General features: G+C 48.9%; 1 protein-coding gene, 3 long non-coding RNA genes and 8 other non-coding genes across 13 annotated transcripts; 2 read left to right on the forward strand and 10 right to left on the reverse strand.

Annotated features, from left to right (window-relative positions):
- Positions 1-20,450: 20,450 nt before the first annotated feature.
- Positions 20,451-49,009, reverse strand: LOC140404535 (uncharacterized). Of its 2 annotated transcripts, XR_011938531.1 has the most exons (5): positions 48,776-49,009; positions 45,021-45,139; positions 36,262-36,334; positions 21,901-22,021; positions 20,451-20,872 (listed from the first exon to the last, which is right to left on the reverse strand). It is a non-coding gene; the product is annotated as an uncharacterized lncRNA (long non-coding RNA). The 2 variants fall into 2 exon arrangements; XR_011938532.1 differs by lacking the exon at positions 45,021-45,139.
- On the forward strand, positions 32,488-34,525 carry LOC140404534 (uncharacterized). Its single transcript, XR_011938530.1, has 2 exons — positions 32,488-32,603; positions 33,650-34,525. It is a non-coding gene; the product is annotated as an uncharacterized lncRNA (long non-coding RNA).
- On the forward strand, positions 48,903-56,636 carry LOC140404536 (uncharacterized). Its single transcript, XR_011938533.1, has 2 exons — positions 48,903-49,035; positions 55,796-56,636. It is a non-coding gene; the product is annotated as an uncharacterized lncRNA (long non-coding RNA).
- A 6,349-nt stretch (positions 56,637-62,985) lies between these two features.
- Positions 62,986-67,875, reverse strand: LOC140404599 (probable G-protein coupled receptor 139). Its single transcript, XM_072493199.1, has 2 exons — positions 67,803-67,875; positions 62,986-63,884 (listed from the first exon to the last, which is right to left on the reverse strand). Exons 1-2 carry the CDS (start codon positions 67,873-67,875, stop codon positions 62,986-62,988), a joined length of 972 nt encoding a protein of 323 aa, XP_072349300.1.
- Positions 67,876-137,100: 69,225 nt separating this feature from the next.
- On the reverse strand, positions 137,101-137,172 carry trnaq-uug (transfer RNA glutamine (anticodon UUG)). The gene has a single exon. It is a non-coding gene; the product is annotated as a tRNA-Gln (tRNA).
- Positions 137,173-138,968: 1,796 nt separating this feature from the next.
- trnaq-cug (transfer RNA glutamine (anticodon CUG)) lies at positions 138,969-139,040 on the reverse strand. Its single transcript has one exon. It is a non-coding gene; the product is annotated as a tRNA-Gln (tRNA).
- A 977-nt stretch (positions 139,041-140,017) lies between these two features.
- Positions 140,018-140,089, reverse strand: trnaq-uug (transfer RNA glutamine (anticodon UUG)). Its single transcript has one exon. It is a non-coding gene; the product is annotated as a tRNA-Gln (tRNA).
- A 284-nt stretch (positions 140,090-140,373) lies between these two features.
- Positions 140,374-140,445, reverse strand: trnaq-cug (transfer RNA glutamine (anticodon CUG)). Its single transcript has one exon. It is a non-coding gene; the product is annotated as a tRNA-Gln (tRNA).
- A 977-nt stretch (positions 140,446-141,422) lies between these two features.
- trnaq-cug (transfer RNA glutamine (anticodon CUG)) lies at positions 141,423-141,494 on the reverse strand. Its single transcript has one exon. It is a non-coding gene; the product is annotated as a tRNA-Gln (tRNA).
- Positions 141,495-142,470: 976 nt separating this feature from the next.
- Positions 142,471-142,542, reverse strand: trnaq-uug (transfer RNA glutamine (anticodon UUG)). The gene has a single exon. It is a non-coding gene; the product is annotated as a tRNA-Gln (tRNA).
- Positions 142,543-142,826: 284 nt separating this feature from the next.
- trnaq-cug (transfer RNA glutamine (anticodon CUG)) lies at positions 142,827-142,898 on the reverse strand. The gene has a single exon. It is a non-coding gene; the product is annotated as a tRNA-Gln (tRNA).
- Positions 142,899-143,875: 977 nt separating this feature from the next.
- On the reverse strand, positions 143,876-143,947 carry trnaq-uug (transfer RNA glutamine (anticodon UUG)). The gene has a single exon. It is a non-coding gene; the product is annotated as a tRNA-Gln (tRNA).
- Positions 143,948-144,179: the final 232 nt, after the last annotated feature.

Below are 144,179 nucleotides of genomic sequence, written 5' to 3' on the forward strand. Positions count from 1 at the left end.
TAATGTTCTATGTTCTATATTCTATGTTATGTGGAACAGCAGCTGTGAATGTTAGTGAGTTAGTGGCCGTTCAGTGGATCACCGAATCCATCTAAGACCTGGAGATGGGACTGACGATGTTTGAGTGCACAGTACTTTTCTGTTATTGTTGAGTTGATTAATGTGATCAACACAATCCAGTGTTTGCAAAGTGGTCACTCACTCAAAATAAATAATATTTTATGTCACTGAACCCAATGTCGTAATCTGTTTGTTCATTCTTCAGAAAAACAAGTTGAACAATGTTGCAACCTCAATATCCCTGAGGTGGATCCTCAGGGTCTAAATTGAAGACTTTGGGAATAGAAAACCTCAGAGTTTAAGACACAGAGACTACCAGCAGCACGAAGGACTCATCACTTTGCACTGAAAATGTATCTTCCAATTGATATTGCTGAGAAAATATTCTACCCGATCGTTGCTATTGTTGGTGTTCCAGGTAAGTGGCAATCACCATTGAAGTTGTGTAAACCTGTGTGTGAGCGGCTCGCTGTTCTAACTGGGAGATTGATTTCTGGAATTGTTTTACATTCTGTTTAAAAATCAAGAATAACAGAAATGGACTGATGCCTTTCAAATTGTTGGTAATATTCTGCGGATGATCCTGGCATGGATAGAGGATTGGCTGACTGGCAGAAGGCAAGGAGTGGGGAATAAGGGGTCTTTTTCAGGATGGCAACCGGTGACTAGTGGTGTGCCTCAGGGGTCTGTGCTGGGACCACAACTTTTCACAATATACATCAATAAGACTTGGACAAGCGAGGAGAATGGGCAATGAAATGGCAAATGAAATACAATGTGGAAAAGTGTGAGGTTATGTACTTTGGTAGGAGGAATGGAGGCATAGACTATTTTCTAAATGGGGCAATGCTTCGGAAAGCAGAAGCACAAAGGGATTTGGGAGTCCATGTTTACGATTCTCTTAAGGTTAATGTGCAGGTTCAGTCGGCAGTTAGGAAGGCAAATGGAATGTTAGCATTCATGTCAAGAGGGCTAGAATACAAGACCAGGGATGTACTTCTGAGGCTGTATAAGGCTCTGGTCAGACCCCATTTGGAGTATTGTCAGCAGTTTTGAGCCCAATATCGAAGGGAGGATGTGCTGGCCTTGGAAACGCTCCAGAGGAGGTTCACAAGAATGATCCCTGGAATGAAGAACTTGTTGTATAAGGAACGCTTGAGGACTCTGGGTCAGTACTCGTTGGAGTTTAGAAGGATGAGGGGGGATCTTATTGAAACGTACAGGATACTGCGAGGCCTGGATACAGTGGACGTGGAGAGGATGATTCCACTTGTGAGAAAAACTAGAACCAGAGGCCACCATCTCAGACTAAAGGGACGATCCTTCAAAACAGAGATGAGGAGGACATTCTTCAGCCAGAGGGTGGTGAATCTGTGGAACTCTTTGCCGCAGAAGGCTGTGGAGGCCAATTCACTGAGTATCTTTAAGACAGTGATAGATAGGTTCCTGATTAATAAGGGTGTCAGGAGTAATGGGGAGAAGGCAGGAGAATGGGGATGAGAAAATATCAGCCATGATTGAATGGCGGAGCAGACTCGATGGGCCGAGTGGCCTAATTCTGCTTCTATGTCTTATGGTCTTATGATTACTGAATATATAACATTCTCTCTGCTCTTTCTCACTGTTAATTTTATTAATATTTGTGATTGAAATCCATCTGCCTCCAGTAATCTCCCTCTACCTGGACCCCACCCTCTGGTCTCCTATCTGCTCTTGATCTTTTCATTGAGATTTGTCAGTGCGACACCCACCGTCTCAATTTCTATCACCCTCTCTACCCTGTCTCCCTCTGAACTTGCTCCACTCCTCTCTCTAATATCCAACCCTGACCTGGTGATCTAAGCTGCTCCTAAGGGTGGTGCCATTATTGTCTGGAGTACTGACCTCTTCCTCACAGAGGCTGAGCGTCAACTCTCTGGCCCACCCTGCTACCTCCCCCTTCACCAGGACCCCACCACCAGACATCATGATATTGTTTCCAGGGCTTTCACTGACCTCATCGAGTCTGGAGATCTTCCGTCCACAGTCTCGGGCATCATAGTCCCGCAAGCCCACACGTCCTGCATCAACCTCCCGCTTCTACCTCCTTCCCAAAATCCACAAACAGGACTGCCCCAGTAGATTCATTATTTCAGCCTGCTCCTGCCCCACCACACCCATTTCTTCCCAGCTGGATGCCATCCTCTCGCCCCTGTTCTGTCCCTTCCCACAGACATTGATGGCAACGTGGCGCAGTGGTTAGCACTGCTGCCTCACTGCGCCATGGACCCAGGTTCAATACCCGCCTTGGGTGACTGTGTGAGTTTGCACATTCTCCCCGTCTCTGCGTGGGTTTCCTCCGGGTGCTCCGGTTCCCTCCCACAGTCCAAAGATGTGCAGGTTAGGTGGATTCTGCCACCTTCCTCCGCCATTCTGTCACTCGATCATTTCTCCTTTAACTTGTCTTACGGGCGTCACGGTGGTGCAACGGTTAGCTCTGCTGCCTACGGCGCTCAGGACCCGGGTTCGATCCCGGCCCCGTGTCACTGTCCATGTGGAGTTTGCACATTCTTCCCGTGTCTGCGTTGGTCTCAATCCCACAACCCAAAAATGTGCAGGTCAGCTGGATTGGTCACGCTACTGTTCCCCTTAACTAGAAACAAATAATTGGGTACTTTAAATTTATTTTTTTTAAATTGTCTCACTTCTTGCAAATAATGGTGCGGCCATGGGTACCCTCCTGGGTCCCGCTCTGGCTGTCATTGTGTGGGTTATGTGAATACTCCTTGTTCCCGTTGTACTCAGTCCCCTCCCACAATTCAATTTCTGTTGCAACCATATTGGTGTCTGTATTGATGACTCTATTGATGACACTTCATGTTTCTCTCTGGACCTGGAAATATGAATCGATTTTCCTTCCAATTTCCACCCCTCTCTCACCTTTACAGAGTCCATCTCCGACACTTCCCTTCCCTGCCTTGGCCTGTCTGTCTCCATCTCCAGCGATAGACTGACCACCGAGATTCATTACAACCCACCGAATCCACATCCACCTAGTGTACAGATCCTACCAGGGAAGCAAAGGCCAGAACGTCTGCCTCTTTTTCCTCCTGGATTCCCGGATCTTCCGACACCCTGAAAATCACCACCTCTGGACTCGGTGCCACCCTTGTTTTTAACACCATTGACTGACATCTGCAAACCCCTGCCAAAACCTTCCAAGCTTCGGACATGTCCAAAACATGTGGACATGGTTCGCTGGTCCTCCCGCGCATTTTGCACACCTGTCTTCCACCCCAAAGAATCTGCTCATCCGGGCCACTGTCATGGGAGCCTGATGACCGACCTTGAATTGTATCAGGCTGAGCCTGGCACATGTTGTGGACACGTTGACTCTACTCAACGCGTCCGCCCAAAGACCATCCTCTATCTCTCCTCCCAGCTCCTCTTCCCACTTGCGCTTCAGCTCCTCGGTCTGCGTCTCCTCTGACCCCATAAGTTCCTTGTAAATGTCAGAGATGCTCCCTTCTCCTACCCACCCTCTGGAAACTACCTGTCCTGTGTCTCCCTTAGCGTTAGGAGCGGGAAGGTTGACACTTGTCTACGAAGGAAGTCCCGCACCTGCAGGCACCTGAATTCGTTTCCCCTCGCCAACCCAAACTTCTCCTCCAGTGCCCTCAAAATCGGAAAGCTCCCCTCGACAAACATATCCCCCATCCTTTCAATCCCTGCTCTCCGCCATATCTGGAACCTCCTATCCTTATTTCCCGGGACAAACCGGTGGTTATTACAGATTGGGGACCAGACCGATGCTCTATCTGCTCCCACATGTCTCCTCCATTGCCCACAGACTCTCAGGGTCGCCACCACGACGTGTCTGGTGAGAGTTTTTTCCTTTTCAATATAAATTTAGAGTACCCAAGATTTTTTCAAATTAAGTGGCAATTTAGCGTGGCCAATTCACCGACTCCCTACATATTTGGGATGTGGGGGTGAGAGGTATGCACACACGAGGAGAATGTGCAAACTGCACACAGGCAGTGACCCAGGGCCGCGGTCAAACCCGGGTCTGTGGTGCCGTGAAGCAGCAGTGCTACGCACTGCGCCAACCCAAAGGTGACTGAATTATGAACATTTTCCCACCACTGCCATTAAACTGACAGGGCTGCAATTCACACTTTTCCCCGTCCCACGATTTAAACACTAGGTTTACATTTGCTCCTTCCCTTTCTGCAATGTTACTCTCTGTGCCCACCCCTCTACCAACACCCCCACCCCCACCAACTGCCCATTGTATTGATGCTGAAATCGTGTCATGTTTCATACACAGAGAATGTTTCATCAGTAACTTCCAGGCTCTTCTCCCTTCTCTCTCTGACAGTGAATTTACTGGGAATTGCGATTTTGTGTCAGGGAAAGTGTGGCCTCTCTACCTGCACCACTCGCTACCTGGTGGCCATGGCAACATCGGATCTTCTGTATATTATCTTTAAACCCATACTGAACAGGATTAATGGTTATTATTTCCCCCTGAATTTCCTGGATCTCACCCCTGTGTGCCGTGTTAGCGTTGTCCTGATGGCTGCAGCCATGGACTGTTCTGTCTGGTTCACCCTCACTTTCTCCTTTGATCGATTTGTGACCATTCGCTGTCAGAAACTGAAAACTAAATATTGCACCGGGAAAACTGCAGCTGTGGTTCTGTCAACAACTGGCTTCCTGCTCTGTGTGAAAAACATCCCCTGGTACTTTACATATGAACCGAGAGAGATAATCGACAATGTCCAGTGGGGCTGTGGCGCAAAGAGCAGCTTTTGGACTGACCCAGGATGGGTTGTCTATAACTGGTTTAATCAGGTTTTAACCCCATTGATCCCATTCTTCTCAATCCTGTTGATCAACGCTCTGACAGTCAGGCACATTTTACTCACCAGTCGAGTCCGGAAGGCACTGAGGGCTCAGAGTCAGGGAGACAATCGCACAGACACAGAGATAGAGAGCAGAAAGAAGTCAATGATATTACTCTTCAGCATCTCCGGAACTTTCATTCTGCTCTGGAGCATGTATGTTATTACATTTTTCTATTTGGATGTGACAGGGTTAGACGACATCACCCTTCCTCAATATAATTTACAGGAAGTAGGATTCATGCTCCAGGATTTAAGTTGCTGCACAAACACGTTTATTTATGTGGTGATTCAGTCCCGGTTCAGGGAGCAGATCAAGCTCACGGTGAAATACCCGATTACATCAATTTTTAAATTAATGAGTAAGTAAAACTGACCGACAGCCCCTCAGCCAATCAGGAGCTCCAACAGCTGACTAACATCCCCTCAGACAATCAGGAGCTTCATCTGCAGGCTGAATGTCGCCTCAGCTGATCATGTTGATTTGTGAATCAGCCTCGAGGGGCCGAGTGGCCCACGCCTGCTCCTAATTCATACGTCTGCACTGTAAGTCAAACAAACACGATTATCATTGGAAAATCTCAGGAGCGTTAGGCGACCGCCTGCCCCTGTGGGGGATACTTTCCCCCCTTTCACCACCTTTACAATCAAACCCCCCTCCAGGCAGCTACTCAAATCAGTTGCTGCTGAGTGATGAGCCCCTGAGGCAATCCAGCAACTGCTCTGGACTTTACCACCGTCAAAAACAACCTCCTTCCACAGAAACACGACTGTTAAAACAAACAGTGGAATTGGAACTCTCTCTTTAATGATCGACCCCTGTCAGTGCGCAACTCGGGTGTGTGAAGGTGGGGGGGGGGGGTAACTCACAGGGGAACAGCGCCTGTAGTTGCTGCTGTCTGCAAGCAGGGTCAATTTAGGGTGAATTTGGTGTGGAAAATCCACCTTCCCTGCACATCTTTGGATTGAGGGAGGAAACCGGAGCGCCCGGAGGAAACCCACACAGACACGGGGAGAACATACAAACTCCACACATACAGTCACCCAAGGCTGGAAGCGAACCTGGGTTCCTGGTACTCTGGGGCAGCATTGGTAACCACTGTGCCACCTATCAACTCCGCCCCCCCCCCCCCATTTGTAATCTTCACCTCTCTGCCTGAGCTACCCGTTTTTTTTAAATAAGTTTGGAGTACCCAGTTCTTTATTTTCCCAAATAAGGGTCAGTTGAGCGTGGCCAATTCACCTACCCTGCACATCTGTGGGTTTCTGGGTTCGAGAGCCACGCAGATATGGGGAGAATGTGCAAGCTCCAGACGGACAGTGACTCAGTTGGAATTTATTGGGCTGGTTTAGCACAGGGCTAAGTCGCTGGCTTTGCAAGCAGACCAAGACCAGCCATCAGCACGGTTCAATTCCTCTACCAGCCTCCCCGAACAGGCGCCGGAAAGTGGCGACTAGGGGCTTTTCACAGTAACTTCATTTGAAGCCTACTTGTGACAATAAGCGATTTTCATTTCATTCATTTTCATTTCATATTGCTTGAGTCATTTAATTTAAAATAAATCATATTCTGGGCAAGAAAATGTGATAATAGACGCGAATTTAGAGTTAACGGGCTCTTGGAAATGTGAAAAAGTTTCCTGGAGTTCCTAGATGTGTTCAAGCATGCTAAAATATTGTTGTAATAGCGGTAAGTCAACAGCTTTCTGTGTAAAATGAAAATGTCTTTTACGATTTAGACGCGTCAGTTTTCTCTTGGTGGTGTGTCACACAATGGTAGAATGTTATTAAACTGAATGTGTCGTTTTTATGTACAAATAAAATCTAACTGCCATGTATTTTGTAAACCATGTCTGGGCAGAAACTAAAGGAAAGGACAGAACAGGAAAGAACAGTGAACAGGGTTTTCTTTGCAATTGATACATTTGGTCATCGGCGCGCTGTGAGCCAGGATGCAGGTTAGTTATGGATGAGGCGTTGAAGAAGCAACACCAAGAGGCAGCCCACCTCAGGACACGGCTCAGCTGGAGATGAAGTGCTGAAGGCAGAAGCCAGTTTGTGCAAAAGTTCGTTTCCTTCGCCGTACCAAAGGCCATTCCCAAGTGCTGGGCACTTAGGCTGTACATTGTGACAGTCATTGGCTAGATTTGATCAATCGATTTGTGGTTGTTGTTTGGAAAATTGAGGGGTCTCAGGAGAGTTTAGTATTAAGTGGAGTTTAGGGGAAAGAGATGCCTTTGAGCTTCCAAACTTTGAGAAACGACATGCTTACTGTCGATGTACCAAGTATAAGATTGTTCTTTGATGTGTTTCATTATCTTTCTTCAACTGCAATAAATAGTTTTATTACTGTTCAATGGAAAAAGGGTTGAGTTCTCACTCTTTACAGCAACATCCAAGACACAGTACACTGCATAAAAGCAGAGTTTCAGATTCGAACACTCTCGCATCAGCGGAATGCTGTACAGGTGTACCTACAACATCAGGACTGCAGCTGTTCAAGAAGGCAGCTCACCACCAGCTTGTCGAGGGGCAATTAGAGATGAGCAATGAATGATGGCCTGGGACCTCCAGTGAATGCATTTTGAAATAATATTGGGTCAGATCTCGCAGTCAGAAAGCGAGTGGGAGCAGACGGCACAGACCCTGATTAAAATTCCAGAGAGAATCAGCCCAATGTACTCAGACTTCTATCCATGGATAATCCTGCCCTCCCATGAATCAATCTAATAACCATTCGGTCGGTGCAGCTATATCCTTTGCCTGGCACAGAGATCACGACCATGCCTAATACCCGGGATGCAATATCATAAGGACAGAATAACCAGGAAGTGTCCACTCGGCCCATCTTGTCTGTTCCCCCATTCAATCGGATCGATCTTCGGAATAAACTCCACTTTACCGCCCGCTCCCCCACGTCCTTTCCAGCTCCGAGGGATCAAATACGTGTAGATTAGAATCAAGCGTTCCATAGAATCCCTACAGTCCAGGAGTCCATTCAGCCCATCAAGTCTGCACCGACCCTCCGAAAGAGCGCCCTACCCAGGCCCACTCCTTACCATTGTGCTTCAAACGCCTTGTAACAAGCGTTCACCTGCCAGCTTCCTTCCACATTCAGAGCTGCCCCTGCATCTGTTGGACAATTACAGTGAACCATCTCTGAAACATAAACATTCAGAGGTTCTCTGGCAATTTCAATCAGATTCTGCTTTTTTTTAAATTCGCCATACCAAAGTGAACGACCTCACCCTTCAGCACAGCAGGTTCAATCTGCCAACTTGTGTCTATATGTATGTGGGTGAATCTGTGTTTCGTTCTGTCCGTGTCAGTTTTATAAACACACTCACTGTCTCTGAGAGCGCTGGGACACATGCCCAGTCTTTGGACCTTGGGGACTCACTGATCTGTCCAGGTACATAATCCTCCCGCCCTCCACTGAGACATTCTGTCAACTACCTACTATCAATAACAACTTGCAAAAAGGAAACTGGATTTAATATCTGAAGGGAGAGGTCACTACGGGGAGAACAAAAGAACCACAAATATCATTTCAGGAACTAATTTGGCACTTGGAGTGAAAAGTCCTCGAGAATGGGAGATATTTTGTCGGTGGGTGAATTAATTTTAAAAGGGAATCAAAATCTCTCTTCCTCAACCCTGCTTCGCTATCTTGTGATTGAAGTGATAAGTCGCCACCCTCTGCTGGTGAACAGGCGCTACCGCAGCAGCACAGGGCAAACCATCAGGAAATCAACAAGAGGGAGGGGCCATCCCAGCAGCATTGACGCAACATGACAGGATCTTCTACACAGACACAGGTTCAGCACCGGGCGGTATTTAACGGGACTCTGAAAATGAAAATGAAAATGATTAAAGAGCTAAACCAGTTGACTGATGGCTCACAAAAACCCACACATCCTGCACACCACTCACATACACAGCAAGCAGAACTGGGGAGAGGGGAGTTTGACATATCCTCCAGGAAAGTCATGATTACAAATCATGTTTCGGGATTTTTAATGCCATTGATGGAAAAGGTAGTAAGGATTTGAGTGGGGAAATCAACCAAAAGGAAGGAAGTATCCGGGACACATTATCTAAAAGAGACCGAGAATCTCACATCATTTAAAATGAGTCTGGATTTACTTGGCCAGTGCCAGAATCTTGAAAGCAATGGACCAACTGCTGGAGAATAAGATTTGGCTGGGTAGCACATTTTCCGGCAAAGCAGATTGGATGGATCAAAGTGGCCTCTTTCTGTACTTTCATTGTTTGCAGAATCCTGCAATGGGAGGATTATTGAGAATCAGACTGGTGCACCAGGAAGAGTACTGGTGTAATTTATAGCAATGCTGGTGATATGATTTCCATAGAAACAACATCTTTCTTCATCCCCTCGATTTGAGCCAGAGTTTGTCCATAAGAACATATTGTCCAAGCAAGCGCCATTTCATGTGTTCCATGGATACTCTTACAAACGCATTGAGAGCATTAGAGCCTTTCAGGCACTTGTCCCTGTAATGCACAAATGAAGCAGACAGTTCAGAATAAATCACCTTTTGGCCTGAGGTTGAACAAAATACAGCTGGTTGTGATCATGAAAGTTTAACTGTCCAGGCGTGAGAAAGCTGAAAACTTTGCAAATCCTCGACTGAATCCTGGGACTGGAAACATCCCATTCGCTCTAGATTTGAGCAAATTGTGATTTCAGACGCGTGTAGAACAATTTTAAATGAACTAATTGAAGGATACACACTTTCTAAACATCACTCATACTTACAAAAATGCTGATTGGTTAGTTGGAAGTGCTCTACATCGCTGTCTTTCTCTTGGTGTCTGTGACAAGTGACCACTGTCGCTTGGGAACAGAACAAATTGTTCTACTTTGTGGATTTCCCCCCAAATCACGAAACTGTACACCCATTTTAACCCACCTCTTTAGCTGCTGTGTAGGGAAAACCCCATTAAAATGTATTCATACAATTAATTATATTGAGATAATTATATGTAGTCAAGTCAATGAATGTACCTTTCTTCTGACAACGGGAATAAGAAATATACATAGATACATAGCAGATAGGAGCAGGAGGAGGCCTTTTGGCCCTTTGAGCCTGCTCCGCCATTCATCACCATCATGGCTGATCATCCAACTCAATAGCCTAATCCTGCTTTCTCCCCCATAGCCTTTGATCCCATTCGCCACAAGTCCTATATCAAGCCGCCTCTTGAGTATATTCAAAGTTTCAGCATCAACTACTTCCTGTGGTAATGAATTCCACAGACTCACCACTCTTTGAGTATCCCTCGGAAACTTAACTCCACAGGAACCGCAGGAGCAGCCGGGAATCACGGGAGCAGTGTCCGGGAATCGCAGGAACAGCCGGGAGACGCGGGGGTAGTGTCCGGAGGGCGGAGCCTAGCGACCGGTAACAGTGCAAATTGAGCGCGGGGCGGATTTTGGGCCCAGTGTCACTCGGGAACTTATCCAGACAGGAACTCCAGGAGCAGTCGGGAATCGCGGAAGCAGTGTCCGGGAATCGCGGGAGCAGTGTCCGGGAATCCCGGGAGCAGTTTGCGGGAATCCCGGGAGCATTGTCTGGGAATCGCGGGAGCAGCCGGGAATCGCGGGAGCAGTGTCCGGGAATCGCGGGAGCAGTGTCCGGGAATCCCGGGAGCAGTTTGCGGGAACCGCGGGACCAGCTGGGAATCGCGGGAGCAGCCGGGAATCGCGGATGCAGTGACCGGGAATCGCGGGAGCAATGTCCGGGAATCGCGGGAGCAGCCGGGAATCGCGGAAGCAGTGTCCGGGAATCGCGGGATCAGTGTCTGGGATTCGCAGGAGCAGTGTCCGGGGATCGCGGGAGGGTCCGGGAATCGCGGGAGCAGTGTCTGGGAATCGCGGGAGCAGCCGGGAATGGCGGGAGCAGTGACTGGGAATCGCGGGAGCAGCCGGGAATGGCGGGAGCAGTGACTGGGAATCGCGGGAGCAGTGACTGGGAATCGCGGGAGCAGCCGGGAATGGCGGGAGCAGTGACTGGGAATCGCGGGAGCAGTGTCTGGGAATCGCGGGAGCAGCCGGAAATCGCGGGAGCAGTGACTGGGAATCGCGGGTGCAGTGTCCGGGAATCGCGCGAGCAGCCGGGAATCGCGGGAGCAGCCGGGAATCGCGGAAGCAATGACCGGGAATCGCGAGAGCAGTGACCGGGAACCGCGGGAGCAGCCGGGAATCGCGGAAGCAGTGACCGGGAATCGCGGTAGCAGTGTCCGGGAATCGCGGGAGCGGCTCGGAATCGCGGGAGCAGTGTCCGGGAATCGCGGGAGCGGCTCGGAATCGCGGGAGCAGTGTCCGGGAATCGCGGGAGCAGTGTCTGTGAATCGCGGGAGCAGCCTGGAATCGCGCGAGCAGTGTCGGGGAATCGCGGGAGCAGCCGGCGATCGCGGGAGCAGTCGGGAATCGGGGTAGCAGAGTCCGAGATTCGTTGGAGCAGCCGGGAATCGCGGGAACAGTGCCCGGGAAACGCGGGAGCAGTGTCCGGGAATCGCGGGAGCAGAGCCCGGGAATCACGGGAGCAACCGCGAATCGCGGGAGCAGCCTGGAATCGCGGGAGCAGTCGGGAATCGCGGTAGCAGTGTCCGGGATTCGGGGAAGAGGCCGGGAATCGCGGGAGCAGTGTCCGGGAATCGGGGAGCAGTGTCCGGGAATCGCGGGAACAGTGTCCGGGAATCGCGGGAGTAGCCGGGAATCGCGGGAACAGTGGCCGGGAATCGCGGGAGCAGCCGGGAATCGGGGGAGCAGTGTCCGGGAATCGCGGGAGCAACCGGGAATCGCGGCAGCAGCCGGGAATCGCGGGAGCAGTGTCCGGGAATCACGGGAGCAGTTTCCGGGAACCCCGGGAGCAGCCGGGAATCGCGGGAGCAGTGTCCGGGAATCATGGGACAGTGTCCGGGAATCCCGGGAGCAGCCGGGAATCCCAGGAGCAGTGTCCGGGTATCGCGGGATCGGTGTCTGGGAATCGCGGGAGCAGTGCCTGGGAATCGCTGGCGTGTCCGGGAATCCCGGGAGCAGTTTGCGGGAATCCCGGGAGCAGTGTCTGGGAATCGCGGGAGCAGCCGGTAATCGCGGGAGCAGTGTTCGGGAATCGCGGGGACAGAGTCTGGCAATCGCGGGAGCAGTGTCCGGGAATCGCTGGATCGGTGTCCGGGAATCGTGGGAGCAGACGGGAATCGTGGGAGCAGCCGGGAATCGCGGAGCAGTTTCCGGCAGTCCCGGGAGCAGTGTCTGGGAATCGCGGGAGAAGCCGGGAATCGCGGGATCAGTGCCTGGGAATCGCTGGAGTGTCCGGGAATCGCGGGAGCAGTGACGGGAATCGCGGGAGCAGCCGGGAATCGCGGAGCAGTGTCAGGGAATCACGGGAGCAGACGGGATTCGCGGGAGCAGTGTCCGGGAATCACGGGAGCAGACGGGATTCGCGGGAGCAGTGTCCGGGAGACGCGGGAGCAGCCGGGAATCGCGGAGCAGGGTCAGGGACTCGCGGGAGCAGTGTCCGGGAATCGGGGGAGCAGCCGGGAATCGCGGGAGTAGCCGGGAATCGGGGGAGCAGCGTCCGGGAAACGAGGGAGAACTGTGCGGGAATCGCGGGAGCAGCCGGGAATCGCGGGAGCAGTGTCCGGGAATCGCGGGAGCAGTGTCCGGAAATCGCGGGGGCAGTTTCCGGGAATCCCTGGAGCAGCCGGGAATCGCGGGAGCAGTGTCCGGGAACCGCGGGAGCAGCCGGGACACGCGGGAGCACTGTCCGGGAATCGCGGGAGCAGTGTCCGCAGTGACCTGGAATCGCGGGAGCAGTGTCCGGGAATCGCGGGAGCAGTGTCCGGGAATCGCGGGAGCAGTCGGGAATCGCGGGAACAGTGTCCGGGAATCGCGGGGGCAGTTACCGGGAATCCCTGGAGCAGCCGGGAATCGCGGGAGCAGTGTCCGGGAATCACGGGAGCAGTTTCCGGGAACCCCGGGAGCAGCCGGGAATCGCGGGAGCAGTGTCCGGGAATCATGGGACAGTGTCCGGGAATCCCGGGAGCAGCCGGGAATCCCAGGAGCAGTGTCCGGGTATCGCGGGATCGGTGCCTGGGAATCGCGGGAGCAGTGCCTGGGAATCGCTGGCGTGTCCGGGAATCCCGGGAGCAGTTTGCGGGAATCCCGGGAGCAGTGTCTGGGAATCGCGGGAGCAGCCGGTAATCGCGGGAGCAGTGTTCGGGAATCGCGGGGACAGAGTCTGGCAATCGCGGGAGCAGTGTCCGGGAATCGCTGGATCGGTGTCCGGGAATCGTGGGAGCAGACGGGAATCGTGGGAGCAGCCGGGAATCGCGGAGCAGTTTCCGGCAGTCCCGGGAGCAGTGTCTGGGAATCGCGGGAGAAGCCGGGAATCGCGGGATCAGTGCCTGGGAATCGCTGGAGTGTCCGGGAATCGCGGGAGCAGTGACGGGAATCGCGGGAGCAGCCGGGAATCGCGGAGCAGTGTCAGGGAATCACGGGAGCAGACGGGATTCGCGGGAGCAGTGTCCGGGAATCACGGGAGCAGACGGGATTCGCGGGAGCAGTGTCCGGGAGACGCGGGAGCAGCCGGGAATCGCGGAGCAGGGTCAGGGACTCGCGGGAGCAGTGTCCGGGAATCGGGGGAGCAGCCGGGAATCGCGGGAGTAGCCGGGAATCGGGGGAGCAGCGTCCGGGAAACGAGGGAGAACTGTGCGGGAATCGCGGGAGCAGCCGGGAATCGCGGGAGCAGTGTCCGGAAATCGCGGGAGCAGTGTCCGGAAATCGCGGGGGCAGTTTCCGGGAATCCCTGGAGCAGCCGGGAATCGCGGGAGCAGTGTCCGGGAACCGCGGGAGCAGCCGGGACACGCGGGAGCACTGTCCGGGAATCGCGGGAGCAGTGTCCGGGAATCGCGGGAGCAGTGTCCGGGAATCGCGGGAGCAGTCGGGAATCGCGGGAGCAGTGTCCGGGAATCGCGGGGGCAGTTACCGGGAATCCCTGGAGCAGCCGGGAATCGCGGGAGCAGTGTCCGGGAACCGCGGGAGCAGCCGGGACACGCGGGAGCACTGTCCGGGAATCGCGGGAGCAGTGTCCGGGAATCGCGGGAGCAGCCGGGACACGCGGGAGCACTGTCCGGGAATCGCGGGAGCAGTGTCCGGGAATCGCGGGAGCAGTCGGGAATCGCGGGAGCAGTGTCCGGGAATCGCGGGAGCAGTCGGGAATCGCGGGAGCAGTGTCCGGGAATCGCGGGAGCAGTCGGGAATCGCGGGAGCACTGTCCGGGAATCGCGGGAGCAGTGTCCGGGAATCGCGGGAGCAGTCGGGAATCGCGGGAGCAGTGTCCGGGAATCGCGGGAGCAGTCGGGAATCGCGGGAGCAGTGTCCGGGAATCGCGGGAGCAGTGACCAGGAATCGCGGGAGCAGTGTCCGGAAATCGCGTGAGCAGTCGGGAATCGCGGGAGCAGTGTCCGGGAATCGCGGGAGCGGTGACCAGGAATCGCGGGAACAGTGCCTGGGAATCGCGGTAGCAGTGCCTGGGAATCCCGGGAGCAGATTGCGGGAATCCCGGGAGTAGTGTCTGGGAATCGCGGGAGCAGCCGGGAATCGCGGCAGTAGCCGGGAATCGGGGGAGCAGTGTCCGGGAATCGCGGGAGAACTGTGCGGGAATCGCGGGAGCAGCCGGGAATCGCGGGAGCGGCCGGAAATCACGGGAGCTGTGTCCGGGAATCGCGGGAGCAGCCGGGATTCGCGGGCGCAGTGTCCGGGAATCGGGGGTGCACTGCCTGGGAATCGCGGGAGCAGTGTCCGGGAATCGCGGGAGCAATGACCGGGATTCGCGGGAGCAGTGTCCGGGAATCGCGGGAGCAGTGACCGGGATTCGCGGGAGCAGTGTCCGGGAATCGCGGGAGCAGTGACCGGGAATCGCGGGAGCAGTGTCCGGGAATCGCGGGAGCAGTGTCCGGGAATCGCGGGAGCAGTGTCCGGGAATCGGTGATGCACTGTCTGGGAATCGCGGGAGCAGTGTCCGGGAATCACGGGAGCAGTGTCCGGGAATCACGGGAGCAGTGTCTGGGAATCGCGGGAGCAGTGTCCGGGAATCGGTGATGCACTGTCTGGGAATCGCGGGAGCAGTGTCCGGGAATCACGGGAACAGTGTCCCGGAATCACGGGAGCAGTGTCCGGGAATCGGGGGTGCACTGTCCGGGAATCGCGGGAGGAGTGTCCGGGAATCGAGGGAGCAGTGTCCGGGAATCACGGGAGCAGTGTCCGGGAACCGGGGGTGCAGTGTCTGGGAATCGCCAGGGCAGCCGGGAATCGCGGGAGCAGTGCCCGGATTCTGAGCCTCTGACCTGCTCTGGGAGCCACAGTTTTATATGGTACAATGTCTGGTCAATGGTAGCCCCGGGATGTTGATAGTGGGGGATTCAGCGACGGTAATGCCATTGAATGTCAAGAGGAGATGGGTAGATTCTCAATTGTTGCCTGTTGCTCTAATCTCACTTTGGATGCCAGTCACGATGTTTTCGGAAACCTGTAGAGCGAGACTTTGGGAGTCCTGACAGAAAAGGTTTCATGAGATCTGAAGCTCAGAGCAACTGCGCTACTTTCTGTTATTTTAGCAATTGAACTAAGGTATCTGGAAATGAAGCTGCAATATCCCAGCAGTAGTGGACCCAATATTACATCCAGAAGGACAGCCATGTCAGCAACAACAGCAGTTTGGGTGGGTCACCTCGGATGTAAATACCCCAGAGGGAGAGATCACACGCCAGTTCTACTGCAAAGCACTCAACTATGTAGATCTCATTGAGGCAGGCTGCAGGGAAGCCTTGATGTTGGTCCAAATGCTTGGGGCAGTGGTAGATCTACCAGACAGACAGTGGTCGCTGGAGTTGAGAATGGAGAAGACCAATTCCACTGTGGCACAGCCCTGGCAGAGGTTTGAGACCATCATTTCTAGCTTCCCAGTGGTAGCACCACCCTTGGCCACACTGTAACCGAACCAGCTCTTTGCTGTGACTGAGCTTTTGCTACAGCGCATTGGGAATTCTGTCATCTCGGACAGAGGTCCTGAGATTCTGGGATAGAGGCAGCTGACATCCCCTCTGTCACTGGCACCATCCAGTTACAGTGGTGGAGTGCAGCTATCAGTGGGGTCGCTGGTTTGCCTTATTAGTGTGGCCATGGCTTCCGTTGAAGGTCGCGGTGTCTGGCATGGTAAAGTGCTATCAGGGAGCCATGGCTGGGGTTATTAGATGTCGCCGAGATGGAAAACGATGGCCCAAAGGCATATTGTATTGCTGGTGCCGTTGGTGAAAGGCACTCTGAGCCAGGAGAATGGGAATTCACGGAAACGCAACTTCACAATGACAGAGCCTTTGGTACCTGTAACGCTGTTGTCTCTCCCATCTGATGTTGGAGAAATTGCAGAGTCTACATCAACGACACTCCCTTCATCTACACACTTAGTCAGATGTTCAAAAATTCAATCAAATTTGACCGCCCACTGACAAGCCATGCTATTCCTGATCAAAGCTTGTCTCGCCAAGTGGAGATAGCTCACTGGGCTAAATCGCTGGCTTTTAAAGCAGACCAAGGCAGGCCAGCAGCACGCTTCAATTCCCGTACTAGCCTCCCCGAACAGGCGCCGGAATGTGGCGACTAGGGGCTTTTCACAGTAACTTCATTGAAGCCTACTTGTGACAATAAGTGATTTTCATTTCAGAAAGTCAGAATTTTCTCCATTCGTTTCCCCAGCACTGACGTGCGAATCACTGGCCTGTAGTTCCCTGTCTTAGCCAAATAGCCTTTCATAAATAGTGGGAACGCATTCGTGTCTCTCCAGTCCTCTGGCACCTCTCCGGTGGCCAGAGAAGAATTAAACATCTGGATCAGGGCCCCCTGTAATCTCCTCCCTCACCACCCACAGCACCTGGGACACAATTCGCCTGGACCTGGTTATTTGTCCACTTTTGAGCCTCCAAACACCTCCAATACCTTGTCCCTCCCCATATCAATTTGTCCAATAACCTCGTAGTCTCTCTCCCCGAGTTCCATATCTCATTCTATTGGGTGAAGACAGATGTGAAATATTCATTTAACACCCTATCGAGGTCCTATGGCTCCACTCACAGATTCCCCCCTCGGTCCCTAATGGACACTACTTTTTCCCTCGTTATCCTCTTCCCATTGATATTCTTATAGAATATATTTGGGATTTCCCCTACTTTTACCAGCTGGAGATTTCTCATATCCCCTCTTTGCTCTCCTAATTGCTTTCATAAGCACAATTCTGCACTTTCTGAACTCCATTAATGCCTCTGTTGATTTCCCCATGAGGGAAAACATCCTCTCAGCATTTATCCTGTCAAGCTCCTTAAGAACACCAGATGTTTCAATGAGAAAACCTCTCATTCTTCTAAATTGCAAAGAGTAGAGCCCAAACCTGTTAAACCTTTGCTCATAAGATAATCCCTCGTTGACGGGGATCATGCTAGCTGTTAGGACGAAACCCTGGATGAGTGGGTGGTCGATTCCAACCCCACAGACCCCGTAGTCCCAACATAAGTGAATTAATCAAAAATTCGTATTTTCCAAAGATCTTTAACTGACTGCTCTAATGAGTTATAGACACCAGATTTTTTAGTAAACATTAGCAAACTGTTCATCACTAAAATGAAGAAAAGATGAACATAAAAGGAAATAACAGGATAATGGTGTACCAGACTATCAAATCCCAAGACCCCGTCCCACCATCTATTCAGATGCACACAAGGCAGACACAAGGTAAGGGTTGGCGGAGATGAAAAGCAAATGGGGATTCAGGGGTAGGTTTGAGGTGAGTCTTCATTCGTATGTTTCCAGCCTCTGAAATAGATTCACCCGAGAAGTTCAAGTTGGCGCAATTCCGCCCTCGACCACCCGATGGCGTTTCACCTAAAAATTCCAGGTCGGTGCAATTCCGCTCTTCAGCCATTAGATGGAGCTCGGTCCAGGGTGTACAGATCAGTGCAGGACTTGGCGCTGGCTACCAGATAGTGTTGTACACAGGATTCTGAGGTCGGTGCACTTCTGCCTTCTTACCACCAGGCGGAGTATGGGACGGATTATGGGCCTGCTGGGGAGGTTTGATGAGTTGTCGGGGTATAGGCGGAATGCAGGCGAAAACAAAGTGTTCCCGGTGAATGAGTTAGGACAGCAGGTTAATTTATGGCAGATGCCATTTAAGGTGGCTGGGGATAGGTTCAGGTATTTGGGGATTCAGGAAGCGAGGGAATGGACAATGCTCCACAAGTGGAACTTAAAGCTGGTGGAGGTGGCCAGAGGGGATCTTAGCAGGTGGGATACGTTGCAATTGAATTTAGCGGGGAGGGTGAAGTGGTAAAAATGAATCTTCTGCCGAGATTCCTTTTTATTTTTCAGACACTGCTGAAGGCCTTTTTTCGGAAGTTGGACACGATTATTTTGGATTATGTATGGGCGGGGAAGGTGCCAGGGTAAGGAGGACCCTGCCACGGAGGCAGAGGCAGCGAGGGGAGGGGTGTGTGGAAGGGTTGACGTTGTCGAACCTCCTTCGTTATTATTGGGCGGTAAGTGTGGGTAAGGTGCGGCGACAGTGGGAAGGAGAGGGGGTAGAATGGGCTAGGTTGCAGGAGAAATCTTGAAAGGGGTTCAGCTTAAGGGCCATGGTGATGGCAGCGTTGTACAGGAGTGAACGACCAATGTTCTGTGGATATCGGCACGTTCAAGGTTGGGTTTACTGTTACTGTCTTTCTATGTGCCCACTTCACTCTGTTACATGCACCAGGGCAGTATTTGTGGGGAGCTGACATTTACACCTGTCTGTTATGGCGCCATGGCAACAATTAATCCATCGTCTCCTCATTTATAAGATGAATCTCCTTCCTGCAGTTGGGATCGTCCTCTGCTCGTCCTGCAACCCAGTGGAGAAATGGATAGTGCCTGAAATAGACTAGCAGCAGGGAAAATATTTCCTCACCCAATTTCCGCAACATCTGAATTGCGTCTTTTGGGGGGATTTAAAAGGGACCAAAGTGAGCTTCCAAAAGAGTCATGCGTGAGTCCTGCAGGAAAGGGGTTCTCCTGAAGGCAATCTGAGAAAACAGTTGGCTTTTTATGATTGGAGTGAATTAAAAGGGGAGATTGAAGTGACAGCTAAATAGGAAAGAAAGGTTCAGCTGAGATGGGATGTTCTTTCCGCTTCGTTCATGTGATGTGGGCATTGCGGGAAACGACAACCATTGTTGTCCAATATTGTTCATTTCAGAGGACAGTTAAAAAGACTGCAACTTTGCTGTGGGCCTGGAATCACATGTAGGCGCGACCAGGTTCAGAGGTCAAACCTCCTGCCCTAAAAGTAATTAGTGAGCATAATGAAGTTTTATGACAATTGATGATTCACTGGCATAGTCGCCATTACTGAGACCATCGCTATATTCCAGATTTGCTAATTCCAAAAGCTTCCTCACTGGGATTTGACCCATGTGCATAGAGGATGAGCCTGGGCCTGCGGACGACTTGTCCAATGGTAGTAACACTATGCCGCCATCTGCCTCAGCAGTGGTGTTCTCCATATTTGCATGTTTCATAACTGTTTTCCTTTGACTTGCAGGGAACCTGGTGACGATCTGGACTCTATCCCAAGGAAAGTGTGGCCTCTCCAAATGTATCACTCTGTACCTGGTGGCAATGGCAGCGGCAGATCTGATGCTGGTTGTCACCGAAATGATACTGAATCGCACTCTTTACTATTACCTCCCAAGCTCTTCCCTGTAATAATAATCGCTTATTGTCACAAGTAGGCTTCAAAGATGTTACTGTGAAAAGCCCCGGGTCACCACATTCCGGCGCCTGTTCGGGGAGGCCGGTACGGGAATTGAACCCGCGCTGCTGCCTTGTCCTGCATTACAAGCCAGCTATTTAGCACAGTAGCTAGCCCCTCGCGTGGGGAGCTACATCACTCCCATGGGCAGCTGTGTCATTGTCCTGCTCTGTGTGGCCAGGGACACTTCTGTCTGGTTCACCGTCGCCTTCACTTTAGATCGGCTCATAGCTATTTGCGACAGGAAACTGAAAGACAGGTACTGCGTCCCGAAAACAGCATCGTTGGTGATTGCAGCAGTGTGCCTCCTCTTCAGCTTGAAGAACATACCCTGGTATTTCACATTTGACCCTGTTTACGTCACTGACAATGTGCCATGGCTCTGCCAATCGAAACCGGCCTTTTACATCTCGCCGGGGTGGATTGGATACGATTGGCTCCACCGGCTCCTCACCCCGATTTTACCCTTTATCTTCATTTTGCTCTTCAACGCCCTGACCGTCTGACACATTGTGGCAGCCAATCGAGTTCGCAAGAGCTTGTTCTCCAACCAAGGCGGGGTAGGGGGTGGGGGGGGGGGGGGGGGGGGCTCAGGTCGATCCAGAAACAGAGAGCCGGAGGAAGTCAATGATTTTACTGTTTGCTGTATCCGGCAGCTTTATTGTTCTCTGGATGCCCTATGTGGTCAATTTCCTGTACTACCGAATTACAAACACTCACTACTACACAGGTGGCACCGATCCCGGCGATATTCTGCAGCAGATGGCTTATATGTTTCACCTTTCCAGTTCCTGTACTAATACATTTATCTACGTGGTAACTCAGAGCAAATTCAGGGAGCAATTGAAAAAGATAGCGATAACCCCGTTTACACGGGCTCCTCAATTGTTTAAATAAATACCAGGAAAGTCCTGTGTGAACTCATGTCCTTGTCAATTTCGTCAATCCCGCCGGCAATCCGGTGGTGTTATGGAGCAGAATCTGTAAGCGAGGAACATTCCGCGGATACATGATCTGTTCTTGGGCCACGTGTTGACTGATTGTCCTGCGCAAACTCCCCTGAAATAATAGCAATAGACCATCAGAAAGAGGAACAGGAGCAGACCTTTCAGCCCTCCGAGCCTGATTCCCCATTGAATAAGATCATTTGACTTGGAAAGGCATGGCGGAACAGTGGTTAGCACTGCTGCCTCACAGCGCCAAGGACCCAGTGTTCAATTGCGGCCTTGGTGACTGTGTGGAGTTTGCACATTCTCCCCGTTTCTTCGTAGGTTTCCTCCCATTGTCCAAAGATGTGCAGGTGAGGTGGATTGGCACAGTGGTTAGCACAATTCCAGGGTCACAGACGGTGACCCAATCCGGGAATCGAACCCGTGACCCTGAAGTTGCGCTAACCAATGTGCTACCGTGCCACCCGCAATCGAAGTGACTCTTTATTTTGTCCTGAATTATCCTTCATAAAAACATTTCAGGTCAGACCAGTTCCGGCCGCATTGAATTTGGCCCAGCCCAAAGTTATTATTTTTACTGCGCACTGCTCATTGGTAGTGCATCTAAACATTATGGTTGGATAATTTCTCTGGCTTTCTCACTTAATGGGTCGTCTTCACTGCCCTGGAGTTGCGAATCGTGGCTTTTGAGTTGATACCATTATCAGGCAAGGCAAACAAGTGTTGGTGCAGCAGCTCAGGAGCTGGGGCATGAAGTCAATTTAAGGTACAAATGTGGGAGACGAACTGAATATCCCAGGTAATCCAATCGTCTCAATATAGAACAAGACATAAACAGCACCCACAGCAGCATGAGGTTCCCCGATATTAGAAACAACAACATCATGGATTTCCGTTGCTTTCTCATTTCTGGATCACTTGTACTCTCCCCACTGCTCCGACATTGGAGTCTCCTCAGGGGGCTGCTGGCCACTAAAATGTTTCTGACCATCAATACATATAACAATAGAACCAAAACAAGTGGAAGAAATGGTGTTACAAAGTAATACATAAATTCAACGCGAGCCAAGGTCAGTGAATGAGAAGCACTGGGCACCACTATGCAAAATGAAGGTGTGTTTGAAAGCCAATATTTACCTGTATATAGAAAATACCAGAAAGTGTGCTTCAAACAACTCAGTGCAGTCAGCATTGCGATGCAGGCACTGCCATAGCCCACCAGGTAGCGAGTCACACATTTGGAGAGGCCACACTTTCCCTAAGACACGATAGCAATCGTCAGCATATTAACTGTGTCAAGGGAAATGTAATGCAATTATCCAGCAGACGACAGTTAATTATCTTGGTGCATTTCTAATGAAATAACAAGTTTTAGAAATATAGATAGGGTGATTCCAGAATGAGTTTTTCCAGCCCGGTAAGTGATTCTTCAGGAGATTATTATCTTAAGGTCTGGCCTTCTTTTTACTTCTGGTTGGCTTTAACTAATTTATAATTCACTCAATTCGGCCAAACTGCCTATCCATCAATTTAAGAGATATATGTATTTAAATATATTGGTGCCAATTTCCTATTCCAACGCTTGCCAATTTAATTAGAAAAACACAGTTTTCGTTAAGACATTATCAGCCCTAGACTGGCTGTTACTATAGAAACGGGACTACTCGGACTGGACAGCTGCCCAGTTTGTACCATACAATGGGGCCTTTTAGCTAGTTGACGTCACTGACCTTGCAGCCTCAAACAACTTGCAAAATGTGAAGCCGAAGAAAGAAATTAAAGAGTATTGTCTGGATTAACCCTTGGTGGATTCCCAGCAATTGTTGCATTAAAGTAATGCTTAATATGATTATAGTTAATTATTCTTAATGAGTTCTCAATTAAACATCTATCATCTTCCCTTCCTCTCATGGTCATAGCTGACTAGAAAAGTCAATTTCTATCAGAGCAGAATGAATTGAAGCGGAGACTTAAATTAATTAATTAAATAATCTTTTTCGTCAAAAGTAGGCTTACATTAACACTGCAATGAAGTTACTATGAAAATCCCCGAGTCGCCACACTCCGGCGCCTGTTCGGGTACACAGAGAGAAAATCCAGAATGTCCAATTCACCGAACAAGCACGATGTTTAAGACTTGTGGGCGGAAACCGGAGCACCCGGAGGAAACCCACGCAGACACGGGGGAGAACGTGCAGACTCCGCACAGACAGTGACCTAAGCCGGGAATCGAACCTGGCACCCTGGCACTGAGAAGCAATAGGGCTAACCACTGTGCTGCCGCAAAATGGTGAAATGAGTTGGGCCCCTTCTGCACTGTACGATTCTGTGAGTTGAAGATGAAACGGAAATTAATGGAACAGGCTGGCAGTAGAAGTCTAGAAATGCCAATGGCGAGTGGGCCAGCATCAGGAGGAATTGGGCAGGGCTTGTATCTTCGTCATTAAAGCTTAGGTTCCCCAGAGAGAGACAAAGGGAGACTAATTGGATAAAAATAACTTTTGCAAATAAATGATTCCCCTAATATCGTTTTGAATTATTATTCAGTTCTATTATTCAAGATGTATTAAACAATCATATTATTCAAAATATATGCACTAATAACTATCTGCATACCAATTGCGAATAGTTTACTTCAACCTGTTAAATATAATGCCAAAGATTATCAAAAAAAATAAAGCCTTCTTATAAGGTTTCCTAGATCGCTAAAGCGTTTTCTCTTCTGAAATATGTTATTGAGGGGAAAGCAAGTTGTGAATTCCAGATATCATGATCAGCCCCATGCAAATGATAGTCTTGTTTAGAGATTCCTCACTTTAACCAGCTTTGTATTGTGGATGCTAATTTGGAATTATACGAGGGCTCCAGTGCTGAGCCCGAGAAAAACCCTTAAAAGATACTATTTTGCTTGTTCTCACCGATGCAAAAACCATACCCGAGTTCCCAATAGGTCCTGAAATGGAAATATCACCGAACTAGCAGCAGAGCAAGCTACAATTGTTCATACAAAAGACGAACATTAACGTGGAGCTTTCTGAAATATCAGATGGCTCGGTTGCATGAGGGAGGGCGATTGGATTTCAAATCACAATTGAAAAGAAAAACACTTGTTTAATTGCTGAATAATTCTGTTGAACACAAATACATTCCCGTACCAGCCTCCCCGAACAGGCGCCGGAATGTGGCGACGAGGGGCTTTTCACAGTAACTTCATTGAAGCCAACTCGTGACAATGAGCGATTTTCATTCACTTTTCGTTTAATTTCACATGGAACACTTGCAAGTCCTTCACGGAAGTGGCGACCTTAAGGCAGAGTGTGGGCGATATAATGCGAATAAATTGATCAGAGATAAAAATCAGTAGGTTGTAACCGAGATTTGAAAGAGAAAATATATTCAGGAATAGCCAGCTTAATATTGTTGATATATTCAGGGAGACCCAGCTTGGTATTGTGAAAGGGAAATGTTGTTTGACAAGTGGTGAGAGGATGTAACATTCTGGGTATTTACAATGGGTGCTCAGCAGATTCAATGTATTTGGAGTTGCTGAGGAATTCGATAAGGTATCACATAAAAGATTGGCATTCAAAGTACCAACATATGTTAGCTTTGACCAAGCGTCACCTGGACTCGAAGCGTTAGCTCTTTTTTCTCACCTTATACATGCTGCCAGACATGCTGAGATTTTCCAGCATTTCCACTTTTGGTACCAACATATGTTATTGGGGCTAAAATATTAGCATGGACAGAGGACTGATTAGCTAACAAAAGCTGAGGACCACGATGTACGGGTCGTTTTCAGGTTGGCAAACGATAGCTGGTGTGGCACCAGGGCCACTGACATCAGTGTTGGAGCCTCCACTACTTATGATTGATACTAATAACTCAGATGAATGGATAGCCGGCAATGTAGTCGCATTTGCTGACCATACAGACGTTAGCAGGGAAGCAAATTGTGAGGTTGATACAAACCATTTGCAAAGGCACTTGGGAAGGTTAAATGAGTGGGTAAAAAAGAGCAGTTGGAGGATAATGCGGTGAAATAGGTAGCACGGTAGCACAGTGGTTAGCACAATTGCGTCACAGCTCCAGGTTCCCAGGTTCGATTCCCGGCTTGGGTCACTGGCTGTGCGGAGTCCGCACGTTCTCCCCCGTGTGTGCGTGGGTTTCCTCCGGGTGCTCCGGTTTCCTCCCACAGTCCAAAGATGTGCAGGTTAGGTGGATTGGCCATGCTAAATTCCCCTTACTGTCCAGAATTGCCCTTAGGGTTGGGTAGGGTTACTGAGTTGTGGGGATTGGGTGGAGGTGTGGGTTTGGGTAGGGTGCTCTTTCCAAGAGCTGGTGCAGAGTCGATGGGCCGAATGGCCTGCTTCTGCACTGTAGATTGTATGAATCTATGAAATGTGAACTTGTCCACCTCGCCTGGAATAATAGAAAAAGCAGAATTAATAATATACTCATTTTTGCAGGATGCGCGTTGCAGAGGGACGTTCCTTTGTATGAAACACAAATAGGTCAGTTTTCACGCACAGCAAGTGATTCAGAAGGCAAAGTGAAGGTTGACCTTTATAATCTGCAGGAGGGATGGAGTATAAAAGCATGGACGCTGTGCAGGACATTGGTGAGACAGCTCTAAGAAAGCTCCTGCGTACATGCCCAAAATTGTATCGAGTTTTGGTCACCTTACTTAAGGAGGCATATAAGTGCACCACAGGCAGTTCCAAGAAGATTTAGTAGGTTGACTTAGAGGATTAAAGTGTTGACTTTTAATGAAATATTTAGCAGGTTGGGCTTATACCCATTGCAAAGACTATGAAGGGATCTAATTGAAACATCAATGATGTTGAGGGGACTTGACAGGTTAGATATCTCACCCCCAGTTTTATCCCTGCTATTCTGAACCTTTCCCAACTCTACAGTGTGTGTCTGTCTTGTGTGTGTCCAGGTGGAAGATACGGTGGGGTTTGGGGAATAGTTAACTGAGTAGACCATAACATGTTTATCTTTTCTTTTGTTAGGATAAATAGTTTTTTTTTATGTTTACTTACAAATCTGGTGCCTGTAAGTCACTGGAGCAGTCGAAGGTCAAAGATCTCAGAAAACCATATAAACTACTGGTTAATTCGCTTATTTGATGACTTTGGGGTCTGTGGGGCCGGAATTCACCGTGGGTGAAGAAATTTCTCCTCACCTCAGTGCTTTGTCTGGGTGAAGATATTTATCCTCACCTCAGTCCTATGTCCAGTCTTTGGACACTCAGAGACAATATTTTGGAACCTGGCCAATCCACCTAACCTGCACTTCCATGGACCAGTGAATAAATGACTGTGAAATAATTATGTCAGGTAAAGATGGAAGGAAATGGTTCACAGAACAATTTAATATGCTGGTGAAAGGAACCAACGACATCACAGCGGACCTACGTCTGACATATAGGGAGCAACGAAATGTTTGTTCAATTTATGGTTGGACATTGTGACTCATCTGATCGATTAACAACAGCAAAGACAATTTGAGAAAGAAAATTGCAACCAACTAATTGAATGCATACATTACAACATGAAACTTTGAATTATCTGGTTTGATAACTGCAACGGATTTTAGGGAATAAATGGCAGCAACAGGCAATACATGAAAAATGTGTTGCAGAAATAATCCGGGAAAAGTGTAATTTACAAGGAACATCAAAGGCAGCCAGGACCAGAAGACCAGAAGACCATAAGACATAGGAGCGGAAGTAAGGCCATTCGGCCCATCGAGTCCACTCCGCCATTCAATCATGGCTGATTTCAACTCCATTTAACCACTCTCTCTCCATAGCCCTTAATTCCTCGAGAAATCAAGAATTTATCAACTTCTGTCTTAAAGACACTCAACGTCCCGGCCTCCACCGCCCTCTGTGGCAATGAATTCCACAGACCCACCACTCTCTGGCTGAAGAAATTTCTCCTCATCTCTGTTCTAAAGTGACTCCCTTTTATTCTAAGGCTGTGCCCCAGGTCCTAGTCTCCCCTGCTAATGGAAACAACTTCCCTACATCCACCCTATCTAAGCCATTCATTATCTTGTAAGTTTCTATTAGATCTCCCCTCAACCTCCTAAACTCCAATGAATATAATCCCAGGATCCTCAGACGTTCATCGTTTGTTAGGCCTACCATTCCTGGGATCATCCATGTGAATCTCCGCTGGACCCGCTCCAGTGCCAGTATGTCCTTCCTGAGGTGTGGGGCCCAAAATTGCTCACAGTATTCTAAATGGGGCCTAACTAATGCTTTATAAAGCTTCAGAAGTACATCCCTGCTTTTATATTCCAAGCCTCTTGAGATGAATGACAACATTACATTTGCTTTCTTAATTACGGACACAACCTGCAAGTTTACCTTTAGAGAATCCTGGACTAGGACTCCCAAGTCCCTTTACACTTCAGCATTATGCATTTTGTCACCGTTTAGAAAATAGTCCATGCCTCTATCCTTTTTTCCAAAGTGCAAGACCTCGCACTTGCCCACGTTGAATTTCATCAGCCATTTCTTGGACCACTCTCCTAAACTTTCTAAATCTTTCTGCAGCCTCCCCACCTCCTCCATACTACCTGCCCCTCCACCTATCTTTGTATCATCGGCAAACTTAGTCAGAATGCCCCCAGTCCTGTCATCTAGATCGTTAATATTTTAAGAGAACAGCTGTGCCCCAAAACTGAAGCCTGCGGGACACCACTCGTCACCGGTTGCCATTCCGAAAAAGAACCTTTTATCCCAACTCTCTGCCTTCTGCCTGACAGCCAATCGTCAATCCATGTTAGTACCTTGCCTCGAATACCATGGGCCCTTATTTTACTCGGCAGTGTCCCGTGAGGCACCTTATCAAAGGCCTTTTGGAAGTCAAGATAGGTAACATTCATTGGCTCTCCTTGGTCTATTTGTTATCTCTTCAAAGAACTCTAACAGGTTTGTCAGGCACGACCACCCCTTACTAAATCCATGCTGACTTGTCCTAATCTGACCCTGCACTTCCAATAATTTAGAAATCTCATCCTTAACAATGGATTCTAGAATCTTGCCAACAACCGAGGTTAGGCTAATTGGCCTATAATTTTCCATCGTTTTCCTTGTTCCCTTCTTGAACAGGGGGGCTGCAACAGCGATTTTCCAATCCTGTGGGACTTTCCCGGACTCCAGTGACTTTTGAAATATCATAACTAACGCCTCCACTATTTCTTCAGCTATCTCCTTTAGAACTCTAGGATGGAGTCCATCTGGGCCCAAAGATTTATCAATTTTTTAGACCTCTTAGTTTCTCTAGCACTTTCTCCTTTGTGATGGCTACCATATTCAACTCTGCCCCCAGAGTCTCCGGAATTGGTGGGCTATTACTCATGTCTTCTACTGTGAAGACTGACGCAAAGTACTTATTTAGTTCCTCAGCTATTTCCTTGTCTCCCATCACAAAATTACCAGCGTCATTTTGGAGCGGCCCAATGTCAACTTTTGCCTCCCGTTTGTTTTTAATGTATTTAAAGAAACTTTTACTATCATTCCTAATGTTACTGGCTAGCCTACCTTCATATTTGATCCTCTCTTTCCTTATTTCTCACTTTGTTATCCTCTGTTTGTTTTTGTAGCCTTCCCAATCTTCTGACTTCCCACTTCTCTTTGCCACATTATAGGCTTTCTCTTTTGCTTTGATGCATTCCCTAACTTCCTTTGTCAGCCATGGCTGCCTAATCCCCTCTCTGGACAATGACTAGAGGACAGGATAGGATAGAACATTCTCTGTATAGGAGAAAACCAAAATTTGTCTGGAGCAGAGCCAAATAGGACCACACTGAGCGTTCACTCTGTGTGGAACAGGATGGTCTTATTAACACCAGCATTTTGCGGCGATCCTCGATCCACTTTCAATGAGAAGCAATGATGTGGTGATGCCAGCGTTGGACTGGGGTGAGCACAGTAAGAAGTCTTACAACACCAGGTTAAAGTCCAACAGGTTTGTTTCGATATCACTAGCTTTCGGAGCGCTGCTCCTTCCTCAGGTGTTGTAAGACTTCTTACAATGAGAAGCAAGGAACCCACTAGCAATGCCGGATGTATCCTCCCAGACATAATATTGGAAACCCTCTCGTGAGTCGATATTCAGCACGCCAAAGCGTGTAGTGAGGCAGTGGGGAAGGGAACACTGACAAAGGAGAGTACTTGCAGGCACGGAGATGGGTTGAAGTGTGTATACTTCAACGCAAGAAGCATCAGGAATAAGGTGGGTGAACTTAAGGCATGGGTCGGTACTTGGGACTACGATGTGGTGGCCATCACGGAAACTTGGATAGAAGAGGGGCAGAAATGGTTGTTGGAGGTCCCTGGTTATAGATGTTTCAATAAAATTAGGGAGGGTGGTAAAAGAAGTGGGGGTGGCATTATTAATTAGAGATAGTATAACAGCTGCAGAAAGGCAGTTCGAGGAGTATCAGCCTACTGAGGTAGTATGGGTTGAAGTCAGAAATAGGAAAGGAGCAGTCACCTTGTTAGGAGTTTTCTATAGGCCCCCCAATAGTAGCAGAGATGTGGAGGAACAGACTGGGAAACTGATTTTGGAAAGGTGCAGAAGTCACAGGGTAGTAGTCATGGGTGACTTCAACTTCCCAAATATTGAGTGGAAACTCTTTAGATCAAATAGTTTGGGTGGGGTGGTTTTTGTGCAGTGTGTCCAGGCAGGAAGCTTTTCTAACACAGTATGTAGATTGTCCGACTAGAGGGGAGGCCATATTGGATTTGGTGCTTGGTAATGAACCAGGGCAAGTGATAGATTTGTTCGTGGGGGAGCATTTTGGAGATAGTGACCACAATTCTGTGACTTTCACTTTAGTAATGGAGAGGGATAGGTGCGTGCAACAGGGCAAGGTTTACAATTGGGGGAAGGGTAAATACGATGTTGTCAGACAAGAATTGAAGTGCATAAGTTGGGAACATAGGCTGTCAGGGAAGGACACAACTGAAATGTGGAACTTGTTCAAGGAACAGGTACCTCGTGTCCTTGATATGTATGTTCCTGTCTGGCAGGGAAGAGATGGTCGAGTGAGGGAACCAAGGTTGAGACGAGAGGTTGAATGTCTTGTTAAGAGGACGAATGAGACTTATGTAAGGCTGAGGGAACAAGGTTCAGACAGGGTGCTGGAGGGATACAAGATAGCCAGGAGGGAACTGAAGAAAGGGATTAGGAGAGCTAAGAGAGGGCATGAAAAATCCTTCGAGGGTACGATCAAGGAAAACCCCAAGGCCTTTTACACATATGTGAGAAATATGAGAATGACTAGAGCGAGAGTAGGTCCGATCAAGGACAGTCGCGGGAGATTGCGTATGGAGTCTGAAGTGATAGGAGAGGTATTGAACGAGTACGTTTCTTCAGTATTTACAAATGAGAGGGGCCATATTGTTGGAGAGGACGGTGTGAAACAGACTGGTACGCTCGAGGAAATACTTGTTAGGAAGGAAGATGTGTTGGGCATTTTGAAAAACTTGAGGAAAGACAAGTCCCCCGGGCCTGACGGGATATATCCAAGGATATGGGAAGCAAGAGATGAAATTCCAGAGCCGTTGGCAATGATCTTTTCGTCCTCACTGTCAACAGGGGTGGTACCAGGGGATTGGGATAACCCTGGGAATTACAGGCCAGTTAGTCTTACTTCGGTGGTAGGCAAAGTAATGTAAAGGGTACTGAGGGATAGGTTTTCTGAGCATCTGGAAAGACACTGCTTGATTAGGGATAATCAGCACGGATTTGTGAGGGGTAGGTCTTGCTTTACAAGTCTTATTGAAGTCTTGGAGGAGGTGACCAAGCATGTGGATGAAGGTAAAGCAGTGGATGTAGTGTACATGGATTTTAGTAAGTCATTTGATAAGTACCCCATGGTAGGCTTCTGCAGAAAGTACGGAGGCATGGGATAGTGGGAAATCTGGACAGTTGGATAACAAACTGGCTAACCGATAGAAGTCAGAGAGTGGTGATGGGTGGCAAATGTTCAGCCTGGATCCCAGTTACCAGTGGTGTACCGCAGGGATCAGTTCTGGGTCCTCTGCTGTTTGTGATTTTCATTAATGACTTGGATGAGGGAGTTGAAGGGTGGGTCAGTAAATTTGCAGACGATACGAAGATTGGTGGAGTTGTGGATAGTAAGGAGGGCTGTTGTCGGCTGCAAAGAGACATAGATAGGATGCAGAGCTGGGCTGAGAAGTGGCAGATGGAGTTTAACCCTGAAAAGTGTGAGGTTGTCCATTTTGGATGGACAAATATTAATGCGGAATACAGGGTTAACGGTAGGGCTCTTGGCAATGTGGAGGAGCAGAGAGATCTTGGGTTCTATGTTCATCCATCTTTGAAAGTTGCTACTCAAGTGGATAGAGCTGTGAAGAAGGCCTCCGGTGTGCTAGAGTTCATTAACAGAGGGATTGAATTTAAGAGCCGTGAGGTGATGATGCAGCTGTACAAAACCTTGGTAAGGCCACATTTGGAGTACTGTGTACAGTTCTGGTCGCCTCATTTTAGGAAGGATGTGGAAGCTTTGGAAAAGGTGCAAAGGGGATTTACCAGGATGTTGCCTGGAATGGAGAGTAGGTCTTGCGAGAAAAGGTTGAGGGTGCTAGGCCTTTTCTCATTAGAACGGAGAAGGATGAGGGGCGGCTTGATAGAGGTTTATAAGATGATCAGGGGAATAGATAGAGTAGACAGTCAGAGACTTTTTCCCCGGGGAGGAACAAACCATTACAAGGGGACATAAATTTAAGGTGAATGGTGGAAGATATAGGAGGGATATCAGAGGTATGTTCTTTACCCAGAGAGTAGTGGGGGCATGGAATGCACTGCCTGTGGAAGTAATTGAGTCGGAAACATTGGGGACCTTCAAGCCACTATTGGATAAGTACATTGATTACGGTAGAATGAGATAGTGTAGGTTAATTTGTTCTGAAGTGCAGCACGATATCATTGTGGACAGCACAATTGCTTAACAGTTCCAGGGTCCCAGGTTCGATTCCAGCTTGGGTCACTGTCTGTGCGGAGTCTGCACATGCTCCCCGTGTGTGCATGGGTTTCCTCCGGGTGCTCCGGTTTCCTCCCACAGTCCAAAGATGTGCAGGTTAGGTGGATTGGGCATGATAAAGTGCCCTTCGTGTCCAGAATTGCCCTTAGTGTTGGGTGGGGTTACTGGGTTATGGGGATAGGGTGGAGATGTTGACCTTGGGTAGGGTGCTCTTTCCAAGAGCCGGTGCAGAGTCGATGGGCCGAATGGCCATTCTTCTGCACCGTAAATTCTATGATAATCTATGATTAATCAAGGACAAAGGTTCGGCACAACATCGTGTGCCTCCCCCCATGGCCAATCAGCTGGGTGTGTGCATCCTCCCCATGACGGTCAAGTGGGTGGGTGCCTCCCCCCATGGCCGATCGGCTGGGTGTGTGCCTCTCCCCATGCCGACCACGTGGGTGTGTGCCTCCCCCCATGGCCGATCAGTTGGGTGTGTGCCTCACACTGAAACACAGTCTGTGCAGCAGAATGTGCCACAGAGACACAGACAGACTCAGCCCCACACTCACTGCTCAGCAGCTGCTGTTCCCCCTCTCTCACTCCAGGCCGCTAGAGGCCGCTGCTGCTCCTCGCCGTGTCACCTCCTGTCCGCTCCCGACACGGGCCTCTGCTCTTTGGCGGGAACATCCGGGATCTGCCGGGGGGGGGGGCGGGGCAAGATGGCCGCCATTTTGCAGTGACGTGCAAAATATATCGCAAATGAACAAAAATGAGAATCGGCACTTCAGAACCGAGAGGGAAGCGAGAGTCTGACGGGAGAGGAGGTGAGTCATAATACTTTTTAAAATGGAGCGGTTCAGATAGAGCTGTCCGCCTCTCTCCCAGACGGTAGTGCGCACGGCACCTACTCACTGACGTCATCTCCCCGGCAACGCAAGATGGCCGCCGCCGCGCAGGGTGTGCTCGGACAGATCTCTGTGGCGCAGGCGCAGTGGCGGCTCCTGCTGCTCATTGTCCCCATTCATAGAATCCCCACACAAAGAACAATGCAGAAGGCGGCCATTCAGCCCATCGAGTCTACACCAACTCTTGGAGAGAGCACCCAAGCCCACACTTCCACCCATAACCCAGCAACTCTACCTAATCTTTTCGGACACTAAAGGAAATTTAGCATGGCAAATCCACCTAACCTGCACATCTTTGGACTGTGGGAGGAAACCGGAGCAGCCGGAGAAAACTCACGCAGACGCGGGGAGAGAGTGCAGACTCCGCACAGACAGTGACCCAAGCCGGGAATCAAACCGGGGTCCCTGGAGCTGCGAAGCAACTGTGCTAACCACTGTGCTTCGGTGCTGCCCCTATCAGGAATGCTGTAATTCCAGTCACATTGGAAGTTGAGGCACTGCCACCCCCCTCCCCCAAACCCCCCCCCCCCCCACAGCCCCCTCCCCCCACCCCGCTCTTCAATGTTCAGCACCATTTGCAACTCCTCAGATAATGAAGCAGTCCATGTCCAAATGCAGCAAGACCTGGACAATATCCAGGCTTGGGCTGCCAAGTGGCAAGTTACATTCATGCCACACAAGTGCCAGGCAATGACCATCTCCTCTAATAGAGGATCTAACCCTCGCCCCTTGACATTCAATGGCATTACCATCGCTGAATCCCCTACAATCAACATCCTGGGGGTTATCATTGATCAGAAAGTTAACTGGACCCAGCCACATTAATACTGTGGCTACCAGGGCAGGTCAGAGGCTGGGAATCCTACGGCGTGTAACTCACCTCCTGACCCCCCCCCCCCCAAAGCCTGTCCACTATTTACAAGGCACAAGCCAGCAGTGTAATGGAATACTCTCCATTTGCCTAGATGAGTGCATCTCCAACAACACTGAAGAATCTCGACACCACTCAGGCCAAAGCAGCTCGCTCGATTGCTCCTCCTTCCACAAACATTCACTCCACCCACCACCGATGAACAGCGGCAGCCATGTGTTTCCCAGACTGATTCCATGGGTGGCGGAACTGTCTTATGAGGAGAGATTGATGAGGTTCGGATTGTTCTCGCTGGAGTTCAGAAGAATGAGGGGGGATCTCATAGAAACTTATAAAATTTTAACGGGACTAGATAGTGTAGATGCAGGGAGAATGTACCCCATGGTGGGTGTGTCCAGAACCAGGAGTGAGTCTGAGGATTCAGGATAAACCATTTCGGACAGAGATGAGGAGACATTCCTTCACACAAAGAGTGGTGAGCCTGTGGAATTAATTACCACAGGAAGTAGTTGATGCTAAAACTTTGAATATATTCAAGAGGCGGCTGGATATAGGACTTGGGGAGAATGGGATCAAAGGCTATGGGGAGAAAGCAGGATTAGGCTATTGAGTTGGATGATCAGCCACGATCGTGATGAATGGCGGAGCAGGCTTGAAGGGCCAAAAGGCCTCCTCCTGCTCCTATCTTATACTGCATCTGCAAGACTGCATCTCCTTCGCTGTCACTGGGGCAAAATCATGGAACTCCCTCCCTAACAGCACAGTGGATGTATCTACACCTCAGCGACTGCAGCGGTTGAAAAAGGCGACTCATCACCCCCTTCTGAAGGGCAACTATGGATGGGCAATAAATGCTGGGCCTAACCAGCGATGCCCACATCCCGTCAATGAATTTTAAAAATCTTATTTTGCGGGTCTATCTTTGTATTCTTGCTTTCTGTTATCTTTAATAAACACACGTTCCCTGTCACTGTGTCCTTCTTCATCTATTCATAAATTCTTCAGTTAGTTTTGCTATCATTTATTTTCAATATTAGCCCAGAATTTAACCTATTCTTGCATTGTTTCTAACCCATTGTTATTCTTCCAACTTTCACATTCGCTGAATTCGCAGCCTTACTGTATTTCGGTAAGAATCTGTCTTCTTCCGTGACCACTCACTGACACGTGTGATTGGCTACCCTAGAAACCCCACGTTATTGGTCATGGGTTCTGTGGGTCCTTGTATGGCCGATTAGCCCGATCCTAGATCTTGGCACTTGGCAGGTGGTTCCAGGAGATGGGATTGGTCATTGGATGCTGGATTGCTTGTATGCCTTTCTCTATTGTTTTAGAATTAGAATGGCCAATCCACCTGACCCCACTTCTTTGGACTGTGGGAGGAAACCGGAGCACCCGGACGAAACCCAGCCAGACACGTGGAGAACGTACAAACCACACACAGATATTTGCCGAGATTGGACTCAAATCCAGGTCCCTGGCACTGTGAGGATTATCATGGGAGTGTCCCTTTAAGAAATGCTTTGTCTTATCACGTGGCTTCAGTGATGTCATAGTGTTGGTGGAGCTGGGCTGTGGCTCTGAGTTTTTTCTTTCATTTTCACATTTGGCTGCTGGATTCAGACAGAGAAGTATTGTCCCGTCTCTCTCTCTCTCTGCATTCTAAAAGCTGATTTCAGATTACTTCATAACTTGAAAAGAAATAATTGTTTTCTGGAAGAAAGTAAAACTTGCTCTTTTGGAAAGGATACAAGAGCATTTAAACCAGGGTTTGAGTGCTGTGTGCTGGGCCACACCTTTGAAAAGGGGTTTCTGGTTTATGGGATCTTGTTATTGAATTGGAACAGTTAAAGGGGGGCATTTATTAAGGGTTATATATAGAGTACTGTAGTTGTGTGGGGTATTTATGTTTCTAGTGGATAAAAATGCCGACTATGTGTTAATAAAAATGTTAACTCAATTCGTAGAATAACCTTTGTTTTGAATAAAAGTACTTAAGGCCTCTGTTGAATAACACCTGTGTTCATCGTAACCAAAATTAATAAACTATTGTAGGTCAGGTGAACTCCATGATATAATTTTGAGTTTTCAAAACCTTGGCCCATAACAGCCTGCAGTTCTAACCACTGTGCCATCATGCCATTCTACTTGAGGGCCACCACACTCTCAGGAGGGACGAGGTTGAGAAGGCCTTCATGAATAACCTTAGCCGGTAGGTAAATTGAACCAGCGCTAATTGCCTCACTCAGCACCATGAACGAGCTGCCCCGAGTGTCAACTCGGCTGAACCGGTACCCAAAGTGAGGGTAAAGTGGCCATACTCCCAGAAGACCATAAGCTGCTTTCCCCTTTGAGGGGGAGGGCTGACTGGCGGTCATTGAACCTGAGGGTCACCACACCTCAGGCTAGACTTTGCTCTGCCTCCTGAACCAGCCAAGTGAGCTCAAGCAGCCCCCAAACCAGCCGCCAAACCAGCCCCCAAACCGACCCCCTCTGACACAACACTTTTATTTATGACAAATTCCAGAACTTGTGCAGCAAAGCCTCTGCTTTATATTCCATGGATTATTTAAAGAAATGCATGGGTCTAAGGCATCTGGCCCAAAATATTGACCTCTGAATTTGAATTGTTGATTTAAAACATTTGTCTGTTGATTTTAAATAAACGTATTCGTTACTCTTGTCACCAGTCAGCTTCAAGCTTACCTGTTCTATTACCATCATTATTTATTTGTGCACTGAACCTCTGTCGTTACCACTGGTTGTGGGCGGTCTCCCCCTGAATGCAACAAAACAAAATCTTTACAGAACAATGCTGCATAATATGTCAGACAATTTGCCAAATGGGCAGTTAGTTGGCAAATATTAAACTCTCAGCAAGTGGCTTCAGTTTGGAGCGGAGCACAGCCACGAGTACAGTTTAATTGTGCCAGTTAGTCTGTTCAGCTGCTGTACTGTGTAAGTTAATGGAACAAACAGGAGAGTGAACGGAAGAAAAATGTGAAATGGGGTTTGCTAATCCGAGAAATAAATCTTCCCTTATAGAAATGCTAATTTTGATGCTTGTTTGAAAAACAAACAAAGAAACACATCCTTCACTTGTCGCTGGGTGAAGATGCTGGAAGTCCCTCTCTAACAGCACTGCGGGTGTGCCTACACAACATAGAGAGCAGCGGTCAAGAATGCAGCTCACCACCACTTTCCCAAGGGCAATTAGGGATGGGCAATAAATGCTGGCTGAGCCAGCAATGCCCCAATCCCGGAAATGTTTTTCTTTTAAAATCAGTTGACATTAACTACCCTTTCTCGATTAATCCTCACTTCTCAACTCTCCTCGTTTTAGTTCCTCCTCGATTTCCTGTGTTAGGTGTCACATTTTTCAGATTCTTCCCTTTTACTTATCAGTTCAGTGTTTCCGATATGATTTAAGAATGGAAACCATTTCGATGTTACAGAAATGTATTTACATTGTATGCATAATTATCTGATATTTGAGTAAGATGAATGGCCAAGCTCACTGTCTCGAAGACTTTGACCCTAATGCTATAAAGGATTGTTGTCGCAATATATGAGTTACGAATGAAATGACTCCATGCCTTTGATTACAGCAAACCCTGTAAGGAATGCGCGCGTTTACCTCCAGAGCACCTCCCTTTCACAAGGGGAGCTCCAGACATCAGTTGCAACAACAACACCAGTTATTGAACAAGTCATCGAACTACACGATCCAGCCTACATAATTCGTCTTTACTGAACTGACGGTTCACTCTGAGAACTCGTCAAATGGTGCGGTAACACTGAAAACACAATCATTTACCCGCATGCTAGTTCGATAGTTGCGCCAATGGTTGTCACTGAGTTGATGAGATTATTGGATAGGTATTGGGAGAATCTGTAGATTAAACAATTCGGACTGAAAAGGTGGAGGTGGGGGAAACGGGCATGTTTAAACTTAAGAAGTGATTTTGGTAACTGCAGCCCTGAATATTGAAGGCATGTTTTCCTTTCTGAATATTGAAGGGATGCTTCCTGACATGCAATATACTCGCAGTTAAGCTGTACTTAAGGGGAGATAATGTGTGAGATATGCATTGCCAAAAAATTGGCTCAGCATGGGCTAAACGTATGAATGCAAAGATATTAAGGCAAATGCTGGTCGTTCGGGTTAAGAAGCATTAAAAACGTAACGATGTAGTGAAGAGACAGAACCAGCAGCTCAGAATGCAGTATCAAGAGTTGGTAGGAAAACAAAATTCACCTTATGGTATGTTTTGTTTCTTTTCTGACCAATCAAGTCTCTCCTTACATGTTATTTTTAAAAGACAGCTTTAGACATCCTCATTATCAGTGTAGGCTTGGCCTTCTTGCAATTTCTACCCTGGGAATTCGATTGTTTTGCAGTGAAAGTTGTTGACTTCACTTATTTGTTCATTGACTGTAAGTAAGCCCAGTCAGCAAGGGACAAGACCTTGTGACCTGATAGTAACGCTGTACTATAAGTAAGAGGCATTCTCCGGAAGTATTGTTCAGATACTTGCTGCCAGAATCAAAAACAATCATCAACTCATTGATTCTCATCGAAGGAGAAATAATGGGCCTTGGTTTCTTTGTCAAACTTAAGATTCTACGGGCACTTCAAGATGCACAGGTTACTTACTACCCTGTGTTGGCTGCAGTCGGTGTTCCAGGTGAGTTACGACCTGGTGCGAGTGTGATACAGTTTGAAATGAAATGGCATTCGTCAGACTCAACTCAATTATTAGTACGGTGGCTCTGTGGTTAGCATTGCTGCCTCACAACACCAGGGGACCCGGGTTCGATTCCAACCTTGTGTGACTGTTTATGTGGAGCCTGCACTTTCTCTCGTGTCTGCGTGGGTTTCCTCCGGGTGCTTGGTCCTCTCACAGATTAGGTTGATTGGCCATGCGAAATTGCCTCTTAGTATCCAAAGTTATGGAGGTTAGGTGGTTTAACAATAATAGGGTGGTGGAGTGGCCCAAGGTAGGGTGCCCTTTCAGAGGGTCAGTGCAGATTCTATGGGCCGAATAGCCTCGTTATGAACTGAAGGGGTTCTATGTCATTAATTCTCATGTTTTGTTCAATTTCGCTAAATCTAAAGCTCCATATTAACCCCTAATCATATTGCATCGACTGAGCTCGAGTGTTCGATAAGAAATCGTTTTGCGACCCAACATTTTATTTCTAATACTTGATGTGTATGTATCTGTGAATATCCCGTTGCCCCTAAGATTTAAGTAGCTGGGTGTCTTCATTGATCGACCACGAACAATCGAGAAGTGATGGATTAGGTGTTGCGTGAGTTTGAATATCCAGAATGAACCGGGATTTAATTTTTAACAATTTGGATCAGGAAGAGAGAAGTTGAAGAATCAGTTTAGAAGCATGGTTTGGGAAAAATTGATGCCTGTTTTAGTATTCACGTACTCTGCACATACGTATATACAGTATATACATAGTATACACGGAGCAAGTGAGCACAGTCAATGAATGAGCAAAGACAGTGGGTTTGGTTATCTGTAACCATTCAGAAAGTATAATCTACTCCCTTATTCCCATTAATCGCCGTTCCGTTTTATTGTCTCCCATGTCAGAACAATAAGATCGCCTTACTCAATGTAAATCTATATTGAAGAGTCATAAGACATAGGAGCAGAATTAGGCCACTCAGCCCATCGAGTCTGGTCCGCCATTCAATCATGGCTGATATGTTTCTCATCCCCATTCTCCTGCCTTCTCCCCATAACTCCTGATCCCTTTATTAATCAAGAACCTATCAATCTCTGTCTTAAAGACACTCAGTGATTTGGCCTCCACAGCCTTCTGCGGCAAAGAGTTCCACAGATTCACCACCTCCAGGCTGAAGAAATTCCTCCTCATCTCTATTTTAAAGGAGTCATGAAGAACTTTTAAGACAACCTCAGCCTTTATCTGAAAAAGGTTTGTAATACAAAGGGCTTTGAAATTAGACAACAGTGCAGAGTTCAATTTGAGTAATGCATTCAGATTTAGCAACTGCACAACAGAAGGTTCATATTGACCTTGCTGAAGCTGCAGTGCAGATTCCACCCGAGGACACCGGGACTAAATGTTGCAAATTCATGAACCAATTGGATAGATGCAAGTTGCATTCTTAGAACATTAAAACACCGATGGGTGATCTGTTTGTGGTACGAACATTGATTCAATGATTTGTTTGGGAAGACAGAGGAGCACTCTCCTGCGATGCGAGAGTCATGCAAAAATGTAGACGCTTAAATTTAGAACTAATCCACCTCACGGTAAGAGTATTAGAAATAAAGTAATGGAGTTACAGAAAAGTGGTACACAAGAAGTCCCAGAGAGCCAGCACTATTGAAGAATAATCTATTAGTCCCATTTCAACGCTCATTCCTCAGATTTCTCAAATGTTTATCTGCAAGACAACCCTTTTTGAGGTTAAAATTGAATAAGTATTCGTATCCTAAAGGGCAGTATAATCTAAATTCCAGCAATGAGCTAAATTTCTTTGCTGACCGTCTGCTTCTATTGACAATTATCTTAGAAATGTACTCTCTGGTTGTCCTGCTCCAGGCACAACAACATCAGCTTCCACAGTTTATCTACTCCAGAATGGTTCGAGTATTTCTTTATGAACCCTCTCCTAAGCCTTCCCATCCTTTCCAAATCCTGACGTTAAGAACTGGTCAGTGTCTCCTGCTGATTAGTTGAACTTTGAAATATAAATCATGTTTCGAGAACTTGAGCAGAACTGCATGCTTTTTGAATAGAAACATATAAAATAGGAGCAGGAGGGGGCAGGAGGAGGCCATTCGGCTTATCAAGTCTGCACTGACCCACTTGAGCCCCCACCTCCACCCTATCCCCGTAACCCATCCTAGCCTTTTTTTTAAAATAAATTTAGAGTACCCAATTATTTTTTCCAATTAAGGGGCAATTTAGCGTGGCCAATCCACCTATCCTGCACATCTTTTTGGGTTGTGGGGGTGAAACCCATGCAGATCACGGGGAGAATGTGCAAACCCCACACGGAGAGTGACCCAGGGCCGGGATTCGAACCCGGGTCCTCTGCGCCGTAGGCAACAATGCTAACCATTGTGCCACCGTGCTGCCCTATCCTAACCTTTTTTTGGTCACTAGGGGCAATTTGTCATGGCCAATCCACCTAACCTGCACGTCTTTGGACTGTGGGTGGGAACGGGCGCACCCGGAGGAAACCCACGCAGACATGGAGCGAACGTACAGACTCCGCACAGACAGTGACCCAGCGGGGAATGGAATCTGGGACCCTGGCGCTGTGAAGCCACAGTGCTAATCACTTGTGCTGCCCTTTTATCTTGCCCCGCTATCCTTTGATCCCCTTAGCCCTCAGTGCTATATGGAACAGGCCATGTTTTGGCCTCAACTACTTCCTGTGGTAATGAATTCCACAGGCCCACCACTCTCATTTGTCTATATTTATAAAGCTTAGGATTTCAATTTTTTCAACCATCTTGTTCGGTGCTGCCAACTTCAAAGTTGTGAACAAGTACTCCTCTTGTCCATTTGCTCTGCTGTTCCGTTTGGAGTTGCCCCAGATAATTTACTTTTTCATTTCATTATTACTACCAAAGTGCTTCAGTTCACAAATCTCTGGGCTGAACCCCGCATTTTACAGACCCGGGAGTCTGAGGATTCAGGGTAACCCATTTCGGACAGAGATGAGGAGACATTTCTTCACTCAAAGAGTGGTGAGCCTGTGGAATTCACTACCACAGGAAGTAGTTGATGTTCAAACATTGAATATATTCCAGAGGCGGCTGGATATAGCACTTGGGGAGAATGGGATCAAAGGCTATGGGGAGAAAGCAGGATTAGGCTATTGAGTTGGATGATCAGCGATGATGGTGATGAATGGCGGAGCAGGCTCGAAGGGCCAAAAGGCCTCCTCCTGCTCATATCTTCTATGTATCCATGTATGTATCTACTTTATGTTTGCCAAATCCACTCTCCACCCTATGCCCATTAGAAGTGTTTACTACACTTCTAATGCCCATGTCATCTGTAACTTATGGAATTGCGTACTGCGCCCCAAATCCAGGTCATGAATGTATGTAAGAGAAACAGTTGTCCTGAATGAAATGCTGGGACATACGTCACCACAGTCCAAGAAAAAAGCACCATGCCACAGTTCTGTTATTCATCCCTTATCCAATTTTGTTACTATTCTGCTTTTTCCAATTTTAACATATGGCTTTTAATATTGTTACCCAGTCTATCCCGTTGCACTTCATCATTTTCTTTTAAAATCCATGACCAAACTTTAATTTGATGTGGTTGGATCAATTGTTTGCTGATCTATTTCTGATTACTCTGATTACATAGCGTATCTATGGGCCACCCTATCACCGGTAAAATATTTAGATTTACTCAGTTGATGCAATGCTCATCAGCATGTTGCATACAGGGGCTACACGGTGGCACAGTGGTTAACACTGCTGCCTCGCTGCGCCAGGGACCGAGGTTCGATTCTGACCTCGGGTGATCGCCTGTGTGGAGTTTGCACGTTCTCCCCGTGTCTGCGAGGGTTGCCTCCGGGTGCTCCGGTTCCGTCCACAGTCCACCATGTGCAGTTTAGGTGGATTGGCTATACTAAATTGCCCCTATGTTACAGGCTAGGGTGGGGATTGGGTCGGGTCGGGCTGCTCTTTCAAAGGATCGGTGCAGACTCGATGGGCCAAATGCCCTCCTTCTGCACTGTAGGGATTCCATGAAAATGTGCGTTCATCCCGAGGAACATTCAGGTTCATAGTTTACAGACTACCCCACTGTTTCAGTGGCAATACATCCGACATTTGGTATTCCAGGAATGTCTGTTGAATAATTATGTCATTTACTCTTGCAGTTAATGTGTTGACAATCGCAATCCTTTCTCGTGGAAAGTGTGGTCTCTCCAAATGTGTCACTCGCTACCTGGTAGCCATGGCAGCGACAGATCTACTGGTCATTATTTTCGATCTGATACTGAGGCAAATTCCTATTATCTTTCGTGAACAATTTAGGTTTGTGCGCTCGCTTCCCTTATGTAACATCCACGCTGTTCTGCTTTATGCTGTCACAGACTGTTCGGTGTGGTTTACTGTCGCTTTCACATTTGATCGCTTTATCGCTATTTCTACTCCAAAGTTAAGAGCTAAATATTGCACGGAGAAAACAGCCATTATTGTCCTCGGAACAGTGACTACAGTGAGCTGTTTGAAGAATATCTCCTGGTATTTTCTGTATACAAGTCGATATTGGCTTTCTAACAGCCCATGGTTTTGTCTTGTATTAATTAGCGAAAGCCGCTCATTGGGCTGGGCCGTCTTTGAATTCCTGCATTACATTTTAACGCCATTTCTACCATTTCTATTGATTCTACTGTTCAATGCCCTGACGGTCAGGAGCATTTTAGTGGCCAGCAGGGCCCGCAAGAGACTCCAGTGTCGCAGCAATGGAGAGAGCCCAGCTGACCCAGAGATGGCCAACAGAAGGAAATCCATGATTGTACTATTTATTATATCGGGGAATTTCATGGTGTTATGGGTCGTGTTCATGGTATGTTCCATATTGAGACGCTTGGATTATTTGGGTTTTCCAGTTTCTCTTCCCACGTTTGTATCTGAAATAGGCTTCATGCTCCAGCTCCTGAGTTGCTGCACGAACACTTTTATCTATGCAGTTACTCAGAACAAATTCAGAGATGAGGTGAAGAATGGAGTGAAATATCCATTTGAAAAGGTGATTGTGTTAATTCGATGAGATGACCTCAGGCATTCTCATATTAATTTGCAGGTAGATGTGCTGACACGATCTACGAAAGGGAAATATTGGGGTATGAAGAGAGCATAAGGTTAGGTATGTGGCTCACATATAACAGAATCAACGTCACTAATAAGCACTGACATAGTACAAATGGTAGTCAAAGGGAGAGAGTGGAGATAAGACAAGAAAAAACGGCATCTTGTTCTTGAAGCAGGGGCCCTCACTGAATTATTCGTTGGGTACCTTGCACCTATTTGCACGGTAGAAGAAGAAGTTGCCACAACAGGAACAGAACGGACTGCAACAATATTGGTTAGGTTAATATTAGGTCTTTTCAAGGTTGCCAGTTCTCAAGTAGGGATAGTTAGCTATTCTGGTTCGAGTGCAGTTTAGGTTAATGACTAAAGTTCGGGAGCGTCTGCCACACATCTTTGATTCCGGTATGTTTCCAATGTAATGGAATACATTCTGTATGCCCTTACAACAGAATTCAGTGGTCGACTGTACCTGACAACTAGGGATCAATCCGACTACCTTCACAATTAGGTCAACGTTTGTGAACAGAAATCTATTAAGACATCGATAGAATAAAACGAAAATCATTGGAATATGTAACGCATGGGCTAATAAATGAGTGTCACCCCTGCTTTGGCAAAAGAAACTCACATTTGATCAACTTGAACAAACGTTTTGGTTCAATTAAAATATCGGTGGGACAGAGTCGTCGGGCTTGACGTTGGCTTCCAAAAGAAGTTTGACAAATCTCAACATTATATATTTCTTATTCAAATTGAAGTTCATAAATATACAATGGCAACATGAATGAAAATTTACGGACGACTTTAAAACAGAGAAAGGTGTTTGACGCATTCAGAGATAATGTTTATATATATATATATATATATATATATATCTGTACGATCCCAGTTGGTGTTATAACTGGAGGGGAAGATTCCAGAATGGAGCCCTGCCTCAAAAAGCTGTAACTTGATTTATTTTTAAAACGCAGACAGAGTCACAGGACTGCTAATTAGCTTCAACACCATGAAAAACAAACATTTATTAAATATGAAAAAATTGGATTATGATACACTATGCCTTTACTCCTCTTTCTCTTAACAATTACACAGAGTTTTTAGGATTACACACTTGGTGAAGTATATCTTAGTATACAATCGTCTAATATCACAAAGTCCATTTTAAAGCCACAAAGGTTACTGTGGATAAATAGACACTCCGCTCTGAATTCAAGTTATCGTCTCCTCAGAATCAATCCAGATGATTGTCTTTTGAAAGTTTCTAGACTGCACTACTAAAACACACTTTCAGATCTTCTGTCATAATAATGCTTTCCCTTGGCGGTTTGCATTTTCAAATCCAGTCCAAGTTTTCTAAATGACACCTTCACACAAAGCTCCACTTTTAACAGTAAATTCAGTCCAGGATTTAGACCACCGATCAAGCAATGTACGCTGAACTGTTGAACGGTGGGTGGGGGGGGGGGGGGGCGGTGGGAGGGTGTAACATTGTCTGTCTCTTTGTGCAGGGTGAGGGTCGGGCTTCTTGGCAGTGGGTACTGGTCTTAATGCAAGCTTCCAGATACCCTACGGGTTGACTATTAACGTGAGGGACCGGGGCTCAGCTCAATTGTTCTCTCAACTCACTTTTCTTGAAGGAGGTTTTTGAAGGGAGACAATCATACTGGTCAAGGGATGATATGGCGGAGTACTTCCTCTCTCTTCAGGGAAATGCTAAATCGAGGCCCCAGATCCCTTTTTCGTGTCTGCAAATAGAACATCCTCTATAATTTCAATAGCGCGTTTAGAAAGGTACTATCTTTTTTACATCAGAAATGTTGATGAGGTTGGCCCTTGCACCAGTGTCAAGCTTGACTTTTATTATTGTGCCATTTACTTCTAATGGCACCGTCCATTTATCCGTCTAATTATCTGCCTTCCAGTCAATGTTGCGGCAGATTGGTACAAACATACTTCTGTTTGATACACCTTGAGTCTCCTTGTCTTTGTTGGAGATCACGTCTGCCAAGAAAATTTTTCCTCGACGCTGATACTCTTTGTACAGGCCTGTTTTTTAATATAACATTAGGCTGCAAATATAACCGTCTGCCATTACAGATGGCACCATCTGCGGGGCATTGCCATGGCATATGCCGTTTGGTACATCGCGGACAGAAAATGGACGATTGGGTCAGACGCTCAAATTGGCCGCCTGCACTGGCAGCACGTTTCTTAGTCAGCTGCGTCACCACACTAATGGGGTCTGCTGCCTGCTCTGCCTGTGCGCCAAAACTGCGGAGATTCAACGTGCTAAGCTGCTTTGCAGCCAGGTCACTAGCGTGACATATTTGAATGGCCGATCAGCTGGGTCTCTGTGATTCCCCCATGGCCGACCAGCTGGGTCTCTGTGATTCCCTCATAGCCGATAAGCTGGGTCTCTGTGATTCCCCCATGGCCGACCAGCTCGGTCCCTGTGATTCCCCCATGGCTGACCAGCTGGGTCTCTGTGATTCCCCCATGGCCGATCAGCTGGGTCTCTGATTCCCCCATGGTGGATCAGCTGGGTCTCTGTGATTCCCCCATGGCCGACCAGCTGGGTCTCTGTGATTCCCCCATGGCCGACCAGCTGTGTCTCTGTGATTTCCCCCATGGCCGATCAGCTGGGTTCCTGTGATACCCCCATGGCCGATCAGCTAGATTTCTGTGTTTCATGCATGCCGATCATCTGGGTGTGTGACTCCCCCTCCCCCGCCCCCCCCCCCCCCCGTGACCAATCAGCAAGGTGTGTGCCTCTCCCAAAGCCGATCAGCTGGGGGGGGGGGGGTGCTTCCACCATCGCCGATCAAGTGTGTGTGTGCCTCCCCTCACGACCGATGAGCTGGGTCTCTGTGATTTCCCCCCATTGGGAATGGGGGCTGTTTCTGAATCAATCTGGCGGGGGTGGGGGGGGGAGGTTCTGACTCACTTTGACGGGGGGGGGGGGGGGGAATAGGGGAGGGGTTTGGAATAACTCAGCTTCATCTCGACGCTCCCCCTTTATTTCTCATCAACCCCCCCCCCCCCCCGCAACCCGGCTACACCAATCAGAAAGTACAGGAACATCACGCCGTGGCACGGAAAGAGACCATGGAGCCCCTCATGTCTGCACCAGTTTGTGAAATTAATACTTCTCCCCCCCCACCTCCCCCATCCTAATCCCATCTCCCAGCCCCCCGGTCCGGAGTCCCCCTCTCTCTCTGCAGGTTAATAGCACCTCAGCTGCTGATCCGGGTCCCATCGACTGAGTCCAGGGGTTTATACCTCAACCACCAATTCCGGCAGCGAATTCCAGACACCGATCACACCCTCTGAGTGAAAAACCTCATCCTAATGTTCCCTCTAATCCTTCCACCAGTGGCCTTACCTACCCCCCTCACCCCCTCGTTCACCCCGCAGTAACTGACCTCTCTCTGCACGGGGAAACAGGCCTTTCCCCTCTACCCTATCTTGGCGCCCTCAGAATTTTGAACACCTCACTTAGGTCAGCCCCCAACCTCCTCTGTCCTCAGGGAAACAATCTGGGCCGATCTAATCTTTTCTCTTAGAATCAAAGAATACCGACAGTGCAGAATAGGCCATTCGGCCCATCAAGACCGCACTGACCATTCCAATGAGCGCTGTACCCATATCCACTCCTCCGTCCACCCCACCCTATCGCCATGATCCCACACTAATGGCGCCTGCCGCGTTCCTTGCCTTTGCGGCAACACTGCTGAGATTCAACATGTCGATCTGCTTCGCAGTAAGCTCATGACCATGACATATTTGAAAGGCCAATCAGCTGGTCTTTGATTCCCCCATGGCTTATTAGCTGCGTCTGTGTGCCTGCCCCCCCCCCCCCCCCCCCCGGGAGCAGGTCTGTGTGCCCCCCCCTATGGTCGATCAGCTGGATGTGTGCCTCCCCCCATGGCAGAGCAGCTGGGTATGTGTGAGACTTCCCCCATGGTCGATCGGCTGAGTGTGTGCCTCTCCCCATGGCCGATCAGTTGGATGTGTGCCTCCCCCCATGGCAGAGCAGCTGGGTGTGTGCCTCACACTGAAACTCAGTCTGTGCAGCAGAATGTTCCACAGACAGACTCAGCCCCACACCCCACACTCACTGCTCACCAGCTGCCGTTCCCCCTCCCGGCCGCCTGAGACCGCTGCTGCTCCTCCCAATGTCACCTCTTGCCCGCTCCCGGCACCGGCCGCTGATCTTTGGCGTGAACATCCGGTAGCTGCCGAGGGAGGCGGGGCCGAGCGGCAGCCATATTGCCGTGACGTACGACGCGAGATACCCATTGAACAAAAAATAAATCACAAAATAAAAAGAAGGAGCATCGGCGCTTCGGAACCGAGAGGGAAGCCAGAGTCTGACGGGAGAGGATGTGAGTAACAATACTTTAAAACATTGAGCTGTTCAGATAGAGCTGTCCGTGCGCATGTGCGGAGGGTCTTTCTCCCAGAAGGCAGCGCGCGGGCCACTGACACACTGGCGCCGTCACTCCTGGCAATGCAAGATGGCAGCCCAGGGTCTCCCCTGGCAACGCAAGTTGGCCGCTCAGCGTCTCCCCTGGCAACGCAAGATGGCCACCCAGGGTCTCCCCTGGCAACGCAAGTTGGCCGCTCAGCGTCTCCCCTGGCAACGCAAGATGGCCGCCGGCGCCGCGCAGGGGCTGCTCGGACGGGCTGGTTGTGGCGCAGGCGCAGTGGCGGCTCCTGCTGCCCATTTCCGCATTGGCGTCATTGGGATTGTTGAGGAGCTGCAGCGCTCCCCCCCTCCCCCACCCCCCGCGCTCTTCAATCCCCTCCAGTGTCACCACCGCAGAGTTTTAAACCAGAGAGCAGAATGACTCTCAGCAGACCCTTGGCCTTAACCCCCCCCCCCTCCCCGCATTACAACAAGGAGATATTCGGCTTCATGTTGTCTTGTTTTCTTGTTTCTAGGCTTTATTCTGTCAGGAATGTACAACATGGTGTGCATCATTGACAGCAATTGCCATAAGGGCAGGAAATGTAATTTTGCGGAACCGGGACTCAGAGAAATGTTTATTGATGATTTATAATTTCTAACAGCAGGAAATAATTTTCCATAAGTCCTCGAAATGGGACATGAGAGCAGAGCCGGTTGGAAATAGTCAACAATTGGAAACCCCCATGACCAATCAGCTGGGTGTCTGTGACTACCCCCATGCCCGATCACCTGGGTGTGTGTGTGCCTCACCCTATGGCCGATCAGCTGGGTGTGTGTGCCTCCCCCCATGGCCGATCAGCTGGGTGTGTGTGCCTCCCCCCATGGCCGATCAGCCTCACACTCAAACACAGTCTGTGCAGCAGAATGTGCCAGAGACACAGACCGTCTCAGCCCCACACTCACTGCTCACCAGCTGCCGTGAGTCTCCCGGCCGCCACAGGCCGCTGCTGGTCCTCTCAGTGTGGCCTCTGGTCCGCTCCCGGCACCGCCCGCTGTTCGTAGGTGGGAATATCCGGGGTCAGCGGGGGGGGGGGGGGGGCGGGGCAGCCGCCATATTTCCGTGACGTGGGACGCGCGGGGCCCATTGAACAAAAAATAAATCGGAAAATGAAAGAACGAGAATCAGCGCATCAGAACCGAAAGGGAAGCGAGAGTCTGACGGGAGAGGAGGTGAGTGATATTACTTTAAAACATGGAGCGGTTCAGATTGAGCTCTCAGTGCGCATGTGCGGAGGGCCTTCCTCCCAGAAGGCGGCGCGCGGGCCGCCCACTCACTGACGCCGTCTCCCCTGGCAACGCAAGATGGCCGCCGCCACGCAGGGAGTTCTGCGCCGAACGTTTGTGGCGCATGCGCAGTGGTGGCTCCTGCTGCCTATTGTCTCCATTGGGGGTCATTGGGATTGTTGAGGAGATAGAGCAAGAATTCCAGATTCAATGGGAGCTGCAGCGCTGCAACCCCCCCCCCCCCCCACTCTCCAATCCCCTCCAGTGTCACCGCCGCACAGTTTTAAACCAGGGAGCAGAGTGAGCACAGCCCTTTAACCTGAACTTCCCCCCTTCCAGATATCAACCAGCCCCGCACCCCCGACTTGGCCAGAGGGTGGTGAATCTGTGGAACTCTTTGCCACGGAAGATTGTGGTGGCCAAATCGCTGAGTGTCATGAAGACAGAGATAGATAAATCCTTGATTAATAAAAAGATCGGGGCTTATGGGAGAAGGCAGGAAAACGAGGATGAGAAAAATATCAGCTATGATTGAATGGTGGAACAGACGGGCTACCTCTGCTTCTACGTCTTATGGTCTGATGATCTTGTTGAATATTGTCATGTGAGAGTACGTTTAAGAAGTGAATGTTTAAGCAATGTACCTTTACGAAATCGAGCTGATCATATTACTGAAGTGATGTCAGAGGATGGGGGGAGCTGAGCTCACTTCTGCTTTTGAGTTTCAGTTTGTCAAGGTAGCTGGGAGTGTCTGTGTGTTTTGCTGAGAGCTGCAGAAAGAAACACAGTTGATGTCTGCAATCCAAAGACCATAAATATATTGAATGTAACCTGGTGTGTTCTTATCTTTGAAGGTTTGAAGTCTTTTGGATGTTTAAAGGAACAGTTTGAAGGATTATTTAGTGTTGTAGTCTTTTGGGGTTATCTTTGAAGTAATGGGTGTTAAGATATTCAATGTTTGTTTTTAAAAGGTTAACTAAAGTTCATAGAATAAACATTGTTTTGTTTTGAAAACCATTTGTCCATAATTGCTGTATCTCACCTGGAGAGTACGCCTTGTGCTTCCCACACCACAATCTATTAAAAGTTGTGGGTCGGTTGAACTTTATGAAACACTTTGGGGTTCTGTAAACCCGGACCCATAACAATTGGGGGCTCGAGGGGGATAAAAGTCTATCTATTGGATTGGCTTTGTGAACTTAAAGACAGTGAGGGGTGAGCATATTGTGGTTGCTTTTCAGGTGTGGTACTTACGTTTAAGTGGGGAGTGTGTTGTGGACAATGGCTCTTTCAGAGGCTCACAAGTTGTTGGGGGTGGCGACTGTCACACGCAGTACCTTACGGACAGAGACTAAAAGCAGACTGTTACATTTGGCAAAAACATTGCAGTTATCATTACCTGACAAAATGCGTAAAGGTGAGGTAATTATGGCGGTGGTTAAGCATTTAAAGTTGCCTGCGATGCCGTTTGATTCATTGGAAATGGCAAAACGTCAGTTGCAAATTAAACAAATGGAAGATGAGAAAGAATTAAAGCAGCTTGAAAACGAAAGAGTTAGATTGGAAAAAGAGAGAGGGAGGAAAAAGAAAAGGAGAGAGAAGAAATGAGAAAAGAAAGAATAGCCCTAGCAGAACAAAAAGAAAGAAAAAGGGAGATACAGATCTGGGAAAAAGATAAAGAGAGAGAGTTTGAACTTCAGAAAATGGCCATGAAACATGACAGTCAGTTAAAATTGCCAGATGTAAAGGGAAACGTACAGTTGGATGATAGTAATGAGGATCGTGAGAAAGAGCGTCAAAGTCGAAGCCTTGGTGGGAATCTATTTAAATATTTCCAAGCATTGCCAAGGTTTGACGAGAAGGAGGTAGAAGCCTTTTTCATTTCATATGAGAAGGTAGCTAAACAAATGAAATGGCCACAGGACATGTGGGTATTACTGATTCAAACAAATCTGGTAGGCAGAGCTAGTGAAGTCTTTGCATCACTACCGGAGGAGGTATCTGGGACGTATGAGGAGGTGAAAAATCCATCTTAGGTGCATATGAACTAGGGCCTGGTGCTTACAGACAAAGGTTTAGAAATTTAAGGAAAGAATTTGGTCAAACATACATGGAGTTTGAAAGGCTCAAACAGAGTAATTTTGATAGGTGAATAAGGGCTTTGAAAATAGATCAAATGTATGAAGCTCTCAGAAAAATTATAATTTTGGAGGAGTTTAAAAATTCAATTCCTGATGCAGTGAGAGCTCATGTGAAAGAGCAGAGGGTTAAAACTGCGCGGTTAGCAGCAGAAATGGCAGATGATTATGAATTAGTTCATAAATCAAAGCTTAGTTCCCCACATCAGTTTCAGCCGGTGAGGAACAGAAACTTGGGACATGAGAAATACTTAAGTGGTAAAGGTAAAGGTGATCGATGGGAGATAATAAAGAGAGTGTACCTTAGATGAAAAAAGAAATCTAGGAGAGTGGAAGAGAAATGAAAAGCTTCAAATGATTTCACTGTAATAAATTAGGCCATGTAAAGTCACAGTGTTGGTGGTTTAACAAAAGCACTGGGAGGCTGATGTAGAAAAACAGGATAAGACCGTGGGGTTTGTTAAAGTGGTAAAGGAAAGCCCAAGTGAAGCGAAGGAGGCGTTAAAGATTGTACAGCCTGATGAAGACGTGATTGATAAGAAGGTGCCAGGTCTCTTTAAATAATTTACTTGTGTGGGTAAAGTTTACTCATGTGTATCAGGAGGAGCAGGTAAAGAAGTCACAATTTTAAGAGACACAGGAGCTAGACAATCTTTAATGGTAAGAGATGAGGAATCATGTAGTTTGGGAAAAATGTTGGCAGAAAAGGTGGTAATATGCGGAATTCAGGGTGAGAGGAGTAGCGTTACATTATATAAGGTAAGGTTGGAAAGTCCAGTGAAGAGTGGTGAAGTGGTAGTAGGAGTAATAGATAAACTATCTTGTCCAGGAATACAGTTTATCTTGGATGATGATATAGCTGGATCGCAGGTGGAAGTGATGCCTACTGTGGTTGATAAGCCAGTGGACAATCAGACAACTGACGTTTTGAAGGACGAATATCCTGGGACTTTTCCGGATTCTGTAGTAACAAGGTCGCAAAGTCACAGGTTAAGACAAGAGGAGAAATCAAAGAGCGAAGATGAAGTGGAAGTGCAATTATCAGAAACGATTTTTGATCAGATAGTTGAAAAAGAACAAGAACAGATGGAGGATGAGGCGGATATTTTTAGTTCAGGAAAATTGGGGGAGTTACAACAGAAAGATGTAGAAATAAAACGGATATATCAGAAAGCATATACGGAAGAGGAATCTGAGAGTATACCAGATTGTTATTACCGTAAAAGTGATGTCTTGATGAGAAAATGGAGACCTGTACATATGCAGGTGGATGAAAAGTGGGCAGAAGTTCATCAAGTAGTATTGCCGGTAGGGTATGGAAAGGAGGTGTTGCGAGTTGCACATGAGGTACCAGTGGGAGGGCATTTGGGGATAAGTAAAACTCAAGTAAAAATCCAGAAACATTTTTATTGGCCTGGACTGCATAAAGATGTAGTAAAATTTTGTCAATCATGTCACACATGTCAAGTGATAGGGAAACCTCAAGCAGTGATAAAACCAGCGCCCTTAATACCCATTCCAGCATTTGAGGAACCTTTTACAAGGGTCCTAATTGATTGTGTAGGACCGCTTCCTAAAACAAAAAGTGGGAATCAATATCTTTTGACTATAATGGATGTGTCTACTAGGTGTCCAGAGGCCATTCCAGTACGTAATATTACAGCAAAAAGATTGTGGAGGAGTTACTTAAATTCTTTATTATATGTGGACTACCCACAGAAATTCAATCGGATCAAGGATCAAATTTTACCTCAAAGTTATTCAAAGAAGTTACGGATAGTTTAGGAATAAAACAATTTAAATCAACTGCGTACCATCCAGAATCACAGGGAGAGTTAGAAACGTGGCACCAGACGTTAAAGACAATGTTGAGGGTGTATTGTCAAGATTATCTAGAGGTTTGGGATAAAGGAATTCCGTTCGTAACTGTTCGCAATTAGGGATGCACCTAATGAGTCAACAAAAATTAGTTCAAAATTTAGTCCTTTTGAGCTAATTTTTGGTCATGAGGTAAGAGGACCACTTAAATTGATTAAAGGAAAATTGGTGGGTGAGAAATCGGATGTTACACTATTGGATTACGTGTCAAATTTTAGGGAACGATTAAACAGAGCAGGTGAATTGGCGAGACAACATTTGGAAGTTGCACCAAATGTGATGAAACGGGTAGTGGACAAGAACTCCAAAGTCCGTTGTTTTGCCAGTGGAGATAAAGTTTTAGTGTTGTTACCAGGGGTAGGTAAACCTTTAAAAGCTAGGTTTTGTGGACCGTGTCAGATTGAAAGGAAATTCAGTGAGGTGAATTATGAATAGATAGAAGGAAGACTCACCGAGTGTGTCATGTGAATATGCTTAACAGGTACTTTGAAAGGGAAGGAGAAAAAAAGGAGGAGGTTTTAATAATTCTAACTCAAAGTGATGAGCCAAATCCAGATGACTGTGAATTTGACATACCTCAAATTCAATTGGAAAATGAGGATGTTCTTAAAAATTGGGATAATTTTTTTAAAAAATGAAATTCGTTTATTGTCACAAGTAGGCTTCAAATGAAGTTACTGTGAAAAGGCCCTAGTCGCCACATTCCGGCGCATGTTCGGGGAGGCTATTACGGGAATCGAACCGTGCTGCTGGCCTGCTTTCAAAGCCAGCGATTTAGCCCAGTGTCTAAACAGCCCCTCAAATTGTTGAGTTATCTTCCAGAGGAAAAACGAACTGACCTGAAAGAGTTATTGACGTCACATGGGCAAATTTGTGGAGATAAATTGGGAAGTTACTAAAATGGCTATACATGATGTAGATGTGGGAAATACTGTTCCAATCAAACAACATCCATATAGACTTAACCCTTTAAAATTGGCACAGTTTATCAAAGAGATTGAGAGTATGCTTAAAAATAGCATAATTGAAGTGGGTTGCAGCCAATGGAGCTCACCCATAGTGATGGTACCTAAACCAGACGGTACCCAACGGTTGTGTGTGGTCTATAGAAAGGTGAATGCAGTTACAAGAATGGACTCTTATCCTATCCCACGTTTGGAATATTGCATTGAGTAAGTGGGACAATCAGCTTTTATTTCCAAATTGGATTAACTTAAAGGTTACTGGCAGGTACCTTTATCCGAAAGGGCGAAGGAGATTTCAGCTTTTGTGACTCCAGATGGTATATACCAATTCAAAGTTAAGCCATTTGGCATGAAAAACACCCCAGCCACATTTCAACGGTTAACTAACACAGTCGTTTCAGAATTACCCAATTGTGCGGTATATATCGACGATCTGGTAGTTTTCAGCCAGGCCTGGAAAGGACATTTAAAACATCTTATGGAGTTATTTGACCGACTTCAGGAGGCGGGTTTGGTGATAAACCTAGACAAAAGTGAAATTGGAAAAGGCCAAGTCACTTTCCTTGGCCATACAATCGGACAGGGTCGTTTGGTCCGACGGGATGTGAAACCGAAAGTTATTGAGGAGTTTCCGATGCCCTCGACACGACGGGAAATAATGCGATTTCTTGGTATGAGTGGATTTTACCGGACATTTGTCCCAATTTTAGCAGTGTGTTCGCTCCACTGACGGACTTGCACAAGAAGCGTAACAATTTCCAGTGGACAGCGGAGTGTCAACAGGCATTTGATGGCCTGAAGGCTGTGTTAACCACTGCTCCTGCGTTGGTCATCCCAGATTATACCAAACGCTTCAAAGTGGCTGTTGATGCGAGCGATGTGGGCATAGGTGCGGTGCTTCTACAAGATGATGATGAAGGGCTAGAGCGGCTTGTTGGTTATTTTTCAAAGAAATTGAATTCTCACCAGAAAAAGTATTCGACGATTGAGAAGCAGAATTTGAGTTTGGTGCTCGCTTTGCAACAGTTTCACATTTATGTGACCAGCAAGCCATCTGACACCATTATATATACGGATCATAATCCGTTGACGTTTTTGGAGCGATTCCGGAATAACAATGCAAGGCTGTTTCGCTGGAGTTTATTGTTACAACCATTTGATTTAAAAATAGTACATGTGGCAGGACGGGAAAACGTGATAGCCGATGCTTTGTCACAAATGTGATGAACGGAAGGATTCACGGAGCTGGTCTGTTGATGTCTGCAATCCAAAGAGTATAAATATATTGAATGTCACCTGGTGTGTTCTTATTCTTGAAGGTTTGAAGTCTTTTGTATGTTTAAAGGAACAGTTTGAAGGATTATTTAGTGTTGTAGTCTTTTCGGGTTATCTTTGAAGCAATGGGTGTTAAGATATTCAATGTTTGTTTTTTAAAGGTCAAATTGAGTTCATAGAATAAACATTGTTTCGTTTAAAAAACCATTTGTCCATAATTGCTGTATCACACCTGGAGAGTACACGGTGTGCTTCCCACAGCACAATCTATTACAAGTTGTGGGTTGGTTGAACTCCATGAAACACTTTGGGGTTCTGTAAACCCGGACCCATAACTATATATTGTGCAGCTTCAAAGGTTAAATAACCGAACCTGCTCTGATGGTAAAAGTGAATCAAAAGTCCGATTTTGTGCTTTTGTATTAATTTAAATTCAATTTTTCTTTTTAGACATTGGAACAAGTGACCACCATTCATTAGTGATTGCATTGATTTGACCCCTATCCACCGGAAGCACTGTGACAGGTCGACATATTGGATTCAACATTCCATGTAAAGCCAAACTGCAGGGTTCATGATTAATGTGAAGAATATTACAATGTGTATTCCACCGTCAACCTTGTTATTTCATCAGAAATGCATCAAGAAACTATTATTAACTGTCGTCTGCTGGATAATCTCATTACTTTTCTCTTGTACACAGTTAATATGCTGACGATTGCTACCTTGTCTTGGGGAAAGTGTGGCCTCTCCAAATGTGTTACTCGCTACCTGGTGGCCATGGCAGTGGCGGATCTACTGATCGTTATCATTGATCTAATCTTTAGACATATTCCCATTGTTTATCGTGAGCGATTTACTTTTCTGCTGTATGTTAGAGTTTGTAATATCCATGCTGTTGTGCTTTATGCTGTCACAGACTGTTCTTTCTGGTTCACTGTCACCTCCACCTTTGATAGATACGTAGCCACTAGTTGTCCGAAGCTAAAGGCTAAATATTGCACTGAGACAACAGCAGCTGTGGTTATCGCAACGGTGACTGCACTGAGCTGTTTGAAGAACACTTTCTGGTATTTTCTATATACAGGTAAATATTGGCTTTCAAACATGCCTTTCAAACTGCAGGGTTCATGATTAATGTGAAGAATATTACTATGTGTATTCCACCGTCAACCTTGTTATTTCATCAGAAATGCATCAAGAAACTATTATTAACTGTCGTCTGCTGGATAATCTCATTACTTTTCTCTTGTACACAGTTTTTTAAAAATAAATGTTTTATTGAAGTTTTTCCAATCAGCGTTTTTACATAACAAAAATATAAATACACTAAGAAATAACAATAAGCGTCGCCCAAAGCTTACAATAAAACGAATTAGAAAACAGGAAAAAAAAAATTCAACAGAACAAGGTGGGTTTTGTCTCCATGCTCAACTCACATTATATCGACAGTACCCGCCCCACCTGAACCCCCCACCCAGGATGCTGCTGCTGACACTTACTGCTCCCCCAGAAAGTCAAGGAAACGTTGCCACCGCCGAGAGTACCCCATCAAAGACCCTCTCTAGGCGAATTTTATTCGCTCCAGGCTGAGGAACCCCGCCATGTCGCTAACCCAGGTCGCCACACCCGGGGGTTTTGAGTCCCTCCACATTAACAAAATGCGTCTCCGGGCTACCAGGGAGGCAAAGGCCAGAACCTCGGCCTCTTACGCTTCCTGCACTCCCGGATACTCCGCCACCCCAAATATCGCTACCGCTGGGCTCGCCTTCACCCGAGTGTCCAAAACCCTAGACATCACCCTTGCAAACTCCTGCCTGAATCCTTTAAGCGCCGGGCATGCCCAAAACATATGGGCATGATTCGCCAGATCCCCCGCACACCTCGGGCACCAGTCCTCCACCCCAAAAAACCTACTCATTCTTGCCGCCGTTAAACGCACCCGATGCACCACCTTAAACTGGATTAATCCGAGCCTGGTACATGATGAGGAGGAGTTCACCCTGCCCAGTGCATCAGCCCACAGACCCTCATCCAGCTCCTCACCCAGCTCCTCCTCCCACTTGCCCTTCAACTCCCTCACTGAGGCTTCCTCTATCTCCTGCAGCTCCTGATATATGTCCGACACCTTCCCCTCCCCTACCCAGATGCCAGACACCACCCTATCCTGGGTCCCACGTGGGGGCAGCCGCGGGAATGTCCCCACCTGTTTTCTAAGGAAGTCCCGAACCTGGAGGTACCTGAACGCATTCCCCGGGGGCAGGCCGAACCTCTCCTCCAGCGCCTGCATGCTGGGGAAAGCCCCATCTATAAACAGGTCCCCAATCCTCCTAATACCTGCCCTATACCAGCCTTGGTATCCCCCATCCAACCTACCCGGAGCAAATCTGTGGTTATTCCGTATCGGAGTCCACACAGAGGCCCCGTCCTCTCCCCTGTGTCTCCTCCACTGCCCCCAGATCCTCAGTGCCGCCGTCAACACCGGACTAGTGGTGTATCGCGCCAGCGAGAATGGCAGCGGAGCCGTAACAAGTGCCCCTAGATTGGTGCCTCTACACGCCGCCGCCTCCAGCCGCCCCCATGCCGGCCCCTCCTCCATCATCCATTTCCTAATCATGGCCACATTGGCCGCACAGTAATAACTGCAGAGGTTTGGCAGAGCCAGTCCTCCACCCCCCCCCCCCCCCCCCCCCACCCCGGCTACGCTCCAAGAATACCCTTTTGGCTCGCGGGGCTTTATTCGCCCACACAGATCCCTTAACAATCCTATTCACCCGCTTAAAGAAGGACTTGGGGATGAAAATGGGGAGGCACTGAAATACGAAGTAGAACCTGGGGAGAACCGTCATCTTCACGGTCTGCACCCGTCCCGCCAGGGAAAGCGGGAGTATATCCCACCTTTTAAATTCTCCCTCCATCTGCTCCTCTAGCCGGGTTAAGTTGAGCCTGTGCAGGGCATCCCAGTTCCTGGCCACTTGTATCCCCAAGTACCGAAAGCTCCTCTCCACTATCCTGAGCGGGGAGCTCCCTCAGTCTCTCCTCCTGGCCCCTACCGTGGACCACGAACAGCTCACTCTTCCCCACGTTCAACGTATACCCCGAGAACCTCCCGAAGTCCCCCAGGATCCGCATGACCTCCCCCATCCCCTCTAACGGGTCCGAAATATACAACAGCAGGTCATCCGCGTAGAGGGAGGCTCCTCCCCTCCGCGCACCAGCCCTCTCCAATCCCTTGAAGTCCAGAGCGCAGTGGCCAACGGCTCAATTGCCAGGGCAAACAGCAACGGGGACAGGGGACACCCCGTCTCATCCCCCAGTGCAGCCCTCTTGTACACAGTTCATATGCTGACGATTGCTTCCTTGTCTTGGGGAAAGTGTGCCCTCTCCAGATGTGTGACTCGCTACCTGGTGGCCATGGCAGTGGCGGATCTACTGATCGTTACCATTGATCTAATCCTTAGACATATTCCCATTGTTTATCGTGAGCGATTTACTGTGATGCTGTATGTTAGAGTTTGTAATATCCATGCTGTTGTGCTTTATGCTGTCACAGACTGTTCTGTCTGGTTCACTGTCACGTTTGATAGATATGTAGCCATTAGTTGCCCGAAGCTAAAGGCTAAATATTGCTCTGAGAAACAGCAGCTGTGATTGGCGGAATGGTGACTACACTGAGCTGTTTGAAGAATACCTTCTGGTATTTTCTATATACAGGTAAATATTGGCTTTCCATCACACGTTGGTTTTGCCTTGTGATGCCCAGTGCCTCTCATTCGCTGACCTTGGCTGTCCTTGAATTTATGTATTACATTGCAACACCATTTATTCCATTTGTTTTGATTTTATTGTTCAACGTATTAACGGTCAGAAATATTTTAGTGACCAGCAGAGGCCGCAGGAGATTCCAATGTCGGAGCAGTGGGGAGAGTCCAAATGATCCAGAAATGAGAAAGCGACGGAAATCCATGATGGTGTTGTTTCTAATATCGGGGAACCTCATGCTGCTGTGGGCGCTGTTTATGTCTTGTTCTATATTGAGAGGATTGGATTACCTGGGATATTCAATTCGTCTCCCACGTTTGTACCTGAAATTGACTTCATGCCCCAGCTCCTGAGCTGCTGCACCAACATTTTTATTTATTCAGTTACTTAGAGTCAATTCAGAAAGGAGTTGAAGAACGGCTTGAAATATCCCCTGGTGATGACGATCAAACTAATCCAATAACAAGACGTCACACATTAAGTTGCAGGATTATTTTGGAAAATACAGAGATGAAAATAAAAAGAATATGAAGGCAAAGCGAAGGACCAGGCGCTGCCATTTGAGAGAACAGCTTAATTGCATTTGTTTGTAAAAAAAAAAATCTTAACCACAATGAATGTAGTTAAAAGAAAAGCGAATCTGGTTGGACAGCAAAATAACAATCTTATAGTGGAAGCCCAAGGCATGATTGCTTCGCATGAAGAAGGTGGTTTTGTCAATGTGACACAATAAAAGTAACAGTGACGATAATGGATGGGATGAAAACAAATAAATAAGGAGGATGTATTTAAAAGATTGGTTAATTTAATTTTATAATTTAAAATATATTGTTAAGTTTATCTATTCTTTGCTCGACGTGAATATAAATGGAAAAGTCACAATTTGCTGCCCATCACTCATTGAACTTGTTAAGACGATGGGCAGACATCTTCTGGGATCAGATCAGACCTTGTTGGCATGGATGCATCTCCAATTGTTCTTTGAGGAACTGACAAGGAAGTTAGACAAAGGAGAACCAGGGGACGTGATTTATTTCGATTTCCAGAAGGCCTTTAACAAGGTGGCACATAGGAGACTGTTAAATGAGTTAAGAGCCCATGCTCTTAAGGGTAAGATCCTGACATGGATAGAGGATTGACTGACTGGCAGAAGGCAAAGAGTGGGGATAGAGGGTTCTTTTTCAATATGGCAGCCGGTGACTAGTGGTGTGCCTCAGGGGTCGCTGCTGGGACCACAACTTTTCACAATCTACATTAATGATCTGGAAGAAGGAACTGAAGGCCCTGTTGCTAGGTTTGCAGATGATACAAAGATCTGTAGAGGGACAGGTCGTATTGAAGAAGAAGGCGGGCTGCAGAAGGACCTGGACAGGCTAGGAGAGTGGGCAATGAAGTGGCAGATGGAATACAATGTGGAAAATATACTGAGTGTCTTTCAGACAGAGATAGATAGGTTCCTGATTAACAAGGGGATCAGGGGTTATGGGGAGAAGGCAGGAGAATGGGGATGAGAAAAATACCAGCCATGATTGAATGGCGGAGCAGACTCGATGGGCCGAGTGGCCTAATTCTGCTCCTGTGTCTTATTGTCTTATGATCTTGTTTGGAAGGGTACTGCGTCTTTTTGACCAGGCCACTGTGAAGGAATAATTTTTCCCATGTCTTATTGAAGTGCTTACATGTTATACACTGTACACACATTAAAGGTACATTCAACAGTTACAATTTAGAAGTTGGTCTTTTTCTGTGCCCCCCCCACCCCCTTCTTGCGCTATTTCAGGGTCATTTTCTTGGCCTTTACTTTACCATGGGCTGGTGTTTACACGTGGAGGGTGCCCTCCATCTCCCTTACCCCCACCCCGTTGACATTTGGCCACCCTCCTTTCTTCTCCCTTCTGCTTATCCTGTTGTGGGCCTACCTCTGCGGGTTCTCTTTCTTCTGTGCTTGTGCTAGGCCCATTGGCCTCTGTGTCGGCCTCTTTCTGTCCCCCAACTTTTTGTTTCCCCTCTCCCCCACCTCATTCCCCACTCCCGTTCATGTCTGCTCCCTGCGCTCCCGTGGGCTCCCACGTGCCCCTCCGCCACCCTCACTCCATTGGTTGTTGGCTTCGAACAGGTCTTGTGACAAGTTGGTGAGCGGTCTCCAGGTTTTGTGGAAGCCCTCTTCTGACACTCGGATGGTGAACATAATCTTCTCCAGGTGGACAAATTCCGCCAGGTCTGCCAGGCAGTCTGCAGCTCAGTGTGGTGCTGCTGGCCGCCAGCCGAGCAAGATTCTCGGGCAGGCATCTCGGGAAGCGAAAGCAAGGGCGTGGCTCTGTGTGATTCTAACACCGAGCGGCACCGTGATAATGCAAAGGGCGGAGGGGCAAAAAGTTTCTCCTGAGTACTCAGGTGGATTTTCTCAGTCCGTATGTTTCCAGGCCAAAAATGGAGTGCACAGTCCTGCACCTGGTACTGGGGAATAAAGGAGGTCATGCGGATGAAGTGTTAATAGGGGAACATTTAAGGGCCAGTGTCATCAGCTCAGTTGCGCAAATGACACAACTGTGATGCAACGTAAAGCCAACAACGTCAGTTCCGGAGGCGGCAGATGATGGGATACCTCATGCTTGTTTCCCTTGCCTGATAATAGTATCAACGCAAAAGCCATGAGTCACAACTCCAGTGTACTGAAGACGACCCATGAAATGAGAAAGCCAGAGAAATTATCCAATCGTAATGTTTAGGTGGACTACCATTGAGCAGTGCGCAGTAAAAATAATATCTTGGGGTTGGGCCAAATTCAATGCGGCCATAACTGGTCTGGCCTCGTTAATGAAGTCAAACTTGGGAGAGTAAACTGGAAGAAAACAATTTACCTTCAAAGAGGAGATGTTTGGGAAGACTCATGGTACATGTGAGGACGGATAATCACAGATCTTCCATCATCAGGAACAAGACAGGGGGCAAGCTGAAGGTCGAAAGGGTGGGGAAATGTTTTTAGGAAGGATAATTCAGGACAAAATAAAGAGTCACTTGGATCTTGGGCCGCACGGTAGCACAGTGATTAGCACTGTTCCTTCACAACTCCAGGGTCCCAGGTTCGATTCCCGGCTTGGGTCACTGTCTGTGCGGAGTCTGCGCATCCTCCCCGTGTCCGCGTGGGTTTGCTCCAGGTGCTCCGGTTTCCTCCCACAAGTCCCGAAAGACCTGCTGTTAGGTAATTTGGACGTTCTGAATTTTCCCTCTGTGTACCCGAACAGGCGCCGGAGTGTGGTGACTAGGGACTTTTCGTAGTAACTTCATTGCAGTGTTAATGCAAGCCTACTTGTGACAATAAAGATTGTTATTATTATTAAAAATGCGGCCCATCCAGTCTGCACTGACCCTCTGAAAGACCACCCTACCAAGGCCCACTCCCCCACCCTCTCCCCATAACCCCACCAAACCTTTGGACACTAAAGGGTAATTTCGCACGGCCAATCCGCCTCACCTGCTCATCTTTGGACAGTGGCTGGAAACCGACGCAGACACGGGGAGGATGTGCAAACTCCACACAGTCACCAAGGCCGCAATTGAACCCCGGGTCCCTGGCGCTGTGAGGCAGCAGTGCTAACCACTGTGCCACCATGCCATCCCAAGTCTAATGATCTGATTAAATGGCGGATCTGGCTCAAAGGGCTGAATAGTCTGCTCCTGTTCCTATTTCCGATGGCCTTATGATGTTATTTCAGGGGAGTTTGCGCAGGACAATCAGTCAACACGTGGCCCAAGAACAGATCATGTATCCGCGGAATGTTCCTCGCTTACAGATTCTGCTCCACAACACCACCGGTTTGCTGGCGGGATTGGCGAAATTGACAAGGACATGAGTTCACAGAGGACTTTCTGGGTATTTATTTAAATAATTGAGTAACACGTGTAAACGGGGTTATCGCTATCTTTTTCAATTGCTCCCTGAATTTGCTCTGAGTTACCACGTAGATGCATGTATTAGTACAGGAACTGGAAAGTTGGAACATATAAGCCATCTGCTGTAGAATATAGCCGGGATCGGTGCCACCTGTGTAGTAGTGAGTGTTTGTAATTCGGTAGTACAGGAAATTTACCACATAGGGCATCCAGAGAACAATAAAGCTGCCGGATATAGCAAACAGTAAAATCATTGACTTCCTTCGGCTCTCTGTTTCTGGGTCGACCTGAGCCCCCCCTTGGTTGGAGAACAAGCTCTTGCGAACTCGATTGGCCGCCACAATGTGTCTGACGGTCAGGGCGTTGAAGAGCAAAATGAAGATAAAGGGTAAAATCGGGGTGAGGAGCCGGTGGAGCCAATCGTAGCCAATCCACCCCGGCGAGATGTAAAAGGCCGGTTTCGATTGGCAGAGCCATGGCACATTGTCAGTGACGTAAACAGGGTCAAATGTGAAATACCAGGGTATGTTCTTCAAGCTGAAGAGGAGGCACACTGCTGCAATCACCAACGATGCTGTTTTCGGGACGCAGTACCTGTCTTTCAGTTTCCGGTAGCAAATAGCTATGAGCCGATCTAAAGTGAAGGCCACGGTTAACCAGACAGAAGTGTCCCTGGCCACACAGAGCAGGACAATGACACAGCTGCACACGGGAGTGATATAGAGGGAAGAACTTGGGAGGTAATAGTAAAGAATGCGATTCAGTATCACTTCGGTGACAACCACCATCAGATCTGCCGCTGCCATTGCCACCAGGTACAGAGTGATACATTTGGAGAGGCCACACTTTCCCTGGGATAGAATCAAGATCGCCATCAGGTTCACTGCAAGTGACAAGGAAAGCAGTTATCAAACACGCAAATACTGTAAAAACCACTGCTGGGGCAGATGGTGGCATAGTATTACTGCCATTGGAGTAGTCGTTCAGAGGCCCAGGCTCACCCTCTATGCACATGGGTTCAAATCCCAGGGTGGGAGCTGTTGGAATCCCAGGGTGAAATCTGGAATATGAAGATGGTCTCAGTAATGGTGACTATGACAGTGATCAGTTTCGCGCAGGGCTAAATCACTGGCTTTGAAAGCAGACCAAGGCAGGCCAGCAGCACGGTTCAATTCCCGTACCAGCCTCCCCGAACAGGCGCCGGGATGTGGCGACTAGGGGCTTTTCACAGTAACGGAATTTGAAGCCCACTTGTGACAAGAAGCGATTTTCATTTCATTTCATTTCATCGATTGCCATAAATCTTCATTATGCTCACTAATTACTTTTCGGGCAGGAGCTTTAACGTCTGAATCTGGTCGCGCCTACATGTGACTCCAGGCCGACAGCAAAGTTGCAGTCTTTTTAACTGTCCTCTGAAATGGACAATATTGGACAAGAATGGTTGGCGGTTCCCGCGACGCCCACATCACATGAACGAAGCGGAAAGAACATCCCATCTCAGCTGAACCTTTCCTATTTAGCTGTCACTTCAACCTACCCTTTTAATTCACTCCAATCATAAAAAGCCAACTGTTTTCTCAGATTGTCTCCAGGAGAACCCCTTTCCTGGAGGACTCACGCTTGACCCTTTTGGAAGCTCACTTTGGTCCCTTTTAAATCGCCCCAAAAGACGCAATTCAGATGTTGCGGAAATTGGGTGAGGAAATATTTTCCCTGCTGCTAGTCTACTTCAGGCACTATCCATTTCTCCGCTGGGTTGCAGGACCATAATACCATAAGACATAGAACCGGAAGTAAGGCCATTCGGCCCATCGAGTCCACTGCACCATTCAATCATGGCTGATTTCAACTCCATTTACCCGCTCTCTCTCCATTGCCCTTAATTCCTCGAGAAATCAAGAATTTATCAACTTCTGTCTTAAAGACACTCAACGTCCCGGCCTCCACCACCCTCTGTGGCAATGAATTCCACAGACCCACCACTCTCTGGCTGAAGAAATCTCTCCTCATCTCTGTTCTAAAGTGACTCCCTTTTATTCTAAGGCTGTGCCCCCGGGTCCTAGTCTCCCCTGCTAATGGAAACAACTTCCCTACGTCCACCCTATCTAAGCCATTCATTGTCTTGTAAGTTTCTATTAGATCTCCCCTCAACCTCCTAAACTCCAATGAATATAATCCCAGGATCCGCAGACATTCATCGTATGTTAGGCCTACCATTCCTGGGGTCATATGTGTGAATCGTGGCTGGACCCGCTCCAGTGCCAGTATGTCCTTCCTGAGGTGTGGGGCCCAAAGTTGCTCACAGTATTCTAAATGGGGCCTAACTAATGCTTTATAAAGCTTCAGAAGTACACCCCTGCTTTTATATTCCAAGCCTCTTGAGATAAATGAGCAGAGGAAGAATCCAACAGCAGCAAGGAGACTCGTCTTATAAATGAGGCGACACTGGATTAATTGTTGCCATGGCACCATACCAGGTGTAAATGTCAGCTCCCCACAAATACCCGCCCTGGTGCATTTAACAGAGTGAGGTGGACTCATAGAAAGGCAGTATCAGCGAATTCCGTCCTGAAGGTGCTGGATGGCCATAGAACTCTGATATGTCTCTCCAGTACTGTAGGGTAGGGAACCATCCATCATTTTTTTTCAAATGTATTTTATTATAAACATGTATCAACAAACGTTACAGCACATAAACACCCCGGGAAATATACTTCCCAACCGTCAACTATACAGTTTGTACAATGTTTCCCCTTTTTCACCCTCCCCAAATCCCCCCCACCCCCCACTACCACCACCACCGCCACCCCAGCCCCCATGATGAACAACTCCTCAAAAACTTTCATGAACATCCCCATCTTGTCTCAAATCCCTCTGCTGAGACCCTTAGCTCAACCTTTATCTTTTCCAGCTGTAGGACGTCGTACAGGTCACCCAACCAAACCGCTACCCCCACTCCAGCAAAATGTGCCACCGTGCAATCAGAGAGGCGAAGGCCCCGACATCGGCCTTCCTCCTCTCCATGAGCTCTGGCTTCTCTGAAACCCCAAATATCGCCACCAAAGGGTCCGGGTCCACTTCCTCCTCCACTATCCTGGCTGAGGCCGCGAACACCCCCGCCCAGAATCTCTCCAGCTTTTCACAACCACAGAACATGTGCACGTCATTTCCTGCCCCCCCCCCCCCCCCCGCCCACATCTCTCACACACATCTGCAACCCCTGGAAGAACCCACTCATCCTTGCCCGAGTCAGATGCACCCTGTGCACCACCTTAAACTGTATCAGGATCATCCTTGCATAAGAGGAGGTCTCGTTTACCCTATTCATTGCCTCATTCCATACTCCCCAACTGATCTCCCATCCCAACTCACCTTCCCATTTTTCTTTCATCTTCACCACCCACACGCCTCCCTGCTCCCCCAGCCACTTGTTATATATCTCCAATTTTACCCTTCCCTTCCACATCCGAGAGCAGCATTCGCTCCAGCAGGGTGTATCCTGGAAACCCTGGGAACCCCCTCCAGATCTTTCGCGCAAAGTCCCCAACCTGCAGAAAGCAGAACTCACCACCCTCTTGGGAACTCTACGCTCTCCCTCAGGTCTTCCAAACTTGCAAACCCTTCATCCAAATACAGATTTCTCACTTTGACCAGCCCCACTTCCCTCCACCTCCTGTATCCACTATCCACCCCCCCCCCCCCTCCGCCCCCCCCCCCCCCCCACCCACGGCTCAAACCCATGATTTTCGCACAGCGGTGTTAACATCGCCTCCATCCTAAAATGCCTCCACAACTGGTTCCATAACTCCATCATGGACTGTACCACCGGGTTTCCTGAGTACCTACTTGGCGCCATTGGCAACGCTTCCATCACCATGGCCTTTAAGTTGGACCCCTTGCAAGATTCCTCCTGCATCCTAACCCATTCTACCCCCTCTCGTTTCCACCATCGCCGCAACTTATCCACATTTGACGCCCAATAATAGTGAAGCAGGTTAGGCAATGCCAACCCGCCCCCCCCTCCACCCTCCCACCCCAGCTGCCTCTGCGTCTATGGCAGGGTCCTCCTTACCCTTGGCACCTTCCCGCCCATACAAAATCCAAAATAATCATGTCCAACTTCCGAAAAAAGGCCTTCAGTATAAAATTCAGGAGTGTCTGAAAAATAAACAGGAGCCTAGGCAGAATATTCATTTTTACCACTTGACCCTCCACGCTAAAGTTAATTGCAACGTATCCCACCTCATAAGATCCTCTCTGGCCTCCTCCACCAGCTTCGTTAAGTTCCACTTGTGGAGCACCACCCATTCCCTCGCTTCCTGAATCCCCAAATATCTGAACCTATCCCCAGCCACCATAAATGGCATCCCCCTAAATTAGCTCGCTGTCCTAACTCATTCACCGGGAACACTTTGTTTTTCCCGACATTCAGCTTATACCCAGAAAACTCCCCAAACCTCCCCAGCAGGCCCATGATCCTTCCCACACTCCACCTGGTGGTAGGAAGGCAGACGTGCACCGACCTGAGAATCCTGTGTGCACCACGATCTGCTAGCCAGCAACAAGACCTGCACTGATCTGAACACCCTGTACCTAGCTCCATCTGATGGCTGAAGAGAGGAATTGCACCGGCCTGCAATTCTTAGGTCAAACGCCATCTGGTGGTCGAAGGAGGAAATGCGTCAACTTGAACCTCTCAAGTAAATCTATTTCCCAGGGTCTGCAACCATAGTAATGAAGACTCGTCTCAAACCTACCCCTAAATCCCCATTTGCGTTTTATCCTAGCCAACCCTTACCTTGTGCCTGTCTTGTGTGCATCTGAGTAGATTGTGGGACGGGGTCTTGGGATTTGATAGTCTGGTACACCATTATCCAACTATTTCCTTCTATGTTCATCTTTCCTTCATTTTAGTGATAACCAGTTTGTTAATGTTTACTAACAAATCTGGAGTCTGTATCTCATTGGAGCAGTCAGAGGTTAAAGATCTTTGGAAAACACGAATTTATGGTTAATTGACTTATGTTGGGACTGCGGTGTCCGTGGGGTTGGAATCGACCACCCACTCACCCACTGTGTCGTCCTAACAACTAGCATGATCCCTGTCAATGAGGGATTATCTTATGAGCAAAGGTTTAACAGGTTTGGGCTCTACTCTTTGCAATTTAGAAGAATGAGAGGTTTTCTCACTGAAATATATGGTGTTCTTAAGGAGCTTGACAGGATAAATGCTGAGAGAATGTTTCCCTTCATGGGGAAATTGACAGACGCATTAATGGAGCACAGAAATTGCAGGATGGAGCTTATGAAAGCAATTAGGAGAGCAAAGAGGGGATATGAGAAATCTCTAGCTGGTAAAAGTAGGGAAAATCCCAAATATATTCTATAAGTATATCAATGGGATGAGGATAACTAGGGAAAAGGTAGTGACCATTAGGGACCAAGGGGGGAATCTGTGGGTGGAGCCAAATGACATTGATAGGATGTTAAATGAATATTTCACATCTGTCTTCACCCAAGTGAATGATGAGGTACACGTGGAACTCGGGGAGAGAGACTATGAGGTTATTGAGCAAGTTGACATCGGGAGGGACAAGGTATTGGAGGTGTTGGCAGGCTGAAAAGTGGACAAATAACCAGGTCCAGACGAATTGTGTCCCAGGTGCTGTGGGTGGTGAGGGAGGCGATTACAGGGGAGCTCTAATCCAAATGTGTAATTCTTCTCTGGCCACGGGAGAGGTGTCAGAGGACTGGAGAGCCACGAATGCAGTCCCTCTATTTAAGAAAAGCTGCCGGGATAAGCCAGGGAACTACAAGCCAGTGAGTCCCACGTCAGTGCTGGGGAAACGAATAGAGACAATTCTGACTATCTCCGCTTGGAGAGGCAAGGTTTGATCAGGAATAGTCAGCATGGCTTTGTCAGAGGGAGGTCATGCCTCACAAATTTGATTGAATATTTTGAGCATCTGACTAAGTGTGGAGATGAAGGTAGTGCAGTTGATGTAGACTCTACAATACCTCCCACATCAGATGGGAGGAACAACAGCGCTACAGGTACCAAAGGCTCTATCATTGTGCAGTTGGTATGTGACCAAACCAATAAGCATGTTTCTGCGATTGCCCATTCTCCTGGCACAGACCACAATGCCTTTAACCAACGGCATCTACTGACCCCACCCATGGCTCCCTGAGAGCATCTCACCGTGCCAAGCACAGCGACCTTCAAGGGAAGCCATGGCCACTCTAATATGGCAAACCAGCCATCTTCAGCTGCGCAGGTTGCTGAAGCTGCTCCGAGAGATTAGATACCCCACTGAGACCTACACTCCACCACCGTAACTGGATGGTGCCAGTCACAGACGGGGTGACAGCTGGCAGAGACTGCATACCCCTCGCCCGAAATCTCAGGACCTCTGTCCAAGATGACAGAACTCTGAATGCGCTGTCGCAAAAGTTCAGACTGCAGCAAACAATGGTTCGGTTTAGCAGTGTTCGCCAGGGGGTGCCACCACTGGGAAGGTGGAAAGGATGGGCTCAAAGCTCTGCCAGGGCTGCGCCACCGCGGAACTGGTCTGCTCCATTCCCACCTCCAGCGACCACTGCCTGTCTGGTAGGTCTATCAGTGCACCAAGCATTCGGGCCAACATCAAAGCTTCCCTGTAGCCCGCCTCAATGAGATCTACATGCGAGTGCTTTGCAGTAGAACTGGCGTGTGATCTCTCCCTCTGGGGTATTTGCATCCGAGGTGACCCACCCAAACTGCTGTTGTTGCTGACATGGCTGTCCTTCTGGATCAAATATTGGGTCCACTACTGCTGGGATATTGCAGCTTCATTTCCAGATACCTCCTCCGTTTAGTTCAACTGCTAATATAACAGAAAGTAGCGCAGTTGCTCTGAGCTTTCGATCTCATGAAACCTTTTCTGTCGGAAAACAGGACTTGCAAAGTCTCGCGTCACAGCTTTCCTAAAACATTGTTACTGGCATCCCAAGTAAGATTAGAACAACAGGCAACAAGAGAGAATCGACCCAGCTCCTCCTGACATTCAATGGCATGACCATCAATTAATCCCCCACTATCAACATCCTGGGGGTTACCATTGATCAGAAACTGAACTGGACCCAGCCACATTAATACTGTGGCTACCAGAGCAGGTCAGAGGCTGGCAATCCTGCGGAGAGTAACTCACCTCCTGACCACCCCCCCCCCCCCCCCCCCAAAGTGTGTCCACCATTTGCAGGGCGCAAGTCAACAGTGTGATCCACCTGCCTGGACAAGTGTGACTCCAACAGCACTCAGTAAATCTCAGCACCATCCAGGGCGCAACAAGCTATTTGACGGGCACCCCTTCTCCAAACAGTCACTCACCCCCACCATCGATGACCAGCAGCAGCCGTGTGTTCCGTCAACAAGGTGCACTGCAGAAACTCACAAAGGCTTCCTTGGCATCACTTTCCAAATACACCATCTCTGCCTTCTCGAATGACAAGGGCAGCACCTACCTGAAAACAAGACCCCTTTCAAATTCCCCTCAAAGCCGCGCACCATCCTGACTTGGAAATATATCGACCGTTCCTTCACTGTTGCAGGGTCAAAATCCTGGAACTGCCTCCCTAACAGCACAGTGGGTGAACCTACACCACACAGACTGCAGCGGCTCAAGAAGGCAGCTCCTTGAGAGAAAAGGGTCAATAAATGCTGGTCAAGCCAGCGGCACACCCCGCCCCGTAAATGAATTAACAGATACACAGCAAGGCGATCTGACCCAGAACGCAGAAACCTGCAGCAGAAATCAAGGACCGAAGGAAGGCAACAGTTAAGCTGTGAATACAACATTTCCTGAGATCACATCCTCACTCACCAGGAACTCCAACAGCCGCAAGGAGAGGGTAATATAAAGCATAGATTAGGTCAATAAATGTTTCATACATGTTCCTGTAACTCCCCCAAAATACTCCGAACGTCTGCTGCTGTTGAATTGTACGAGTGCACAGGCAGCACAATTCGAGGGAGAGTATTTATTATTGGAGGAACTCCCTCGATAGACAATTAAGTGGCTTACAAATTACTCATAGGGACCTGAACAGACAAATTAGGCAAAAAGCATTAAATTTCAGTTAGCACATTTATATTGTGTTAGTGGTTTGTTTTTGGGTTGGATTGGATTTCATTTATTGTCACGTGTACCGAGATAAAGCGAAATGTATTGATCTGTGTACAGTCCACACAGATCGTTCCATACATGAAATAACATAGGACATGAATAAATAAACAATGTAAATACATAGACATAGGCGTCGGGTAAAGTATATGGAGTGTCGCACTACTCAGTAGAGAAAATGTGTGGAGAGATCAGTTCAGTTTATAAGAGGGTTGTTCAGGGGCCTGGTAACGGCGGGGAAGAAGCTGTTTTTGGACCTGTTAGTGCGTGTTCTCAGACTTTTGTATCTCCTGCAGGATGGAAGAGGTTGGAAGAGTGAGGAAGCCGGGTGGGAGGGGTCTTTGATTATGCTGCCCGCTTTCCCCAGGCAGCGGGAGTTGTAGGCAGAGTCAATGGTTGGGAGGAATATCCGCGTGATGGAAGGGGCTGTCTTCACGATTCTCAGTCGTTTCGTATGATCTTGTTGCCATACCAGACTGATTCAGCCAGATCGGATGCTTTCCATGGTGAATCTGTAAAAATGTTAAGAGTCAACGTGGACATTCCGAATGTCCTTAGTTTCCTGAGGAAGGATAGGCGCTGTTGTGCTTTCTTGGACGTGGGTGGAGCAGGACAGATTGTTGGTAATGTGGATATCTAGGAATGAGAAGCTGCTAACCATCTCCACCTCGGCACCGTTGATGCAGACAGGGATGTGTGCGACACTTCGCTTCCTAAAGCCAATGACCAGCTCCATAGTTTTGCTGATGTTGAGGGAGTTTTAAGTACATTGATTGTCATGTGAGAGTACCTTCAAGAAATGAGTGCTTAAGAAATGTACCTTTAAGAAATGGGTCTTTATCAGAATGATGTCAGAATGTGGGTGGAGCTGGGCTGTCTGTCAGCTTTTTACTTTCGTTTTAGGATGTTTGCTGCAGGGTGTGTTTTAGTTTCGTTTTCTGTGTTGGAACTGAAGCCAGTCCAAGCGGGTGTACTGCTGTTCTCTCTGCCATCAAAAGACTATCTCTTGATCATTGGTGAATTCAGAATTATAAACGTTCTCAGTAGTGAATGTAAACCTAATGCGCTTCTGTTAAAAGGTGTTTCTTTTGTCTTCTGGATGTTGTTGGGGAAGTTATTAAGCATTACTTAGTGTTGTAGTCTTTGGGGGTTGTATTTGAATTGATGGTTGCTAAGATGTTCACTGTATGTTTTAAAAAGGTTAACTTGAGTTCATAGAATAAACGTTGTTTTGCTTAAAAAATACTTTTCCATTTCTGTTGTACCAAACCTGTAGAGTGGGCCGTGTGTTCCCCATCCCACAATCTGTTAAACGTTGTGGGTCAGGTGAACTCCATGACACACTTTGGGGTTCTGTACACCCTGACCCATAACAAATTCAGGGCTCGACGGGGATAAAAGTCTATCTGTTGGATTGGCTTAGTGAACTTAAAGACAGTGAGGGGTGAGCATATTGTGGTTGCTTATCAGGTGTGGTATTCTAGTTTAAGTGGGGAGTGTGAAGTTCTTGGGGTGGAGACGGTCACACGCAGTACCTTACGGACAGAGACTAAAAGCAGATTGTTAGATTTGGCAAAAACATTGCAGTTAACATTACCTGACTAAATGCGAAAAGATGAGGTAATTATGGCGGTGGCTAAGCATTTAAAGTTGCCTGAGATAAAGTCTGACTCATTGGAAATGACAAAAGTTCATTTACAAATTAAACAAATGGAACATGAGAAAGAATTAAAGCAGCTTGAATACGAAAGACAGGAAAAAGAAAGAGAGAGAGAGGAAAATGAAAAGGAAAGAGAAGAAAGGAGAAAAGAAAGAATAGCCCTAGCAGATCAAAAAGAAAGAGAAAGGGAGATACAGATCAGGGAGAAAGATAAAGAGAGAGAATTTGAACTTCTGAAAATGGCCATGAAATATGACACTCAGTTAAAATTGGCAGACGTAAAGGGAAACGTACAGTTGGATGATACTGATGAGGATAATGAGAAAGAGCGTCAAAGTTGAAGGCTTGGTGGGGATCTATTTAAATATGTCCAACCATTGCCAAGGTTTGACGTGAAGGAGGTGGAAGCCTTTTTCATTTCATTTGAGAAGGTAGCTAAACAAATGAAATGGCCACAGGACATGTGGGTATTACTGATTCAAACAAAGCTGCTAGGTAGGGCTAGTGAAGTGTTTGCATCACGACCAGAGGAGGTATCTGGGACGTGTGAAGAGGTGAAAAAAATCAATCTTAGGTGCATATGAACTAGTGCCTGAAGCCTACAGACAAAGGTTTAGAAATTTAAGGAAATAACTTGGTCAAACATATATGGAGTTTGAAAGGCTCAAACAGAGTAATTTTGATAGGTGGATAAGGGCTTTGAAAATAGACCAAACGTATTGAGCTCTAAGAGAAATTATGCTTTTGGAGGAGTTTAAAAATTCAATTCCTGATGTAGTGAGAACTCATGTGGAAGAGCAGAGGGTTAAAACTACGAGATTAGCAGCAGAAGTGGCAGGTGATTATGAATTAGTTCATAAATCAAAGCTTGGTTTCCGACATCAGTTTCAGCCGGTGCGGGATAGAAACTGGGGACATGAGAAATAATCAAGTGGTGAAAGTGAAGGTGATCTGATGGGAGATAATAAGGCGAGTCTACCTCAGATTAAAAAAGAAATCCAGGAAGGTGGAAGAGACATGAAAAGGTTCAAATGTTTTCATTGTAATAAGCTAGGCCATGTAAAGTCACAGTGTTGGTAGTTGAAGAAAAGCACTGGGAAGGCTGATGTGGTAAAACAGGATAAGACAGTGGGGTTTGTGAAAATGGTAAAGGAAAGTGAAGCGAAGGAGGTGCCAAAGATTGTACAGTCTGATCAAGAGGTGATTGATAAGAAGGTGCCAGATCTCTTTAAAGAATTTACTTGTGTGGATAAAGTTTACTCATGTGTACCAGGAGGAGTTGGTAAAGAAGTCACAATTTTAAGAGATACGGGAGATAGTCAATCTTTAATGGTAAGTGATGAGGAGTTATGTGGTTTGGGAAGAATGTTGCCAGAAAATGTGGTAATGTGTGGAATTCCGGGTGAGAGGTGTCGTGTTCCATTATATAAGGTAAGGTTGGACAATCCAGTGAAGAGTGGTGAAGTGGTAGTAGGAGTAATAGAGAAACTATCTTGTCCAGGAATACAGTATATCTTGGGTAATGATATAGCTGGAGCACAGGTGGGAGTGATGCCTTCTGTGGTTGATAAGCTAGTGGAAAATCCGACAACTGAAGGGTTGAAGGACGAATATCCTGGGATTTTTCTGGATTGTGTAGTGACAAGGTCGCAAAGTCACAGGTTAAGACAAGAGGAGAAATCAGAGAGTGAAGATAAAGGTGAAGTGCAATTATCAGAAACGATTTTAGATCAGATGGTTGGAAAAGAACAGGTGGAGGATGAGGCGGATATTTTTAGTTCGGGAAAATTGGTGGAGTTACAAGAGAAAGATATAGAAATAAAACGGATGTATCAGAAAGCAGATACGGAAGAGGAATCTGAGTGTATACCAGAGGGTTATTACCATAAAAGTGATGGCCTGATGACAAAATGGAGACCTTTACATATACAGGCAGGTGAAAAGGTCATCAAGTAGTATTGCCGGGAGGGTAGAGAAAGGAAGTGTTGCGAATTGAGGTACCAGTGGGAGGTCATTTGGGAATAAGGAAAACTCAAGCTAAAATCCAGAAACATTTTTCTTGGCCTAGACTACATAAAGATGTCGTTAAATTTTGTCAATCATGTCACACATGTCAAGTGACAGGGAATCCTCCAGCAGTGATAAAACCAGCGCCCTTAATACCCATTCCAGCATTTGAGGAACCTTTTACACGGGTCCTAATTGATTGCGTAGGACCGCTTCCTAAAACGAAAATTGGGAATCAATAATATCTTTTGACTATAATGGATGTGTCTGCTCGGCTTCCAGAGGCCATTCCAGTACGGAATATTACAGCTAAAAAGATTGCGGAGGAGTTACTTAAATTCTTTACTAGATATGGACTACCCACAGAAATACAATCGGATCAAGGATCAAATTTTACCTCAAGGTTATTCGAACAAGTTATGGATAGCTCAACTGCGTACCAGCCAAAATAGCAGGGTGTGTTAGAAAGGTGACATCAGCCATTAAAGACAATGTTGAGGGCTTATTTTCTGGTTTAGCTCACTGGGCTAAATCCCTGGCTTTTAAAGCAGTCCAAGGCAGGCCAGCAGCACGGTTCAATTCCCGTACCAGCCTCCCCGAACAGGGGCCGAAATGTGGCGACTAGGGGCTTTTCACAGCAACTTCATTTGAAGCCTACTTGTGACAATAAGCGATTTTCATTTCATTTTCATTATTGTCACGATTATCCAGAGGATTGGGATAAAGGAATTCCTTTCGTACTGTTTGCAAATAGGGATGCACCTAATGAGTCAACCAAATTCTGTCCTTTTGAATTAATTTTTGGTCATGAGCTAAGAGGACTACTTAAATTGATTCAGGAAAAATTGGTGGGTGAGAAATCGGGAATTACACTATTGGATTACGTGTCAAATTTTAGGGAACGATTAAATAGAGCAGGTGAATTGGCGAGATAATATTTTAAAGTTGCACAGAATGTGATGAAACGGGCAGTGGACAAGAAATCCAAAGTTCGTAGTTTTGCCAGTGGAGATAAAGTTTTAGTATTGTTACCAGTGGTAGGTGAACCTTTAAAAGCTCGGTTTTGTGGACCTTATCAGATTGAAAGGAAATTAAGTGAGGTGAATTATGTGGAAAAACTCCAGATAGAAGGAAGACTTGCCGAGTGTGTCATGTGAATATGCTTAAAAGGTACTTTGAAAGGGAAGGAGAGGAAAAGGAGGAGGTTTGAATGACTCTCACTCAAAGTGACGAACCAAATCCAGACGACTGTGAATTTGACATACCTCAAATTAAATTGGAAAACGAGGATGTTCTTAAAAACTGGGATTAATTGTTGAGTTACCTTCCAGAGTGGGCAAGTTTGTAGAGATAAATTGGGAAGTACTAAAATGGCTATACATGATGTGGATGTGGGAAATGCTGTTACAACATCCATATAGACTTAACCCCTTTAAAATTGGCACAGGTTAACAAAGAGATTGAAAACATGCTTTAAAATGGCATGATTGAAGTGGGTTGCAGCCAATGGAGCTCACCCATAGTGATGGTACCTAAACCAGACGGTACCCAACGGTTGTGTGTGGACTATAGAAAGATTAATGCAGTTACAAGAACGGGCTCTTACCCTACCCCGCGTTTTGGAGGATTGCATTGAGAAAGTGGGACAATCAGCTTTTATTTCCAAATTGGATTTACTTAAAGGTTACTGGCAGGTACCTTTATCCGAAAGGGCAATGGAGATTTCAGCTTTTGTGACTCTAGATGGTTTATACCAATTCAAAGTTGTGCCATTTGGCATGAAAAACGCCCCAGCCACATTTCAACGGTTGACTAACAGTTGTTTCGGAATTACCCAGTTGTGCGGTATACATCGATGATCTGGTCATTTTCAGCCAGACATGGAAAGAACATTTGGAACATCTGATGGAATTATTTGATCGACTTCAGGAGGCGGGTTTGGTGATAAACCCAGCCAAAAGTGAATTTGCAAAAGCCCAAGTCACTTTCCTTGGCCATACAATCGGACAGGGTCAAATGGTCACACGGGATCTGAAACCCACAGTTATTGAGGAGTTTCCGATACCCTCAAGACGAAGGGAAATAATGCGATTTCTTGGCATGAGTGGATTTGATCGAACATTTGTACAAATGTTTTGTAGCGTGATTGCTCCACTGATGGACTTGCTGAACAAACGTCAAAAATTTCAGTGGACAGCGGACTTTTAACAGGCATTTGACAGCCGGAAAGCTGTGATAACTAATGCTCCTGTGTTGGAGAATTACAAGGGACTCTGTGATCAGATTGAACTAAAGTATTTGACTTTGAAGAGACATGCCGAGGCGTAGAGAAATGGATGGATCATGCAGAGACCTTCTTGTTCAAAGAAACTGTCAATCGAGAAGGATTTCAGTTGGACGAAGAACAGACAAAAATTGACTAAATTATTACACCTGTTTTTGTTGTTTTTTGAAACGAAAAAGTATATTTACTGTGTGCATTTCTTAAAGATGATGTGGAGATGCCGGCGTTGGACTGGGGTGAGATCAGTAAGAAGTCTTACAACACCAGGTTAAAATCAAACAGGTTTGTTTAGATATCACTAGCTTTCGGAGCGCTGCTCCTTCCTCAGGTGAATGAAAAGGTATGTTCCAGAAACATATATATATAGACAGATTCAAAGATGCCAGACAATGCTTGGAATGCGAGCATTAGCAGGTGATTAAATCTTTACAGATCCAGAGATGGGGTAATCCCAGGTTAAAGAGGTGTGAATTGTGTCAAGCCAGGACAGTTGGTAGGATTTCGCAGGCCAGATGGTGGGGGATGAATGTAATGCGACATGAATCCCAGGTCCCGGTTGAGGCCGCACTCATGTGTGCGAAACTTGGCTATAAGTTTCTGCTCGGCGATTCTGCGTTGTCGCGCATCCTGAAGGCCGCCTTGGAGAACGCTAACCCGGAGATCAGAGGCTGAATGCCCTTGACTGCTGAAGTGTTCCCCGACTGGAAGGGAACATTCCTGCCTGGTGATTGTCGCGCGATGTGCGTTCATTCGTTGTTGCGGCGTCTGCATGGTCTCGCCAACGTACCATGCTTTGGGACATCCTTTCCTGCAGCATATGAGGTAGACAACGTTGGCCGAGTCGCACGAGTATGTACCGCGTACCTGGTGGGTGGTGTTCTCACGTGCAATGGTGGTATCCATGTCGATGATCTGCCACGTCTTGCAGAGATTGCCATGGCAGGGTTGTGTGGTGTGGTCACTGTTCTGAAGGCTGGGTAGTTTGCTGCAAACAATGGTTTGTTTGAGTTTGCGCGGTTGTTTGAAGGCAAGTAGTGGGGGTGTGGGGATGACCTTGGCAAGATGGTCATCTTCATCGATGACGTGTTGAAGGCTGTGAAGAAGATGTCGTAGTTTCTCCGCTCCGGGAAAGTACTGGACGACGAAGGGTATTCTGTCGGTTGTGTCCCATGTTTGTCTTCTGAGGAGGTCGGTGCGGTTTTTTACCGTGGCGCACTGGAATGTCAATCAATGAGTCGAGTGCCATATCCCGTTCATACGAGCGCATCTTTCAACGTCTGTAGATGTCTGTTATGCTCCTCCTCATCTGAGCAGATCCTGTGTATATGGAAAGCTTGTCCATAGGGGATGGCTTCTTTAATGTGTTTAGGGTGGAAGCTGGAGAAGCGGAGCACCGTGAGGTTATCCGTAGGTTTGCGGTAAAGCGAAGTGCTGAGGTGACCATCCTTGATGGAGACGAGTGTGTCCAAGAATGCAACTGATTTTGGAGAGCAGTCCATGGTGAGTCTGATGGTTGGATGGAACTTATTGATGTCATCGTGTAGTCGTTTCAGTGATTCTTCGCCGTGGGTCCAAAGGAAAAAAATGTCATCGATGTATCTGGTGTATAACGTCGGCTGAAGGTCCTGTGCGGTGAGTAGGTCTTGTTCAAACCTGTGCATGAAGATGTTGGCGTATTGGGGTGCGAATATGGTCCCCATGGCTGTTCCGTGCGTCTGGATGAAGAACTTGTTCTCGAAGGTGAAGACGTTGTGAATCAGAATGAAGCGGATGAGTTGCAGAATTGCATCTGGAGATTGGCAGTTGTCGGTGTTGAGTACTGAGGCTATTGCAGCAATGCCGTCATCATGGGGGCTGCTGGTGTAGAGTGCCGAGACGTCCATTGTGACGAGGAATGTTCCTGGTTCAACTGGTCCAGAGGTGCTGAGTTTCTGTAGGAAGTCCGTCGTGTCACGACAGAAGCTGGGCATACCTTGTACAATGGGTTTCAAGGTGCCCTCGATGTAACCAGAGAGGTTCTCACACAGGGCCCCATTGCCTGAAACGATAGGACGGCCTGGTGTGTTGGCCTTGTGTATTTTCGGGAAGCAGTAGAGATCCCTAATGCGGGGAGTACGTGGGATGAGAGCACGTAGGGTCCTCTGAAGATCTGGATCCAAGGTCTTGATCAGTCTGTTAAGTTGGTGGATGTGTTCCTTGGTCGGATCTGCGGAAACTGTCTGTAGTGCTCTTGGTTGTTCAGTTGTCGGTATACTTCTTTGCAGTAGTCCGTTCTGTTCAATATGACAGTGACCCCTCCTTTGTCTGCTGGTTTGATGACGATGCTGCTGTTGCTCTTGAGAGCGCGGATGGCATTGCGTTGTGCTTGGGTGACGTTCGGGGCTGTCTTGTGAATACGACTGATGAATCTGGCATTGACTCGGCTCCTGACGGCTTGAGCATACATGTCGAGTCTAAGGCAGCGGATAGTATAGTGAAAAAATGAAAAATGAAACCATTTTGAAGTTGATAGTTTGGGTTTTTTTCTTGGGGGGGGGGGGGTGGCATGTGAGAGTACCGTCAAGAAATCGGTGCTTAAGAAATGTGCCTTTAAGAAATGGGTTGTTTATCAGTGATGTCAGAGGGTGGGTTGAGCTGGGCTGTCTGTCAGCTTTTTACTTTCGTTTTAGGCTGTTTGCTGCAGGGTGTGTTTTAGTTTCGTTTTCAGTGTTGGAGCTGAAGCCAGACCAAGCAGGTGTACTGCTGTTCTCTCTGCCATCAAAAGACTATCTCTTGATTATTTGGTGAATTCAGAATTATAAATGTTCTCAGTAGTGAATGTAAACATAATGCGCTTCTGTTAAAAGATGTTTATTTTGTCTTCTGGATGTTGTTTTGGAAGTTATTACTTAGTGTTGTATTCTTTGGGGGTTGTATTTGAATTAATGGTTGCTAAGATGTTCACTGTATGTTTTAAAAAGGTTAACTTGAGTTCATAGAATAAACATTGTTTTGCTTTAAAAAATACTTTTCTATTTCTGCTGTACCACCCCTGTAGAGTGGGCCGTGTGCTCCCCATACCACAATCTAGTAAAAATTGTGGGTCAGGTGAACTCCATGATACACTTTGGGGTTCTCGAAACCCTGGCCCATAACATGATACAGTGACTGTCTGATTCGATTAGAATCTGTGTGCAACTTCATCCTCTCGCCACGTTTGAGCTGTTAGACTCTCAACAGTGCAGAAGGAGGCCTCAGATATTCTCAGTTCCTAAACTCCAAAATGTATTCTCAGCTAGAAGTCAGTATGGGCAAAATGATCCCAAGATTTTTTTATGGGGCAAGGGCAGGAAGAGTTCAGAAGAGTAGTTATGAAAGGTTAATTCTGTTTCTGACATTTCCGGAGACACTGCCCTCCTCTTTGCTGGAAGGGGTGTTGTCGGTGATGGAGTTGGAGGAGGAGAGGATTGTCGCGGCGATTTATTGGAGGATTTTGGAGGAGGATAGGACATCTCTAGAGGGGGGGGGGGGGGGCGGGGGGTATGGAGAAGTGGGAAGATGAGCTGGCGATGGTATGGAGGAGGGACTGTGGTGTGATGTGCTGCTGAGCGTGAATGCCTCAACCTCGTGTGCGAGGCTGGGGCTGATACACCTGACTGTAACACATAGAAACCGCACCTGGCAAAGCCGAGGATGAGACAGTTGTTTGAGGGGGTGGAGGATATTTGTGGGCGATGCGGGAGCAACCCGACCAATCATTTGTTCTAGTCCTGCCCGAAGTTGGAGAAGTTTTGAAGGTCGTTCTTTCGCGCCATGTCAGTAATTTGGAAGGTGGACCAGTCCCCTGGAGGACAAGTCCGAGATGTCGCACTTGCCGGAGCTGCGGTTTTCTTTTGGATGGCTACATTTTGTAAATGTTATGTGTTTATGTCCCGGGATTCCCAGCTGCTCCCGCGAATCCCAGCTGCTCCTCCTTTTCCCGGACACTGCTCCCGCGATTCCCGGCTGCTCCCGCGATTCCCAGACACTGCTCCCGCGATTCCCGGTAACTGCTCCCGCGATTCCCGGCTGCTCCCGCGATTCCCAGACACTGCTCCCGCCATTCCCGGACACTGCTCCCGCGATTCCCAGACACTGCTCCCGCCATTCCCGGACACTGCTCCCGCGATTCCCGGACACTGCTCCCTCGATTCCCGGACACTGCTCCCGTGATTCCCAGACACTGCTCCCGCCATTCCCGGACACTGCTCCCGCCATTCCCAGACCCTGCTCCCGCCATTCCAGGACCCTGCTCCCGCCATTCCCGGACACTGCACCCGCGATTCCCGGACACTGCTCCCGCGATTCCCAGACACCGCTCCCGGCATTCCCAGACACCGCTCCCGCGATTCCCGGACCCTGCTCCCGCGATTCCAGGACACTGCTCCCGCGATTCCAAGACACCACTCGCGCGAACCCCAGCTGCTCCCGCGATTCCCGGACACCGCTCCCGCGATTCCCAGACACTGCTCCCGCGATTCCCGGTAACTGCTCCCGCGATTCCCGGCTGCTCCCGCGATTCCCAGACACTGCTCCGGCGATTCCCGGACACTGCTCCCGCGATTCCCGGACACTGCTCCCGCCATTCCCAGACACCGCTCCCGCCATTCCCGGTAACTGCTCCCGCCATTCCCGGCTGCTCCCGCGATTCCCAGACACTGCTCCGGCGATTCCCGGACACCGCTTCCGCGATTCCCTGACATTGCTCCCGCGATTCCCGGACACTGCTCCCGCCATTCCCAGACACCGCTCCCGCCATTCCCAGACACTGCTCCCGCCATTCCCGGTAACTGCTCCCGCGATTCCCGGCTGCTCCCGCGATTCCCAGACACCGCTCCCGCGATTCCCGGACACTGCTCCCGCGATTCCAGGACACCGCTTCCGCCATTCCAAGACACTGCTCCCGCGAATACCAGCTGCTCCCGCGATTCCCGGACACCGGTCCCGCGATTCCCAGACACTGCTCCGGCGATTCCCGGACACTGCTCCCGCCATTCCCAGACACCGCTCCCGCCATTCCCAGACACTGCTCCCGCGATTCCCGGTAACTGCTCCCGCGATTCCCGGCTGCTCCCGCGATTCCCAGACACTGCTCCGGCGATTCCCGGACACCGCTCCCGCGATTCCCAGACACTGCTCCGGCGATTCCCGGACACTGCTCCCGCCATTCCCAGACACCGCTCCCGCCATTCCCAGACACTGCTCCCGCGATTCCCGGTAACTGCTCCCGCGATTCCCAGACACCGCTCCCGCCATTCCCAGACACTGCTCCGGCGATTCCCGGACACTGCTCCCGCGATTCCCGGTAACTGCTCCCGCGATTCCCGGCTGCTCCCGCGATTCCCAGACACTGCTCCCGCGATTCCCGGCTGCTCCCGCCATTCCCGGTAACTGCTCCCGCGATTCCCGGCTGCTCCCGCGATTCCCAGACACTGCTCCGGCGATTCCCGGTAACTGCTCCCGCGAATTCCTTTGGATTTCGGCGGCAGCGGTGCGCAGGGGCCTTCTGGGAGGTGAGTAGTGAATTTAAAAACCCTTACCTGGTCCCGTGCCTGTTCTTTTCTGTTTTATTTGTTTTTATATAAGGCGGGAACCGGAAGTTCGACCCGCGGACCTCTGGGAAGCCCCCCCCCCAACCAATAAATTCTGGTGGAGAGGAAACCCGAGACACTACACGTGTAGTGTCTCCCACCCGCCCTCCTCCTCTAACCTAATAATAAGACCCATTGGTGTGAGGTAAGTGCCATATTATATTATTATATTATTAGCATTGTGCAGGTCAAGGATCGGAGGTGGAGGAGCAGTCTCTGTCAGCGAGAGAACCTGAGAACATCTAAGACACTCAGAAGGTAAGAAGGTAAGTAAGTGATTTTTACTTATTTTTACTTTTATACCTTTTTTCAAATTGTGTGTGTCGGGGGAAACTGAAGTGACATCACAGAAAAGCTGTGGCTAGTATTTGGTCACTAATTAAACATAATAACTTAATTTAAATTTAGAGGGATATCTAAGCCAGAGATCGGAGAGTACTATCGTTAGCTATCGCATTTCTATTAGAAATCTAGTGCTAGGAACAGATAGTGACAGTAACTTTGAAATTTTTTTTAAAATATTTTTTTAAAAAGACAAATTTTAATTTTAATTTTAATTAATTGACGCAATGTCAGTTAGAGGGGTGCTGTGCTCTCACTGTGAGATGTGGCAGGTCCGGGAGGCTTCCAGCGTCCCGGATGGCTTCATCTGCAGAAAGTGCACCCAACTGGAGCTCCTCACAGACCGCATGGTTCGGTTGGAGCAGCAGTTGGATGCACTTAGGAGCATGCAGGTGGCGGAAAGCGTCATAGATCGCAGTTATGTAAATGTGGTCACACCCAAGGTGCAGGCAGAGAAATGGGTGACCACCAGAAAGGGCAGGCAGCCAGTGCAGGAATCCCCTGTGGTTGTCCCCCTCTCGAACAGATATACCCCTTTGGATACTGTCGGGGGGGGGATAGCCTATCAGGGGAAAACAGCAGCAGCCAGAGCAGTGGCACCACGGCTGGCTCTGATGTTCAGAAGGGAGGGTCAAAGCGCAGAAGAGTAATAGTAATAGGGGACTCTATAGTCAGGGGCACAGATAGGCGCTTCTGTGGACGTGAAAGAGACTCCAGGATGGTATGTTGCCTCCCTGGTGCCAGGGTCCAGGATGTCTCCGAACAGGTAGAGGGCATCCTGAAGGGGGAGGGCAAACAGGCAGAGGTCGTTGTACATATTGGTACTAACGACATAGGCAGGAAGGGGCATGAGGTCCTGCAGCAGGAGTTCAGGGAGCTAGGCAGAAAGTTAAAAGACAGGACCTCGAGGGTTGTAATCTCGGGATTACTCCCTGTGCCACGTGCCAGTGAGGCTAGAAATAGGAAGATAGAGCAGCTAAACACGTGGCTAAACAGCTGGTGTAGGAGGGAGGGTTTCCATTATCTGGACCACTGGGAGCTCTTCCGGGGCAGGTGTGACCTGTATAAGAAGGACGGGTTGCATCTAAACCGGAGAGGCATAAATATCCTGGCCGCGAGGTTTGCTGGTGTCACACGGGAGGGTTTAAACTAGTATGGCAGGGGGGTGGGCACGGGAGCAATAGGTCAGAAGGTGAGAGCATTGAGGGAGAACTAGGGAATAGGGACAGTGTGGCTCTGAGGCAGAGCAGACAGGGAGAAGTTGCTGAACACAGCGGGTCTGGTGGCCTGAAGTGCATATGTTTTAATGCAAGGAGCATTACGGGTAAGGCAGATGAACTTAGAGCTTGGATTAGTACTTGGAACTATGATGTTGTTGCCATTACAGAGACCTGGTTGAGGGAAGGGCAGGATTGGCAGCTAAACGTTCCAGGATTTAGATGTTTCAGGCGGGATAGAGGGGGATGTAAAAGGGGAGGTGGAGTTGCGCTACTTGTTCGGGAGAATATCACAGCTGTACTGCGAGAGGACACCTCAGAGTGAGTGAGGCTATATGGGTAGAGATCAGGAATAAGAAGGGTGCAGTCACAATGTTGGGGGTATACTACAGGCTTCCCAACAGCCAGCGGGAGATAGAGGAGCAGACAGGTAGACAGATTTTGGAAAAGAGTGAAAACAACAGGGTTGTGGTGATGGGAGACTTCAACTTCCCCAATATTGACTGGGACTCACTTAGTGCCAGGGGCTTAGACGGGGCGGAGTTTGTAAGGAGTATCCAGGAGGGCTTCTTAAAACAATATGTAGGCAGTCCAACTAGGGAAGGGGCGGTACTGGACCTGGTATTGGGGAATGAGCCCGGCCAGGTGGTAGATGTTTCAGTAGGGGAGCATTTCGGTAACAGTGACCACAATTCAGTAAGTTTTATAGTACTGGTGGGCAAGGATAAGAGTGGTCCGAGGATGAATGTGCTAAATTGGGGGAAGGCTAATTGTAACAATATTAGGCGGGAACTGAAGAACATAGATTGGGGGCGGATGTTTGAGGGCAAATCAACATCTGACATGTGGGAGGCTTTCAAGTGGCAGTTGAAAGGAATACAGGACCGGCATGTTCCTGTGAGGAAGAAAGATAAATACGGCAATTTTCGGGAACCTTGGATGACGAGTGATATTGTAGGCCTCGTCAAAAAGAAAAAGGAGGCATTTGTCAGGGCTAAAAGGCTGGGAACAGACGAAGCCTGCGTGGAATATAAGGAAAGTAGGAAGGAACTTAAGCAAGGAGTCAGGAGGGCTAGAAGGGGTCACGAAAAGCCATTGGCAAATAGGGTTAAGGAAAATCCCAAGGCTTTTTACACGTACATAAAAAGCAAGAGGGTAGCCAGGGAAAGGGTTGGCCCACTAAAGGATAGGCAAGGGAATCTATGTGTGGAGCCAGAGGAAATGGGCGAGGTACTAAATGAATACTTTGCCTCAGTATTCACCAAAGAGAAGGAATTGGTAGATGTTGAGTCTGGAGAAGGGGGTGTAGATAGCCTGGGTCACATTGTGATCCAAAAAGACGAGGTGTTGGGTGTCTTAAAAAATATTAAGGTAGATAAGTCCCCAGGGCCTGATGGGATCTACCCCAGAATACTGAAGGAGGCTGGAGAGGAAATTGCTGAGGCCTTGACAGAAATCTTTGGATCCTCGCTGTCTTCAGGGGATGTCCCGGAGGACTGGAGAATAGCCAATGTTGTTCCTCTGTTTAAGAAGGGTAGCAAGGATAATCCCGGGAACTACAGGCCGGTGAGCCTTACTTCAGTGGTAGGGAAATTACTGGAGAGAATTCTTCGAGACAGGATCTACTCCCATTTGGAAGCAAATGGACGTATTAGTGAGAGGCAGCACGGTTTTGTGAAGGGGAGGTCGTGTCTCACTAACTTGATAGAGTTTTTTGAGGAGGTCACTCAGATGATTGATGCAGGTAGGGCAGTAGATGTTGTCTATCTGGACTTCAGTAAGGCCTTTGACAAGGTCCCTCATGGTAGACTATTACAAAACGTGAAGTCACACGGGATCAGGGGTGAGCTGGCAAGGTGGATACAGAACTGGCTAGGCCATAGAAGGCAGAGAGTAGCAATGGAGGGATGCTTTTCTAATTGGAGGGCTGTGACCAGTGGTGTTCCACAGGGATCAGTGCTGGGACCTTTGCTCTTTGTAGTATATATAAATGATTTGGAGGAAAATGTAACCGGTCTGATTAGTAAGTTTGCAGACGACACAAAGGTTGGTGGAATTGCGGATAGCGATGAGGACTGTCGGAGGATACAGCAGGATTTAGATTGTCTGGAGACTTGGGCGGAAAGATGGCAGATGGAGTTTAATCCGGACAAATGTGAGGTAATGCATTTTGGAAGGTCTAATGCAGGTAGGGAATATACAGTGAATGGTAGAACCCTCAAGAGTATTGAAAGTCAAAGAGATCTAGGAGTACAGGTCCACAGGTCATTGAAAGGGGCAACACAGGTGGAGAAGGTAGTCAAGAAGGCATACGGCATGCTTGCCTTCATTGGCCGGGGCATTGAGTATAAGAATTGGCAAGTCATGTTGCAGCTGTATAGAACCTTAGTTAGGCCACACTTGGAGTATAGTGTTCAATTCTGGTCGCCACACTACCAGAAGGATGTGGAGGCTTTAGAGAGGGTGCAGAAGAGATTTACCAGAATGTTGCCTGGTATGGAGGGCATTAGCTATGAGGAGCGGTTGAATAAACTCGGTTTGTTCTCACTGGAACGAAGGAGGTTGAGGGGAGACCTGATAGAGGTATACAAAATTATGAGGGGCATAGACAGAGTGGATAGTCAGAGGCTTTTCCCCAGGGTAGATGGGGCAATTACTAGGGGGCACAGGTTTAAGGTGAGAGGGGCAAGGTTTAGAGTAGATGTACGAGGCAAGTTTTTTACGCAGAGGGTAGTGGGTGCCTGGAACTCGCTACCGGAGGAGGTAGTGGAAGCAGGGACGATAGGGACATTTAAGGGGCATCTTGACAAATATATGAATAGGATGGGAATAGAAGGATACGGACCCAGGAAGTGTAGAAGATTGTAGTTTAGTCGGGCAGCATGGTCGGCACGGGCTTGGAGGGCCGAAGGGCCTGTTCCTGTGCTGTACATTTCTTTGTTCTTTGTTCTTTGAATCCCGAACACTGCTTCCACGATTCCCGGCTGCTCCCGCGATTCCCGGACACTGCTCCCGCGATGCTCAGACACTGCTCCCGCGATTCCCGACGCTGTTCCCGCGATTCCCGGACACTGCTCCCGCGATTCCAGGTCTCTGCTCCCGGGATTCTGAGACACCCTCCCGCGATTCCCGGACACTGCTCCGGCGATTCCGGGCTGCTGCCGCGAATCCCAGACACTGCTCCCGCGATTCCCGGCTGCTCCCGCGATTCCCTGACACTGCTGCCGCGATTCCGGGACAGTGCTCCCGCGATTCTCGGACACTCCCGCGATTCCCAGACAATCCCGCGATTCCCGGACACTGCTCCCGCGATTCCCGGTCTCTGCTCCCGGGATTCTGAGACACCCTCCCGCGATTCCCGGTCACTGCTCCGCGATTCCCGGACACTCCCGCGATTTCTAGACACTGCTCCCGCGATTCCCGGTCTCTGCTCCCGGGATTCTGAGACACCCTCCCGCGATTCCCGGTCACTGCTCCCGCGATTCCCGAACACTGCTCCCGGGATTTCCGGACACTGCTCCCGCGATTCCCGGACGCTGCTCCCGCGATTCCCGGCTGCTGCTCCCGCGATTCCCGGCTGCTCCCGCGATTCCCAGACACTGCTCCCGCGATTCCCGGCTGCTCCCGCGATTCCCAGACACTGCTCCCGCGATTCCCGGACACCGCTCCCGCGATTCCCGGACACTGCTCCCGCGATTCCGGGCTGCTACCGCGAATCCCAGACACTGCTCCCGCGATTCCCGGCTGCTCCCGCGATTCCCAGACACTGCCTCCGCGATTCCCGGACACTGCTCCCGCGATTCCCGGACACCGCTCCCGCGATTCCCGGACACTGCTCCCGCGATTCCCCGCAGCTCCCGCGATTCCCAGACACCGCTCCCGCGATTCCCGGACACTGCTCCCGCGATTCCCGGACACTGTTCCCGCGATTCCCCGCAGCTCCCGCGATTCCCAGGCACTGCTCCCGCGATGCTCAGACACCGCTCACGCGATTCCAGGTCACTGCTCCCGCGCTTCCCGGACACCGCTCCCGCGATTCCCGGACACTGCTCCCGCGATTCCCCGCAGATCCCGCGATTCCCAGACACTGCCTCCGCGATTCCTGGACACTGCTCCCGCGATTCCAAGACTCTGCTCCCGCGGTTCCGGGCTGCTCCCGCGATTCCCGGACACTGCTCCCGCGATTCCCGGACACTCCCGCGATTCCCGGACACTGCTCCCGCGATTCTCCGCAGATCCCGCGATTCCCAGACACTGCCTCCGCGATTCCCGGACACTGCTCCCGCGATTCCAAGACTCTGCTCCCGCGGTTCCGGGCTGCTCCCGCGATTCCCGGACACTGCTCCCGCGATTCCCGGACACTCCCGCGATTCCCGGACACTGCTCCCGCGATTCTCCGCAGATCCCGCGATTCCCAGACACTGCCTCCGCGATTCCCGGACACTGCTCCCGCGATTCTCGGACACTCCCGCGATTCCCGGACACTGCTCCCGCGATTCCCGGACAATCCCGCGATTCCCGGACACTGCTCCCGCGATTCTCCGCAGATCCCGCGATTCCCAGACACTGCCTCCGCGATTCCCGGACACTGCTCCCGCGATTCTCGGACAATTCCGCGATTCCCGGACACTGCTCCCGCGATTCCCGGCTGCTCCCGCGATTCCCGGACACTGCTCCCGCGATTCCCGGCTTCTCCCGCGATTCCAAGACTCTGCTCCCGCGATTCCGTGCTGCTCCCGCGATTCCCGGACACTCCCGCGATTCCCGGACACTGCTCCCGCGATTCCAAGACTCTGCTCCCGCGATTCCCGGACACTGCCCCCGCCATTCCCGGACACTGCTCCCGCCATTCCCCGCAGATCCCGCGATTCCCAGACACTGCTCCCGCGATTCCCGGACCCTCCCGCGATTCCCGGACACTGCTCCCGCGATTCCCAGACACTGCTCCCAGGATTCCCGGACACTGCTCCCGCCTTTCCCAGAAACCGCTCCCGCGATTCCCGGACACTGCTCCCGCGATTCCCCGCAGCTCCCGCGATTCCCAGACACTGCTCCCGCGATTCCCGGACACTGCTCCCGCGATTCCCGGACACTGCTCCCGCGATTCCCCGCAGCTCCCGCGATTCCCAGACACTGCTCCCGCGATTCCCGGACACTGCTCCCGCGATTCCCCGCAGCTCCCGTGATTCCCAGGCACTGCTCCCGCGATTCCCGGACACTGCTCCCGCGATTCCCAGACACTGCTCCCGGGATTCCCGGTCACTGCTCGCGGGATTCCCGGACACTGCTCCCGCGATTCCCGGCTGCTCCCGCGATTCCCAGGCACTGCTCCCGGGATTCCCAGCCACTGCTCCCGCGATTCCCAGGCACTGCTCCCGGGATTCCCAGGCACTGCTCCCGCGATTCCCAGGCACTGCTCCCGCGATGCTCAGACACCGCTCACGCGATTCCAGGTCACTGCTCCCGCGATTCCCGGACACTGCTCACGCGATTCCCCGCACATCCCCCGATTCCCGGAGACTGCTCCCGCGATTCCCAGACACTGCTCCCAGGATTCCCGGACACTGCTCCCGCCTTTCCCAGAAACCGCTCCCGCGATTCCCGGACACTGCTCACGCGATTCCCCGCACTTCCCCCGATTCCCGGACACTGCTCCCGCGATTCCCGGACACTGCTCCCGCGATTCCCAGACACTCCTCCCGCGATTCCCGGACACTGCTCCCGCGATTCCAGGTCACTGCGGACACTGCTCCCGCGGTTCCCGGACACCGCTCCCGTGATTCCCGGACACTGCTCCCGCGATTCCCAGACACTGCTCCCGTGATTCCCGGACGCTGCTCCCGCGATTCGCAGACACCGCTCCCGGGAATCCCGGACACTGCTCCCGCGATTCCCGGACACTGCTCCCGGGATTCCCAGACACTGCTCCCGCGATTCCCGGACACTGCTCCCGCGATTCCCGGGATTCGAAGATACCGCTCCCGGGATTCATAGACACTCCCGCGATTCCCAGACACTGCTCCCACGATTCCCGGTCTCTGCTCCAGGGATTGCAAGACACCCCTCCCGCGATTCCCGGTTACTGCTCCCGGGATTCCCGGTCACTGCTCCCGGGATTCACGGACACTGCTCCCACGATTCCCGGCTGCTCCCGCGATTCCCAGACACTGCTCCCGCGATTACCGGACACTCCTGCGATTCCCAGACACTGCTCCCGCGATTCCCGGTCTCTGCTCCCGGGATTCCCGGATACTGCTCCCGCGATTCCCGGACACTGCTCCCGCGATTGCCGGACACTCCCGCGATTCCCAGACACTGCTCCCGCGATTCCCGGACACTGCTCCCGCGATTCCCGACGCTGCTCCCGCGATTCCCGACGTTGCTCCCGCGATTCCCAGACACTGCTCCCGCGATTCCCGGACACTGCTCCCGCGATTCCCGGCTGCTCCCGTTATTCACAGACACTGCTCCCGAGATTCCCAGACACTGCTCCCGCGATTCCCGGCTGCTCCCGCGATTCCCAGACACTGCTCCCGCGATTCCCGGACACTGCTCCCTCGATTCCGGCTGCTCCCGCGTTTCCCAGACATTGCTGCCGCGATTCCCAGACACTGCTCCCGCGTTTCCCGGACAGTGCTCCCGCGATTCCCCGCAGCTCCCGCGATTCCCGGACAGTGCTCCCGCGATTCCCCGCAGCTCCCGCGATTCCCGGACACCGCTCCCGCGATTTCGAGACCCTGCTCCCGCGATTCCCCGCTGCTCCCGCGATTCCCAGACACTGCTCCCGCGATTCCCAGACACTGCTCCCGCGATTCCCGGACACTGCTCCCGCGATTCCCCGCAGCTCCCGCGATTCCCGGACACTGCTCCCGCGATTCCCCGCAGCTCCCGTGATTCCCAGGCACTGCTCCCGCGATTCCCGGACACTGCTCCCGCGATTCCCAGACACTGCTCCCGGGATTCCCGGTCACTGCTCGCGGGATTCCCGGACACTTCTCCCGCGATTCCCGGCTGCTCCCGCGATTCCCAGGCACTGCTCCCGGGATTCCCAGCCACTGCTCCCGCGATTCCCAGGCACTGCTCCCGGGATTCCCAGCCACTCCTCCCGCGATTCCCAGGCACTGCTCCCGGGATTCCCAGGCACTGCTCCCGCGATTCCCAGGCACTGCTCCCGCGATGCTCAGACACCGCTCCCGCGCTTCCCGGACACCGCTCCCGCGATTCCCGGACACTGCTCACGCGATTCCCCGCACATCCCCCGATTCCCGAACACTGCTCCCGCGATTCCCAGACACTGCTCCCAGGATTCCCGGACACTGCTCCCGCCTTTCCCAGAAACCGCTCCCGCGATTCCCGGACACTGCTCACGCGATTCCCCGCACATCCCCCGATTCCCGGACACTGCTCCCGCGATTCCCGGACACTGCTCCCGCGATTCCCAGACACTCCTCCCGCGATTCCCGGACACTGCTCCCGCGATTCCAGGTCACTGCGGACACTGCTCCCGCGGTTCCCGGACACCGCTCCCGTGATTCCCGGACTCTGCTCCCGCGATTCCCAGACACTGCTCCCGTGATTCCCGGACGCTGCTCCCGCGATTCGCAGACACCGCTCCCGCGATTCCCGGACACTGCTCCCGCCTTTCCCAGACACTGCTCCCGCGTTTCCCGTACACTGCTCCCGCGATTCTCAGACAGTGCTCCCGCGATTCCCGGACACTGCTCCCGGGAATCCCGGACACTGCTCCCGCGATTCCCGGACAGTGCTCCCGCGATTCCCGGACACTGCTCCCGGGATTCCCAGACACTGCTCCCGCGATTCCCGGACACTGCTCCCGCGATTCCCGGGATTCGAAGATACCGCTCCCGGGATTCATAGACACTCCCGCGATTCCCAGACACTGCTCCCACGATTCCCGGTCTCTGCTCCAGGGATTCCAAGACACCCCTCCCGCGATTCCCGGTCACTGCTCCCGGGATTCCCGGTCACTGCTCCCGGGATTCACGGACACTGCTCCCACGATTCCCGGCTGCTCCCGCGATTCCCAGACACTGCTCCCGCGATTACCGGACACTCCTGCGATTCCCAGACACTGCTCCCGCGATTCCCGGTTACTGCTCCCGCGATTCCCGGACACTGCTCCCGCGATTGCCGGACACTCCCGCGATTCCCAGACACTGCTCCCGCGATTCCCGGACACTGCTCCCGCGATTCCCGACGCTGCTCCCGCGATTCCCGACGTTGCTCCCGCGATTCCCAGACACTGCTCCCGCGATTCCCGGACACTGCTCCCGCGATTCCCGGCTGCTCCCGTTATTCACAGACACTGCTCCCGAGATTCCCAGACACTGCTCCCGCGATTCCCGGCTGCTCCCGCGATTCCCAGACACTGCTCCCGCGATTCCCGGACACTGCTCCCTCGATTCCGGCTGCTCCCGCGTTTCCCAGACATTGCTGCCGCGATTCCCAGACACTGCTCCCGCGTTTCCCGGACAGTGCTCCCGCGATTCCCCGCAGCTCCCGCGATTCCCGGACAGTGCTCCCGCGATTCCCCGCAGCTCCCGCGATTCCCGGACACCGCTCCCGCGATTTCGAGACCCTGCTCCCGCGATTCCCCGCTGCTCCCGCGATTCCCAGACACTGCTCCCGCGATTCCCAGACACTGCTCCCGCGATTCCCGGTCACTGCTCCCGTTATTCTCAGACACTGCTCCCGAGATTCCCAGACACTGCTCCCGCGATTCCCGGCTGCTCCCGCGATTCCGGGACACTGCTCCCTCGAGTCCCGGCTGCTCCCGCGATTCCCAGACACTGCTCCCGCGATTCCCGGACACTGCTCCCTCGATTCCGGCTGCTCCCGCGTTTCCCAGACATTGCTGCCGCGATTCCCAGACACTGCTCCCGCGTTTCCCGGACAGTGCTCCCGCGATTCCCCGCAGCTCCCGCGATTCCCGGCCAGTGCTCCCGCGATTCCCGGACACTGTTCCCGCGATTCCCCGCAGCTCCCGCGATTCCCAGGCACTGCTCCCGCGATGCTCAGACACCGCTCACGCGATTCCAGGTCACTGCTCCCGCGCTTCCCGGACACCGCTCCCGCGATTCCCGGACACTGCTCCCGCGATTCCCCGCAGATCCCGCGATTCCCAGACACTGCCTCCGCGATTCCTGGACACTGCTCCCGCGATTCCAAGACTCTGCTCCCGCGGTTCCGGGCTGCTCCCGCGATTCCCGGACACTGCTCCCGCGATTCCCGGACACTCCCGCGATTCCCGGACACTGCTCCCGCGATTCTCCGCAGATCCCGCGATTCCCAGACACTGCCTCCGCGATTCCCGGACACTGCTCCCGCGATTCCAAGACTCTGCTCCCGCGGTTCCGGGCTGCTCCCGCGATTCCCGGACACTGCTCCCGCGATTCCCGGACACTCCCGCGATTCCCGGACACTGCTCCCGCGATTCTCCGCAGATCCCGCGATTCCCAGACACTGCCTCCGCGATTCCCGGACACTGCTCCCGCGATTCTCGGACACTCCCGCGATTCCCGGACACTGCTCCCGCGATTCCCGGACACTCCCGCGATTCCCGGACACTGCTCCCGCGATTCTCCGCAGATCCCGCGATTCCCAGACACTGCCTCCGCGATTCCCGGACACTGCTCCCGCGATTCTCGGACAATTCCGCGATTCCCGGACACTGCTCCCGCGATTCCCGGCTGCTCCCGCGATTCCCGGACACTGCTCCCGCGATTCCCGGCTTCTCCCGCGATTCCAAGACTCTGCTCCCGCGATTCCGTGCTGCTCCCGCGATTCCCGGACACTCCCGCGATTCCCGGACACTGCTCCCGCGATTCCAAGACTCTGCTCCCGCGATTCCCGGACACTGCCCCCGCCATTCCCGGACACTGCTCCCGCCATTCCCCGCAGATCCCGCGATTCCCAGAAACTGCTCCCGCGATTCCCGGACCCTCCCGCGATTCCCGGACACTGCTCCCGCGATTCCCAGACACTGCTCCCAGGATTCCCGGACACTGCTCCCGCCTTTCCCAGAAACCGCTCCCGCGATTCCCGGACACTGCTCCCGCGATTCCCCGCAGCTCCCGCGATTCCCAGACACTGCTCCCGCGATTCCCGGACACTGCTCCCGCGATTCCCTGACACCGCTCCCGCGATTCCCGGACACTGCTCCCGCGATTCCCCGCAGCTCCCGCGATTCCCAGACACCGCTCCCGCGATTCCCGGACACTGCTCCCGCGATTCCCGGACACTGCTCCCGCGATTCCCCGCAGCTCCCGTGATTCCCAGGCACTGCTCCCGCGATTCCCGGACACTGCTCCCGCGATTCCCAGACACTGCTCCCGGGATTCCCGGTCACTGCTCGCGGGATTCCCGGACACTGCTCCCGCGATTCCCGGCTGCTCCCGCGATTCCCAGGCACTGCTCCCGGGATTCCCAGCCACTGCTCCCGCGATTCCCAGGCACTGCTCCCGGGATTCCCAGGCACTGCTCCCGCGATTCCCAGGCACTGCTCCCGCGATGCTCATCCACCGCTCACGCGATTCCAGGTCACTGCTCCCGCGATTCCCGGACACTGCTCACGCGATTCCCCGCACATCCCCCGATTCCCGGAGACTGCTCCCGCGATTCCCAGACACTGCTCCCAGGATTCCCGGACACTGCTCCCGCCTTTCCCAGAAACCGCTCCCGCGATTCCCGGACACTGCTCACGCGATTCCCCGCACTTCCCCGGATTCCCGGACACTGCTCCCGCGATTCCCGGACACTGCTCCCGCGATTCCCAGACACTCCTCCCGCGATTCCCGGACACTGCTCCCGCGATTCCAGGTCACTGCGGACACTGCTCCCGCGGTTCCCGGACACCGCTCCCGTGATTCCCGGACACTGCTCCCGCGATTCCCAGACACTGCTCCCGTGATTCCCGGACGCTGCTCCCGCGATTCGCAGACACCGCTCCCGGGAATCCCGGACACTGCTCCCGCGATTCCCGGACACTGCTCCCGGGATTCCCAGACACTGCTCCCGCGATTCCCGGACACTGCTCCCGCGATTCCCGGGATTCGAAGATACCGCTCCCGGGATTCATAGACACTCCCGCGATTCCCAGACACTGCTCCCACGATTCCCGGTCTCTGCTCCAGGGATTGCAAGACACCCCTCCCGCGATTCCCGGTTACTGCTCCCGGGATTCCCGGTCACTGCTCCCGGGATTCACGGACACTGCTCCCACGATTCCCGGCTGCTCCCGCGATTCCCAGACACTGCTCCCGCGATTACCGGACACTCCTGCGATTCCCAGACACTGCTCCCGCGATTCCCGGTCTCTGCTCCCGGGATTCCCGGATACTGCTCCCGCGATTCCCGGACACTGCTCCCGCGATTGCCGGACACTCCCGCGATTCCCAGACACTGCTCCCGCGATTCCCGGACACTGCTCCCGCGATTCCCGACGCTGTTTCCGCGATTCCCGACGTTGCTCCCGCGATTCCCAGACACTGCTCCCGCGATTCCCGGACACTGCTCCCGCGATTCCCGGCTGCTCCCGTTATTCACAGACACTGCTCCCGAGATTCCCAGACACTGCTCCCGCGATTCCCGGTTGCTCCCGCGATTCCCAGACACTGCTCCCGCGATTCCCGGACACTGCTCCCTCGATTCCGGCTGCTCCCGCGTTTCCCAGACATTGCTGCCGCGATTCCCAGACACTGCTCCCGCGTTTCCCGGACAGTGCTCCCGCGATTCCCCGCAGCTCCCGCGATTCCCGGACAGTGCTCCCGCGATTCCCCGCAGCTCCCGCGATTCCCGGACACCGCTCCCGCGATTTCGAGACCCTGCTCCCGCGATTCCCCGCTGCTCCCGCGATTCCCAGACACTGCTCCCGCGATTCCCAGACACTGCTCCCGCGATTCCCGGACACTGCTCCCGCGATTCCCCGCAGCTCCCGCGATTCCCGGACACTGCTCCCGCGATTCCCCGCAGCTCCCGTGATTCCCAGGCACTGCTCCCGCGATTCCCGGACACTGCTCCCGCGATTCCCAGACACTGCTCCCGGGATTCCCGGTCACTGCTCGCGGGATTCCCGGACACTTCTCCCGCGATTCCCGGCTGCTCCCGCGATTCCCAGGCACTGCTCCCGGGATTCCCAGCCACTGCTCCCGCGATTCCCAGGCACTGCTCCCGGGATTCCCAGCCACTCCTCCCGCGATTCCCAGGCACTGCTCCCGGGATTCCCAGGCACTGCTCCCGCGATTCCCAGGCACTGCTCCCGCGATGCTCAGACACCGCTCCCGCGCTTCCCGGACACCGCTCCCGCGATTCCCGGACACTGCTCACGCGATTCCCCGCACATCCCCCGATTCCCGAACACTGCTCCCGCGATTCCCAGACACTGCTCCCAGGATTCCCGGACACTGCTCCCGCCTTTCCCAGAAACCGCTCCCGCGATTCCCGGACACTGCTCACGCGATTCCCCGCACATCCCCCGATTCCCGGACACTGCTCCCGCGATTCCCGGACACTGCTCCCGCGATTCCCAGACACTCCTCCCGCGATTCCCGGACACTGCTCCCGCGATTCCAGGTCACTGCGGACACTGCTCCCGCGGTTCCCGGACACCGCTCCCGTGATTCCCGGACTCTGCTCCCGCGATTCCCAGACACTGCTCCCGTGATTCCCGGACGCTGCTCCCGCGATTCGCAGACACCGCTCCCGCGATTCCCGGACACTGCTCCCGCCTTTCCCAGACACTGCTCCCGCGTTTCCCGTACACTGCTCCCGCGATTCTCAGACAGTGCTCCCGCGATTCCCGGACACTGCTCCCGGGAATCCCGGACACTGCTCCTGCGATTCCCGGACAGTGCTCCCGCGATTCCCGGACACTGCTCCCGGGATTCCCAGACACTGCTCCCGCGATTCCCGGACACTGCTCCCGCGATTCCCGGGATTCGAAGATACCGCTCCCGGGATTCATAGACACTCCCGCGATTCCCAGACACTGCTCCCACGATTCCCGGTCTCTGCTCCAGGGATTCCAAGACACCCCTCCCGCGATTCCCGGTCACTGCTCCCGGGATTCCCGGTCACTGCTCCCGGGATTCACGGACACTGCTCCCACGATTCCCGGCTGCTCCCGCGATTCCCAGACACTGCTCCCGCGATTACCGGACACTCCTGCGATTCCCAGACACTGCTCCCGCGATTCCCGGTTACTGCTCCCGCGATTCCCGGACACTGCTCCCGCGATTGCCGGACACTCCCGCGATTCCCAGACACTGCTCCCGCGATTCCCGGACACTGCTCCCGCGATTCCCGACGCTGCTCCCGCGATTCCCGACGTTGCTCCCGCGATTCCCAGACACTGCTCCCGCGATTCCCGGACACTGCTCCCGTTATTCACAGACACTGCTCCCGAGATTCCCAGACACTGCTCCCGCGATTCCCGGCTGCTCCCGCGATTCCCAGACACTGCTCCCGCGATTCCCGGACACTGCTCCCTCGATTCCGGCTGCTCCCGCGTTTCCCAGACATTGCTGCCGCGATTCCCAGACACTGCTCCCGCGTTTCCCGGACAGTGCTCCCGCGATTCCCCGCAGCTCCCGCGATTCCCGGACAGTGCTCCCGCGATTCCCCGCAGCTCCCGCGATTCCCGGACACCGCTCCCGCGATTTCGAGACCCTGCTCCCGCGATTCCCCGCTGCTCCCGCGATTCCCAGACACTGCTCCCGCGATTCCCAGACACTGCTCCCGCGATTCCCGGTCACTGCTCCCGTTATTCACAGACACTGCTCCCGAGATTCCCAGACACTGCTCCCGCGATTCCCGGCTGCTCCCGCGATTCCGGGACACTGCTCCCTCGAGTCCCGGCTGCTCCCGCGATTCCCAGACACTGCTCCCGCGATTCCCGGACACTGCTCCCTCGATTCCGGCTGCTCCCGCGTTTCCCAGACATTGCTGCCGCGATTCCCAGACACTGCTCCCGCGTTTCCCGGACAGTGCTCCCGCGATTCCCCGCAGCTCCCGCGATTCCCGGCCAGTGCTCCCGCGATTCCCCGCAGCTCCCGCGATTCCCGGACACCGCTCCCGCGATTTCGAGACCCTGCTCCCGCGATTCCCCGCTGCTCCCGCGATTCCCAGACACTGCTCCCGAGATTCCCAGACACTGCTCCCGCGATTCCCGGCTGCTCCCGCGATTCCAGGATACTGCTCCCTCGATTCCCGGCTGCTCCCGCGATTCCCAGTCACTGCTCCCGGGATTCCCAGATACTGCCCTCGCGATTCCCCACAGCTCCCGTGAGTCCCGGACACTGCTCCCGCGATTCCAGGACACTGCTCCCTCGATTTGCACTGAGTGCTGAATTTGGTGCATTTTGAGTGCGATAGTAAGAGTTTGGTGACCGAGGGAGTAGAATGCTTCATTTTTATCTGAAGTTTAGTCTTTCTTTTATTTAGTTAATTAACTTCAAAGTTGCTGTTTGGTTTAGAAGAAGGTGAATTTTCAATCAGCTTTAAACAAGCTTCTACTTGTCGGCACTTGCAGCAGGAGCTTGTTAATTAGTTAATTGGATTAGGCCAGTTTTCAGAGGCTAGATTCACAGTATAAAAGTGATCCCCTACAGTGCAGACTTTGTTTGCACTGAGTGCTGAATTTGGTGCATTTTGAGTGCCATAGTAAGAGTTTGGTGACCGAGGGAGTTAGGTGAGGAGGGAGTAAGGTGCTCCTTTCATTTAGTTTCCGACATTTCCTCAACGAGTGAGAAGAGAGCCAGGCGTCTCCAGAAAGTGTAGCTGACTGGGAGCAGAGTCGGAGGGCACAGGGCAGCTATATTCCGTCAGGTAAGAGGGGATGGAGGCTAGGCCAGTGGCATGCTCCTCCTGTAGGATGTGGGTGGTGAGGGATACCACCGGTGTCCCCGCTGACTATACCTGCGTGAAGTGCACCCAACTTCAGCTCCTCAAAGGCCGTGTTAGGGAACTGGAACTGAAGATGGATGAACTTCGGATCATCCGGGAGGCAGAGGGGGTGATTGAGAAGAGTTACAGGGAGGTAATCACACTCAAGGTACAGGACAAGAATAGCTGGGTTACAGTCAGGGGGAAAAAACCAAACAGGCAGACAGTGCAGGGAACCCTCGTGGACGTTCCCCTTCAAAACAAGTATACCGTTTTGGATGCTGTTGGGGGGGATGACCTACCGGGGGAAGGCCCTAGTGGCCAGGTCTCTGGCACTGAGTCTAGCTCTGGGGCTCAGAAGGGAAGGGGGGTGAATAGAAAAGCAATAGTTGTAGGAGATTCAATGGTTAGGGGAATAGATAGGAGATTCTGTGGTCGCGAGCGAGACCCGGAAGGTATGTTGCCTCCCGGGTGCCAGGGTCAGGGATGTCTTGGATCGTGTCTTCAGGATCTTTAAGGGGGAGGGGGAGCAGTCAGAAGTTGTGGTGCACATTGGTACCAACGACATAGGTAGGAAAAGGGGTGTGGAGGTAATAAACAAGTTTAGGGAGTTAGGCTGGAAGTTAAAAGCCAGGACAGACAGAGTTGTCATCTCTGGTTTGTTGCCGGTGCCACGTGATAGCGAGGCTCGGAATAGGGAGAGAGTGCAGTTGAACACGTGGCTGCAGGAATGGTGTAGGAGGGAGGACTGCAGGTATTTGGATAATTGGAGCGCATTCTGGGGAAGGTGGGACCTGTACAAGCAGGACGGGTTGCATCTGAACCAGAGGGGCACCAATATCCTGGGAGGGAGGTTTTCTAGTACTCTTCGGGAGGGTTTAAACTAATTTGGCAGGGGAATGGGAACCGGATTTGTAGTCCAGCAACTAAGGTAGCCGATATTCAGGACGCCAAAGCATGTAATGAGGCAGTGGGGAAGGGAACACTGACAAAGGAGAGTACTTGCAGGCACGGAGATGGGTTGAAGTGTGTATACTTCAATGCAAGAAGCATCAGGAATAAGGTGGGTGAACTTAAGGCATGGATCGGTACTTGGACTACGATGTGGTGGCCATCACGGAAACTTGGATAGAAGAGGGGCAGAAATGGTTGTTGGAGGTCCCTGGTTATAGATGTTTCAATAAGATTAGGGGTGGTAAAAGAGGTGGGGGGTGGCATTGTTAATTAGAGATAGTATAACATCTGCAGAAAGGCAGTTCGAGGAGTATCACCCTAATGAGGTAGTATGGGTTGAAGTCAGAAATAGGAAAGGATCAGTCACCTTGTTAGGAGTTTTCTATAGGTCCCCCAATAGTAGAGAGATGTGGAGGAACAGATTGGGAAACAGATTTTGGAAAGGTGCAGGAGTCACAGGGTAGTAGTCATGGGTGACTTTAACTTCCCAAATGTTGAGAGGAAACTCTTTAGATCAAATAGTTTGGATGGGGTGGTGTTTGTGCAGTGTGTCCAGGAAGCTTTTCTAACACAGTATGTAGATTGTCCGACCAGGGGAGGGGCAATATTGGATTTAGTACTTGGTAATGAACCAGGGCAAGTGATAGATTTGTTAGTGGGGAGCATTTTGGAGATAGTGACCACAATTCTGTGACTTTCACTTTAGTAATGGAGAGGGAGAGGTGCGTGCAACAGGGCAAGGTTTACAATTGGGGGAAGGGTAAATACGATGTTGTCAGACAAGAATTGAAGTGCATAAGTTGGGAACATAGGCTGGCAGGGAAGGACACAAGTGAAATGTGGAACTTGTTCAAGGAACAGGTACTACGTGTCCTTGATATGTATGTCCCTGTCAGGCAGGGAAGAGATGGTCGAGTGAGGGAACCGTGGTTGACAAGAGAGGTTGAATGTCTTGTAAAGAGGAAAAAGGAGACTTATGTAAGGCTGAGGAAACAAGGTTCAGACAGGGCATTGGAGGGATACAAGATAGCCAGGAGGGAACTGAAGAAAGGGATTAGGAGAGCTAAGAGAGGGCATGAACAATCTTTGGCGGGTAGGATCAAGGAAAACCCCAAGGCCTTTTACACATATGTGAGAAATATGAGAATGACTAGAGCGAGGGTAGGTCCGATCAAGGACAGTAGCGGGAGATTGTGTATTGAGTCTGAAGAGATAGGAGAGGTCTTGAACGAGTACTTTTCTTCTGTATTTACAAATCAGATAGCGATATTGTTGGAGAGGACAGTGTGAAACAGACTGGTAAGCTCGAGGAAAAACTTGTTAGGAAGGAAGATGTGTTGGGTATTTTGAAAAACTTGAGGATAGACAAGTCCCCCGGGCCTGACGGGATATATCCAAGGATTCTATGGGAAGCAAGAGATGAAAGTGCAGAGCCGTTGGCAATGATCTTTTCATCCTCACTGTCAACAGGGGTGGTACCAGGGGATTGGAGAGTGGCGAATGTTGTGCCCCTGTTCAAAAAAGGGACTAGGGATAACCCTGGGAATTACAGGCCAGTTAGTCTTACTTCGGTGGTAGGCAAAGTAATGGAAAGGGTACTGAAGGATAGGATTTCTGAGCATCTGGAAAGACACTGCTTGATTAGGGATAGTCAGCACGGATTTGTGAGGGGTAGGTCTTGCCTTACAAATCTTATTGAATTCTTTGAGTAGGTGACCAAGCATGTGGATGAATGTAAAGCAGTGGATGTAGTGTACATGGATTTTAGTAAGGCATTTGATAAGGTTCCCCATGGTAGGCTTCTGCAGAAAGTAAGGAGGCATGGGATAGTGGGAAATTTGGCCAGTTGGATAATGAACTGGCTAACCAATAGAAGTCAGAGAGTGGTGGTGGATGGCAAATATTCAGTCTGGATCCCAGTTACCAGTGGCGTACCGCAGGGATCAGTTCTGGGTCTTCTGCTGTTTGTGATTTTCATTAATGACTTGGATGAGGGAGTTGAAGGGTGGGTCAGTAAATTTGCAGATGATACGAAGATTGGTGGAGTTGTGGATAGTAAGGAGGGCTGTTGTCGGCTGCAAAGAGACATAGATAGGATGCAGAGCTGGGCTGAGAAGTGGCAGATGGAGTTTAACCCTGAAAAGTGTGAGGTTGTCCATTTTGGAAGGACAAATATGAATGCGGAATACAGGGTTAACGGTAGAGTTCTTGGCAATGTGGAGGAGCAGAGAGATCTTGGGTTCTATGTTCATACATCTTTGAAAGTCGCCACTCAAGTGGATAGAGCTGTGAAGCAGGCCTCTGGTGTGCTCGCGTTCATTAACAGAGGGATTGAATTTAAGAGCCGTGAGGTGATGATGCAGCTGTACAAAACCTTGGTAAGGCCACATTTGGAGTACTGTGTACAGTTCTGGTCGCCTCATTTTAGGAAGGATGTGGAAGCTTTGGAAAAGGTGCAAAGGGGATTTACCAGGATGTTGCCTGGAATGGAGAGTAGGTCTTGTGAGAAAAGGTTGAGGGTGCTAGGCCTTTTCTCATTAGAACGGAGAAGGATGAGGGGCGACTTGATAGAGGTTTATAAGATGATCAGGGGAATAGATAGAGTAGACAGTCAGAGACTTTTTCCCCAGGTGGAACAAACCATTACAAGGGGACATAAATTTAAGGTGAAAGGTGGAAGATATAGGAGGGGTATCAGAGGTAGGTTCTTTACCCAGAGAGGAGTGGGGGCAAGGAATGCACTGCCTGTGGAAGTAGTTGAGTTGGAAACATTAGGGACCTTCAAGCAGCTATTGGATAGGTACATGGATTACGGTAAAATGATATAGTGTAGATTTATTTGTTCTTAAGGGCAGCATGGTAGCATTGTGGATAGCACAATTGCTTCACAGCTCCAGGGTCCCAGGTTCGATTCCGGCTGGGGTCACTGTCTGTGCGGAGTCTGCACGTCCTCCCCGTGTCTGCGTGGGTTTCCTCCGGGTGCTCCGGTTTCCTCCCACAGTCCAAAGATGTGCAGGGTAGGTGGATTGGCCAAGATAAATTGCCCTTAGTGTCCAAAATTGCCCTTGGTGTTGGGTGGAGGTATTGAGTTTGGGTAGGGTGCTCTTTCCAAGAGCCGGTGCAGACTCAGGGGACCGAATGGCCTCCTTCTGCACTGTAAATTCAATGATAATCTATGATTAATCTAGGACAAAGGTTCAGCACAACATCGTGGGCCAAAGGGCCTGTTCTGTGCTGTATTTTCTATGTTCTATGTTCTATGATTCCCGGCTGCTCCCGCGATTCCCAGACAGTGCTCCCTCGATTCCTGGACACCACTCCCGCGATTTCCAGACACTGCTCCCGGGATTCCCGGCTGCTCCTGAGATTCCCAGACACTGCTCCCACGATAGCCGGCTGTCCCGGGATTCCCGGACACTGCTCCCTCGATTCCCGGCTGCTCCCGCGATTCTCGGACACTGCTCCCGCTATTACCGGCTGCTCCCGCGATTCCCGGACACTGCTCCCGCTATTCCCGGCTGCTACCATGATTCCACGCAGCTCCCGCGATACCTGGCTGCTCGCGTCATTCCCGGACACTGCTCCCGCGATTCCCAGACCTTGGGCGAGATTCTCCACTCCCGCGCCGGTTGGGAGAATCGCCTGGGCCGCTGAAATTTTCCGGGACGCCGGTCCGACGCCCTCCCGCGATTCTCCCAAGCGGCGGGAATGGCACAGTCAAGTTCCATGGGCCGCAGGCCGGAGAATCGCCGGAGACACCCAAAATGGCGATTCTCCGGCACCCCCGCTATCCTCAGGCCCGGATGGGCCGAGCGGCCAGGCCAAAACGGTGGGTTCCCCCCGGCGCCGTCCACACATGGTCGCTGCCGTCGGGAACAGCGCGCGAACACTGCGGGGGGGGGGGGGCGGCCTGCGGGGGAGGGGGGGGTCGAGGGGGGTCCTGCACCGGGGGGCACCTCAAATGTGGGGTGTCCCGCGATCGGTGCCCACCGATCGTCGGGCCGTCCTCTCTGAAGGAGAACCTCCTTCCTTCCACGGCCCTGCAAGATCCATCTGCCATCTTCTTGAGGGGCTGACTCAGAGATGACGGCAACCACGCATGCGTGGGTGATGCCAGTTATGCGGTGCCAGCCGCGTCATCTATGCGGCGCCGCCTTTACGCGGCGACATGGCCTGGCGTGTGTAGATGACGCGGCCCCGATCCTAGCCCATTGTCGGGGCCTGAAACGTTCGGGATCATGGCCGTTTTGCGCCGGCGTGAACCTCGACGGTGTTCACAACGGTGTGGGCATTTCCGCGCGGGAGTGGAGAATCCCGCCCACTGCTCCCGCGTTTCCCGGCTGCTCCCGCGATTCCCGGCTGCTCCCGCGATTCCCGGCTGTTCCCACGATTCCCGGACACTGCTCCCGTGATTCCCAGCTGCTGTGGAGTTAATTTTCCGAGGGACACTCAAAGAGCCTGTGGAATTCATTACCACAGGAAGTAGTTGATGCTAAAACTTTGAATATATTCCAGAGGCGGCTGGATATAGCACTTGCGGAGAATGGGATCAAAGGCTATGGGGATAAAGCAGGATTAGGCTATTGAGTTGGATGATCAGCCAATGATGGTGATGAATGGCGGAGCAGGCTCGTTGGGCCAAAAGGCCTCCTCCTGCTCGTATCTAATATGTATCTATGTATATTTCTTATTCCCTTTATCAGAAGAAAGGTACACAATTTAACTTGACTATGTATAAATATGTAAATATAATTATTTGTATCAATACTTTTTAATGGGGTTTCCCCTACACTGCAATTAACGAGATGGATTATGATGGGTGTACAGTTTCGTGATTTGGGGAGAAATCCACAAAGTCGAACAATTTATGCTGTTCCCAAGCGACAGTGGTCACGTGTCACAGACACCAAGAGAAAGACAATGATGTGTTAGTCTATGTTGTAGATAATAGAGCACTCCCAACTAACCAATCAGCATTTGTGTAAGTATGTGTGATGTTTACAAAGTGTGTATCCTTCCATTGCTTCATTTAAAATAGTTCTACACGCGTCTGAAATCACAGTTTGCTCAAATTCAGAGCAAATTAAATGTCCCCAGTCCCAGGATTCAGTAGAGGATTTGCAACGTTCTCAACATTCTCACGTCAGGATAGTTAAACTTTTATGTTCACAACCAGCTGTATTTTGTTCAACCTCAGGCCAAAATGTGATTTATTCTGATTAACTTGAATCTCTTGTCTGATTCATTCTTGCATTACAGCAACAAGTGCCTGAAAGGGTTTAATGTTCTCAATGTATTTGTCATGTTTAAGTGTTACACTTTAAACTCCCAGGCTGTTCTTGATTGAGATAGTTTATATGTAGCAACAAATAGCGTTTTGCATCTCTGAACACAATTCATACTGTGGATCTATTGCCCACAATGCATGCTGGTATCTACTCTTTTTCTCTGTTGTGTGGCAATGTAAAGTCAGGGTGAGATGTCCCACCTCAAGGTCAGAGTATCGATGGAACACATGAAATGGCGCTTGCTTGGACAATATGTTCTCATGGACAAATTCTGGCTCAAATTGAGGGGATGAAGAAAGATGTTGTTTCTATGGAAATCATATCACCACCATTGCTATAAATTACACCAGTACTCTTCCTGGTGCACCAGTCTGATTCTCAGTAATCCTCCCATTGCAGGATTCTGCAAACAATGAAAGTACCGAAAGAGGCCACTTTGACCCATCCAATCTGCTTTGCCGGAATATGTGCTGCCCAGCCAAATCTTACTCTCCAGCAGTTGGTCCATTTGAAGGTTCTGGCACTGGCCAAGTAAATCCAGACTCATTTTAAATGATGTGAGATACACTGTGGGCAGCACGGTAGCATTGTGGATAGCACAATTGCTTCACAGCTCCAGGGTCCCCAGGTTCGATTCCGGCTTGGGTCACTGCCTGTGCGGAGTCTGCACATCCTCCCCGTGTGCGCGTGGGTTTCCTCCGGGTGCTCCGGTTCCCTCCCACAGCCAAAGATGTGCAGGTTAGGTGGATTGGCCATGATAAATTGCCCTTCGTGTCCAAAATTGCCCTTAGTGTGCGGTGGGGTTACTGGGTTGTGGGGATAGGGTGGAGGTGTTGACCTTGGGTAGGGTGCTCTTTCCAAGAGCTGGTGCAGGCTCGATGGGCCGAATGGCCTCCTTCTGCACTGTAAATTCTATCTATGACAATGTGTCCCACATACTTCCTTCCTTCTGTTTGATATCCCCCCTCAAATCCTTTCTACCCTTTCCATCAACGGCGTTAAAACTCCAGAATAATCCTGAAAAAAATTTGAATTCATTCTTTCCTGGAGGAGCTGTCAAACTCCCCTCTCCCCAGTTCTGCTTTCCTGCGGGTGTCAGTGGTGTGCAGGATGTGTGGGCATTTGATGGACATCTGTCAACTCCAACAGATCCCTTTTCAAAGAAGTTATGTTGAGATTGTCTCAAGGGCCAACACATTTTGAACTGATTGGATTTGATATCAAAGTGAACACCAAATTATTGTTCAGTCTAAGAATCAAAGTAACTAACTTATGATCATTGCACCCAGTAATCAAAATAAATATTTAATAATTGTTTCTTCAAATAGCTTAGTATATTTTAATCCATGATCGCTGGAGTGCCAAAATTAAATATCTTATTTTGCCATACAAACTGGTAAAATTGTGGCGTCTCTCCGCATCCTGAATTCCTGATGGTTTGCCCTCTGCTGATGCAGTAGCGCCTGTTCACCAGCAGAGGGTGGCGGCTTATCCCTTCAGTCACAAGACAGCGAAGCAGGGGCGAGGAGAGACATTCGGATCCCCTTTTAAAATTAATTCGCCCACAGACACAATATCTCCCATCCTCTCAGGGTTTTCACTCCCAAGTGCCAAATCAGTTCCTGAAATGGTATTTGTGGTTCTTTTGTTCTCCCCGTAGCGAACTCGTCCATCAGATATTCAATCCAGTTTCTTTTTTGCAAGTTGACATTGATATCAGCTGGTGGACAGAATGTGTCAGGAGAGCGAGGGGGCAGGATTATGTACCTGGACAGATCAGTGAGTCCCCAAGGTCCAAAGACTGGGCCTGTGTCCCAGCGCTCTCAGAGACAGTGAGTGTGTTTATAAAACTGACACGTACAGAACGAAACACAGATTCACCCACATACATAAAGACACAGGTTGGCAGATTGAACCTGCTGTGCTGAAGGGTGAGGTCGTTCACTTTGGTGTGGCGAATTTTTAAAAAGCAGAATCTGATTGGAACAGCCAGAGAACATCTGAATGTAGATGTTTCAGAGATGGTTCACTGTAATTGTTCAACATATGCAGGGGCAGCTTTGAATGTGGCAGGAAGCTGGCAGGTGAACTCCTAATATTATTTCAACTTCATTTATGGGATGTGCCAGGCCACCAGTTATTGCTCATTCCTAATTGCCCCTTGACAAGCTGGTGGTGAGCTGCCTTCTTGGACAGCTGCAATCCATGTGCTGTAGGTACACCTGTACAAAATTCCGCTGATGTGTGCGAGAGTGTTCGAACCTGAAACTCTGCTTTTACGCAGTGTACTGTGTCTTGGATATTGCTGTAAAGAGTGAGAACTCAGTCCTTTTTTTCATTGAACAGTAATAAAGCTATTTATTAAAGAAGAAGAAAGATAGTGAAACATTACGAAGAACAATCTTATACTTGGTACATCAACAGTGAACATGTAGTCCCTCAAAGGCTGGACGCTCAAAGGCATCTCTTTCCCCTAAACTCCACTGAATACTAAACTCTCCTGAGACCCCTCAATTTCCCAAACAACAACCACAAATGGATTGATCAAATCTAGCCAATGACTGTCACAATGTACAGCCTAAGTGCCCAGCACTTGGGAATGGCCTTTGGTATGGCGAAGGAAACGATCTTTTGCACAAACTGGCTTCTGCCTTCAGCACTTCATCTCCAGCTGAGCCGTGTCCTGAGGTTGGCTGCCTCTTGGTGTTGCTTCTTCAACGCCTCATCCGTGACAAACCTGCATCCTGGCTCACAGGGCGCCGATGACCAAATGTATCAATTGCAAACCCAGTTCCGTGATCTTTCCTGTTCCGTCCTTTACCTTAGTTTCTGCCCAGACATGGTTTACAAAATACATGGCTGTTTGAATTTACTTGTGCATAAAAACGACACGTTTATTTTAATAGCATCCTACCATTGTGTGACACCCCGCCAAGAGAAAAGTGAAGCGTCTCAATCTTAAAAGACATTTCCATTTTACGCAGAAAGCTGTTGACTTACCGCTATTACAACAATATTTTTAGCATGATTGAACACATCTAGGAACTCCAGTAAACTTATACACATTTCCAAAAGCCCGTTAACTTTTAATAGCACATCTGCTATCACATTTTCATGCGCAGAATATGGTTAATTCTAAATTAAATGGCTCAAGCAATAGACTCCAACAAAGTCACTGTCCGTCTGGAGCTTGCACATTCTCCCCATATCTGCGTGGCTCTCGAACCCAGAAACCCACAGGTGTGCAGGGTGCGTGGATTTGCCACGCTCAATTGACCTGGAATTGGGAAAATAAAGAACTGGGTACTCCAAACGTATTTTTAAAAATGCGTAGCTCAGGCAGAGAAGTGAAGATTTTCAATTGGGGGCGGTGTGATTTGTGGCACAGTGGTTAGCATTGCTGCCTCAGAGTTCCAGGGATCCGGGTTCGCTTCCAGCCTTGGGTGACTGTATGTGTGGAGTTTGTATGTTCTCCCCGTGTCTGTGTGGGTTTCCTCTGGGCGCTCCGGTTTCCTCCCTCAATCTAAAGATGTGCTGGCAAGGTGGATTTGCCACACTAAATTCACACTAAATTGACCCTGCTTGTAGACAGCAGCAACTACAGGCGCTGTTCCCCTGTAAGTTACCACCACACCCCACACCCCAACACCTTCACACACCCGAGTTGCGCACTGACAAGGGTCTATCGTGAAAGAGAGAGTTCCAATTCCACTGTTTGTTTTAACAGTCATGTTTCTGTGGAAGGAGGTTGTTTTTGGCGGTGGTAAAGTCCAGGACAGTTGCTGGATTGTCTCAGGGGCTCAACACTCAGCAGCAACTGATATGAGGGTCTGCCTGGAGGGGGTTCATTCAAAAGGTGGTGAAGGGGGAGAATGTATTCCCCACAGGGGCAGGAGGTGGTCTAACGCTATTGGCACTGGGCTAATAAGCAAAATACCCCAAAGTAATGTCCTTGAAATACGGGTTCCAATCCCACCACGGAATAGTTGAAATTTGAACTCAACTGACAAAGATAATCTGGGATTAGAAGTCGAATGATGTCTATGAACCGATTGTTGTAACATAAACTCCATTTTGTTCAGTAATGTCCTTTAGGGAAGGAAATCTGCCATCCTTACCCCAGTCTGGCCTACATGTGACTCCAGACCCACATAGCGATGCAGTTGCCTCTTAAATGTCCCTCTGAAATGGCGGAGCGAGACCCTGAGTCGAAGGCCAATTAGGGATGGGCAATAAATGATGGCCCGGATCCCATGAACAAACATTTTTTTTAAAAGATCCGTGGACCCGAATCCAATTTGGTAATGTGACAGCGGTAGCTGACTCCTGAGATTTTCCAATGATAATTGTGTTTGTTTGACTTACAGTGCAGACGGATGAATTAGGAGCAGGCGTGGGCCACTCGGCCCCTCGAGGCTGATACACAAATCAATATGATCAGCTGAGGCGACATTTAGCCTGCAGATGAAGCTCCTGATTGGCTGAGGGGATGTTAGTCAGCTGTTGGAGCTCCTGATTGGCTGAGGGGCTGTCGGTCAGTTTTATTTACTCATTAATTTAAAAATTGATGTAATCGGGTATTTCACTATGAGCTTGATCTGCTCCCTGAACCGGGACTGAATCACCACATAAATAAATGTGTTTGTGCAGCAACTTAAATCCTGGAGCATCAATCCTACTTTCTGTAAACTATATTGAGGAAGTGTGATGTCGCGTAACCCTGACACATCCAAATAGAAAAATGAAATAACATACACGCTCCAGAGCAGAATGAAAGTTCCGGAGATGCTGAAGAGTAATATCATTGACTTCTTCCTGCTCTCCATCTCGGTGTCTGTGCGATTGTCTCCCTGACTCTGAGCCCTCAATGCCTTCCGGACTCGACTGGTGAGTAAAATGTGTCTGACTGTCAGAGCGTTGATCAACAGGATTGAGAAGAATGGGATCAATGGGGTTAAAACCTGATTAAACCAGTTATATACAACCCATCCGGGGTCAGTCCAAATACTGCTCTTTTCGCCACAGCCCCACTGGACATTGTCGATTATCTCTCTCGGTTCATATGGAAAGTACCAGGGGATGTTTTTCACACAGAGCAGGAAGCCAGTTGTTGACAGAACCACAGCCGCAGTTTCCCCGGTGCAATATTTAGTTTTCAGTTTCTGAGAGCGAATGGTCACAAAACGATCAAAGGAGAAAGCGAGAGTGAACCAGACAGAACAGTCCATGGCTGCAGCCATCAGGACAACGCTAACACGGCACACAGGGGTGAGGTCCAGGAAATTCAGGGGGAAATAATAATCATTAATCCTGTTCAGTATGGGTTTAAAGATAATATACAGAAGATCCGATGTTGCCATGGCCACCAGGTAGCGAGTGGTGCAGGTAGAGAGGCCACACTTTCCCTGACACAAAATCGCAATTCCCAGTAAATTCACTGTCAGAGAGAGAAGGGAGAAGAGCCTGAAAGCTACTGATGAAACATTCTCTGTGTATGAAACATGACACGATTTCAGCATCAATACAATGGGCAGTTGGTGGGGGTGGGGGTGTTGGTAGAGGGGTGGGCACAGAGAGTAACATTGCAGAAAGGGAAGGAGCAAATGTAAACCTAGTGTTTAAATCGTGGGAAGGGGAAAAGTGTGAATTGCAGCCCTGTCAGTTTAATGGCAGTGGTAGGAAAATGTTCATAATTCAATTACCTTTGGGTTGGCACAGTGGTTAGCACTGCTGCTTCAAGGCACCACAGACCCGGGTTTGACCGCGGCCCTGGGTCACTGCCTGTGTGCAGTTTGCACATTCTCCTCGTGTGTGCATGGCTCTCACCCCCACACCCCAAATATGTATGGAGTCAGTGAATTCGCCACGCTAAATTGCCCCTTAATTTGAAAAAATCTTGGGTACTCTAAATTTATATTTAAAGAGAAAAAAATCTCCACCAGCCCCGTCGTGGTGGCGACCCTGAGAGTCTGTGGGCAATGGAGGAGACATGTGGGAGCAGATAGAGCATCAGTCTGGTCCCCAATCTGTAATAACCACCGGTTTGCCCTGGGAAATAAGGATGGGGGGTTCCGGATATGGTGGAGAGCAGGGATTGAAAGATTGGGTGATATGTTTGTAGAGGGGAGCTTTGCGAGTATGAGGGTGCTGGAGGAGAAGTTTGGGTTGGCGAGGGGAAACAAATTCAGGTACCTGCAGGTGCGGGACTTCCTTCGTAGACAAGTGTCAACCTTCCCGCTCCTACCGCTAAGGGAGATACAGGACAGAGTAGTTTCCAGAGGATGGGTAGGAGAGGGGGCATCTCTGACATTTACAAGGAACCTATGGGATCAGAGGAGATGCAGACCGAGGAGCTGAAGCGCAAGTGGCAAGAGAAGCTGGGAGGAGAGATAGAGGATGGTCTATGGGCGGACGCGTTGAGTAGAGTCAACGCGTCCGCAACATGCGCCAGGCTCAGCCTGATACAATTCAAGATCGGTCATCAGGCTCCCATGACAGTGGCTCGGATGAGCAGATTCTTTGAGGTGGAAGACAGGTGTGCAAAATGTGCGGGAGGACCAGCGAACCATGTCCACATGTTCTGGACATGTCTGAAGCTTGGAAGGTTTTGGCAGGGGTTTGCAGATGTCAGTCAATGGTGTTAAAAACAAGGGTGGCACCGAGTCCAGAGGTGGTGATTTTCAGGGTGTCGGAAGATCCGGGAATCCAGGAGGAAAAAGAGGCAGACGTTCTGGCCTTTGCTTCCCTGGTAGGATCTGTACACTAGGTGGATGTGGATTCGGTGGGTTGTAATGAATCTCGGTGGTCAGTCTATCGCTGGAGATGGAGACAGACAGGCCAAGGCAGGGAAGGGAAGTGTCGGAGATGGACTCTGTAAAGGTGAGAGAGGGGTGGAAATTGGAAGGAAAATCGATTCATATTTCCAGGTCCAGACAGAAACATGAAGTGTCATCAATAGAGTCATCAATACAGACACCAATATGGTTGCAACAGAAATTGGAGTTGTCGGAGGGGACCGAGTACAACAGGGACAAGGAGTATTCACATAACCCACACAATGACAGACAGAGCGGGACCCAGGAGGGTACCCATGGCCGTGTCATTATTTGCAAGAAGTGAGACAATTTTTTTAAAATAAATTTAAAGTACCCAATTATTTGTTTCTAGTTAAGGGGAACAGTAGCGTGACCAATCCAGCTGACTTGCACATCTTTGGGTTGTGGGAGTGAGACCAACGCAGACACGGGGAGAAAGTGCAAACTCCACATGGACAGTGACACGGGGCCGGGATCGAACCCGGGTCCTGAGCGCCGTAGGCAGCAGAGCTAACCGTTGCACCACCGTGACGCCCGTAAGACAAGTTAAAGGAGAAATGATCGAGTGACAGAATGGCGGAGGAAGGTGGCAGAATCCACCTAACCTGCACATCTTTGGACTGTGGGAGGGAACCGGAGCACCCTGAGGAAACCCACGCAGAGACGGGGAGAATGTGCAAACTCACACAGTCACCCAAGGCGGGTATTGAACCCAGGTCCATGGCGCAGTGAGGCAGCAGTGCTAACCACTGCGCCACGTTGCCACCAATGTCTGTGGGAAGGGACAGAACAGGGGCGAGAGGATGGCATCCAGCTGGGAAGAAATGGGTGTGGTGGGGCAGGAGCAGGCTGAAATAATGAATCTACTGGGGCAGTCCTGTTTGTGGATTTTGGGAAGGAGGTAGAAGCGGGAGGTTGATGCAGGACGTGTGGGCTTGCGGGACTATGATGTCCGAGACTGTGGACGGAAGATCTCCAGAGTCGATGAGGTCAGTGAAAGCCCTGGAAACAATATCATGATGTCTGGTGGAGGGGTCCTGGTGCAGGGGGAGGTAGCAGGGTGGGCCAGAGAGTTGACGCTCAGCTTCTGTGAGGAAGAGGTCAGTACTCCAGACAATAATGGCACCACCCTTAGGAGCAGCTTAGATCACCAGGTCAGGGTTGGATATTAGAGAGAGGAGTGGAGCAAGTTCAGAGGGAGACAGGATAGAGAGGGTGAGAGGGGCAGGGAAATTGAGATGGTGGGTGTCGCACTGACAAATCTCAATGAAAAGATCAAGAGCAGATAGGAGGCCAGAGGGTGCGGTCCAGGTAGAGGGAGATTACTGGAGGCAGATGGATTTCAATCACAAATATTAACAAAATTAACAGTGAGAAAGAGCAGAGAGAGTGTTATATATTCAGTAATCATAAGACCATCAAACATTGGAGCAGAATTAGGCCACTCGGCCCATCGAGTCTGCTGCGCCATTCAATCATGGCTGATATTTTCTCATCCCCATTCTCCTGCCTTCTCCCCATAACTCCTGACACCCTTATTAATCAGGAACCTATCTGTCTCTGTCTTAAAGACACTCAGTGAATTGGCCTCCACAGCCTTCTGCGGCAAAGAGTTCCACAGATTCACCACCCTCTGGCTGAAGAATGTCCTCCTCATCTCTGTTTTGAAGGATCGTCCCTTTAGTCTGAGATGGTGGCCTCTGGTTCTAGGTTTTCTCACAAGTGGAATCATCCTCTCCACGTCCACTCTATCCAGGCCTCGCAGTATCCTGTACGTTTCAATAAAATCCCCCCTCATCCTTCAAAACTCCAACAAATACAGACCCAGAGTCCTCAACCGTTCCTCATACGACAAGTTCTTCATTCCAGGGATCATTCTTGTGAACCTCCTCTGGACCGTTTCCAAGCCCAGCACATCCTTCCTTAGATACTGGGCCCAAAACTGCTCACAATACTCCAAATGCCGTCTGACCAGGGCCTTATACAGCCTCAGATGTACATCCCTGGTCTTGTATTCTAGCCCTCTTGACATGAATGCTAACATTCCATTTGCCGTCCTAACTGCCGACTGAACCCGCACGTTAACCTTAAGAGAATCGTAAACATGGACTCCCAAGTCCCTGTGTGCTTCTGCTTTCCGAAGCATTGCCCCATTTAGAAAATAGTCTATGCCTCCATTCTTCCTACCAAAGTGCATAACCTCACACTTTTCCACATTGTATTTCATTTGCCATTTCATTGCCCATTCTCCTCGCTTGTCCAAGTCCTATTGATGTATATTGTGAAAAGTTGTGGTCCCAGCACAGACCCCTGAGGCACACCACTAGTCACCGGTTGCCATCCTGAAAAAGACCCCTTATTCCCCACTCTTTGCCTTCTGCCAGTCAGCCAATCCTCTATCCATGCCAGGATCATCCGCAGAATATTACCAAAGAATTGAAAGGCATCAGTCCATTTCTGTTATTCTTGATTTTTAAACAGAATGTAAAACAATTCCAGAAAACAATCTCCCAGTTAGAACAGCGAGGCACTCACACACAGGTTTACACAACTTCAATGGTGATTGCCTCTTACCTGGAACACCAACAATAGCAACGATTGGGTAGAAAGTTTTCTCAGCAATATCAATTGGAAGATACATTTTCAGTGCAAAGTGATGAGTCCTTCGTGCTGCTGGCAGTCTCTGTCTTAAAACTCTGAGGTTATATATCCCCAAAGTCTTTAATTTAGACCCTGAGGAACCACCTCAGGGATATTGAGGTTGGAACATTGTTCAAGTTGTTTTTCTGAAGAAATGAACAAACAGATTACGACATTGGGTTCAGTGACATAAAATATTATTTATTTTGAGTGAGTGACCACTTTGCAAACACTGGATTGTGTTGATCACATTAATCAACTCAACAATAACAGAAAGGATACTGTGCACTCAAACATCGTCAGTCCCATCTCCAGACCTTAGATGGATTCAGTGATCCACTGAATGGCCACTAACTCACTCACCTACACAGCTGCTGTTCCACATAAGCTCTCCAGCTCGGTGGGCCAGGGTTGCATTCAGAGCAGGAAACCATTCGAATGCATGCCCACCTTTAGCCGAGTTGGCTAATCTTACACCCCACTCCCCTCAACCCCTCTGCCAATCCCACTTTGAAACCCAGCACCAAAGATAGGAATGAGCCGGGTTTTCACTCCCAGTTTGCTGTTTGTTCGTTCATCTCACTTCTGGTGAAGAATTCAGAACAAGAGAAGACAGAGATGATATCCTCTAACTGGGCCCTTCCAGCTGACCTCTCTCGGTGTTCCTTCCAGCAACAAGGGGGCATGTTCCCATAATGTCTCCTGTATGGTACTGAGACCCAGTCAGTGTGGGACCCAGGGCCAAACAGACATTGGAGCGAGGGGCGGGAAGGAGGGGGGGGGGAGGGGTGGGGGTGGGGGGTAGGGGGCTGGGGGTCAAAAGCTTGGGGGACAACATTTCCAAAGCGATTTGTGCGGTGTTAATTTATCTCACCCCAGGGCCAACAAAAACGCAATAAGGGTCGGATACAATCTCCGGCCTCTCTCAGCCATCTCATCTCAGCCGATTGGGAACTGGACCTGACAAAGAACAGAGTGGGCCTGGAGTTATTTCTTGCCTGTTTCTGAGTTTACTAATCTCACCCCATGTGGCAAACAGCTACTTGCAGTTTGCGGAGGACAGGTGCATCTTAGTTTAATTCTCTGAATCACACGGCACAGGAGGATTAATGTCTTTACTTTCCATCCCTCGCTGAGCTGTCCTCTCTCACCCTGCGAGCCACTGAGCTTCCCCCAAATACACAACAAGCACGCTCCATCTTTGCCCTGTGCTCAGTTATTTGCTCTCATACTGATGAGGTACTGGCCCAACAAGCGGGCAGGAAAGGCTGCTCTCCCACCCCTCATCTGTGACCATTGATCTCAGCTCAGTGGTTCTAAGACACAACAATGTGAAGTGGGCCATGCTCATTCCCATTCTAAGATCTGTTCGAGGGTCTCACTCGGTGTAGTATAAACCCCTCGTAGTGTCGGAGAGGCACCGTTTCCCGATCCGGCTGGTGCTCAGTGTGCTATATTATTCGGTCTGATGCTGAGCTCCTCACAGATCAGGAGAGTGACCCCCCTAAGCCTTTGGTCATTTAGCGATCTGATCAGTGCCTGTTCCTGTGCCACATGTCTCTGACAGCGAGTCACTGTGTATTTGAAAAGACAAGCAGCTCTTTGAGAAAGCAAGGCAGGGAGAATAGAGGATAGATAAGGTACAATTTATGATGGGTTTTACTGCGGTGATTATTAAAGTACTTTACAATGAATGCCACTGGATACATTACCCAATTCTATAATTTGTCTCTGAATTTACCCTGGGTCCCAGGAACCTTTCAACCAGAGGGGCTCAGCTTGGGTCGCTGCCGTTTTGCCTCTTGCCCTCAAATTTCCGATATCTGGGGATCCGCGTGGCCCATAATTGGGCCGTACTCCACAAACCGAACTATCCAATCCTCATCGGTACGATTAAAACGGACGTACAGAGGTGGAATAATCCCTCACTGACTCCGGTGGGCAGGATCCAAACTGTCAAGATTAATGTGCTCCCAAGGTTTTTATTCTGATTTCAAGCTATCCCCCTTTTTTTTACACAAAGCAATTTTTAATAGTCAACAAATGAATATCGGTGTTTGTCTGGGTAGGTAAGAGTCCCAGTGTCCGCAGTGATCTGTTTCAGAGAGACAGGGGATCGCGAATCCCTCCCGAACCTCCTGTGTTTTTTTTTTTAATTTCGCATATCCAATTATTTTTTTCCATTTAAGGGATAATTTAGCGCGGCCAATCCACGTATCCTGCACATCTTTGGGTTGTGGGGGTGAGACCTACGCAGACGCGGGGAGAATGTGCAAACTGCACACGGACAGTGACCCGGGGCCAGGATCAAACCCGGTTTCTCGGACCCGTGAGGCAGCAGCGCATCTCCTGTTTTATTCCCGGGCTGCAAACATACAGAAAATCCTACAATGGCTCAGTGACCCGAAGGTGAACTGGAGTAGGTTGGAGGCAGGGCCTTGCGCCACAGCCTCCGCTCTACATGGTTTAACTACCGCCCCGCTGCCCATTTCCCCTTTCGGTCTTTCGTCGAGCCTTGTAGTGATTTCCTCGCTCAGGATTCAGAAACTGTTCCTGCAACACCTCGGTCTCCTTTCACTGTCCTCACTTTCCCCGATATGTGGTAACCACCACTTTGTGCCCTTGAGCTTGGAACCATCGTTTAGGTCCTGGAGAACGGGAGCTCTGGTACACTTCGGGGATTTATTTCTAGACGGAGGCCTTTTCAGTCGTGGAAAAACTCACAGACTGATACAATCTGACTGGTCCCAACCTTTTCATTTCTTTAATTTGTGGGATTGCTCGTGTATATTCATTTCCTCCTTTCCCCATAGCCCCTCCTTCTCCCCTGCTGGAAAAGTTATTGGCCCTGGGACAGCAGGGGAGAGGGTCAATGTCAGATCCTAACCACCTCATTCTATCTATCTTCAGATCCAGCCCCTTTGGACAGAGTATACGAGAAATAGATGGGGGAGCGAGGCTCTGTGTTGACTGAGGAGGTTTGGAGAGACGCCCTCTACAGGGTGAATTCCAATTCATCCTGTCCCAGACTGCGATTGGTTCAGTTCAAATTACTACATAGAATGCATTGGACAAAGGCAAGGCAGCATGGATTCTTTTGAGACAGGGTGTACAATTGTGACCGTTATTCGCTTACACTGGCTAACTACATTTTGGTCTTGTCCTAAGCTTGCTGGATAGAGGGTGCCCGATCATAGAATTTACAGTACAGAAGGATGCCATTCAGCCCATCGAGTCTGCACCAGTTCTTGGAAAGAGCACCCTACCCAAGGTCAACATCTCCACCCTATCCCCAGTAACTAGTGTCCCAACACTAAGGACAATTTTGGACACTCAGGGCAATTTAACATGGCCAATCCACCTAACCTGCACATCTTTGGACTGTGGGAGGAAACCGGAGCACCAGGAGGAAACCCACGCAGACACATAGAACATAGAAAATACAGCACAGAACAGGCCCTTCGGCCCACGATGTTGTGCCGAACCTTTGTCCTAGATTGATCATAGATTATCATTGAATTTACAGTGCAGAAGGAGGCCATTCGGCCCTTTGAGTCTGCACCGGCTCTTGGAAAGAGCACCCTACCCAAACTCAACACCTTCACCCAACACCAAGGGCAATTTGGACATTAAGGGCAATTTATCATTGGCCAATTCACCTAACCCGCACATCTTTGGATTGTGGGAGGAAACCGGAGCACCCGGAGGAAACCCACGCAGACACGGGGAGGACGTGCAGTCTCCGCACAGTCAGTGACCCAAGCCGGAATCGAACCTGGGACCCTGGAGCTGTGAAGCAATTGTGCTATCCACAATGCTACCGTGCTGCCCTTGAGAACAAATAAATCTACACTATATCATTTAACCGTAATCCATGTACCTATCCAATAGCTGCTTGAAGGTCCCTAATGTTTCCGACTCAACTACTTCCACAGGCAGTGCATTCCATGCCCCCACTACTCTCTGGGTAAAGAACCTACCTCTGATATCCCTCCTATATCTTCCACCTTTCACCTTAAATTTATGTCCCCTTGTAATGCTTTGTTCCACCCGGGGAAAAAGTCTCTGACTGTCTACTCTATCTATTCCCCTGATCATCTTATAAACCTCTATCAAGTCGCCCCTCATCCTTCTCCGTTCTAATGAGAAAAGGCCTAGCACCCTCAACCTTTCCTCGTAAGACCTACTCTCCATTCCAGGCAACATCCTGGTAAATCTTCTTTGCACCTTTTCCAAAGCTTCCACATCCTTCCTAAAATGAGGCGACCAGAACTGTACACAGTACTCCAAATGTGGCCTTACCAAAGTTTTGTACAGCTGCATCATTACCTCACGGCTCTTAAATTCAATCCCTCTGTTAATGAACGCGAGCACACTATAGGCCTTCTTCACAGCTCTATCCACTTGAGTGGCAACTTTCAAAGATGTATGAACATAGACCCCAAGATCTCTCTGCTCCTCCACATTGCCAAGAACTCTACCGTTAACCCTGTATTCCGCATTCATATTTGTCCTTCCAAAATGGACAACCTCACACTTTTCAGGGTTAAACTCCATCTGCCACTTCTCAGCCCAGCTCTGCATCCTATCTATGTCTCTTTGCAGCCGACAACAGCCCTCCTTACTATCCACAACTCCACCAATCTTCGTATCGTCTGCAAATTTACTGACCCACCCTTCAACTCCCTCATCCAAGTCATTAATGAAAATCACAAACAGCAGAGGACCCAGAACTGATCCCTGCGGTATGCCACTGGTAACTGGGATCCAGGCTGAATATTTGCCATCCACCACCACTCTCTGACTTCTATCGGTTCGCCAGTTCGTTATCCAACTGGCCAAATTTCCCACTACCCCATGCCTCCTTACTTTCTGCATAAGCCTACCATGGGGAACTTTATCAAATGCCTTACTAAAATCCATGTACACTACATCCACTGCTTTACCTTCATCCACATGCTTGGTCACCTCCTCAAAGAATTCAATAAGATTTGTAAGGCAAGACCTACCCCTCACACATCCGTGCTGACTATCCCTAATCAAGCAGTGTCTTTCCAGATGCTCAGAAATCCTATCCTTCAGTGCCCTTTCCATTACTTTGCCTACCACCGAAGTAAGACTAACTGGCCTGTAATTCCCAGGGTTATCCCTAGTCCCTTTTTTGAACAGGGGCACGACATTCGCCACTCTCCAATCCCCTGGTACCACCCCTGTTGACAGTGAGGACGAAAAGATCATTGCCAACGGCTCTGCAATTTCATCTCTTGCTTCCCATAGAATCCTTGGATATATCCCATCAGGCCCGGGGGACTTGTCTATCCTCAAGTTTTTCAAAATGCCCAACACATCTTCCTTCCTAACAAGTATTTCCTCGAGCTTACCAATCTGTTTCACACTGTCCTCTCCAACAATATCGCCCCTCTCATTTGTAAATACAGAAGAAAAGTACTCGTTCAAGACCTCTCCTATCTCTTCAGACTCAATACACAATCTCCCGCTACTGTCCTTGATCGGACCTACCCTCGCTCTAGTCATTCTCATATTTCTCACATATGTGTAAAAGGCCTTGGGGTTTTCCTTGATCCTACCCGCCAAAGATTGTTCATGCCCTCTCTTAGCTCTCCTAATCCCTTTCTTCAGTTCCCTCCTGGCTATCTTGTATCCCTCCAGTGCCCTGTCTGAACCTTGTTTCCTCAGCCTTACATAAGTCACCTTTTTCCTCTTAACAAGACATTCAACCTCTCTTGTCAACCATGGTTCCCTCACTCGACCATCTCTTCCCTGCCTGACAGGGACATACATATCAAGGACACGTAGCACCTGTTCCTTGAACAAGTTCCACATTTCACTTGTGTCCTTCCCTGCCAGCCTATGTTCCCAACTTATGCACTTCAATTCTTGTCTGACAACATCGTATTTACCCTTCCCCCAATTGTAAACCTTGCCCTGTTGCACGTACCTATCCCTCTCCATTACTAAAGTGAAAGTCACAGAATTGTGGTCACTATCTCCAAAATGCTCCCCCACTAACAAATCTATCACTTGCCCTGGCTCATTACCCAGTACTAAATCCAATATTGCCCCTCCTCTGGTCGGACAATCTACATACTGCGTTAGAAAAGCTTCCTGGACACACTGCACAAACACCACCCCATCCAAACTATTTGATCTAAAGAGTTTCCACTCAATATTTGGGAAGTTAAAGTCGCCCATGACTACTACCCTATGACTTCTGCACCTTTCCAAAATCTGTTTCCCAATCTGTTCCTCCACATCTCTGCTACTATTGGGGGGCCTATAGAAAACTCCTAACAAGGTGACTGCTCCTTTCCTATTTCTGACTTCAACCCATACTACCTCAATAGGGTGATACTCCTCGAACTGCCTTTCTGCAGCTGTTATACTATCTCTAATTAATAATGCCACGGGGGAGAACGTGCAGACTCCGCACAGACAGTGACCCAAGCCGGGAATCGAACCTGGGACCCTGGAATTGTAAAGCAATTGTGTTAACCACTATGCTACATTGCAGCTGCGACGCAATATCCAAGATTTTGCAGATAATCCTAGAGCCTTGCCCACTGGTTGCAATTGTGGTGGTTTCAGTTTCCCCGTCATTGTACTTGAGAGTGAGGACGGATGTTTTTGCCGTCACTTCCTGAATAACCAGAGGCGAATATTACTCAACTGAAGATCTTCTTCACAGCCCAAGGCGTCCGCATGGGGGAAGAGATGGTATCGGTCCTACATCTGGAAAAGGCCAAGTAAACTATCGAAGGCTCGGTGGGGAGGTTCGGCATGAGATGGCGGCCATTTATTACTTTCTTTGAAGATCCGGACAAGTTCGAGGGGAAGGGGAATTGAGTTCGAGGGGGTTTGTTTAGTAATAGGGTTTCCTTGTTCCATTGAATTCATTGTGTAATATTGTTATGGGCGAGGTGTTTTCAGAACCCCAAAATGTATCATGGAGTTCAACCAACCTCTCCCTTTAATGGGTTTGTTGCTTTTCCTAGCACACGGCTTGTTCCCTAGGTGTGGGATTACAATTATGGACACGTGGGTTTTTATACACAAAACACTGTTTATTCCATGCACTCAACTTAACATCTTAAATACACATTGGATCTCTTAACACCCCTTACTTCAAAGATAACTCAGAAAATATTGCAACAGTAAATAATTCCTTAAAATGTTCCTTCAAACTTCCAAGAGACTTAACACCTTTAAACAAAATCACATCAGGTTAAAGGCTTCACTTTAAATCACCCAAATGATCCAGAGATGGTCTTTTCTGGCAGAGATCCAGCTCACTGCAAACACCGACACGCACAAGCTGTTTTTAAACCTTGCAGCTCTCTGGAAACACACAGACACACCCAAGTTGTTTTTAAACTGAAACTAAAAACCTGCAAAATGGCTGACCTGAGCTCAGCCCCACCCACTCTCTGACATCACTGTTTTCTTAAATTGTACATTGCTTAAACATCCATGTCTTAAAGGTACCCTCACATGACACCTCCCCCCAAGAAAAAAAAATAAACCATCAACTTCAAGATGGTTTCATTTTTCACTTTTGCACCATCCACTAAGAAATGTACACAGTAAATATACCTTTTCGGTTTTTAAAAAAACAACACATTCAAACAGGTATAATAAAATAGTCCATTTTCTTTGTTCTTCTTCCTCTAACCGAAATCCTTCTCAATTGATCAGGATTCGTGACAAAACATCGGCTATCACATTTTCCCGTCCTGCCACATGTACTAGTTTTAAATGAAATGGCTGTCACAACAAACTCCAGCGAAACAGCCGTGCATTGTTATTCCGGAATCGCTCCAAAAACGTCAACGGATTATGATCAGTATAGATAACGGTGTTAGATGGATTGCTGGTCACATAAATGTGAAAATGTTGCAAAGTCAGCACAAAACTCAAAGTCTGCTTCTCAATCGTGGAATACTTTTTCTGGTGAGAATTCAATTTATTTGAAAAATAAGCAACCGGCCGCTCCAGCCCTTCGTCGTCGTCTTGTAGAAGCACCGCACCTACGCCCACATCGCTCACATCCACAGCCACTTCGAAGGGTTTGGTATAATCTGGGATCACTAACACAGGAGCAATGGTTGACACAGCCTTCAGGCCGTCAAATGCCTGTTGACACGCCACTGGAATTTGTTACGCTTTTTGAGCAAGTCCGTCAGTGGAGCGAACACACTGCTAACTTTTGGTGCAAATTTCCGGCAAAATCCACTCATACCAAGAAATTGCATTATTTCCCGTCGTGTTGAGGGTATCGGAAACTCCCCAATTACTTTCATTTTCACATCCTGTGGGACCAGTCGACCCTGTCCGATTGTATGGCCAAGGAAAGTGACTTAGGCTTTTCCAGATTCACTTTTGGCTAGGTTTATCACCAAACCCACCTCCTGAAGTCCATCGAATAACTCCCTCAGATGTTTTAAATGTTCTTTTCATGTCTGACTGAAAACTACCAGATCGTCGATGTATACCGCACAATTGGGTAATCCTGAAACGACTGTATTAGTTAACCGTTGAAATGTTGCTGGTGCGTTTTTAAACCAAATGGCATAACTTTGAATTGGTATATACCATCTGGAGTCACAAAAGCTGAAATCTCCTTCGCCCTTTCAGATAAAGGTACTTGCCAGTAACTTTTCAGTAAATCCAATTTGGAAAGAAAAGCGGATTGTCCCACTTTCTCAATGCAATCCTCCAAACAGGGGATATGATAAGAGTTCCTTCTTGTAGCTGCATTCACCTTTCGATAGTCCACATACACCGTTGGGTACCGTCTGGTTTAGGTACCATCACTAGGATGAGCTCCATTGGCTGCAACCCACTTCAATTATGCCATGTTTAAGCATACTCTCAATCACTTTGTTAACCTGTGCCAATTTTAAAGGATTAAGTCGATATTGATGTTGTTTCATTGGAACAGCATTTCCCACATCTACATCATGTATAGCCATTTTAGTGCTTCCCAAATTTTCTCTACAAACTTGCCCATGTGATATCAATAACTCTTTCAGTTCAGTTCGTTTTTCCTCTGGAAGGTAACACAACAATTTGTCACAATTTTTAAGAACATCCTCGTTTTCCAATTTAATTTGAGGTATGTCAAATTCACAGTCATCTGGATTTGGTTGGTCACTTTGAGTTAGAATCATTAAAACCTCCTTTTTCTCTCCTTCCCTTTTCTAAGTACCTATTAAGCATATTCACATGACACACTCCGTGAGTCTTCCTTCTATCTGGTGTTTTTACCACATAATTCACCTCACTTAATTTCCTTTCAATCTGATACAGTCCACAAAACCTAGCTTTTAAAGGCTCCCCTACCACTGGTAACAACACTAAAACTTTATCCCCACTGGCAAAACTACGAACTTTGGATTTCTTGTCCGCTACCCGTTTCATTACATTTTGTGCAACTTTCAAATGTTGTCTCGCCAATTCACCTGCTCTATTTAATCGTTCCCTAAAATTTGACACGTAATCCAATAGTGTAATTCCCGATTTCTCACCAACCCATTTTTCCTTCATCACTTTAAGTGGTCCTCTTACCTCATGACCAAAAATTAGTTCAAAAGGACTAAATTTGGTGACTCATTAGGTGCATCCCTATTTGCAAACAATACGAATGGGATTCCTTTATCCCAATCCTCTGGATAATCTTGACAATACGCCCTCAAAATTGTCTTTAATGTCTGGTGCCACCTTTCTAATGCTCCCTGCGATTCTGGATGGTACGCAGTTGATTTAAATTGTTTTATTCCAAAGTTATCCATAACTTCTTTGAATAACTTTGAAGGAAAACTCGTTTCTTGATCCGATTGAATATTTGTGGGTAGTCCATATCTAGTAAAGAATTTAAGTAACTCCTCCGCAATCCTTTTGGCTGTAATATTACGTACTGGAATGGCCTCTGGAAACCTAATAGACACATCCATTACAGACAAAAGATATTGATTCCCACTTTTTGTTTTAGGAAGCGGTCCTACACAATCAATTATGACCCTCGTAAAAGGTTCCTCAAATGCTGGAATGGGTATTAAAGGCGCTTGTTTTATCACTGCTTGAGGTTTTCCTATCACTTGACATGTGTGACATGATTGACAAAATTTAACTACATCTTTATGTAGTCCAGGCCAATAAAAATGTTTTTGGATTTTAGCTTGAGTGTTCCTTATTCCCAGATGACCTCCCATTGGTACCTCATGTGCAACTCGCAACACCTTCTTTCTATACCCTACCGGCAATACTACTTGATGAACTTCTGCCCACTTTTCATCCGCCTGCATATGTACATGTCTCCATTTTCTCATCAAGACATCATTTTTACGGTAAAAACACTCTGGTATACTCTCAGATTCCTCTTCCGTATATGCTTTCTGATATATCCGTTTTATTTCTACATCTTTCTGTTGTCACTCCGCCAATATTCCTGAACTAAAAATATCCGCCTCATCCTCCACCTGTTCTTGTTCTTTTTCAACCATCTAATCAAAAATCGTTTCTTATAATTACACTTCAACTTCATCTTCACACTTTGATTTCTCCTCTTGTCTTAACCTGTGACTTTGCGACCTTGTCGCAATCCGGAAAAATCCAGAAAAATCCCAGAATATTCGTCCTTCAACACTTCAGATGACTGATTTTCCACTGGCTTATCAACCACAGTAGGCATCACTCCCACCTACGATCCAGCTATATCATTACCCAAGATATACTGTATTCCTGGACAAGATAGTTTATCTATTACTCCTCCTACCACTTCACCACTCTTCACTGGACTTTCCAACCTGACCTTATATAATGGAACGCTGCTCCTCTCACCCTGAATTCCACATATCACCACCTTTTCTGGCAACATTCTTCCCAAACTACATAATTCCTCATCTCTTACCATTGAAGATTGACTAGTCCTGGATCTCTTAAAATTGTGACTTATTTACCTGCTCCTCCTGATACCCATGAGTAAACTTTACCCACACAAGTAAATTCGTTAAATACATCTGGCACCTTCTTAACAATTACTTCGTGAACAGGCTGTACAATCGTTTGCATCTCCTTCGCTTCCCTTGGACTTTCCTTTGCCACGCTAACAAACCCCACAGTCTTATTCTGTTTTACCACATCCGCCTTCCCAGTGCTTTTCTTCAACCATCAACACTGTGACTTTACATGGCCTAGTTGAAAACAGTGAAAACATTTGAAACTTTTCATTTCATTTCCACCCTCCTGCATTTCGTTTTTAATCTGACGTACACTCTCTTTATTGTCTCCCATCAGGTCACCTTTACCTTTACCACTTGATTATTTCTCATGTCCCCAGTTTCTGTCCCTCACAGGCTGAAACTGATGTCGGAAACCAATCTTTGATTTATGAACTAATTCATAAACATCGGCCATTTCCGCTGCTAATATCGCAGTTTTATCCCTCTGTTCTTCCACATGAGTTCTCACGACACAAGGAATTGAATTTTTAAACTCCTCCAAAAGTATAATTTCTCTCAGAGCTTCATACGTTTGGTCTATTTTCAAAGCCCTTACCCACCTATCAAAATTACTCTGTTTGAGTCTTTCAAGCTCCATGTATGTTTGACCAAATTCTTTCCTTAAATTTCTAAACCTTTGTCTGTAAGCTTCAGGCACTAGCTCATATGCACTTAAGATGGATTTCTGCACCTCCTGATACGTTCCAGATACCTCCTCCGGTAGTGATGCAAACACTTCACTAGCCCTACCTACCAGCTTTGTTTGAATCAGTAATACCCACATATCCTGTGGCCATTGCATTTGTTTAGCTACCTTCTCAAATGAAATGAAAAATGCGTCTACCTCTTTCTCGTCAAACCTTGGCAATGCTTGGACATATTTAAATAGATTCCCACCAAGCCTTCGACTATGACGCTCTTTCTCACTATCCTCATCACTATCATCCAACTGTACGTTTCCCTTTATGTCTGCCAATTCTAACTGATTGTCATGTTTCATGGCCATTTTCTGAAGTTTAAACTCCCTCTCTTTACCCTTTTCCCTGATCTGTATCTCCCTTTCTTTTTCTTTTTGTTCTGCTAGGGCTATTCTTTCTTTTCTCCTTTCTTCTCTCTCCTTTTCTTTTTCCTCTCTCTCTCGGTCTCTTTCTTTTTCCTCTCTCTCTCTTTCTCTTTCTTTTTCCCCTCTCTCTCTTTCTCTTTCTTTTTCCTTTTGTCTCACTCTCGTATGCAAGCCACTTTAATTCTTTCTCATGTTCCATTTGTTTAATTTGCAGCTCAATTTTTGACATTTCCAATGAGTCAAACTCAACTCAGGCAACTTTAAATGCTTAACCACCGCCATAATTACCTCATCTTTTCTCATTTTGTCAGGTAATGTTAACGGCAATGTTCTTGCCAAATCTAACAGTCTGCTTTTCATTTCTGTCCGTAAACTACTACGTGTGACATTCTGCACCCCCAAAAACGCCTGAGCCTCTGAAAGAGCCATTGTTCACAACACTCTCCCCACTTAAACTAAAATACCACACCGGAAAAGCAACAATCCTTCACTGTCTTTAAGTTCACAAAAAACAATCCAATAGATAAACTTTTATGCCCCTCGAGCCCCCAATTGTTCTGGGCGAGGTGTTTTCTGAACCCCAAAATGTATCATGGAGTTCAACCAACCTCTCCCTTTAATGGATTTGTTGCTTTTCCTAGCACACGGCTTGTTCCCTCGGTGTGGGATTACAATTATGGACATGTGGGTTTGTAAACACAAAACACTGTTTATTCCATGCACTCAACTTAACATCTTAAAAAAACATTGGATCTCTTAACACCCCTTACTTCAAAGATAACTCAGAAAGTATTGCAACAGTAAATAATTCCTTAAAATGTTCCTTCAAACTTCCAACAGATTTAACACCTTTAAACAAAATCACATCCGGTTAAAGGCTTTACTTTAAATCACACAAATGATCCAGAGATGGTCTTTTATGGCAGAGATCCAGCTCACTGCAAACACAGACACACACAAGCTGTTTTTAAACTGAAACTAAAAGCTGCAAAATGGCTGACCTGAGCTCAGCCCCACTCACTCTCTGACATCACTGTTTTCTTAAAGCTACATTGCTTAAACATCCATGTCTTAAAGGTACCCTCACACGACACCTCCCCTCAAGAAAAAAAAAACCATCAACTTCAAGATGGTTTCATTTTTCACTTTTGCACCATCCACTAAGAAATGTACACAGTAAATATACCTTTTCTGTTTAAAAAAAAACACATTCAAACAGGTATAATAAAATAGTCCATTTTCTTTGTTCTTCTTCCTCCAACCGAAATCCTTCTCAATTGATCAGGATTCGTGACAAAACATCGGCGATCACATTTTCCCGTCCTGCCACATGTACTATTTTTAAATGAAATGACTGTAACAATAAACTCCAGCGAAACAGCCGTGCATTGTTATTCCAGAATCGCTCCAAAAACGTCAACGGATTATGATCCGTATATATAATGGTGTCAGACGGATTGCTGGTCACATAAATGTGAAACTGTTGCAAAGCGAGCACCAAACTCAAAGTCTCCTTCTCAATCGTCGAATACTTTTTCTGGTGAGAATTCAATTTCGAGCCCTTCATCGTCGTCTTGTAGAAGCACCGCACCTACGCCCACATCGCTCGCATCCACAGCCACTTTGAATGGTTTGGTATAATTTGGGATGACTAACACAGGAGCAGCGGTTAACACAGCCTTCAGGCCGTCAAATGCCTGTTGACACTCCGCTGTCCACTGGAATTTGTTACGCTTCTTGAGCAAGTCCGTCAGTGGAGCGACCACACTGCTAAAATTTGGTACAAATTTCCGGTAAAATCCACTCATACCAAGAAATCACATTATTTCCCGTCATGTTGAGGGTATCGGAAACTCCCCAATTAATTTTGTTTTCACATCCTGTGGGACCAGTCGACTCTGTCCGATTGTATGGTCAAGGAAAGTGACTTGGGCTTTTCCAAATTCACTTTTGGCTAGGTGTATCACCAAACGCGCCTCCTGAAGGCGATCGAATCACTCCATCAGATGTTCCAAATGTTCTTTCCATGTCTGGCTGAAAACTACCAGATCGTCGATGTATACCGCACAATTGGGTAATCCTGAAACGACTGTGCTAGTTGCTGGGGCGTTTTCATGCCAAATGGCATAACTTTGAACTGGTATATACCATCTGGAGTCACAAAAGCTGAAACCTCCTTCGCCCTTTAAGAGAAAGGTACTTGCCAGTAACCTTTCAGTAAATCCAATTTGGAAATAAAAGCGGATTGTCCCACTTTCTCAATGCAATCCTCCAAACGGGGGATAGGATTAGAGTCCGTTCTTGTAACTGCATTCACCTTTCTATAGTCCACACACAACCATTGGGTACCGTCTGGTTTAGGTACCATCACTATGGGTGAGCTCCATTGGCTGCAACCCACTTCAATTATGCTATTCTTCAGCATACTCTCAATCTCTCTGTTAACCTGTGCCACATTTAAAGGATTAAGTCTATCTGGATGTTGTTTGATAGGAACAGCATTTCCCCCACATCCACATCATGTATTGCCATTTTAGTACAAAGAACAAAGAACAAAGAAATGTGCAGGACAGGAACAGGTCCTTCGGCCCTCCAAGCCCGTGCCGACCATGCTGCCCGACTAAACTACAATCTGCTACACTTCCTGGGTCCATATCCCTCTATTCCCATCCTATTCATGATGTGGAGATGCCGGCGTTGGACTGGGGTGAGCACAGTACGAAGTCTTACATAACCAGGTTAAAGTCCAACAGGTTGCCCAACATCGCCCAACATCGAAACAAACCTGTTGGACTTTAACCTGGTGTTGTAAGACTTCGTACTGTGCTCTTCCTATTCATGTATTTGTCAAGTTGCCCCTTAAATGTCACTATCGTCCCTGCTTCCAGCACCTCCTCCGGTAGCGGGTTCCAGGCACCCACTACCCTCTGTGTAAAAAACTTGCCTCGTACATCGACTCTAAACCTTGCCCCTCTCGCCTTAAACCTATGCCCCCTAGTAATTGACCCCTCTACCCCGGGGAAAAGCCTCTGACTATCCACTCTGTCTATGCCCCTCATAATTTTGTAGACCTCTATCAGGTCGCCCCTCAACCTCCTTCGTTCCAGTGAGAACAAACCGAGTTTATTCAACCGCTCCACATAGCTAATGCCCTCCATACCAGGCAACATTCTGGTAAATCTCTTCTGAACCCTCTCTAAAGCCTCCACATCCTTCTGGTAGTGTGGCGACCAGAATTGAACACTATACTCCAAGTGTGGCCTAACTAAGGTTCTATACAGCTGCAACATGACTTGCCAACTCTTATACTCAATGCCCCGGCCAATGAAGGCAAGTATGCCGTATGCCTTCTTGACACCTTTTGCACTAGTCTACAATGAGGGACCTTGTCAAAGGCCTTACTGAAGTCCATATAGACAACATCCACTGCCCTACCTGCACCAATCATCTTTGTGACCTCCTCGAAAAACTCTATCAAGTTAGTGAGACACGACCTCCCCTTCACAAAACCATGCTGCCTCTCACTAATACGTCCATTTGCTTCCAAATGGGAGTAGATCCTGTCTCGAAGAATTCTCTCCAGTAATTTCCCTACCACTGAAGTAAGGCCCAGCGGCCTGTAGTTCCTTGGATTATCCTTGCTACCCTTCTTAAACAGAGGAACAACATTGGCTATTTTCCAGTCCTCTGGGACATCGCCTGAAGACAGTGAGGATCCAAAGATTTCTGTCAAAGGCTCAGCAATTTCCTCTCCAGCCTCCAGTATTCTGGGGTAGATCCCATCAGGCCCTGGGAACTTATCTACCTTAATATTTTTTAAGATGCCCAACACATCGTCTTTTTGGATGTCAATGTGACCCAGGCTATCTGCACACCCTTCTCCAGACTCAACATCTACCAATTCCTTCTCTTTGGTGAATACTGATGCAAAGTATTCATTTAGTACCTCGCCCATTTCCTCTGACTCCACACATAGATTCCCTTGCCTATCCTTCAGTGGGCCAACCCTTTCCCTGGCTATCCTGTTGCTTTTTATGTACGTGTAAAAAGCCTTGGGATTTTCCTTAACCCTATTTGCCAATGACTTTTCGTGACCCCCTTCTCGCCCTCCTGACTCCTTGCTTAAGTTCCTTCCTACTTTCCTTATATTCCACACAGGCTTCGTCTGTTCCCAGCCTTTTAGCCCTGACAAATGCCTCCTTTTTCTTTTTGACGAGGCCTACAATATCTCTCGTTATCCAAGGTTCCCGACAATTGCCGTATTTATCCTTCTTCCTCACAGGAACATGCCGGTCCTGAATTCCTTTCAACTGACACTTGAAAGCCTCCCACATGTCAGGTGTTGATTTGCCCTCAAACATCCGCCCCCAATCTAGGTTCTTCAGTTCCCGCCTAATATTGTTATAATTAGCCTTCCCCCAATTTAGCACATTCCTCCTAGGACCACTCGTATCCTTGTCCACCAGCACTTTAAAACTTACTGAATTGCGGTCACTGTTCCCAAAATGCTCCCCTACTGAAACTTCTACCACCTGGCCGGGCTCATTCCCCAATACCAGGTCCAGTACTCCCCTTCCCTGGTTGGACTGTCTACATATTGTTTTAAGAAGCCCTCCTGGATGCTCCTTACAAACTCTGCCCCGTCTAAGCCCCTGGCACTAAGTGAGTCCCAGTCAATATTGGGGAAGTTGAAGACTCCCATCACCACAACCCTGTTGTTTTTACTCTTTTCCAAAATCTGTCTACCTATCTGCTCCTCTATCTCCCGCTGGCTGTTGGGAGGCCTGTAGTAAACCCCCAACATTGTGACTGCACCCTTCTTATTCCTGATCTCTACCCATATAGCCTCACTGCCCTCTGAGGTGTCCTCCCGTAGTACAGCTGTGATATTCTCCCTAACCAGTAGCGGAACTCCGCCACCCCTTTTACATCCCCCTCTATCCCGCCTGAAACATCTAAATCCTGGAACGTTTAGCTGCCAATCCTGCCCTTCCCTCAACCAGGTCTCTGTAATGGCAACAACATCGTAGTTCTAAGTACTAATCCAAGCTCAAAGTTCATCTGCCTTACCCGTAATACTTCTTGCATTAAAACATATGCACTTCAGGCCACCAGACCCGCTGTGTTCAGCAACTTCTCCCTGTCTGCTCTGCCTCAGAGCCCCACTGTCCCTATTCCCTAGTTCTCCCTCAATGCTCTCACCTTCTGACCTATTGCTCCCGTGCCCACCCCCCTGCCATACTAGTTTTAACCCTCCCGTGTGACACTAGCAAACCTCGCGGCCAGGATATTTATGCCTCTCCAGTTTAGATGCAACCCGTCCTTCTTATATAGGCCACACCTGCCCCGGAAGAGCTCCCAGTGGTCCAGATAATGGAAACCCTCCCTCCTACACCAGCTGTTTAGCCACGTGTTTAGCTGCTCTTTCTTCCTATTTCTAGCCTCACTGGCACGTGGCACAGGGAGTAATCCCGAGATTACAATCCTAGAGGTCCTGACTTTTAACTTTCTGCCTAGCTCCCTGAACTCCTGCTGCAGGACCTCATGCCCCTCCCTGCCTATGTCGTTAGTACCAATATGTACAACGACCTCTGCCTGTTTGCCCTCCCCCTTCAGGATGCCCTCTACCCGTTCGGAGACATCCTGGACCCTGGCACCAGGGAGGCAACATACCATCCTGGAGTCTCTTTCACGTCCACAGAAGCGCCTATCTGTGCCCCTGACTATAGAGTCCCCTATTACTATTGTTCTTCTGTGCTTTGACCCTCCCTTCTGAACATCAGAGCCAGCCATGCTGCCACTGCTCTGGCTGCTGCTGTTTTCCCCTGATAGGCTATCCCCCCCGACAGTATCAAAAGGGGCATACCTGTTCGAGAGGGGGACAACCACAGGGGATTCCTGCACTGACTGCCTGCCCTTTCTGGTGGTCACCCATTTCTCTGCCTGCACCTTGGGTGTGACCACATTTATATAACTGCGATCTATGATGCTTTCCGCCACCTGCATGCTCCTAAGTGCATCCAATTGCTGCTCCAACCGAACCATGCGGTCTGTGAGGAGCTCCAGTTGGGTGCACTTTCAGCAGATGAAGCCATCCGGGACGCTGGAAGCCTCCCGGACCCGCCACATCTCACCGTCAGAGCACTGCACCCCTCTAACTGACATTGCGTCAATTAATTCGTAAATTAAAATTAAAAGTTTTTTTTTAAAGTTTTTTTAAAAGTTACTGTTCACTATCTGTTTCCTAGCACTAGAGTTCTAATAGAAATGCGAAAGCTAAATATAGTACTCTCCGATCTCTGGCTTAGATATCCCTCTAAATTATAATTAAGTAATTATGTTTAATTAGTTACCAAGGCTTAATTTTTTTAATTGAGTGTAGATTCCCAACCAGCCACTCAGGTCACAGCTTTTCTGTGATGTCACTTCAGTCCCCCCCACCCCCCCAGCCCCCACCCCCACCCCCCACCACACATACACACACACACACACACAATTTGAAAAAGTAATAAAAGTAAAAATGAGTAAAAATCACTTACCTTCTTAGGGTCTTAGATGTTCTCAGGTTCTCTCCCTGACAGAGACTGCTCCTCCTCCTCCGAACGGCTCCCGAAACCTCCCAATTTATCTCTACAAACTTGCCCATGTGATATCAATAACTCTTTCAGGTCAGTTCGTTTTTCCTCTGGAAGGTAACTTAACAATTCATCCCAATTTCTAAGATCATCCTCATTTTCCAATTTAATTTGAGGGATGTCAAATTCACAGTCATCTGGATTTGGTTCATCACTTTGAGTTAGAATCATTAAAACCTCCTTTTTCTCTCCTTCCCTTTCAAAGTACCTTTTAAGCATATTCACATGACACACTCGGTGAGTCTTCCTTCTATCTAGTGTTTTTACCACATAATTCACCTCACTTAATTTCCTTTCAATCTGATACGGTCCACAAAACCTAGCTTTTAAAGGCTCCCCTACAACACTAAACAACACTAGAACTTTATCCCCACTGGCAAAACTACAAACTTTGGATTTCTTGTCCGCTACCCATTTCATCACATTTTGTGCAACTTTTAAATGTGCCACTCGGCTGGTACCATGTTTTGTTACCTGTGTGGTAGGTAACATGTGCTACTCAATCCTTGGTTAGTGATGAGGTATTCTGAATCCCGATGATGAACTCTTTCATTATTAACAAAGTGGTTTATTGAGTAACTACAACAATATTTACATGAGTTAGTTACTTTAACTTTGATACTGGTGATAAAGTTAACAAGATCTAACTATGGTAACACCCATAACACCACTGGCCATATAAACTCGTCTGCTGTTACTTTGATCACCGTGCACCCAGAGAGAGGGAGAGACCCAATGTGGCTGCCCTTTATACCCGTTCTGGTCAGTTTAGAGAATCCCAAAGTGTATCATGGAGTTCATCTGACCCACAACTATTAATAGATTGTGGTATGGGGAGCACGCGGCAGAAATGGATGAGTATTTTTTAAAACAAAACAATGTTTATTCTATGAACTCAAGTTAACCTTTTTAAAACAGTGAATATCTTAGCAACCAGTAAATCAAATACACCCCTCAAAGAATACAACACTAAGTAACCCTGTAAGCTGTCCTTTTAACATCCAAAAGACTTAACAAACATTCAATCAGGAGCACATTAGGTTTACATTCAATATTGAGACCTTTTACAATTCTGGGTTCATCAAATGATCCATAGATAGTCTTTGGATGGCAGAGATCAACATTACATCTCTTTGTTTAAACTTCAGATGCAACTCACTGAAAAACACAGACACACCCAAGCGTTTTCTCAAACTGAAACTAAAAAGCAGAAGTAGAGCTCAGCTCCACCCACACTCTGACATCACTCCAGTAACATGAGCAGCTCCATTTCTTAAAAGTACATTTCTTAAACACCCATTTTTTAAAGGTACTCTCACATGACACCTCCCCCCAAAGAAAACAAAATAAACCATCAACTTCAAGTTCGTTTCATTTTTCACCTTTGCACTATCCTGTCATAAATACACACAGTAAATATACTTGTTCATTTCAACAAACAACACACGCAAACAGGTATAATAATATAGTCCATTTTTTTCCGATCTTCTTCCTCCAACTGGAATTCTTCTCGATTAACAGTCTCCTTGAACAAGAAGGTCTCTGCAGGATCTGTCCATTTCTCTACGCCTCAGCATTTCTCTTTAAAGTCAGATACTTTAGTTCAATCTGATCACAGAGTCCCTTGCAATTCTCCAACACAGGAGCATTGATTATCACAGCTTTCAGGCAGTCAAATGCCTGTTGAAACTCCGCTGTCCACTGAAATTTTTGATGTTTCTTCACCAAGTCCATCAGTGGAGCAATCATGCTGCAAAACCTTTGCACAAATGTTCGATCAAATCCATTCATGCCAAGAAATCGTATTATTTCCCTTCGTCTCGAGGGTATCGGAAACTCTTCAAGGAAAGTTACTTGGGCTTTTCCAAATTCACTTTTGGCTAGGTTTATCATCAAACCCGCCTCCTGAAGTCGATCGAATAACTCCATCAGATGTTTTAGCTGTTCTTTCTATGTCGGGCTGAAAATTATCAGATCGTCGATGTATACCGATGGGTAATCCTGAAACAACTTTGTTAGTTAACCGTTGAAATGTGGCTGGGGCATTTTTCATGCCAAATGGTACAACTTTGAATTGGTATATACCATCTGGAGTCACAAAAACTGAAATCTCCTTCGCCCTTTCGGATAAAGGTACCTGCCAGTAACCTTTAAGCAAATCCAATTTGGAAATAAAAGCTGACTGTCCCACTTTCTCAATGCAACCCTCCAAACGTGAGATAGGACAAGAGTCCGTTCTTGTAACTGCATTAACCTTTCTACAGTCCACACACAACCGTTGGGTACCATCTGGTTTAGGCACCATCACAATGGGTGAGCTCCATTGGCTGCAACCCACTTCAATTATGCCATTTTTAAGCATACTCTCAATCTATTTGTTAACCTGTGCCAATTTTAAAGAGTTAAGTCTGTATGGATGTTGTTTGATTGGAACAGCATTTCCCACATCTACATCATGTATAGCCATTTGAGTACTTTCCAATTTATCTCTACAAACGTGCCCATGTGATATCAATAACTCTTTCAGGTCAGTTTGTTTTTCCTCTGGAAGGTAACTCAACAATTTATCCCAATTTTTAAGAATGAGCTCATTTTCCAATTTAATTTGAGGGATGTCAAATTCGCAGTCATCTGGATTTGGTTCGTCACTTTGAGGTAGAATCATTAACACCTCGTCCCTTTTCTCTCCTTCCCTTTCAAAATACCTTTTAAGCATATTCACATGACACACCCGGTGAGTCTTCCATCTATCTGGTGTTTTTAACCACATAATTCACCTCACTTAATTTCCTTTCAATCTGATACAGTTCTCAGAGCCTAGCTTTTGAAGGTTCCCTACCACTTGGAACAATATTAAAACTTGATCTCCACTGGCAAAACTACGAACTTTGGATTTCTTGTCTGTGACCCATTTCATCACATTTTGTGCAACTTTCAAATGTTGTCTAGCCAATTCACCTGCCCTATTCAATCATTCCCTAAAATTTGACATGTAATCCAATAATGTAATTTCCGATTTCTCACCCACCAATTTTTCCTTAATCAATTTAAGTGGCCCTCTTACCTCATGACCAAAAATTAGTTCAAAAGGACTAAATTTGGTTGACTCATTCGGAGCATCCCTAATTGCAAACAATACGAATGGAATTCCTTTATCCCAATCCTCTGGATAATCTTGACAATCAGCCCTCAACATTGTCTTTAATGCCTGGTGCCACCTTTCTACGCTCCCTGCGATTCTGGACGGTCTGCAGTTGCCTCACCTGCTGAGTTTTGAGCAGAGTGGCAAGTTCACATGCACCCACAGCACCGCTCAGGAAATGACAGCGACCGCGCAGCAAATGTCCCAGCTGGTGTTACCGCATTAAACTGAGCGGACGATGGCTCAAGAAGACAACGAGCTGGAAGGCAGAAAAGGCCTGCGGCCAGTAGCCCCCCCTGCATTGGGGTCTTTTACTCAGCTGTCCCCAAATTGAACAAGAAGTGGGACAAGCATAGTACTGGCTCCACCTAGATTTGAACTTGGATCGCTGGATTCAAAGTCCAGAGTGCTCACCGTTACACCATGGAACCCACTACACTGTGACTCTGAGGCAGCAGTCTTTTGTCCACACAGAGGCACGCACACACACAAGCTTGCTTGCAGAAAGGTTCTCTGACTGCACACGAATAGTAGTTGCTGTTTGTCAGGAGAACTGGTGCCACCTTTCAACACAGGAGTTGAAGAGCAGGGCCCACAGGATGGCAAAATGCTGCTTGTGCAGGCAGCCGGCTACAGAGGCTGAGCAATGTGAATTGCAGTGGCCGTTGAGGCGGCTGAGAAATGATCCAGTCAATTTGCTCCTGGTGGCAAATGTAAAAGAAGTGCTCTCTCGCTCACACACACTAATCATTGGCTTTGGCAAGACGAAAGGTTCCACCAAAATTTGAACTCGGTTCGCTGGATTCAGAGTCCAGAGTGCCCATCATTACACCATGGAACCCCAGTCATAGGCACTGCCTGCAAATTGTCACTCAAACAAGATTACCTCTTTCGTTAAATGTGCAAGAATAGCGTGTGCGACAACAGAATCTGATGATGTGCAAACATTGTTCTGCAAAGGTGTGACAGGAAACCTCCCTCAAAGATGACACCCAATCTTTTCACCCCCCAAGCCACAGCGGGGGATATTGGGACAATTCATCACGTTTCACAGGGGTCAGTGTCCCGTTTTGCTGAGGGCTCAGAGCAGCGCCGCCGAATCATGTGAGGCTCAGCTGTGAGAGCCAGCGAGAATACTGCATGCAAAAGTTGCACAGTGACTGCAGCGAATGGGAGCAATGGGCAAGCAAGATAGTTTGTGAGGTGCTGCCGTACAGCAAATTGCACAATGTGTGTGGCTGACTGACCCTCGAGAATGCGCGCACATCTTTCCCATGAGCAGAACGGCAAGCACTTGAAAATTTAATTCCGACGTTCAGCCTTGGCTGGATTATTACCTCAAGCGTAACTCCACCTCTGTCACTCAGCCTCCGACTAGGTTTGGCTGCTGTGCAACTGAAAGCGGTGCAGACAAGCTGCCGCTCCCAGCAGCGTTGAAGCTGTTTCCCCCGAATATTGCAATGCTCCCTCGGCATCAGTGTACAAACATTGCAAAGGGATTCACTCACGACGCTTGGCATAGAAGGAAAAGTTAAAAGTGGTCGTGTTGAAGAAGACAATTGAAGTGATGTGTGCCTCACCTGCTGAGTTTTGAGCAGAGTGGCAAGTTCACAGGCACCCACAGCGCCGCGCAGAAAAGACAGCAACCAAGCAGCAAATGTCCCGGCTGGTGTTACCGCATCAACCCGAGCGGACGATCGCTCAAGAAGACAGCAAGCTGGAAGGCAGAAAAGGCCTGTGGCCAGTAGCCCCGCCTGCATTGGGGTCTTTTACTCAGCCGTCCCCAAATTGAACAAGAAGTGGGACAAGCAGAGTACTGGCTCCACCGAGATTTGAACTCAGATTGCTTGATTTAAAGTCCAGAGTGCTCACCGTTAAACCATGGAACCAACAGTGACGTGCCACTGAGGGAACAGTCTTTTGTCCACACACAGGCACGCACACACACAAGCTTGCTTGCACAAAGGTTCTCTGACTGCACACGAATAGTAGTTGCTGTTTGTCAGGAGAACTGGTGCCTCCTTTCAACACAGGAGTTGAAGAGCAGGGCCCACAGGATGGCAAAATGCTGCTTGTGCAGGCAGCCGGCTACAGAGGCTGAGCAATGTGAATTGCAGTGGCCGTTGAGGCGGCTGAGAAATGATCCAGTCAATTTGCTCCTGGTGGCAAATGTAAAAGAAGTGCTCTCTCTCCCACACACACTAATCATTGGCTTTGGCAAGAGGAAAGGTTCCACCGAGATTTGAACTCGGATCACTGGATTCAGAGTCCAGAGTGCTCACCATTACACCATGGAACCCCAGTCATAAGCACGGTCTGCAAATTGTCACTCAAACAAGATTACCTCTTTCGTTAAATGTGCAAGAACAACGTGTGCGACAACAGAATCTGATGATGTGCAAACATTGTTCTGCAAAGGTGTGACAGGACACCTCCCTCAAAGATGACACCCAATCTTTTCACCCCCCAAGCCACAGTGGAGGATATTGGGACAAGTCATCATGTTTCACAGGGGTCAGTGTCCCGTTTTGCTGAGGGCTCAGAGCAGCGTCGCTGAATCGTGTCAGGCTCAGCTGTGAGAGCCAGCGAGAATACTGCTCGCAAAAGTTTCACAGTGGCTCCAGCGAATGGGAGCAATGGGCAAGCAAGATAATTTGTGAGGTGCTGCCGTACTGCAAATTGCACAATGTGTGTGGCTGACTGACCCTCGAGAATGCGCCCACATCTTTCCCATGAGCAAAACGGCAAGCACTTGAAAATGTAATTCCGACGTTCAGCCTTGGCTGGATTATTACCTCAAGCGTAACTCCACCTCTGTCACTCAGCCTCCGACTAGGTTTGGCTGCTGTGCAAATGAAAGCGGTGCAGACAAGCTGCCGCTCCCAGCAGCGTTGAAGCTGTTTCCCCCGAATATTGCAATGCTGCCTCGGCATCAGTGTACAAACATTGCAAAGGGATTCACGCACGACGCTTGGCATAGAAGGAAAAGTTAAAAGTGGTCGTGTTGAAGAAGACGATTGAAGTGATGTGTGCATCACCTGCTGAGTTTTGGGCAGAGTGGCAAGTTCACATGCACCCACTGCGCCGCGCAGGAAATGACAGCAACCACGCAGCAAATGTCCCGGCTGGTGTTACCGCATCAACCCGAGCGGACGATCGCTCAAGAAGACAGCAAGCTGGAAGGCAGAAAAGGCCTGCGGCCAGGAGCCCCGCCTGCATTGGGGTCTTTTACTCAGCTGTCCCCGAATTGAACAAGAAGTAGGACAAGCAGAGTACTGGCTCCACCGAGATTTGAACTCGGATCGCTGGATTCAAAGTCCAGAGTGCTCACCGTTACACCATGGAACCGACTGGACTCTGCCTCTGAGGAAGCAGTCTTTTGTCCACACACAGGCACGCACACACACCAGCTTACTTGCGCAAAGGTTCTCTGACTGCACACGAATAGTAGTTGCCCGCAGGATGGCAAAATGCTGCTTGTGCAGGCAGCCGGCTACAGAGGCTGAGCAATGTGAATTGCAGTGGCCGTTGCGGCGGCTGAGAAATCATCCAATCAATTTGCTCCTGGTGGCAAATGTAAAAGAAGTGCTCTCTCGCTCACACACACTAATCATTGGCTTTGGCAAGAGGAAAGATTCCACCGAGATTTGAACTCGGATCACTGGATTCAGAGTCCAGAGTGCTCACCATTACACCATGGAACCCCAGTCATAGCCCCTGGCTGCAAATTGTCACTCAAACAAGTTTACCTCTTTCATTAAATGTGCAAGAACAACGTGTGCGACAACAGAATCTGATGATGTGCAAACATTGTTCTGCAAAGGTGTGACAGGACACCTCCCTCAAAGGTGACATCCAATCTTTTCACCCCCCAAGCCACAGTGGAGGATATTGGGACAAGTCATCATGTTTCACAGGGGTCAGTGTCCCGTTTAGCTGAGGGCTCAGAGCAGCGTCGCTGAATCGTGTCAGGCTCAGCTGTGAGAGCCAGCGAGAATACTGCTCGCAAAAGTTTCACAGTGGCTCCAGCGAATGGGAGCAATGGGCAAGCAAGATAATTTGTGAGGTGCTGCCGTACTGCAAATTGCACAATGTGTGTGGCTGACTGACCCTCGAGAATGCGCGTACATCTTTCCCATGAGCAGAACGGCAAGCACTTGAAAATTTAATTCCGACGTTCAGCCTTGGCTGGATTATTACCTCAAGCGTAACTCCACCTCTGTCACTCAGCCTCCGACTAGGTTTGGCTGCTGTGCAAATGAAAGCGGTGCAGACAAGCTGCCGCTCCCAGCAGCGTTGAAGTTGTTTCCCCCAAATATTGCAATGCTGCCTCGGCTTCAGTGTACAAACATTGCAAAGGGATTCACGCACGACGCTTGGCATAGAAGGAAAAGTTAAAAGTGGTCGTGTTGAAGAAGACGATTGAAGTGATGTGTGCATTACCTGCTGAGTTTTGGGCAGAGTGGCAAGTTCACATGCACCCACTGCGCCGCGCAGGAAATGACAGCGACCACGCAGCAAATGTCCCGGCTGGTGTTACCGCATCATCCCGAGCGGACGATCGCTCAAGAAGACAGCAAGCTGGAAGGCAGAAAAGGCCTGCGGCCAGGAGCCCCGCCTGCATTGGGGTCTTTTACTCAGCTGTCCCCGAATTGAACAAGAAGTGGAACAAACAGAGTACTGGCTCCACCGAGTTTTGAACTCGGATAACTGGATTCAGAATCCAGAGTGCTCACCATTACACCATGGAGCCCATTCATAGCCCCTGGCTGCAAATTGTCACTCAAACAAGTTTACCTCTTTCATTAAATGTGCAAGAACAACGTGTGCGACAACAGAATCTGATGATGTGCAAACATTGTTCTGCAAAGGTGTGACAGGAAACCTCCCTCAAAGATGACACCCAATCTTTTCACCCCCCAAGCCACAGTGGAGGATATTGGGACAAGTCATCATGTTTCACAGGGGTCAGTGTCCCGTTTTGCTGAGGGCTCAGAGCAGCGTCGCTGAATCGTGTCAGGCTCAGCTGTGAGAGCCAGCGAGAATACTGCTCGCAAAAGTTTCACAGTGGCTCCAGCGAATGGGAGCAATGGGCAAGCAAGATAATTTGTGAGGTGCTGCCGTACTGCAAATTGCACAATGTGTGTGTCTGACTGACCCTCGAGAATGCGCGCACATCTTTCCCATGAGCAAAACGGCAAGCACTTGAAAATTTAATTCCGACGTTCAGCCTTGGCTGGATTATTACCTCAAGCGTAACTCCACCTCTGTCACTCAGCCTCCGACTAGGTTTGGCTGCTGTGCAAATGAAAGCGGTGCAGACAAGCTGCCGCTCCCAGCAGCGTTGAAGCTGTTTCCCCCGAATATTGCAATGCTGCCTCGGCATCAGTGTACAAACATTGCAAAGGGATTCACGCACGACGCTTGGCATAGAAGCAAAAGTTAAAAGTGGTCGTGTTGAAGAAGACGATTGAAGTGATGTGTGCATCACCTGCTGAGTTTTGGGCAGAGTGGCAAGTTCACAGGCACCCACTGCGCCGCGCAGAAAATGACAGCAACCACGCAGCAAATGTCCCGGCTGGTGTTACCGCATCAACCCGAGCGGACGATCGCTCAAGAAGACAGCAAGCTGGAAGGCAGAAAAGGCCTGCGGCCAGGAGCCCCGCCTGCATTGGGGTCTTTTACTCAGCTGTCCCCGAATTGAACAAGAAGTAGGACAAGCAGAGTACTGGCTCCACCGAGATTTGAACTCGGATCGCTGGATTCAAAGTCCAGAGTGCTCACCGTTACACCATGGAACCGACTGGACTCTGCCTCTGAGGAAGCAGTCTTTTGTCCACACACAGGCACGCACACACACCAGCTTACTTGCGCAAAGGTTCTCTGACTGCACACGAATAGTAGTTGCCCGCAGGATGGCAAAATGCTGCTTGTGCAGGCAGCCGGCTACAGAGGCTGAGCAATGTGAATTGCAGTGGCCGTTGCGGCGGCTGAGAAATGATCCAATCAATTTGCTCCTGGTGGCAAATGTAAAAGAAGTGCTCTCTCGCTCACACACACTAATCATTGGCTTTGGCAAGAGGAAAGGTTCCACCAAGATTTGAACTCGGATCACTGGATTCAGAGTCCAGAGTGCTCACCATTACACCATGGAACCCCAGTCATAGCCCCGGCTGCAAATTGTCACTCAAACAAGTTTACCTCTTTCATTAAATGTGCAAGAACAACGTGTGCGACAACAGAATCTGATGATGTGCAAACATTGTTCTGCAAAGGTGTGACAGGAAACCTCCCTCAAAGGTGACACCCAATCTTTTCACCCCCCAAGCCACAGCGGGGGATATTGGGACAAGTCATCACGTTTCACAGGGGTCAGTGTCCCGTTTTGCTGAGGGCTCAGAGCAGTGTCGCTGAATCGTGTCAGGCTCAGCTGTGAGAGCCAGCGAGAATACTGCTCGCAAAAGTTTCACAGTGGCTGCAGCGAATGGGAGCAATGGGCAAGCAAGATAGTTTGTGAGGTGCTGCCGTACTGCAAATTGCACAATGTGTGTGGCTGACTGACCCTCGAGAATGCGCGCACATCTTTCCCTTGAGCAGAATGGCAAGCACTTGAAAATTTAATCTCCGACGTTCAGCCTTGGCTGGATTATTACCTCAAGCGTAACTCCACCTCTGTCACTCAGCCTCCGACTAGGTTTGGCTGCTGTGCAAATGAAAGCGGTGCAGACAAGCTGCCGCTCCCAGCAGCGTTGAAGCTGTTTCCCCCGAATATTGCAATGCTGCCTCGGCATCAGTGTACAAACATTGCAAAGGGATTCACGCACGACGCTTGGCATAGAAGGAAAAGTTAAAAGTGGTCGTGTTGAAGAAGACGATTGAAGTGATGTGTGCATCACCTGCTGAGTTTTGGGCAGAGTGGCAAGTTCACATGCACCCACTGCGCCGCGCAGGAAATGACAGCGACCACGCAGCAAATGTCCCGGCCGGTGTTACCGCATCAACCCGAGCGGACGATCGCTCAAGAAGACAGCAAGCTGGAAGGCAGAAAAGGCCTGTGGCCAGTAGCCCCGCCTGCATTGAGGTCTTTTACTCAGCTGTCCCCGAATTGAACAAGAAGTGGGACAAACAGAGTACTGGCTCCACCGACATTTGAACTCGGATCGCTGGATTCAAAGTCCAGAGTGCTCACCCTTACACCATGGAACCGACTGGACTCTGCCTCTGAGGAAGCAGTCTTTTGTCCACACACAGGCACGCACACACACCAGCTTACTTGCGCAAAGGTTCTCTGACTGCACACGAATAGTAGTTGCCCGCAGGATGGCAAAATGCTGCTTGTGCAGGCAGCCGGCTACAGAGGCTGAGCAATGCGAATTGCAGTGGCCGTTGCGGCGGCTGAGAAATGATCCAATCAATTTGCTCCTGGTGGCAAATGTAA

The sequence above is a fragment of the Scyliorhinus torazame genome, chromosome 31, assembly GCF_047496885.1.
Source record: "Scyliorhinus torazame isolate Kashiwa2021f chromosome 31, sScyTor2.1, whole genome shotgun sequence".
NCBI lineage: Eukaryota > Metazoa > Chordata > Chondrichthyes > Carcharhiniformes > Scyliorhinidae > Scyliorhinus > Scyliorhinus torazame.

Excerpts from the sequence above, each read along its gene's own strand:
- LOC140404599 (XM_072493199.1), bottom strand. The coding sequence starts at position 67,875 with ATGGTGTACCAGACTATCAAATCCCAAGACCCCGTCCCACAATCTACT. Across the intron at positions 63,885-67,802 it reads GCACACAAGACAGGCACAAG|TGAACCTGATGGCGATCTTG; the intron begins GTAAGGGTTGGC and ends TGTCACTTGCAG.